Below are 144179 nucleotides of genomic sequence, written 5' to 3' on the forward strand. Positions count from 1 at the left end.
AAATTTTTATTGGAGTATAGTTGATTTTCAATGTTTTGTTAGTTTCTCCTGTACAGCAAAGTGAATCGGTTATACATATACATATACATATATCCACTTTTCTTTAGATTCTTTTCCCATATAGGTCATTACAGAGTATTGAGAAGAGTTCTGTGTGCTCTACAGTAGGTCCTTATTAGTTATCTATTATATATATAGTAGTGTGTATATGTCGAACATTTGTGCTTTTAATTCCAAACTTTTTCATCTCCTCTGGAACCATGCTCCACTAAGTATCACTTCTTTTGCCTCTGTTGAGCTTTCTTACATTTTCAATCACTCGTTTAATTTCACCATCACTTGCAAATATGATTCACTTCTGTCTGAGAAACACAATCCCTCTATTTCTTTTTTGTATTTTAACATCTTTATTGGAGTGTAATTGCTTTACAATGGTGTGTCAGTTTCTGCTTTATAACAAAGTGAATCAGCTATGCATATACATATATCCCCATATCCCCTCCCTCTTTCTTCTTCCTCCCACCCTCTCTATCCCATCCCTCTAGGAGGTCACAAAGCACGGAGCTGATTTCCCTGTGCTATGTGGCTGCTTCCCACTAACTGTCTATTTTACATTTGGTAGTGTATATATTTCCATGCTACTCTCTCACTTCGTCACAGCTTACCCTTCCTCCTCTCCATGTCCTGAAGTCCATTCTATACATCTGCATCTTTGTTCCTGTCCTGCACTTAGGTTCTTCAGAACCATTTTTTTTTTAGATTCCATATATATGTGTTAGCATACGGTATTTGTTTTTCTCTTTCTGACTTAACTTCACTCTCTATGACAGCCTCTAGGTCCATCCACCTCACTACAAATAACTCAATTTCATTTCTTTTTATGGCTGAGTAATTAATATTCCATTGTATATATGTGCCACATCTTCTTCGTCCATTCATCTGTCGATGGACACTTAGGTTGCTTCCATGTCCTGGCTACTGTTAATAGTGTTGCAATGAACATTGTGGTACATGGCTTTTTTTGAATTATGGTTTTCTCAGGGTATATGCACTGTAGTGGGATTGCTGTGTCGTTTTACCATGTCTTCTTTATCCATTCATCTGTTGATGAACATTTAGGTTGTTTCCATGTCTTGACTATTGTAAATAGTGCTGCTGTGAACATAGGGGAGCATGTATCTTTTCAAATTATAGTTTTGTTCAGATATAGTAACAACCATCTTAAGTGTAAATGGCCCAACATCAAGGTTGGCATGGCAGAAAGTTGGAAAGGGGGTGGGACCTTGAAAACTTCCTGGAACCATCACACTAGTCCTGGAGCACCAACCTGTGGATTTCTGTGACATGGGACAAATAAAGCCATTACTCATTTAAACTACTCTTTCCTTGTTTTTCTATGCTTGGAGCCAAACTCATTAATGCTAACACATTTAACTAGATCTCATTAAAGAGGTTTGCCACATAATGAATATCTTGATATCTACGGAACTGATGTAAAGTCCAACTGTGATAGCCCTGCTTATCCACTGCCCCTGTTCATCCTCTCTCCTCTGTGGGGCCAGCCCAAGGCAGTACTGTGAGAAGTGGATAGATTTCATCAGATGTCCCACCCCGTCCGTCCACTTCCCTTCTCTGTGTTCTGTTTCTCTGTGTTCCTGTCCTTATCTAATCCTTTGTATCTTTCCTCTCTCCCCTCAACAGTGCTTCTGCTATCATTCATTACTCCTGGGATACCTCCTTCAAATTGGGGGGTGGAAGGAGGCCATAGGATAAAAGGATTTTCATCACAGGGAAGAAAAGGAGAAGAAGGTATATGAACATAAGGATGTTCCTTTTCAATAAAAATACTTTTGGTAAGTAATTTTCTCTACGTGTCTAGAAAAAGGCTTTCTTGGTCTTAATTCTGAGATCTTTTTCACACTTCTTTTTTCTTTTCGATGACTCTTAGTTGGGCATCTAGCATGCCCTAAGCCTCTGCTTGACCCTTACATGTATATTGTTTCTTTTAATCCTCAGAACAACCCAAGAAGTAAACCTTGGGAAGACTCTTGGGGACAAGGGTGGGCTTTTGAAAGTTTATCAGATCCACACACTGTATCTCTAGCTAGCCCTTCACTAAATTTGTTGAAAATTCTTCCTCTTGTGTGTATCCCAGCAGTCTCTACGATTTCCACTTTACAGATGAGGAACATGAGGCTCAGAGAGCATGAGTACTTGGTCATAATAAGTGACAGTGGCAGGACCTCTTGTTGCAAGTTAGGTCTTATTTCCAGTGGAAAGGAGAGAAGGTTTGAGGTTTCCTCTACCATGTGATCCTGTCTAGTTCCAACCACTGGACACAAGGGGCCAATTTCCTTCCACAAAGGAGCTCCATTGGAGGAGAAATGAAGAAAGGGCAAACTACTGAGGTCCCCCAATGATGAAAGAATCAGGAAGCCCATGCTTTGCCCTTGCCAGGATACCTGGAAGAAAGACATCCCTCTGCAGACATCTCTCAGGATGTCAAAGGTAGTAATAAGCTTCCTCACCTCATGGGCAAGTTGTGAGGATTAATTCTTGTTTAAAAGTAGTTTCTGATCTGGTGATGAAACATTCTCTTGTGTTCTTTTGTTCCCTCTGGTTCCTCTTTCCACAGAGATGACTCATGAAAAGAAGATGGAGCAAGAATGATGGTGTAGTTGGAACGTGGAGACAGCAGCTGAGAGCAAGTGGAAAGCAGAATAGAGTAGGATGAGAAGGGCAGCATCAGTGGTTCTAGAATTCATAGACTGTGACCAGGAACCACTGCAAGAAGATGTTCAGCTAATCTCCCTTTCCCTGGACAGTCAAAAATGCAACAGGGCTTTCTCTCACCCTGACAGGGTCCCATCCCAAAGAGGAAAGTCAAGTGTTAACATTTGGTAAGTGCTCTCCAGAGGTTAAGTTTAGGTGAAGTCCTGCCTCCTACTTGTCTAAGCCTCTGCCCCTTGGTCCATCTCCCTCCAGGAAGATGAAGGGAAAGTCATTCAGTCCCTGGACATTTGGACATTTGGGCTTACATGAGTCCCTAAAGCTGAAATACTTTTTACAAAAACTTTCAGAAAGTTGCAGGTTTCCCTACACTTTTTTCCCTCCTTTTCTTTGTCTATCATGTTGTCTAATTTCCCCTTTTCCTCTTTTTCTAATTTAAAAGAATGAGTGTGGAAACATAAGGGCAAACCTTTTTCGGGGTCAACTCAGCGTTAGAGAAGCCCGAAGTCACTTCTAATGAAGGAATTTAAGGAAATGAGAGACCCTGAGGGACAAAGGACTTTGAGGGATTTTCAAATCCACACCGCGTAACTATTAATAGCCCTTCGCTGACTTTGCACAGAATTCATCCTCCTGTGTGTATACCAACTGCATCTCTATCTGCAGAATTGGTACCCTGCAGTCATAGACGGTGAAATAAATAATCTACCCTCCCAGACACTGGTGAAACGTACAAAGGATGGGGAAAAGGGAACACAACTGATTCAGAGGCTAAGGCTTTAAGACAGCAAGAACAGGAAGCCCAAAGCAGAGGTAACTTTCTCATCTGGGTGAGGAGAGTACACTCCAGGTAACTTTCTCATCTGGGTGAGGAGAGTACACTCCAGGCTTTCCTTAGGGTCAGTGTGTACAGTTGCTCATTCCATGCACTGCACAAAAGGACTGGCCCAGCATGAGTGGGGGCCAGAATTTAGCTCCCTCTGCTTGCCAAACTGAGAGCCAGAGAGCCACGTCTGCCTAGGTGTGATGCTTTTTACTAATTCACACAAAGACAGGGTCTTTTGAGGTGGCCTTGTTTTCCTAGTTGAGAAAAAATGTCCCTGCTTCAGATTCACTGTTCATATGCAGTCATGATGATCAGGTGTGGCCCAGAAGAAAAGGGGATCACTTCAATACAGCTCTTTATCTAATTGGTGGATTAAATAAAATGTTGTGTCATTGATTTCTGAGCACTGAACTATCCAGAGATGTTGCCGGTGTCTATTTAATAGAACTGCCAAAAAACATTTAATTTTTTAATATAAAACACACCCAGAAAATTCAACAAATTTCATCAAAATGTTTAAGTGCCAGAAACGACTCCAATCTAATAAAACATTAAGGCCTTGCCTCGTCTGTATTGCACATGTGACAGACCTCCATTAATGACAGAGTTGGAACCTAGTTTTTAATTCTTTTGCACAAAATCACCAATTTAGCTTCTGCTGGGAAACCTTTGGGAAGGGTCTCTTTGTAAATAAAACAACCAATTTCTTAAAATAACGTTGGCCAGGAGTGGCAGCTCCTGCATGGTCTGAGAGGCATCTTCACTGATCAAACGCTGAGGCAGTCCTGCACCATCAAGCTGTTGTAACAGAATCTGTTGGTGTCTGCTGGCACGCTGAGTGACAGCAGTGTGTAATCAAAGAGACGCACAGATACACATCAGACGGCAGGAACACAGAAATAAGCAGCGAAATGGGAATATTTTGGAACCTAAATGGACCTTGGCACAAAACACTTTGAAACTGTCATTTTGCAGAGCCTGATCATTTTTGTTTGTTGCATTTGGAATCTGGAAAGAGAAGTGGAAGGAAGAGCAGAGTAGGAAGGTTAGTTTGTATGGGGTGCACCCTACGCTCCAGGCACAAAGGACTTTACATACATCGTGGGATCTGACTGTCATACTCACAGTACGACATAGGATTATTACACTGATTGCCAATGGGAAAAACCACATCTTCAGAAGTACAATAACCTGCTCAAGGCTACACAGCTTATAAGTGACAGAGCCAGAACTGAAATCCAGGTCTCTAAAGCCCATAGCCTCCCCACGTCCTTTATTTCTAAGCTGTGGTGGAAATCAGGGGCCAACACTTCCTTCCATCCCAGCCTCAGATGCTCTCCTCATCTGGTTGTTTCTGAGTACACAAGAGGAGCTGCCCTAAGCAAGTGCCCTTCACCTGTCTGCACCATCTCTCAAGAAGAAGAATGCATCTTATTCAAAAAGTAAACTCCTGTGAAAAGCTAGACTGGGTTCATTTGGCAGATGATCCAGAAGCTTATTTTGCTAATCAAGCTTTGTGGACTGTGGGGCCAGAATACTGGGCTATGAAGTTCAAGAGCCTTGCTAGCCTCCCAGGTAGGTGCCCTGGCAGTGGTCTGAGCAGAACCTTCTCCATATCCACGTTCAATGGGGGACCAGATTACATGGGAGCTCGTACAACCTCTGCCATCCCCAAAAGTATTCATCAGTGATGAAAGCCAGGCTCCCCCTCTGAGCAAGGGAGAAGATTTACAAGAAAGCAAGTGATGTTCCCTGAGGGGAGTAAACCCACTTTATGTAAACCTGAAAGATCAGTTAGAGTTCCCAGAATTCACCCCCAGCATGTGCCCCTCAACTCACAGAGAGAGGGACTGTGGGAAACACTGTGAATGGACTCAAAACAAAACAAGGCTCACCTGATTACGAGTTTCATTATGAACCTCGGGTTTTTTAGAGCTGGTGACATCATGTTGCTTTGAAGTGTTGGGATGGGAGGAGGGGCTGGCATCTCAGCTTAATGCAAACGTGAACTTGGGGCACTGGCAGGCCTCCCCGTTGACATCACACAGAACCTTGGCCCCAGTTGGACCCCATTCACTCTATGGGCCACCCCTATCCTTCTCCCTCTCCCGAGGTTGTTAGCTACCAAGGTGGATTTTTGTTGTCTTCAAACGCAGCCTCAGATACCACCTGATAGCGTAGTCGTTGTCAGAGAAGGTCAGCTGGAAGCTGTTGGCAGTCGGAAGAAAGCTCTGAGGTTGGTCTCAGCCTCCACCTACAATATCCCCTTTGAATTTGGGATCCATGCGAGCTTGGCTGCTCAAAGTATGGTCCACGGATGAGTAGAACAGACCTCAACTGGGAGCTCGCAGAAACTACAGAATCCTCAGTCCCGTTCCAGACTGAGTGGATCAGACTCTGCAATTTTTACAAGATCCTGAGATGATTTGTACATGCATTAAAGTGTGAAAGTGCCAAAATAGAACAGTGGTTCTCCAAGGGTGGCTCCAGGACCAGCAAGATCAGCATCACCGGCAACTTATAAATGCAGAATCTCAGGTCTGCTGAATCTGAATATCCATCTTAGTGAAACCACAGGTGATCTGCACCCACAGGAAAAGTGGGAAAGTACTGTTTCAGGGTCAGGAAGACCTGGGTTTCAGTCTCGGCATCACCAGTTACAAGGTGTTTGATTTTAGACAAAGTTACATAACTCTTGGAGTTTCAGTTTCTTCAACAGTAGAATAAGGCTAATGGATCCTTCTCTCAGGAAATTCACAGGGATTAAATGAGGTCATTGTAGGGAAAGCTCTTCTCACAAGGCTAATGCATATTAAGCACTTACTAAATAGTTGTTTTTAGCTTTCGCTGTTTGTTCCTCTTCCTCTTGTCTGTCATTCTCTACCCTAAAGATATTTCCATGAGGACTTTCTGGGTCTCTTCCAGCTTTAACATGCTCTGATTTGACAATCAGTTCATTTTTCTTAAAACTGCTGAGTAGCCACTAAGCCAAACCCTGTAACTGTAATAGAAACAAAACCGGATTAAGAGTTAGTTCCTCATCTATGTCCAATGTTTTCTTGCCAAGTTGGGTTTTGTCTCTAATGTGGGACGAAAGCAGCAGGAGGGCAGAGACCACAGCATGTCCACTAAGTAATTTCCATGGGAAAAGTTCAGATACTAATACGAAGGGAAACAAAGCAATCACGGCCCCTATCCTCAGGTAGTTTGCTTATTGAACCAGGGAGAACAACAAATAGATATATCATTGCAATAGAAGCTGTAAAAGTATTGTGAGGTGTTGTGAATAGGGCCATATGAGCAAGAATAGAAGGATAATCAAATCCTTTGGATGATGAAAGTGCAGTTAGGGATGTGAAGCTGCAGAAATGGCCTCTTGGAGAGAATGACATGCAAGCAGAGACGTGAAAAGGAAGAATAGGAGTTGATCAAGGGAAAGAGAACCCAGGCACAAGCGTCGACAAATGCAATGGGCCTGAGGCAGAAAGGGCTTTGAGAAATCAAAGAACCAAAGAGAAGGTAGATGTGGCCGGAGCCCAGTCGATAAGGGGGCTGGTTCCTGCCGAGGCTGTGGAGGTGGGTGGAGCCAGATCTGGGCTCCCAGGCAATTGGCTATTCTATAATTTAGGGACGGCAAGGCAAGACACCACTGTAGTAAGCTCATGGACATAGGTGGCTACAACACGTCTCGCTACTAACAATCCACGCATGAGCTCCAGGCACCGAGGAGGAGCTCAATAATATTTGTGACAAGCACAAGTCCCTAAATGGATGATACATGCAAAGGAGAGGAACTGATGATATAATAGAGGTAAAAGTTACAGCCCAGGAAAAGAACCTTGCGAAAGAATGCAGGATATCGCTCCTCCAAGTGCCCCTTCTCTCTCCTGAATTTAAAATTTTTTCTTCAACTGCTGAATTTTCTTATCTATATACAAGTTTGTTATAATACCTCATGCCGTTACTGCCTACGTCTCTAGTACCCTTTACAGCAAAACAGAGTTGTCAGTTCTTGTTATATCCACTTCCTGTGTTCTCATTTTCCTCTATTTAAAAAAAAAAATCAAAAATACTCTTGATACACTAAAGAATATATGTCATGTATACATAGATCATAAAGCTTAATGATAAAAATGGATAACCCATGGGTGTTCCACCCAACTCAAATATTATTAGAACTACTAGAACCTTACCAATTCCACTGAAGTGATGATTTGTGTTATTGTTTTTCATTCCACCCACCGCCTCCACTAACCCAGGCAATAATAACCCTGAAATTTTATCTATCATTTCCTTTCTTTTGTACATGGTTTTGTCACAAATGCTTTTACCCCTAAACAGCATATATTTAATTTTACCTGACTTTTTGTCCTTTATAAAAATGGAAAATCAATCATGCAAAATCAAGTCCAAATGGAATTGCCGGTGGCAAAATATCCAAACTTTTAGAAGAAAATACTGAGCAATATCTTTATGATTTCCAGTTAGAGAAAGATGTTTTACATAAGACCTGAAAAGCACTCATGTTTAAAAGAGAAAAAGACTCCTTCCCTCTATATGCAAAAGCCACCTTTCTTTCACTCCCTTCCAGATGTCACACTGCCAAGCAATTGAAGCATCAGTGCTTCTTCCTTTTGAGTTAAACATACCCGAACACTATGGAATTCCCTTAAAACACAGGTATCCTTCATGGACTGGTAATATATAAGCCTGGGACTCAGACTCTAAGACAAAAGTTAGCATGCAGAAATTATTAATATATTAAGGAGGGTTCTTAATGTCAACAACTGTGGGGGAAGAGAAGGAAGCAGGATTGAGACAGGAGGAAGTTGAGCTGTGATGCAGTCTCAAGGGAGATCTCATCCAAGGTCACAGGGCTCTGAAGATGGGATGGCCCTTCATAGTTATTCAAAGTTGCAACACAGAGGCTTTTATCCCCTCATCCACCAGTGTTGAATGCAGTTGACTTTGGGCAAGACAATTCTTCAGCCAAGGCAATTCCTTTAGAATGTTGACATTTGGGAGATCTCTGCTGGCAGTCCTTCCAGCATCTTGCAGTGTACATTCTCATTCCTGAATGGAAATCTGGGTGGCACACTACAATATGCACCAAAGTCCCTCACACCTTAGACTGACTGAGAATATTTAATGTCTTCTTGAGCCTGGGGAGACCTAATGGCAAAAGAACATTAGCTATGGGTGTGCTGATAAAGGAATATGAGAAGCAAATCAGCCCTGAAAGCAGCTTGTTATGGAGAGAGCTGGGAAGAGAAACTTTACTGAGTTGTGGGTATTAAGTTAGGATTATGTAATGCACCAAGTTCCTCTATAGCTTCAGAATGTTTTCCAGAACCCACCTTGATCCTTGCTTCTAATGAGGACCGAATCACCCAACTAGCAAACCAAAATGTGTTCTTAGAAAACCAGCCCCACAGGAGAAACCATCCACCTACCCACCAAAAAGAGTTCACTTTGGCAAACTTATCCAGAATTTTGCAATCAGAAAATCTACAAAGAAACTATTTTCATTGTAATGTGAACAAAAGCGTTGAATCATTTCAAAGAATAGAATTTTATACTTTGTATTACCAGGTGGGAGAGTGGCACTGAGCCAGGGAGGGTAACTTGACCTTTCTAGGACTTTGGCTCCTTAATCTCTTAATTAGAGCCATGCTCGGCCATGCCTGAGCTTTAGGTAATAGGCAGCAAAAGCAGCTCAATAAGGTAGAAGCAGGCTTACAGTGGCCATAATGGAACCCAGAGTCATCTGAACAAATAACACTGCAATTACCAAAATTCCCAGAGTTCTGCTTTGCAATTTTTCAGAAGGTGAGAAGATTTTCAGTATTGTTTTTTAAATGACCAAAAAGAAAGATAAAGCCATTAAGAAATAGCCAGTCTCCCTTTATTCTGACTTGGTATTGTTTCACTTGGGCTGAGCAAGAAGAAACAATTGCAGTGGAACCTGAACATGAAGAAGATGAAATGACTCATCTTAATTATTCTTGAAAATGACAGTGTTCAATAAGCAGCATTTCTGCAAGATACTTATAGGTTTCTCACTTAAAAGGGGGACTGGGGAGCTCTTTCAAATGTTTTTGGGAAACGCTGCATATTGTATCTCTCTCCCTCATAGTTGCAGTTGCTTTTGAGTGATCTGAGAAGTTCTGCAGCCAAGAAACCTTCTCAAGCTTGTTGAAGTATGCAGTCCTTAAGAATGAACCCCAGAATGCATGTTTCCTGGAACACCCATTCATATCTTGCCAAACTAGTATATGAAAAGCACGGTTTGGAAAATGTTGGCCTAACCCTAACTGTTCTATTTACAGATAAGCACCTTGAGAATCATAAAGGAAAGGGAGCCTTCACAAGATCACAGCACTTATCAGAGGCAGACACAGGGCAAGAACCCTAGCTCTAAAAACTTGCAACCAGTGTTCTCTTTCCAATCCACTGACTCATGGAAGAAAATCAAATTTGCTGTTTAATAAATGGTCTATTGATTGAGGGTTGATCTAAGAGATGGCTGTTGCATACAACTTAAATAGAAAAATTTTCCATTTTTTTTTTATTTGTAGGGTTATTATAAGATTTCTTATTTATAGAAAATAAGGGTTTTCTTATTCATTGGATACTTCTAACCCTGCTCTGGAACAGGGAGATGGAGACAAAGATAGTGTCCTTTCATGAAGGGCAGAGATACGTACCAGCCTTGGAGCAGCCTGCCTTGGTTTGGAGGGTAGAGCACAACAAAGAAGGCTGGAACTCCTTAGGGAGGTGGTGCTGGGAAGCCAGAGGAGCTAAAGGGGAATCTGGGTTAAGAGTTGGGAGTAAGAGAGCAGAAAGCAACTCCCTCTGTAAGCATCTTCCCCCACCCAAGAGTCCTCAGATATATTGGAGAAAGGACTGAACTTCTCTGTCCAATGCAAGGTAGAGACTCAAATTAATTTATTTTCATATTTAGATGAAAGGTGAACCAGAAGGCCAAATGGGGCATTTAATGTACACAATGAGATGGCACAAGGAATATCATGTGAGAAAATCACTCAACATGGCTCCTAATTGCTTCCAATTGGATTGATCACCACTGGCTTCCCATCACCTCCTAGTCACATAATTTCAGCCTTCCTTGTTTTGCTTTGTGGGGTCCATTGTGGACCCAGGCCCCCTTCATCCACTGAAGCAGTGTGTTGCAAGGCAGTACACACCACACACTGAGCCTGTCCTTCCTTCTCTCTTATGAAATACCCTTAGGATTGAATCGCAAGACCTGTGAGGAACAGGCCTAGAGAAGACTAAGAAAACATGCACATTCCATTTTCAAGATTAAAATGCTAAGAAGTCAAAATTAAAAGTTTTTAAAATGCTAAGGCATCTAAAACAATCACACACATACATATATATATATACTAATATATAAAAACCTCATGGTAACCACAAACCAAAAATCTATAGTAGATACACACAAAAAAAGAAAAAGGAATCCAAACATAACACAGAAGATAGTCATCAAATCATAAGAGAACAAAAGAAGAAGAAAAAAATGACCTACAAAAACAACCTCCAAACAATTAACAAAATGGCAATAAGACTATTCATATCAATAACTACCTTAAATGTAAATGGACTAAATGATCCAACCAAAGGTCAAAGAGTGGCTGAATAGTTACAAAAACAAGACCGATATATACACTGTCTAGAAGAGACCCTCTTCAGATCTAGAGACACACACAGACAAAAAGTGAGGAGATGGAAAAAGGTAATTCATGCAAATGAAAATCAAAAGAAAGCCAAGGTGGCAACACTTATATCAGACAAAATAGACTTTAAAATAAAGACTGTTACAAGAAACAAAGAAGGACACTGTATAATGATCAAGGGATGAACCCAAGAAGGACGTATAACAATTTTAAATACATATGCACCCAACATAGGAGCACCTAAATATATAAAGCAAATATTAACAGACATAAAGGAAGAAATTGACAGTAACACAATAATAGTAGGAGACTTTAATACCCCATTTACATCAATGAACAGATCATCCAAATGGAAAATCAATAAAGAAACACTAGCTTTAAATAACACATTAGACCAGTCAAATTTAATTGATATATATAGGACATTCCATTGAAAATCAGCAGAATACAAATTCTTTTCAAGTTGCACATGGAACATTCTACAGGATAGATCACATGCTAGGCCACAAAACAAGCCCATACATGACAAACCCACAGCTAACATCATACTCAACTATGAAAACCTGAAAGCATTTTCTCTAAGATCAGGAACAAGACAAGGATGCCCCCTCTCACCACTTTTATTCAACATAGTATAGGAATTCCTACCTACAGCAATCAGACAAGAAAAAGAAATAAATTGAATCCAAATTGGAAAGGAAGAAGTAAAATCATCATTGTTTGCAGATGACATCATACTACATATAGAAAATTCTAAAAACACCACCAGAAAATTACTAGAGCTCATCAATACATTCAGTAAAGTTGAAGGATACAAAATTAATATACAGAAATCTGTTGTGTTTCTATACACTAACAATGAACATTCAGGAAGAGAAATTAAGGAAACAATCCCATATACCATCACATCACAAAGAATAAAATACTTAGGAATAAACCTACCTAAAGAGGTAAAAGAACTGTACTTGGAAAACTACAAGATACTGATGAAGTAAACTGAAGAAGACACAAGCAGATGGAAATATATACCATGTTCTTGGATTAGAAGAATCAATATTTTTAAAATGATCACACTACCCAAGGCAATCAACAGATTCAATGCAATCCATATCAAAATACCAATGGCATTTTTCACAGAACTAGTACAAGTATTTTAAAATTTGTATGGAAGTACAAAAGACCCTGAATAACCAAAATAATCTGAAGAAAGAAGAACAGAGCTGGAGGAACAAAGCTACAGTAATCAAAACAGTATGGTACTGGCACAAAAACAGACATATAGATCAATGAAACAGAATACAGAGCAGAGAAATTAACCCAAATAGTTATGGTCAACTAATCTACATCAAAGGAGGCAAAAATACACAATGGAGAAAAGACAGTCTCTTCACTAAATGGTGCTGGGAAAATAGGACAGCTGCATGTAAAAGAATGAAATTAGAACATTCTCTAACACCATACACAAAAATGAACTCAAAATGGATTAAAGACCTACATGTAAGACTGGAAACCATAAAACTCCTAGAAAAAACAAAGGCAGAACACTCTTTGACATAAATTATAGCAATTTTTTTTTTTTTTTTAAGAATAGAAGAGTTTTATTTGAGTCAGACTGAGGACAAGCCTCAAAGCCCACATCCCAGATGACTGAGAAACTGCTTTGGAGAAGCAGGGTTTTCAGTACAGTTTTATATCTTGTCAGGACAAAGAACATTAAACAAGTGATGGATCCATTGCTACAATGTTCAAACAAGCAAACAAACAAACAAAAGGGCTTCCCTGGTGGCGCAGCTGTTGAGAGTCCACCTGCCGATGATGCAGAGGATGTGGGTTCGTGCCCTGGTCCGGGAAGATCCCACATGCCACAGAGAGGCTAGGCCCATGAGCCATGGCCGCTGAGCCTGCGTGTCTGGAGCCTGTGCTCTGCAATGGGAGAGGCCACAACAGTGAGAGGCCCACGTACCGCAAAAAAAAAAAAAAAAAAAAAAAGAGCAGACCAGCAAGTACACAGCAAGCAGGATGGCTTTGGCACCTGGGAAGGCAGCCTTATCATTAAAAGAGGAACAGCATTGGTGTCTCAAGAAGAGGGGCATTTAATCTTCATTTTTAACATGGACATTCTTTACTTCTGATCCATGAGCCCTTTTCTTTAATAATTAAAGCAGATGTTCAATGTATATTTGATAGACCACAAACAGGACATTTTAGTTAGCATCAAATTCAAATGAACTCATGTATAAGACACAAAGACTTTCCTATATTTCAATATGTGAACATTTCTTATATCAGAACCCATGGTTGGCAATTTTTACTTTCATTTCTTCTTTAGCCCGAAAGTTATATTTGAGTGTTTTTTTAACATCTTTATTGAAGTATATTTGCCTTACATTGTTGTGTTTGTTTCTGCTGTATAACAAAATGAATCAGCTATATGTAAGCGTATATCCCCATATCACCTCCCTCTTGCATCTCCCTCCCACACTCCCTATCCCATCCTTCTAGGTGGTCACAAAACACTGAGCAGATCTCCCTGTGCTATGTGGTTGCTTCCCACTAGCTATCTTTTTCACATTTGGTAGTGTATATATATCCATGCCACTCTCCCACTTCATCTCAGCTTACCCTTCCCCCTCCCCATGTCCTCAAGTCCATTCTCTACATCTGCAACTTTATTCCTGTCCTGCACCTAGGTTCTTCAGAACCATTTCTTAAATTATTTTTTAGATTCCATATATATGTGTTAGCATACGGTATTTGTTTTTCTCTTTCTGACTTACTTCATTCTGTATGACAGACTCTAAGTCCATCCACCTCACTACAAATAACTCAATTTCATTTCCTTTTATGACTGAGTAATATTCCATTGTATACATGTGCCACATCTTCTTTTTCTATTCATCTGTCGATGGACACTTACGTTGCTTTCATGTCCTGGCTATTGTAAACAGAGCTGCGATGAACATTGTGGTACATGACTCTTTTTGAATTATGGTTTCCTCAGTGTATATGCCCAGTAGTGGGATTGCTGGGTCACATGGTGGTTTTATTTTTAGTTATTTAAGGAGCCCCCATACTGTTCCCCATAGTGGCTGTATCAATTTACATTCCCACCAACAGTGTATGAGGGCTCTCTTTTCTCCACACCCTCTCCAGCATTTATTGTTTGTAGATTTTTTGATGATGGCCATTCTGACCGATGTGAGGTGATACCTCATTGTAGTTTTGATTTGTATTTCTCTAATGATTAGTGATGTTGAGCATCCTTTCATGTGATGGTTGGCAATCTGTATATCTTCTTTGGAGAAATGTCTATTTAGGTCTTCTGCTCATTTTTGGATTGGGTTGTTTGTTTTTCTGATATTGAGCTGCATGAGCTGCTTGTATATTTTGGAGATTAATCCTTCATCAGTTGCTTCATTTGCAAATATTTTCTCCCATTCTGAGGGTTGACTTTTCATCTTATTTATGGTTTCCTTTGCTGTGTGAAAGCTTTCAAGTTTCATTAGGTCCCATTTTATTTTTTTGTTTTTATTTCCATTTCTTTAGGAGGTGGGTCAAAGAGGATCTTGCTATGATTTATGCCATAGAGTGTTCTGCCTATGTTTTCCTCTAAGAGTTTGATAGTGTCTGGACTTACATTTAGGTCTTTAATCCATTTTGAGTTTATTTTCGTGTATGGTGTTAGGGAGTGTTCTAATTTCATTCTTTTACATGTAGCTGTCCAGTTTTTCCAACACCACTTATTGAAGAGGCTATCTTTTCTCCATTGTATATCCTTGCCTCCTTTATTAAAGATAAGGTGACCATATGTGTGTGGGTTTATTTCTGGGCTTTCTATCCTGTTCCATTGATCTATATTTCTGTTTTTGTGCCAGTACCATACTGTCTTGATTACTGTAGCTTTGTAGTATAGTCTGAAGTCAGGGAGCCTGATTCCTCCAGCTCTGTTTTTTGTTCTCAAGATTGCTTTGGCTATTCGGGGTCTTTTGTGTTTCCATACGAATAGTAAAATTTTTTCTTCTAGTTCTGTGAAAATTGCCAGTGTTAGTTTGATAGGTATTACATTGAATTTGCAGATTGCTTTGGGTAGTAGAGTCATTTTCACAATGTTGATTCTTCCAATCCAAGAACATGGTATATCTCTCTATCTGTTTGAATCATCTTTAATTTCTTTCATCAATGTCTTATAGTTTTTTGCATACAGATCTTTTGTCTCCTTAGGTAGGTTTATTCCTAGATATTTTATTCTTTTTGTTGCAATAGTAAATGGGAGTGTTTCCTTAATTTCTCTTTCAGATTTTTCATCATTAGTGTATAGAAATGTGACATTTCTGTGCATTAATTTTGTATCCTGCTACTTTACCAAATTCATTGATTAGCTCTAGTAGTTTTCTGGTAGCACTTTAGGATTCTCTATGTATAGTATTGTGTCATCTGCAAACAGTGACAGTTTTACTTCTGCTCTTCTGATTTGGATTCCTTTTGTTTCTTTTTCTTCTCTGATTGCTGTGGCTAAAACTTCCAAAACTATGTTGAATAATAGTGGTGTGAGTGGGCAATTTTGTCTTGTTCCTGATCTTAGTGGAAATGGTTCCAGTTTTTGATCACTGAGAACCATGTTGGCTGTGGGTTTGTCATATATGGCCTTTATTATGTTGAGGTAAGTTCCCTGTATGCCTAGTTTCTGGAGGGTTTTTTTTTCATAAATGCATGTTGAATTTTGTCAAAAGCTTTTTCTGTATCTATTGAGATTATCATATGGTTTTTATCCTTCAATTTGTTAATATGGTGTATCACATTGATTGATTTGCATATATTGAAGAATCCTTGTATTCCTGGGATAAACCCCACTTGATCATGGTGTATGATCCTTTTCATGTGCTGTTGGATTCTGTTTGCTAGTATTTTGTTGAGGATTTTTTGCATCAGTGTTCATCAGTGATATTGACCTGTAGTTTTCTTTCTTTGTGACATCTTTGTCTGGTTTTGGTATCAGGGTGATGGTGGCCTCGTAGAATGACTTTGGGGGTGTCCCTCCCCCTGCTATATTTTGGAAGAGTTTGAGAAGGATTGGTGTTAGCTCTTTTCTAAATGTTTGCTAGAATTCGGCTGTGAAGCCATCTGGTCCTGGGCTTTTGTTTGTTGGAAGATTTTAAATTATAGTTTCAATTTCAGTGCTTGTGATTGGTCTGTGTATATTTTCTATTTCTTCCTTGTTCAGTCTTGGAAGTTTGTGCTATTCTAAGAACTTGTCCATTTCTTCCAGGTTGTCCATTTTATTGGCATAGAGTTTCTTGTAGTAATCTCTCACGATCCTTTGTATTTCTGCAGTGTCAGTTGTTACTTCTCCTTTTTCATTTCTAATTCTGTTCATTTGAGTCTTCTCTCTTTTTTTCTTGATGAGTCTGCCTAATGGTTTATCAATTCTGTATATCTTCTCAAAGAACAAGCTTTTAGTTTTATTGATCTTTGCTATCATTTCCTTCATTTCTTTTTCATTTATTTCTGATCTCATTGTTATGATTTCTTTCCTTCTGCTCAGTTTGGGGTTTTTTGTTATTGTTGTTGTTCTTCTTTCTCTATTTGCTTTAGGTTAGGTTATTTAGTTGAGATTTTTCTCGTTTCTTGAGGTAGGATTGTATTGCTATAAACTTCCCTCTTAGAACTCCTTTTGCTGCATCCCATAGGTTTTGGGCTGTCATATTTTCATTGTCATTTGTTTATAGGTATTTTTTAATTTCCTCCTTGATTTCTTTCTCTTTTTAAATTTTATTTATTTTATTATACAGCAGGTTCTTATTAGTTTTCCATCTTTTGCATATTAGTGTATATATGTCAATCCCATTTGTTTCTATTTCTTACAGAGTTTTTCCTGTAATTGAAATCTAGTCTCATATCATTGTGGTCAGAAAAGATACTTGATATGACTTCAATTTTCTTAAATTTACCAAGGCTTGATTTGTGACCCAAGATATGATCTATCCTGGAGAATGTTCCATGAGCACTTGAGAAGAAAGTGTATTCTGTTGTTTTTGGATGGAATGTCCTGTAAATATCAATTAAGTCCATCTTGTTTAATGTATCATTTAAAGCTTGTGTTTCCTTATTTACTTTCATTTTGGATGATCTGTCCATTGGTAAAAGTTGGGTGTTAAAGTCCCCTACTATTACTGTGTTACTGTCAATTTCCCCTTTATGGTTGTTAATATTTGCCTTATGTATTGAGGTGCTCCTATGTTGGATGAATAAATATTGTCAATTGTTATATGTTCTTCTTAAATTGATCACTTGATCATTATGTAGTGTCCTTCTTTGTCTCTTGTAATAGTCTTTAATTTAAAGTCTATTTTGTCTGATATGAGAATTGCTACTCCAGCTTTCTTTTCATTTCCATATATCTTTTCCCATCCCCTCATTTTCAGTCTGTATGTATCCCTAGGTCTGAGATGGGTGTTATGTAGACAACATATATATGGGTTTTGTTTTTCTATCCATTCAGCCAGTCTATGTCTTTGGTTGGAACATTTAATGCATTTACATTTAAGGTGATTTTTGATATGTATGTTCTATTACCATTTTCGTAATTGTTCTGGGTTTGTTATTGTAGGTGTTTTCCTTCTCTTGTGTTTCCTGCCTATAGAAGTTCCTTTAGCATTTGTTGTAAAGCTCATTTTGTGGTGCTGAATTTTCTTAGTTTTTGCTTGTCTGTAAAGGTTTTAATTTCTCTGTGAAGTCTGAATGAGATCCTTGCTGGGTAGAATAATCTTGGTTGTAGGTTTTTCCCTTTTATCATTTTAAATGTGTCCTGCCACTCCCTTCTCGCTTGCAGAGTTTCTGCTGAAGGAACAGCTGTTAACCTTATGGGCATTCCCATGCATGCTATTTGTTGTTTTCCCCTTGCTGCTTTTAATATTTCTTCTTTGTATTTAATTTTTGATAGTTTGATTAATATGTGTCTTGGTATGTTTCACCTTGGATTTATCCTGTATGTGACTCTCTGTGCTTCCTGGACTTATTTCCTTTCCCATATTAGGGTAGTTTTCAACTATACTCTCTTCCAATATTTTCTCAGTCCCTTTCTTTTTCTCTTCTTCTCCTGGGACCCCTATAATTTGAATGCTGGTACATTTAATGTTGTCCCAGAAGTCTCTGAGACTGTCCTCAATTCTTTTCATCCTTTTTTCTTTATTTTGCTCTGCAGTAGTTATTTCCATTATTTTATCTTCCTGGTCACTTATGCATTCTTCTGCCTCAGTTAGTCTGTTATTGATTCCTTCTGGAGAATTTTTCATTTCATTTATTGTGTTGTTCATCATTGTTTCTTTGCTCTTTAGTTCTTCTAGGTCCCTGTTAAACATCTCTTCTATTTAATCTATTTCCAAGATTTTGGATCATTTTTACTATCATCATTCTGAATACTTTTTCAGGTAGACTGTCTATTTCCTCTTCATTTGTTTGGTCTGGTGGGTTTCTACCTTGTTCCTTCATCTGCTGAATATTTCTCTGTCTTTCCATTTTGCTTAACTTACTGTATTTGGGGTCTCGTTTGCACAGGGTGCAGGTTCGTATTTCCTGTTGCTTTTGGTGTCTGCCCCAAGTGGGTGAGGTTGATTCAGTGGCTTGTGTAGGCTTCCTGGTGGAGGGGACTGGTGTCTGTGTTTTGGTGGGTGAGGCTAGATCTTGTGTTTCTGGTGAGCAGGATGGAGTCCAGTGGTGTGTTTTGGAGTGTCTTTGAACTTATTATGATTTTAGGCAGCCTCTCTGCTAATGGGTGGGGTTGTGTTCCTGTCTTGCTAGTTGTTTGGCATGGGGTGTTTAGCACTGAAACCTGCTGGTTGTTGAGTGGAGCTGGGTCTTAGTGTTGAGATGGAGATCTCTGGGAGAGCTTTTGCCGTTTGATATTACGTGGAGCCGGGAGGTCTCCGGTGGTCCAATGTCTTGAACTCAGCTCTCCCACCTCCAAGGCACAGGCCTGACACCCGGCCAGAGCACCAAGACCCTGTCAGCCACAAGGCTCAGAAGAAAAGGGAGAAGAAAAAAGACAGAAAGGAAAAATAAATAAAATAAAGTTATTAAAATAAAAAGTTTAAAGAAATATTATTAAAATTAAAAAATAGTAATAAATAAAAAGAGAGCAACCAATCCAACAATCCACCAGTGATAACAAGCACTAAAAACTAAACTAAGGTAAACATATAAATCAGAAACTAGTCAGTCACAGACAGCAAACACCTAGTCTACAGTTGCTCCCAAAGTCTACTGCCTCAACTTTGGGATGATTCATTGTCTATTCAGGTATTCCAGAGATGCAGCATACATCAAGTTGATTGTGGAGATTTAATCCACTGCTCCTGAGGCTGCTGGGAGAGATTTCCCTTTCTCTTCTTTGTTCTCACAGCTCCTGTGGTTCAACTTTGGATTTGGCCCAGCCTCTGTTTGTAGGTCTCCTGAAGGCGTCTTTTCTTCTCTCAAAGAGGACGAGGTTAAAGTAGCAGCTAATTAGGGGGCTCTGGTTCACTCAGGCTGTGGGGAGAAGGGGTACAGAATGTGAGGTGAGCCTGCAGTGGCAGAGGCTGGTGTGATGTTGCAACAGCCTGAGGTGCACTGTGTGTTATCCCGGGGAAGTTGTCCCTGGATCACAGGACCCTGGCAGTGGCAGTCTTCACAGGCTCCCGGGAGGGAAGGTGTGGAGAGTGACCTGTGCTTGCACACAGGCTTCTTGGTGGTGGCGGCAGCAGCCTTAGCGTTTCATACCTGTCTCTGCTGTCTGCACTGATAGCTGCGGCTCGCGCCCATCTCTGGAGCTGGTTTAGGCAGTGTACTGAATCCCTTCTCCTTGCGCACCCCGAAACAATGGTCTCTTGCCTCTTAGGCAGGTCCAGGCTTTTTCCAGGACTCCCTCCCGGCTAGCTGTGGTGCACTAACCCCCTTCAGGCTGTGTTCACGCAACCAACCCCATTCCTCTCCCTGGGGTCTGACCTCCGAAGCCCAAGCCTCAGCTCCCAGCCTCCATCTGCCCCAGCGGGGGGAGCAGACAAGCTTCTCGGGCTGGTGAGTGCTGGTTGGCACCTATCCTCTGTGAGGGAATCTCTCTGCTTTAGTCTCTGCACCACTGTTGCTGTGCTGTCCTCTGTGACTCCGAAGCTTCCCCCTCCCACCTCCCCCTGTCCCCACCAGTAAAGGGGCTTCCTAGTGTGTTAAAACTTTTCCTCCTTCACAGCTCCCTCCCAGAGGTACAGGTCCTATCCTTATTCTTTTGTCTCTGTTTATTCTTTTCTCTTTTGCCCTACCCAGGTATGTGGGAAGTTTCTTGTCTTTTGGGAAGTCTGAGGTCTTCTGCCAGCCATTCAGTAGGTGTCCTGTAGGAGTTGTTCCACATGTAGATGCATTTTTTTTTTTTTTTTTTTTTTTTTATTTTTTTAGATGCATTTTTGATGTATTTGTGGGGAGGATCTCCACGTCTTACTCCTCCGCCATCTTGAAAATCTATTTCTATAGCAATAGTCTTTGGATTTGTCTCCTAGAGTAATGGAAATAAAAGCAAAAATAAACAAATGGTACCTAATTAAACATAAAAACTTTTACACAGCAAAGGAAACTATTGACAAAACAAAAACACAACCTACTAAATGGGAGAAAATATTTCCAAATGATATGACTGATAAAGTGTTAATATCCAAAATATATGAACAGCTCATACAAATCAACATCAGAAAAACAAACAACCCAACCAAAAAGTGAGCAGAAGACCTGAACAGAGATTTTTTCCAAAGATGACATGCAGATGGACAACAGGCACTTGAAAAGATGCTCAACATCACTAATCATCAATGAAATGTAAATCAAAACCACAATGATATATCATCTCACACCTATTAGAATGACTATCATCAAAAAGAACACAAACACAAATAAATGTTCACAAGGATATAGATAAAAGGGAACCCTTGTACACTGTTGGTGTAGCCACTGTGGAAACCAGGTTTCTCAAAAAATTAAAATAGAACTACCATATGATGTAGCAATTCCACTCCTGGGTATATGTCCAAAAAACACAAAAACCCTAATTTGAAAAGATACATTCACCCTAATGTTCATAGCAGCATTGCTTACAATTGTCAAGATATAGAAACCACCTAAGTGTCCATCAACAGATGAATGGATAAAGAATATGTGGTGCATATATACCCACACACATAATGATATACTACTCAGCCATTAAAAAGAGTGAAAATTTGCCATCTGCAACAACATGTATGGACTTGGAGGGTATTGCACCAAGTGAAATAAGTCAGACAGAGACAGACAAATACTGTACGATATCACTTATATGGGCAACATAAAAAATAAAAGAAACTAGTGAATATAACAACAACAAAAAAAAAACCACTGGACTCACAGATGTAGAAAGCAAACTAATGCTTATCAGTGGGGAGAGAGAAAGGGGGAGGGGTAATATAGGGGTAGGGAATTAAGAGGTAGAAACTATTATGTATAAAATAAGCTACAAGGGTATATTTTACAACACACATATATATATCCTGGAATATAACCAGGATTTTACAATAACTACAAATTGAGTATAACCTTTAAAAATTGTGAATCACTACATTGTGCACCTATAACTTATACAACATTGTACATCAATTATACTTCAATTTAAAAGAAATAATATGTAACAATCTTCTAATTGGTCTGACACCCCACAATGCAGCATGCCAGTTCTGATAGAAATTTTAATTCCAAGTAGCCCTAGAATTGCTTAAACCACTACCTTTCTCTACTTTCAGCATTTTTAAAACAAATTTAGTCAAATCAGGATGGCAGTTTAAATTGGTTGCTTCCTGGTAATGGCTCACACAACTAGGAACACTTAAACCCCTTTGTCTGCTGACAAGATGGGCTTGGTTCTCCTGTAATGGGTACAGCCAAGTTCCTCCTCCTTGTCAATACTCAATATCCTTGAATACAACTTTGCAGCTGCCTGATGTTCAGATTCATTCTTTCCTGAGAATTTGTTTTCTCAATTATCACTCTTATTGTGTCAAATGGTGTCTGCCTTCTCCCCCAAGTGAGCCAGTCAGCTGGAACCCAGCATGGATGAGGTTCCCATGGCATGTGTTGTGCCCTTCCCAGACTGCAGAAGTTCCTGCTGGGGGTAATTTCGGTGGTTATTCCAGCCTGGCCCTTTCTAAGCAGCCAGGCTTAGAACTATTCTAAACAGCATTTACCCAAGAAAACTGCTCATCAAGGAAATAAATCCAAATGGTATCTTCAAACTCAGGTGCCACTACCCCATGCATTCCAACAAGACAGCCCATCTGCGATGGTTTCTGCACTGCATTCCCTTTATAAGCAAAGCTGTTCCAGAGTGCATGTCACAGAGTTTATTCAGGAAACCAGATGCCTGGATCTGTATCTTGTGCTTCAAGGGTCACTTACTTTCTCCAACCAGCAAGGCTAGGAGGACTTCATCCGAAAAATGACATTGCTGTACTCAACCGTCCTTTGTGGAAGAGTCTCTAGCTCTTGTAGAAACAATTCTGCCACATCTCTCATCATGTGCATTTTAGATGAGAAAGGTTAAAGCAGCTAATCAGATTTTGTTAAAATATGTGGACAAACATGCTCAAAATCCTGATACTGGACAGCGGAAATGATTTAATTGTTTAATATTATAAGTGAACATGTGTGATTAATTTTATTATTATTAAGGAGATGATTCAGGGAGCAGTTTCTAGGCTGCATTGCTAAAGGGTGTGTCTGTCAAGAAGTTTTGCAATTTAGCCAAATTAGATAACACAACACATTGTTTCTTCTCTAGTTAGAAAAGCAAGGACAATATACTAAGCTATAGGTCTGAAGGATAATTAAACATTGAGAAAAATGAGGAGGAAATGTGAATCCATCAGAAGCCATTTTCCAACTTCCCACAGTTGCAAAAAGAGAATCTTTCTCTTAGAAAGTGGTGAAAAAAAATTGTATTGGGTATGATAGAGGCTGTAAAGACTAAAACTTGTTCACATTCTGAGGGATTTTTTTTCTTGTTTTAATTAGTCTTTTACAATTAAAGAAAACATTTCTAGTCCAACATATCATAAATCCACTAGACCAGGATTTGACAAACTTTTTCTCCAAAGAATCAGAGAGTAAGTAGTTTGGACTATTGGGCTGGACCCAAAAGTCTAAACTCTGCTCAACTCTCCCACTGTAGCAGGTAAGAACCACAGACACTATGCTTAACAAAGGCACAGGGCTGCATTCCAACAAAACTTTATTTATAAAAGCAAAGAGCTGGATTTATCCGACACGTGGTAGTTAGCTGACCCCTGCCCCAGACTCTAAGTTTGTTGATGGCAAGGACCTGTATTCCCAAGGCCTGGTACTCAATAAATATTTGTGAATGATATTTTTAAAAATTGGAACTTTGGACCTCATTCTACCATTGTGTGACCTTGACCAAGTCATTTCATCTTCTAGAGCCTCAGTTTTTGGAAATATAAAATGGAAAAAGTAATGTTGATTCTACCTGTTTATAACAACAAAAATCACCAACATTCTCTATAAAAGTACCATATGAAGTTGTGTTTTACATGTGTGTCCTCATTTAATCCTCCCAACAACTCTACATTATCTCCATTTTGTCAGATAAAGAAACAAAGAACACAGAGAGTTTAAATTGTTTAAGGTCACATAGTAAATGATAGAACTGAGACTCAAACTCTGGAGCCTGCTCAGTTAATCACTTCCCACTGCTTTATTTTCCCTAAGCTTAGAAACGAAAATGAGCTATTACAAAGAGTTGTTTGTTTTTCTGTATTTTGTAAATCGTGGAACTGTCTTGATCTGTAGGACCAACAACTTTTTATACTTAGCTGTCTAATCCTCTTGAGCTCATATGGTTGTTCAGCCACCGTCACCGGGGAAGAGAAGGGAATAGGGGATAAATCATGTAAGGTCTTTTGGTGGCAAGCAAATGCTGCTGAACTAATGCAAAAGGTCGGAGATGGGGGCAAGATTTATTAGAAAAATACTACGTAGCTCATGGACTGAGGAAGAGCTGAACAAGGCCTTGTGTGGAAGACTGTACAACAGGAACTTGGGGACATTGACCACGAAACAATAGGTTGAAAACACCTCCTGCCTCTAAGAATCTCAGCTCATGTTTCAAATTCCTGGGAAAGAGAATCTCTCCTGTCCAGCTACATCAGGCATTTCTACCCTTACGTTAATCGACTCTGGCCAAGGAACAAAACTGGTGGCAATGTTACAACCATAGATGGAACCAGAAAAACCTCCATCAGTAATTCTACCATAAGTGGAAAGCCAAACTTCCACACCATGTTCTGTTTCCACCTGACTCTACCTGCTTCACATTGCTCTGTTGTGACATTTTGGCTTGAAAATAAGAGCATTAGACGTTTAATGTTTCCTCTAATCCTCTGTTAAAGGCCCCCAAACCCACAAAGGTGTTGTTAAAGTTCCAAATGCTTCCACTCTCCCATATTTGACCTTCTACTGCTTCCACCTATATCCTCCATACACTGCTTCTTGCCACCATCATTAATCTTTTGATCAGATGATCTGTTGATGCCAGTAATCTTTGATCAGCCCTGTTCACCTCTCCCATTATCACATATAAACATGTTGATAGCAAAACTATCATGCTTGCTTGTTTCTAGGTTACCCACAGCAATGAAATTAATTCCCAAGACTCCAGCTTTGTATAAATCTCTGTGTTTTACAATTTCTATGGTTAAAAATGTAGCCTTAGTGTCATGACTATATTTTAGCACAAAATGGGATCATTCTTATTTGTTTTTGTTTTACAAATGAATTCTTTTTTTTTATCCTGTGTCAATCTTTTTTTTTTAACATCTTTATTGGAGTATAATTGCTTTACAATGTTGTGTTAGTTTCTGCTGTATAACAAAGTGACTCAGCTATATGCATACATATATCCCCACATCTCCTCCCTCTTGCATCTCCCTCCCACCCTCCTTACCCCACCCCTCTAGGTGGTCACAAAGCACTGAGCTGATCTCCCCTACGACGCAGCTGCTTCCCACTAGCTATCTATTTTACATTACAAATGAATTCTTAACTTAGTTATTTCGACAATAACTGTTAGCACTCGAGCACTAATTTCCGAACCGCACAATAACAGAATGCCTGTTGGACAGATGACTGCCCTTCTTGGGTCAAGCGTGGTTTTGTTTCCATCACACTGGGAGTCTGAGTCTTTGGGAAAGTATTTAGATACATGTGAATTATGGAAGGTTGGAAAATCTGTTTTAACTGCCGCTTCTCCCTTTTCCTGAATTTGTAGTTGCATTTCTGCCCCTCTGTACTTCACTCTTCAGCCCAGAACAACCTGTTCCTTTCTACAAGCCAACAGCTTCCGCATTCCACCAGGAAACAGGGCCTGGAATCCAGGGAGAGCATAGAGCCTTGTGCCACAGAATATCTGGAAGGATTTAAAGAGTCTGGGGACATTTCAATCCTTGGTGTTCTGTACAGTTCAGCTGTTGGTATTTTTTCCTTCAGACCTTTAAATTATTATGCCAAAAATGAAGATATTTCTAACTAATAATAATCACTTCAGTGTATGATCTTAAACTAGGCACTTTGCTGAGGACTTGACAAGCATTATCTCATTTGATTCTTACTAAAACCCTAGGTTCACATTATAGATGAGGAAACCAAGGTTTACAGAGGTTAGTAACTTGCTACATCACACAGCTAATAAGAGGGAGGCATGAGATTTGAATCCAGATTTGATGCCAATGCCTGAATTCCAAATCCTTTGCAGTTTCTTCATTCTTACTTTGTGACTTGCTTTGACAATTACCATTATAAAATGTCATTTTATAAAATGGCTTATAGGGAATTCCCTAGTGGTCCAGTGGTTAGGACTCTGTGCTTTCACTGCCATGGTGCGGGGTTCAATCCCCGGTCGGGGAACTAAGATCCCGCAAGCCCCATGATGTCACCAAAAAAAATAAATAATAAATAAATAAAATAAAAAATGACATAATAATTTTCTATCTTTTCCCCCAGAAGATTATTACGCTTAATTCTATAGCTACCTTCCTACACCCAGCCAAAAATCATATCTCTAATTTCACCATGGAAATCAATGAATAAGTAGAATTAATTATTTTATTCAATTTGTATTTACTGCTTTCTTGTTATGTGCCAAGTCCTATGCTAGGCTCTATGACAAAGATAGGAATAAATGATCTCTTTCTTCAATTTGGAGGGCAAGGCACTAGAAAAGAGAGAGAAGAAGAGAGAAAAAAATGAAAGAGACTAAGAATTGATTAAAAAAAATTGTTAGCATTACTATTCAAAAAAATTTAATCAAATTTAATCAAATTTAAATTTAATTTAATCTGCAGACCACTTTTCAAGGTTGATTTTAGTCTTTAAACATTATCCTGTAAGTATAGAAATACCTTACATTCTTACTGTACAGGCCTTTCTGAGATACTGGTTTCTGCAAAGAAATGTAGATTCTTTTCAACAAAATGTCATAGCGTACCCTCTGTAATTCATTCATCACTATTAACCAATCGAAAACTGCCCCATTGTTATAAATTCTTACAAATTTTGATGGACAAAGGAATGGAATTGACTTATAGACAAGGCAAGTGTACAGACTATTAAAAGCTAAAGAAAATGAATTTTGAAAAAAAATAAAATGCATGATAAAAAGCACATGAAATGAATGAAAAAGAAAAAAATGAATTTTGTCTTCAAGACTGGGGTTAGTGTGGGAAATTATAGCGGTATTAACCTAAGAAATATCAACACCATATCCTCAGAAACCTAGACTTGCTTAATACTAACAGAGGGTCAAAGTTCATTACAGCCAATATCACAGTAAAATTTTCAGAATGACACCAAGAATTTGACTGTTTTTCTTTTTTCAATAATAGGGACATCATTAAATTCTGCAGACAGAATCTACGGTAGAAGTTAGTCCTCTGTATTTTAACATGAGTAACAGAGGAACAAAGTACTTAAGGAAATTTTTAAATCTTCCTTTTTTCCCTTATGTTTATGATTGAGGAAAATAATTATGCAAAATAACAAAGTCTAAGCCAACTAAGATTTTTAGGCTCTCTCCCAGAGTTAATTTTAGTTAAAATTATTTTTTTAGCTTCTAGATGGGTTTTTTCCCCCCTTGTTTATTTGATTTTTGTTTTCTTTTCTTTAAATTTATGTTCCCTTTGCACATTCCACTTATGCCAGGTTTGGGAGGGGAAAACACCTCCCAATAATTCTGCAAGATGGTTGATTGCTGTCTTTGGTTGATCAGGATGAGTTTCCAGTAAAGCATCCAAAAATATTGGATGCCTCTCAGTAAAACCTTCAAATCCTTAGAGGTGTTCCTCATCGCTAAAACAACAGACCATAAAGTTTGCTTTATGCAAGTAGATTTATGTCTTTCTTTGTACTCAAACACAACCATAAAGGTTTATCTTCTGATCAGAGGGAAAAAAAATAAACAAAGCAACAAAGTTCTCCCCAAACGAGAGTGCATGAGCCAAACTAACAAGGCTTTTGTTCTTTCCATGTTAACAAGAAATAGGAAGAAAGAAAAAAAGTAGGTCTAGGAAGCAAGGAGGCTCCATGCTTTTTTATGTGACTTTGATTCCTGATCAGCAAACTTCAGTGTGTGTTATAAATCTTGAGGATTTATATTATTAACCCAACAAGAATTTTTACAATCAGGGAACGTTTGTCTGGCTTCCCCCTCACCTCCTCCCTCCCCACCCATCCCCCCAACCAGCACACACAATTTTTGTAGAATATTTTGTTGGCTATAATTAAACTATGTGTGTTAATTAGGATTAGATTTTAAATGCACTGCTTGGGAAGTTGAAAAATACAGGATCTGAATGAGCCCAAATTGAGATGACACTTGAATTTTCGCAGATGTTTCCATAATCCTAATTTCAAATTGATTGTACTTCCTGAACAGTGAGAAGCCATTTTCAGTTATTTATTCAGACGTGTGCACTACTTTTCCCTCTGCCAGTGGGTAGAAAATATCTAGCACTTTCATTAACTCCTTCAAATAAACTGATTTCTGAGGCAGGTTTTAATGGGAGTGATGCCAAATCAGACCCACCTGCTCCTAGGGTCACCCCAGAGCCCACGTAAGGGGCCCAAGCAGAAATCTGGAGCCCAGCAATTTCCCTCCTGCCTTCCCCCTCATGATGGGTTCAGCTGGCTTTTGACTGTCGTGGCTCAATAGGCCAGGGAAAAAGCAGAGAGAGGAAAAAAGAACTTCCCAAATTATTGGCTACCGGCAGTCCATAATACGTGACACTTGATTCAGCCGCAAAGATGTGCAGTATACTATGCTACATAAGCCCAGGGTTTGGACCCAGAAACAGCGCCACCTGTAAAACACATTCCCAAATAAATGGCCCATAGAAAAGATAAGCCCCCACCAAATCTAAATGTGTCGGTACCAAGTGGCATTTCAGCGAAAGCTGAAAACCCACCACCGGACTTGCAATATACCTGAAAGAAAGCATTGTCTTCTCTTTGTCTATGTGGGTTTGTTGCAGTTTCTCTCTACCTTTTATTTTATGTTCAACCCAGAATCCAGAAAGGCTTCAGAAATCCTGCCTTGGAAGCAACTCCATTCCCCTGACAAGTCTACTATTTGATTATAATTCCTCGCAGATTTCCTGTTAGGGGGGCCTCTGCTGAATTAGAAGCATCTTGCCTTCTTCCACCTGTAACGATTTCCCACTCAACTGTAAGACAATGGCCATGATTGATCTAATGAGGGACTGGAAAATCCAGCTGATTGCTATAAATAGTTGAAAGCAAAAACTTGTGCTTGGCTTCCCAAAGAATTTCTCATCAACTCTGGTACCCTAACCTAAATAGGTAAGCAGCCTCCTGGCAAATTAGGTGAGACACTTAAGCTTTATCTTGGTGGGAGTTTATCCAGAGGGCAAGGCAGAATTCAAGCCGAGAGAGATGACTGACAGAACATTCACGTTTTAAAGCAACAATCATATGTCATCCTATATGTCTCATGAAGGCAAAATTCATTTTTTTAAACAGAAAACAGTTTCAATAAATGCAAGTGTGCATGAGACCAAACAGTTTTTTTAATGGCTGTTGTTTTTTAAATATTTGAAGTCCAGTGGAAAATCTGTGCATTCATTTGTTAAAGGAAATAGCATGCTATAAATGCACGTTAAAGTAATTCACATAAAGTCCCCTGAAAATCATATAATTTTTTTCCTCCCTCCATCTTTTAGGACTGTGTTTCTCTTTTTTTTTGTTTGTTTTAAGGAGTTGATTTCTTTTTTATTTATTTTTGGCTGCATTGGGTCTTTGTTGCAGTGCGCAGGCTTCTCATTGTAGCGGCTTCTCTTGTTGCGGAACACGGGCTCTAGGCGCGCGGGCTTCAGTAGTTGTGGCACGTGGGCTCAGTGGTTGTGGTTTACACGCTCAGTAGCTGTGGCGCACAGGCTTAGTTGCTCTGCGGCATATGGGATCTTCCCAGACCAGGGCTCCAACCCGTGTCCCCTGCATTGGCAGGTGGATTCTTAACCACTGTGCCACCAGGGAAGCCCGAGACTGTGTTTCTTAATCGAAGTTGCATGTTAGAATCATCTGATGCCAAGCCATTCCCCAGATCAATTACATCAAAGTACAGGGCTTGGAATCCAGGAATCACTTTTTTAACTCTCCAGGTGATTCTAATGGGCATCCAAGTTTGAGAACCAGTTATTGTACTAGAGAGTCTCCAATAATAGCATGGAGAAATGTTCTCCTCCTGGCCAATGTGCAGAAAAAAAAGGGTCAAGTAAAACTGTCCCTACCTCCCTACCTCTTGGCTGGGAGTTAACTGGGGATTAAGAGTTCATCATATGCATGCCTGGCCTCACTCTTGGTCGCTGCTAGAGCCTCTGGGGGTCACTTCCACCCCTTGGATATGGCCCCAGAGTGTTTAAGTAACTTCCCTTAAGACCACTAGCCAGTAAGTGGCACAACCAGATTTCAGATCAGGCCAGTGTCAGCCCCAGAGTCCATGCTTTTTATCATTCCAAAACCAAAGGTGGAATGCTGGGAGTCCATGAGCCATACCTAGCCCAAGACATGCTTTATTTGGCTCACACAGAAGTCTAAAAATGTTTAAATGTGTGTGCCTATATGGTGAATGTGTGATCTTCAGTTTGTTTTAATCCCATCTACTCCCGACTTTCTTCCCCTTGAGCATATTTTAATCATTTAACAGCTTGGCCTCTGTGGGCATTTGAATTCACATTCCTGGCCTAAGACAAGAGGGACATTTAAAATTATGGTGAAGTCACGAAAACGTGAATGCTGCCACATACTTCCCTCCGTTACACGTTGATTGATAAAGACTAAAGTCACCCATTCCTATCTGGAACTGAGGCTCCTTACCAATGCATTCAGTTGTTCACTTGTTCCTTCACTCATTCACTTCCCACTAGGTAGAAGACACTTTGTAAGGAGCAGTAATCCAAAAGGACAGGAATGAGCATGTATGTTCCATTAAGGTCCAGGCATTTAGCTGGGCATTTTGCAGACATGTTTTCAGCTAACATTTGATCCATTCAGCAACCCATCTGATACTACTAGTATGAATATTTTACTGATACAGCGAACGGAGAGTATGAGAAGCTGAGGCATTTTCATTCCTTTATTTAATAAATATGAACGAGCAACTGCCTCATGTCACTGTTCTAGATGATGGTGACCCGAGTTTGAACAAAACCGTTCATTGCTGACTCTCCATCAGCTGGAGCCATCTCGTATCAGCTTGCAAGAGCTGATTATTAGAATTTCGAGAATTTTGCAAGCCAGTTGTTAAGTTACGGGTAACTTAAAATCAGTCACGTCAGAAGTATCTACATCATGGAAAGCAAGTAAAACTATAAATCAGGACTTTCATTTTTTTGAGAGCCAGTCTACAATAATTTATGAACTCTCAGAGTTTGAAATCAGAATCTAGACCTGAGTGCCTCTGAAACCAGGGCCATTTCTATTCTGTAGCTGAATAAGGAAGTCTCCACGTTCAAGAAGGCTACAACAGGGAGAGGGAAACACATCAACCTCATGAACCCACACTCTGGTGTAGATGCCTGGATTTGAATCCCACCAGCTACTTACCAGCTGTGTGACCTTGAGGATGTAAGTTAATATCTCTTTGCCTGTTTCCTTCTCTACTAAGCAGGATAATAACAGTTACTTCACTGGGTTGTGTGAAGATTAGTCTTTATACTAATATATACACTTTAGTGTATGTATTACACTTTATATATAGTGTGTATTTACACTTTATATATATAATTATAATATTTATTAATATTTATTAATTTATTATATATATTTATAAATCTAACATAAATTTATACTTTATATATATATTTAAAGTATATTTTAAGTATATATTTATACTTTATATATCCTCTATATATAATATAAAGGGGATAAAACATTGCCTATCACTTGGTAAGAATTGTGTAAATGTTAGTTATTATTATTTAAAACAATGAAAACAGCAAATGAACATTTGTATTTGTACAAGTGTTTGTACCTGAGAGAGGAAAAGAGAAGATTTTGAGTGTATGTGGGAGAGAATGCTTTCTCTCATTCCCTTCCACTTTGTTAAATTGTATTAAAAGCTCTTACAACTTTTGAAAAATTGCAGGAACCAATTGATTTGACTATGACTTTTCCATTGAAGTGGTCAAAGAGAAAACTGCCTTGTCCGGCTGGAGATTCATTCAAATCCAATTTACACTGTATTCAATTTACATTGCTACATGCTAGCATATGCTCACCAAGACTCCCAGAGAGTTGGAGAAACACAGAAGCTGGCGCCTTCTCTTTATCCACTGGCCTGACCATGTAAATCAGTCCATTTTTCATTCCACTTTTCTCTCATTCTTTGAAAGCAGGTATTTTGAGTATTTAAAAATGTTAAAAACTTATAATCAACGGTAGTGTGTCATTTCTTTTTTTTCTTTTCTTTTTTTTTATGTGATTTTTGTTTTTTGATTATACCAGCACTTTCTTTTTAAAAAAAAAGAACCACGTCGTTATAGGCCACTGAAATATATAAATATTGCTATTCAAAGCCATTCATCTGATGGGAACAATTCTTATATAAAGAGAGTTGAGAAGGGGAGAGAGGATCCAAGGAAAGGAGAGACATTTAGTCATCTATCAAGATGTGAGTCCCTGAACACAACTGATAACAGGCATGTTTGTTTCAATGAAAATTCAACAAGAAATAAGCTTTTATTTTAAAAATCAGAGTTATGATAGGTTAATAATAAGAAAGACTTGAGCAATCTTTCCGGAAGTGGCCACATAATTTGTCAACTGAAGATTGAAAGTTTTGTTGTTGCTAATAAAGTAACTCAATCTTATATCCACAAAGATCAGCAAAAATGGCAACTTGGACTGTCCCAGAATTTAAGTTCATAAAGGGTGAGTGTGTCATATTTAGTGTTGTTTATTTCCTTAGATTTCAGATTAAGCAGTCATTAATTCAATCAAAATACTTAATATTATTACTTCATATAAAATGCTCCATAGCCTCTGTACACATCAAAGTGTATAATTTACACAAAAATCATTACTTGCCAATATTTGGGAACCTTGATAGTAAATCAAGATGCTATCTAGTCTAGCCAGCTAGAATGAAATTTCTTTTCTTCCTTCTCTGGGAACTGCTTTCTCTCAGCCTTTGTCAAAGACTTTGTCAAAATTTTAGGCTAGGTAGATGTGCAGTATATACTAATGATGTAGAATAAATTATTCTGAATGCTGTAATATCCCAATGTCCAACTGTTCTGAAATTTTCTGCCTAGAATCTTAATGATATGATTCAACTCAGAGTCCAAAAGAAGGGAAAGTTATTGAAAAATGTACAAAAAAGATTTAAACTAACAGTTGGAGAAAGTTACATAGAACGAAATAAATTCTTGAACTGATAAGAGAATTAATGGTAACTTCTAAAGGAAGCAGATTGAAAGTTTCGCTCTCTTCTTTCACATAATCTCTTATTCATTCTTTTGAAATTTTGAGCCATTTGGAGGATTTTTTGAAGACTAAAATTTTAAGGATTTGTTTTAGCTATTTTTTTAATCTTAAGAGTGACAAAATTTTGTGTGGTTCACCTCCACCCGAACAATCAACTGAATTTGTTTTTGTTGTTTACTGCAGTACTTTTATTTCCCTCACAATGACCAAATGTTGCTGGGACCAAATGTTCTCACGTGACAGTAGAAAACCAACATTTGTTGTCATCTCTTAAAGAATTGGGAATTGCGTACAAAAACCTTACATAAATTCAAAGGATGAATACATTTATAGGTGTAAATGCAAACCATTTTCCATCTCAAGGGAAGTAACAACCACCAGGTATTCTGGCAGGAAATTGTGAGGTAAGAAAGGAAAGTGGGTTCTAAGGTTGGGACCTTCCCAACCTCGTCGGACACCAAAGACAAATGCCAGCTGGCTCAGGACTCTGGCCAGCCTCTAAAGAAATCCTGGAATAAGCAGCTCTTACACACGAATACCCTGCACAGGTCAAGAAACTCATGGGCTCGCAAATTCTCATCAGGACCATGGGTTTTTCTTCCACAAACATGTTCTCACCTCAGCCAGGTAGTGACGGAGCTGCATGTATTGGGGGTTTAACTCAAAGATATGTACAGGATATTAAACATAGACCAAAGGAACAGTTAACGTAAACAGAAGGTCAAAATCAGCAAGTTGTACAATCCAGAGCTGATAGCAGATAAAAACTGCAAGGGCAAATTTTTTTTCAAAGGCTTATTCCAGTTTCATGAGGCTAGCATGAGGTGTGCACACTTGCCAGGGCAAATTTATACTCTTGAACGAACTTATGCAGCAGTGGACAATGGAGGGGCGGGCCTTGTCATACTCCTGCTTGCGGATCCACATCAACTGGAAAGCCAGGATGGAGCCCCCGATCTGCACCTAGTACTTGTGTTCAGGAGGAGGGTTGCTCTTTTTTGTGTGTGTGGTACGCGGGCCTCTCACTGTTGTGACCTCTCCCGTTGTGGAGCACAGGCTCCGGACGCACAGGCTCAGCGGCCATGGATCATGGGCCCAGCCGCTCCGCGGCATGTGGGATCTTCCCGGACCGGGGCATGAACCCGTGTCCCCTCCGTCGGCAGGCGGACTCTCAACCACTGCGCCACCAGGGAAGCCCAGGAGGGTTGATCTTGATCTTGATCCTGCTGGGAGACAGTGCTAATGATCTCCCTCTACATCCTGCGGGCAGTGTGGGGTACATGATGGTCTCCCCAGACGTCACCCTTCAGGATGGGGTTGAAGGTGATCTCCCGGATGCCACAGGACTCCATACTCAGGAGGAGGGCTGGAAGAGCACCTCTGGACCCCAGAACTGTTTACTGTGGATGCTGATCACCTGACGGTCGGGCAGCTCGCAGCTGTTCACCGGGAGGAGGAGGAAACAGCCGTGGCCATCTCCTGCTCCAACTCCAGGGCTACGTGGCAGAGCTGCTCCTTGATGTCACGCATGATTGGGCGGTGATGGTGAAACTGCGGTCACGCTTCGGGAGCATCTTCACGAGGTAGTCGGTCAGGTCCCGGCCACCGTAGTCCAGACGCAGGATGGCGTGGGGCAGCGGGGAGGCACGTACTCCTAGTAGATGGGCACAGTGTGGGTGACCCCGTCTCCAGAGTCCAGGACAGTACCAGTGGTGCGGCCAGAGGCTACAGGGACAGCACAGCCTGCACGGTCATGCACACGGCCGGAGTGTTGAAGGTCTCGAAGGAGATCTGAGTCATCTTCTCAGGATGGGCCTCAGGGTTCAGGGCGGCCTCGGTCAGCAGCAGGAGGTGCTCCTTGGGGACCACACGCAGCTCATTGTAGAAGCTGTGGTTGGTGCCTATCTTCTCCATACCACGTCGTCCCAGTTGGTGATGATGCTGTGCTCCATGGGGCACTTGAAGGTCAGGATGCTGAGCTTCGCTCTGGGCTCATCACCCACGTGACTGTCCCAAGCCTACCGTGATACCCTGTTGTCAGGGGTGGCCGATGGTGGACAGAAACTCGTTCCCCCGAGAGGCGTCATCTCCAGTAAAGCCAGCTTTGCACGTGCCCGAGCGATCGCGGGTGAGGGGCATAGAGATTTCTTCTTTGCTAGTGATGGGCCGAGGCAGCAGCAGCGTGGAGCAGCCAGAGGACCAGCAGAGGCTATCTGGTGCGGCGAGTCTTCAACTAGATTTAACTGAGCAAACACTGCTGGAATGCCTAGGCTGTGTGGGATGTTTATGAGCCAGGGTCATGCCTTCCAGAAGATTAGATGCTGACAGACACAGATGCAGGCATCATATACTTAGGAATGAAGGACACTGAGAATAACCAAATTAACATCTCTGAAGAACAGATTCTGTTGTTTCTATGTTCATTTTTTTCTGGTGATAAATGATTATAGAAAACCTGGAAAATTCAGAAAAGTCCTCCAAACACTAGAAACCCTCACCTACCCGCTGCCCCTCCGCCAGATAATCACCCCAGATGTTTTGTTTGTTTGTTTGTTTGTTTTCTCAGATGTAAATATAGTCTGCTAACCTGAAAGAGATATGAACAAGGAAGGTTAAGCATGAGAACTGTGTTAAAGGCAGAGCTGATAACATTTGACAACTGATTGAATGTGCTGAGAAGGGAGTCATCAAGAATAACCATAAGTTTTGGGCTTCCGTGGTGGCGCAGTGGTTGAGAGTCCGCCTGCCAATGCGTGGGACGCGGGTTTGTGCTCCGGTCCGGGAAGATCCCACATGCCGCGGAGCGGCTGGGCCCGTGAGCCATGGCCACCGAGGCTGCGCGTCCGGAGCCTGTGCTTCACAACAGGAGAGGCCGCAACCGTGAGAGGCCCACGTAACGCAATAAAATAAAATAAAATAAATAAAAAGAATAACCATAATTTTCAAAACTAAGCAACTTGGTGCACAATGATGGAATAAACCACATAAGTAACTTGAGAAGAGCAGAAGTCTTCCAGGAAAGGAGAGATGTCAGTTGAACTATTTGAAGTGGATGTAACAGCAGTAGAGTCACATGGAAATCCTAATAGATGGTTGGTTAGGTAGAATAAATACTACCAGTAATATTCTTAAGGTATTCATATTTAAGTTGGCCATTGAAATCTATTTTTAAAGGTCACTTTAAACTATACATTACAAACTCTGAATTGTGCTGAGAATTAAAGACACTGAAATTATATTTTGATCCTGATCATCAGCTCAGATGAATACATTATATATATAGTGATCCTACCATTATCTTTGGTATAAAGTTATAAAGAGATATGCAATGAATATTCCTCATTCATAAATAATTCTCACTAATGTTTACCAATAATTTCCAGTCTCAAGCACCTATGAAAATATCAATTTTTAAAACTCCAAGCTCATGGGCCTTGTTCTGTTCTACAGATGAGACAACAATGTCACCAAGAACTGAAAGGTCTTAACAGTGAAAACAAGTCATATTGCTAGAACTGACACTTCGAAGCCTGGAGCCAAAAAATGCTTACTGAGCCACTGTGGCTACCAGTCTAAACAGGAAAGTTTGATAAGTATCCATTCTCACTCTTTTTCTTTTTTCAGACCCTTAAGGACTTTCTTTCTGCAGACTCAGTTGACTAGGATCCTATGCAAATAAATAAGTACTAGATACCATTGGTTATCTACTCAATTTTCATTTTTCCCTTGTTCCTTGCTATCAGTTTCCTATTTTGTTCCTGTAGACCAGGACTTCAGACCTGGTGGATAACCTTTGATTGGCCTAAACCAATGAAGATAATTCACTTCATTTTGCTAATCATTGGTCTAGGTGAAGGCATGTGATACAGTTCTGGTCAATGAGATGTAAGAGGAGTTATGTTTCTGAGTTCTGGAAGTGTTTGCCTCCTCAGTAAAAAAGCATTGAGAGTAGAAAGACCATTTGCCCCCCACCTCTCTCCATCCCTCTGGGGACACGATTATTTTGATCTTCAGCAGCCATTTTCAACCATACGAAAAAAAAAAATCAGAAATATGCTGAGGATAGCAGTACAACAAAAATCAGAAAGTCATAGATCTTTTATGACATCTCTAGAATGAGCTACCAACCCCGGAATTTATACCGCCAAACTTTCTTTTATGCTTAACCGTTAATTGACTTTATACTTGAAGCTATTGTCAGCTATAACTTGCAGTGAAGAGCAATCCTAATACTGTTTGTAAAGCACCTTGCATAGCGGAGGCACTCAACAGATTTTAATTTAAATAAAATTAATAGGCAATCCAAAGATCACTAGGCTCAGAGGCACATTGTAGAGCTCAGATTTAGTCTAGCTGAAGAGTATGTCTGGGATAGGGACCCAAGTCCCAAAGTCCAGCATCCTTCGCGTAACACCAGCTTGCTCATTACCTATATCAGGGTGTTGGCTTTTGTTTTTAGATTTGTTCTTCAAGTGGTTGGATGCATGCCTTGAAACAGCCCAGGTTGCCGAGTTCCTGCAAGCTCCACCCCCCCCTTCTACATGACTGGACACTCTTCATCAGGCTAATTTTCACTCCTCTGAGCATCGCTATGTACCATCATTCACCACTACATCTTCTCTTCCTGCTTCTTTCTATGGCCTTAAGAAGGAGTGGAATAAACTGGAGCCTAGCAGGGTAAGAGAAATGGAAAAGGAACAGAGGCCTGAATAGTCCATCAGCTGGCTAATCCATCTGTGAATAGTTCATAAACTGACTAATCTGACCCTACCATCCTGCCTATATATCTAGTAAAAAAGAAAGGAGCCTTCAGGCAGCTAGCCTTTTCACTTCTTCCAACGAGTTCCAATATCTCAGGGAAAAGCCAAGAACTGTTCCCACCACCACCACATCCACGGAGCATGGAAGAGACAGACATTCAGTTATATGATCTTCTCTGTGGTTTCACTGGTGACAGTAAAATACTTCAGGCAGAGGAAACAAAACATCAAAGGATTCAAAGGAAATGAGGTCATCAGAGTCAAGTCCCCAGTGTTCCCGGGAAGAGAATATTCATGGTTGAGAAAAAAGACACAAAAACAAAACATTTATTTAAAAATCTGATTCTAGATCTTCCTTCCTTCTCAAGGACAAAAGTATGCATTTCTCAGTCCCCTCTGTGGGCTCACAGAATAGAGATCCCAAGTCATAGAAAAGGAAAACAAGACTGCAACTTTTTGTTAGCCTGGTTTGGAAAGATAGGTAAACACCAGTGTTATCTGTTATTGATGTGCTATCTGTCTTTGATATGGGAAGTCTATATTCTAGGGAGAAAAAAGTTTGATCCATAGAATGTCCCCAGGTAGCTGATAATGGGACAGTGACATAAGTGAGATTGTTTAAAAATTTGGTGAGATTGGGAATCAGGTAACCAGTATCCACATCAAAACTTTGAAGAGGAAGATCTCTGTCACTCCACGTCATTATCTGTTGAGTGTTTTTAACCTGAGATGTTTTCCCCCTTGAATGAGAAAGAAAACTCTAATGGAATAAAAGCAGGTGTGTCCTAAATGCTTTTAGCATTTATTCTTTCATTCTCCACACCTTCAATCTTTTGCTAAAGTTTCACCCCTCTCCTGGGCACAGGGGCTCATAGAAGAATTGGGCAAAGCCTCTGCCCACAAGAGTTTGCAGATTTGGGGACAAAATTATTCATCTAGAAGCCTTGAATTAATTATATCTGGGCACTACTACTTGCCTTAATAAAGCACATAGAATTCAGTAGAACGTGGCAGCCAGAAGAAAGCTTAGGGAGCTGTCCGTGAAGGGGAGAAAGAAGGTAAGGAAAAGTTTGAGTGGCCCATCGTCGGCTTTAACCTTCTCTGAATAATTAAAAGCCCGTCTACTCCAAACTGGCCCCTCCAAACGAGAGCCCACCACTTAGTAGAGGTGCTCAATAATATTTATTAGAGGGATAAATGAGCCCTTTCTGTGTTCAAATACATAAAAAGGCAACTCCATCTCTGAGAGGTGACAGTTCAGACGGTGAAGTCTCCCAATCTCTAGTTCATAGCTTTGTCAGACACAATGCCATACAAGGGGAAATAAACATTTTGTCATTGATCTAGACCTCTCTTTGTCATTCACGCTGGTGGCTCATCATTCTTTGACCCGCTTCATAAATTTTCATAGAGATTTTTTAAGTAAATATTTTACTGACACGTAACACGCAAACAGAAAAATGCACAAATGGTAATGGTACAGCTCAAAGGATTTTTGCCACGTAATCATACCTGGTTAACCAGCATCTGGATTAAGAAGCAAAGATTACTAGCACCCAGATTCCTCCCTCATGACTCTGCCTTTACCTGTTCCCCTTCCCCACTCCCACCAACACACACATACACACACAAAGGTGGCAGCTCTTCTGATTTTTATCACTATAGATTATTTCTGATTGTTTTTAGTTTTATATAAATAAATTATTAATGGGGTATCTTTTTGAAACTAGTTTCTTTCACTCAATATTATATTTGTGGGACTTTTTCCTATGGTAGTGTGTATTTATTACTGCCTCATATTCCACCTGGTATATACACATACATTCATGTGCCCACCTAAATAACAATTTATTCATACTTCTACCACTGAAGGACAGTTAGGTTACTCTCACTTTGAGCTCTTAAGAATGTAGCTGAAAAACCATTCTAATTCATATTTTTTGGTGCATATATGTACCTATTTCTCCTCAGTATATACCAAGAAGTGAAATTGCTGGTTTAATTATAAGCATATGTTAAACTTTATTAGAAACTGCCAGTTTTCCAAAGTGGTTTCACTAATTTACATTTCTATTAGCAGAGAATGAGCATGCTAGTTTGTGCTTGCCAACACTTAAGATTGTCAGTTTTTGTTTTGTTTTGTTGTTTTTAGCCATTCTGATGGATACATGGTATCCCACCATGGTTTTAATTTGCTTTTCCTGATGACAAATTGTATTGAACACTTTTTCATATGTATGTTGGGCCATTTCGATAGATAATTTCTTCTGTAAAGTGTCTTCAAATCTTTTGCTGTTTTTAAAATTGGGTTATTGCTCTTTTTTGTTGATGAATACAATTTCTTTATGTATTTGGGATATGAGTCCTTTGTCATACTTTTGCACTGCAACTTTGCATTACCTTTTGACTTTCTTAATGATGTCTTCTAGTGAGCATAAATTCTTCATTTTAATGAAGTTCAGTGTATTAGTCTTCTTCCTTTACATTAGTCCTCATGTCCTGTTTAAGAAATCTTTGCCTACCCCAGACTCATGAAGATCTTGTTGTGTGTTATCTTCTAGAACTGTGCCATCCATTAGGGTTGCCACTAGCCAGATGTGACTATTTAAAATTAGATGAATGAAAACTAAATAAAATTCAAAGCTAATTTCCTCAGTTGAACAAGCTGTATTTCAAGTGGTCAATAGCATTATGTGGCTAGTGGACAAGGGCTTTTCCATCTTCATGGAAAGTTCTATTGGACAGCACTGGTCTAGAAGTTCTGTTGTTTTAACTTTCACATGGTTATCCACAATCCACCTGGAACTAATTTTTTTGTATAATGTGAGGTAGGGACATTTAATCTTTTATTGGACCCACTGATGGGATATTTGGCAATCAGGATTGTTTGCCTGAGAATAGAAATACACTTTCATTGTGTTACACCACTGAGATTTTAGTGTTTGTTTTAGCAGTTAGTGTTGCTTACATTAATAAATAGAGTCTACAATGTCACTGGTCTCCATCTTCCACCTCTTTTTTTTTTTTTTTTTTTGATGAGGACCATTTTTAAAGTCTTTATTGAATTTGTTACAATATTGCTCCTGTTCTTTGTTTTGGCCTTTTGGCCATGAGACATATGGGATCCTAGCCCCCCAACCAGGGATCAAACTTGTACCCTCTGCATTGGAAGGCGAAGTCTTAGCCACAGGACCACCAGGGAAGTCCCTTCCACCCTTTCTTAACCTTAGGTTTCAGTGCATGCTTTTTTTGGGTTAGGACTTCTAATTCCTATCCTACTTTTTCTTCCTTCTCACCAATTCAATTTAGATGTCTTGGGACCCAATTTGTAGAACTCCCTCCCTTCTTTCAGTCATTGAAATGAGGGGCACATATATTGATACACACACAGGATAAGATATTCTTTATTGAGCATCTGCCATGTTTGAATTGCTCTTCACCAATGTCTAACTCTTCCTCGCCAGATTTCATAAGAATACTATCCCACACCTCCCTAATCTGATTGGTTCCACCAGAATATAACCTGATCATTGTGGACATGTTCATGCTTCCCACGGACTTTACAGGTTGGAGAACAAGTCCAAGACCTGCCTCTCATAGATACCTCTTTAATCAAAAGCTGCCACGAACTAAAGGCTTACCATGCAGTATATAAAATGGGGAACCCTATGGAAAGAGAAGTCCCATATCCCTTGAGGGGGCTGGATCAGATGCCTCAGGAGGGTAGAGGCTGGTCACTTGGGCCAACGCTAGAGCAGAGCTCTGGGGGTTCTTTGGAGCCCAATAATTACATGAAGTTGACACTAGCAGTTGGATCACAAATGCAAGGCAAAGGAGAGGTGTTGTCAGTCAAATATGGAAAGCTAAATTTATCTTCCGTTGCCCTAGGTTGAGTTCTCCAGAAGTAGTAATTCAGAAACAGCCCGTGAAGGAGCCAAAGAGTCCAGCCTTTGTTTTTACTGGGTGATCCTGAGCATGACTGAGTTTGTCCGAGCTACAGGTACAGAATCAGAACAGACTGATTGGATGATTTGATCTGTGTGACTACATTATGTAAATTCCCAAGTAATTGTGCTTCTGCATGAGAGTTCTACAATCTAACAACCACATCCTTCCTTCATTCTCAAATGTTTTTGCATATCACCATGGGTCAGACACTGCCTGAAGAATGAAATGAACGAGACTGACATTGTCTCCACCTTCATGGACTTACAATTTAGTAGGAAGAAATGAAAGTTCACAGAGGTAGAGGAACTTGCCTTAAGCTACATAGCTAGAGAGAGTCAGAGCTAGCATCTCAACCCAGGTAACCAGATCCCACACCAGATATTTTAATCTAGTTGTCTCCCTGAAGATGTCAACAATCAAGTCATGCATGGCAATATAGAAGCAATGGCCACATTTTTCTCCCTCCCTAAAAAACCTTCTTGGGAAGGTGGGAGAGAAAAGTTAAATGAATTTAATTATCTTTTTAGCAATTTTGAGAGAGGTGTTACTTTTCCATTAAAACACAATTATAAAAACTGAGCAAAAATTTTAAATCAAATTCAACTTTTGTGTAGAGAGCACCAGACCAAAAGACCGTCCTTTCCCTTTTATAAACAACTTTTGCAGGATGTGAAAAGACTTGGTGATAAGTGTATAATTTTACTGATCCTTTAGAAGCAGCTGAAATGTAGAAAAAACAGAGAGCTGGCTTAGAACAGATCCCCTGCCTTGGCTTCAGCTACCTAAATGTGGTCATTTCAAGAGAGATTCCCAAAATTAATTATGTTTTCCTGTAAAATGTAGCATTAATTGTAAGTGTAGAGTATTAAAATGGAATGTATAATACACTACTCAGATGGTTTGTTGTTGTTTTATTCCAAATAAGTGTACTGCACGTGATGTCCCCGTAATCATATTAATTATTTATCACTCTATGTGGAGAAAATAGCAGTTATAATAAAGTGTAAAAGGGTTATTAGCATTTCTGAACAATAAATAAAGTGGAAGTTTTTAGATCAATATGATGAATATATTAAGTTAAAATTCTTTTTTGCCATAACAGTTGATAGGATTTTATGGACCAATCTCGTGAAAGTGTTATGAAGATTTAAAAAGAAATATATTAAATAAAAATAAAATCTATTAAAGAAGGTAATTTTAAATATTTGATAATATAATTAAGTCTTATTAATGTAACATTCTTTATTTTTCAGCTTAAAAATGCACAGGATTGTCACCTCTTTTATTTTAATCAGACACCATGCCTGTTGTAATTATTTGTTATGTATTTTCATTAATGTTTGATGAATATTAACTGTTTGAGATAAAAATATATATATATTTTTTAGCTATGATGACTAACAGGGGCTACTTCACAGCTAGCAAATAGAGAGCCTGAAAGGAAATGGGGGAGCTGTACCCCCAGCTCTCCTGGGCCAAGGGCAGGACACTATCAATAAGGCCTTAAAGTTTCACCTTCTGCTTCCAAATGTACAGGACCATGGCTTTGCCATGCCTGGGAAAGCCAGTCTTACCATCATCTGAGAAGCACAGGGTTCAGAGCAGAATAGCACTGGATTCAAACTCAGCTTCTGATCCTTGCTCTCTTTTATTTTGGGGCAAGTTGCTAACACCTGGAGCCTCAGTTTCTTGATCTATAAAATGAGAATCATAACACCTTTTTTGGCAGGTTAGCTGTGAGAATAAGAAAGAGTAAATATATAGCTCCTGACTCAGAGGAGATGCTGAATAAGGAAAAATAATAATAATTTGATGCTCGCGTACTTAAAACGATGGGAAAGAAGGCATTAGTGTGGGTTCTGATTCAGTTTAGCTGGAGAAAGAAGAAAGTAATATTGTATATCCGATGGCACAGTTCTTTTTCAAAGAGCATGCATTAAAAATGAGTGAGAACCCGTATGCTATACCATTAGGAAAATTAAAAGACAAGCCACAGACTGGAAGAAAATATTTGCAAATCATATTTCTGATAAATGACTGTATTCAGAATATATCAAGAACTCTTACAACTCAATAAGGAGACAAAACCTTAATTAAAAAGTAGGCAAAATGTTTGAATAGACGTTTCAACTAAGAAAACACACAAATGGCCAAAATGCATGTGAAAACACGCACAGCAGCATCATTAAGAAAATGCTAATTAAAACCACATTGAGTCTTTTATACCCACACTGCACACTAAAACAACTAGCAAAAAGAATGACAATACCCAGTGTTGGTGAGGATGTGGAGAAATTGGAAACCTCATGTATTTCTGGAGGAAATGTAAAATGGTGCAGCCACTTTGGAAAACAGTTTGGCAATTTGTTGAAACTCACCATATGACCCAGCAATTCCACTCCTAGGAATCTACCCAAGAGAATTCTACCTGTCCTCCTCCAATTGCAGCATCTGTCATCATACCTTTAGTGTTTTTTCACATCTATTCACTCCAAATTCCCTAGAGCCCCAGAGAAAGAGGTTTAAAAAATGGGTGGATTTACATACTAGTCACAAATAAGAAGGCTTCAATGAAGAGCTAAGACAGTTTCAACCCATCAGCTAAATTATTTCCAATTTACTGTCCCTTCATATGTCAAATCTGTTTAAGGATTAAATTACAGAATTTTCCCCTTTTACAGGCACAATGAATGTTCCACACCCAAGAGAATACACAGGAAACTTAACAACATCTATTGATCATGATACAATACAGAGATAAGTGAGGTCGTTACCTTGACACTAGTCTAAAGGGATGAACTGTCTTTCTGGCTAACTGCATGTTGAACTTTTGGCAAACTCCATATTTAAATGATAGCGAGCTTAGTGCTTTAAGCTTCATAAGTGCCTTAACTTTCATAATTTATTTCTCAAAAAAATTGTATAAATAAAGTTACTTAACTGAGCTTTAGGTTACTTATTAAGAAAAAAAATCACATGCCAGAAAGTTGTGTTAAGCCTTGGTTGTTTGTGTTTGGCATTAGAAATTGTGTAGGTTTCATTAAATGAATTGATACGTGTAAGAAAAATGTGTATGCATTGTATACAAGGGGGGAGGGTGTGGAAGGAGGTAAGTGTTATCTTATCATTGACACCTTTGTACAACGTGTATCACAGCTTTCCAAGAACCTTCACACTGAATCAAATTTACAATACAGTCCCCAAATGCAACTGTGGTTCAAGGGACTTACCAGAGAATGAGAAAATGAGTTAGCAGCTAATACTTTCTGATACCAATAAAGATGGTGTACCAAGGGAGTACGGAAGGTGATAAATGCTATCCAGATAAAAGAGAGAGACATATTAAGACTGCCTGCCTCATCTTTGAAATGTTGCAATGGTATGATTCTCTATGTGTGAGCATAATTCTACTAATAGCCTCCGTATCAAAAGATATTTCTACCCCCTGAATATCTGTGAAATACCTCATGGGAGGAAAGCATAAAGATGGAGTGAGGAGAGAAAGAATAGCAACAGACCCTGAACAGAGGCAAACCGAACTACATCCTGCCAATATTGTTTACACAAAACACAGTGGCACTGGATCATTTTTTAAAGACTTGGTTTTGTCTCCTTTTTAATTATGAAGGATAAAATAAAATTGAATGACTGAGAGGAATAAATAGATAATGATGTATCAAGGGTTTTTATATAGAAGCTCCTTATTAAAATGACTGTCTCCTTCAACTGTTTAATCTAATTTCTGCAAGGCAGGTTTTCACTTGTTCTGCTCATATAAATGCACAGGTATTAGAGGTATTATTAAGACACTATGTAGTTCACACCCAGAGCTCGAAGAACTACTTTAACCCTATAAGTGCTCAGTGTATCAACTCTCCACTGTTGGTGTTCTATTTTTTTCTCTTTCTATTCCCTCCCTTCCATGGAAACTTACAATATCTGGCTGACTTCTGGACTGTATTTTAACACTATGTATAAGGCTTACTTGTAATCTCCTCGATGTAATATGTAATTCCAATCCATAACAGATCTTCATTTTAGCACCCTCTCTAACCAGTGTATTGGTCTAGGTTTTAGAGAATACAAGAAAGTTCATTCTTAGTTTCCGTCTTCAGGATACTTAGAGCCACAGGTCTATGATTAAAAAACTCATCCCACCCAATTTCTCAGTATATCAAGCAATGATATAATTTATTGTCCAAACCAGGACATTTTAAAGGTGAAAGCAGATACCACTAATTACACAAGGACAACAGGCATACACTGGAGTGTCTTGTACAAACCTGGACAAATGGTCACCCTATTTATGGGTATACAGACCAAAAAAGCTAAAGAGGTTTAGAGGATAGAGATTTTTCCCATTGGTTGGAACCCCCTTTCCAATCTTGACGTCTTTATTATATATATGACAGCTGAGTCATAAAGTTTCCAGATGGAGTCCTCAGTTCAATAAACATGGATTGTGTGTGGGGTTATAATATTTTGTAGAGGACATCATGTGAGGTCAGGTACACAGGTTTAATTTGAAACTCAAACAAATTGCTTTCACTGTTTTTCATGAAGATTTTGTTTATCCTCACTTTATGTTGTCCTTCTTCCAGTTATGTCTTTCCTTGACATTTTCTTCAGGGTCCCAATCAGATGCTTCTCTTTCACAAAGCATTTTCTTGTTGGCTAAAACAACTTTTCCCCATGCGGTGCTGAATCTGCATCTTCACTTGGTGGTCTTATCCCGTTCCATCTTTGAATACAGTTATTTACTAGTGGATGTATCACTCTTCTTAAACTTCAGTTTCCACATCATGGTAGCCAACCTCCAAATGGCACCAGTATTCACACCTCTTGTATAGTTCTTTCCTCACCAGACACACACTAAATAGAGTTGACATGTGGAACCAATGAGATATTTCAGAAATAGCAGACTGTGACTTCCCAGACTAGGTCATAAAAGGCACTGAAGCTTCCTTCCTACTCTCTGTTGGATCACTGGCTCTGGGAGAAGCCAGGTGTCATGTCATGAGGACAGTCAAACATCCCTATGGAGAAGCCCATATGGGGTAGAAATGAAGCCTCCTGACAACTTGTCAGGAGTATTGTGAGCCACCCTGGAAGTAGATCTAACTTCACTTATGCCTTCAGATGGCTGTAGCCACAGCAGACATTCTGACTGCAAACTCGTGAGAGATCCTGAACCAGAAGTACCATCAACAAAGCCACTCCTGAATATCTGACCCACAGAAACTGTGAGATAATCAATGTTTATTTAAGCCACTGAGTTTGGGGGTAATTTGTTATTCAGCAATAGATAACTAATATGACAGCTGAAAATATTTAGATATCTGCCTAGCATTAAACATGGTCTCCAGCAGAGTGGACATGCTATAAATATTTGTTGGATTGGATTGAGTTGAACAGATTTATGCTCTAGAGTTGAGCACTCAGTTTATACATGACAAAGCCTCTTAGGAGAGCAGATACTTTCCTGACCTGACAGACCCTGGGTGAGCTTTCAGGGACAATCCACTCATGTAGGAGTAGATATTAATACCTAATAATAGCTAAGATTTTTAAAACAGTTCTTAGATGCAAAACATTGTGAAATATATTAGTCTCACTTTATCTTCACAAAATCCCTATGAATTAGATATTACTGTCCCCACTTGACAACGAGAAAATTGAGACAAAGTATAATCGGTACCCTGCCCATGACCACCTAGCCTAGCAAACAGTGAGACTAGGAGTTGAACTCGAACAAAGACTTCAAAGATCATGCCCTTAACATTACATCATCTTGCCTATCAGAAAAATCAATCAATCAGTCAGACCTCTGAATTGTCCTAGTAACAATCTCATAGTAACCTTTCTTAACTTTGGGGGCATTGTTGATAAACCAAACTCTAGACAAGTTGTTCTCAAAGTGCGGAGTCCAGACCAGCAGCATCAACATTATTTGGTTGTTAGAAATGCAAGTTCCTAATGGAAAACAATATAAAAAAGAATGTGTGTGTATGTGTGTGTGTGTGTGTGTGTGTGTGTGTATTTTATATATATATATATATATATATATATATATATATATACAAAAAAGTGAATCACTTTCCTGTACAGCAGAAACTAACACAGCATTGTAAATCAACTGTACATCAATAAAAAAATAAAATAAACCAAAGTAAATAAAAGAAACGTAATTTGCCAAGCCCATCCCATATCCCCTGACTCAGAAACGTGGGGAGTGGGACCCAGCAATACTGTCTTAATAAACCCTCCAGGGGATTCTTGATACAGGCTCAACTTTGAGAATCACTGCTCTAGATTGCCTGAATGTCAAAGGCTGCTGGACCTGTGAAAGAAAAGGGGAAACATGCAGCATGAGCCTGGCACTTTTATCCTGACTTTGGACCTTCCCCAACTATTGCCCTGAATCAGTCATTTAACCCTTAATAAGCTGAGTGACTGGGCTGCTCAACCTGTGGGCAACTCGCACAAATTGGCAGGATGCCATTGAAAAATATATGCAAATAGGGGGTTTGAGCAAACTTTGATGACACTTTCTATATTCTTTGTTGAATTAGCAAAGCCTTTCAGCAGGTAAGGGACTGTCCCCAGCTCTGGGAATTCCCAAGTAAGAGATAGGACCCTTTCCACCTTGGAAAACCCAAGTCTTAGTGAGGCTGATAGAGTTCCTGAAGAGATTACTCACAAAGATTGGATCCAAAGGAGGCTCATCATAAAAACACAGACATGCATGCAAACACACATACACACACCCCTAAAAACCAACTCATTTAGAGTAGGAATTCTACTAAACCTTTGACTACATAGTGATATTGCTCTTTTATTTAAACAATAATCATAATTATTATAATTTAAATAACAAATATGCCCAACTTAATGGATTGTCACAATAAACTCTTGGCTTGAATTATGTGTGTTACATGGAAAATGATTACTTTTGAATACTTAATAAATCCTGGTTAAATTTAGATAAGATTTGTTTGGATCTCTTTCCACACTTTCACATAGCTGTGGCTTTGTGTTTTTCTTCTCCAGTTACTGTGAATAACACACTCTCCTGCCTCATTCTTTATTTTTTTAATGAAAAAGAAAAAATTAAAAATTAAGTTAAAATGAAGAACACTTCAATATGCAATTGAAAGATTGGAAACATAACAACACAAATTCTAGGAAGTGCAAGGCTTTGCTTACACTACACACACATTATTCTTTTGTTAATATTTAAATACTTAAAAGTACAGTATAAGCCAAAAATAGCTCAAACATTATGACAATGTTTCAGTAACAAATACCACATAAGGGCTCCACTGAGAAACTTCCACAAAAGGCCCAGTGTCACTTGCTTTGCTTTTATTTATACTAAGCAAAATCAGAGAGGGCCAAACTCAAGTCACCCTGGAAACTTAGTGACAATTCATTGAGAAATATCATCTCTCCTAGTTAGGAGAGTAAGGTTGATTTTCAGGCTGCCTCTTAAGAGTCATTGTTGTAGTGGGTATGAAATACCACTCAAGAATATACTCTAACCCAATGCTTCTAAACTTTTAAAGTACATAGGAATTGCCTGGGAGTCTTGTGAATATGCAGATCCTAATTCTGTACACCTGGGGCAGGGCCTGAGCTTTTGTATTGCCAGCCAGCTTCCAAGTGATGTCAATGCTCCTGGTCCCTGGACCACATTTTGAGTAGCAAAACACTATTCCAGCTATTATCCCCAGGACAGACAACCTCTTCCCCAGGAAAAACCTGACAATGAGAAGGACCTCTCCTAAAATTACTTCTTCATTCTTAAAAGGCAAGATAAGCCAGAAATTACTAGAACTCATCAATGAATTGAGTAAAGTTGCAGGATGCAAACTGTACGGAAATCTGTTGCATTTCTGTACACTAACAACAAACATTCAGAAAGAGAAATTAAGGAAACAATCCCATTTACCATCACATCACAAAGAATAAAATACCTAGGAATAAACCTACCTACGGAGGTAAAAGACCTTTACTCCAAACACTATAAGATGCTGATGAAAAAAATTGAAGACAACACAAAGAGATGGAAAGATATACTATATTTGGCAGAATTAATATTGTTAAAATAACCACACTACCGAAGGCAATCTATAGATTCAATGTAATCTCTATAAAAATACTAATGGCATTTTTCACAGATCTGGAAAAGATACTTTTTAAATTTGTATGGAAACACAAAAGACCCCAAATAGCCAAAACAATCTTTAGAAAGAAGAAGAGAGCTGAAGGAATCACATCCCTGACTTCAGACTATACTACAAAGCTACAGTAATCAAAACAATATGGTACTAGTACAAAAACATACATAGAGATAAATGGAACAGGATGGAAAGCCCAGAAATAAACCCACGCACTTATGGTCAATTAATCTATGACAAAAGAGGCAAGAATATACAATGGAGAAAAGACATTCTCTTAAGTGGTGCTGTGGAAACTGGATAGGTAATGTAAAAGAATGAAATTGGAACATTTCTAATACTGTATAAAAAAGAAACTCAAAATAGGTTAAAAATCTAAATGTAAGACCAGAAACCATAAAACTCCTAAAGGAAAACATAGGCAAAACACTCTTTGACATAAATTGTAGCAATATTTTTTGGATCTGTCTCCTAAGACAAATGAAATAAAAGCAAATAAACTTAAAAGCTTTTGCACAGCAAAGGAAACCATCAACAAAATAAAAAGACAACCTACAGAATGGGAGAAAATATTTGCAAATGATATGACTGATAAGGGGTTAATAATATATAAACAGCTCATACAACTCAACATCACAAAAACAAACAACCTGTTTTTAAAATGGGCAGAAGACCTGAACAGGTGTTTTTCCAAAGAAGAAATGCAGGTGGCTGACAGGTACATGAGAAGATGCTCACATCATTAATCATCAAAGAAATACAAATTAAAACCCCTACGAGGCACCACCTCACACCTGTCAGAATGGCCATCGTCAAAAATAACAAAAATAACAAATGTTGGCGAGGATGTGAAGAATTCGGAACCCTCATATACTGTTGGAGGGAATGTAAATTGGTGAAGCCACTGTAGAAAACAGTATGGAGTTTTTTCAAAAAATTAAAAATAGAACTATGATATGACCCAGCAATTCCACTCCCAGCTGTATAACCCCCCAAAAAAAAACCTATTCAAAAAGATACATGCACCCCAATGTTCATAGCAGCATTATTTACAATTGCCAAGATATGGAAGCAACCAAAATGTCTATCAACAAATTAATGGATAAAGAAGATGTGGTATATATATATATATATATATATATATATATATATATATATATATATATATATACAATGGAATATACTCAGCCATAAAAAAGAATGAAATTTGCAACAACATGGAAGAACTTGGAGGATATCATGATAAGTTAAATAAGTCAGACAGAGAAATACAAATTCTGTATGATATCACTTATATGTGGAATCTAATAAATGTATCAGGCTAGTGAATATAACAACAACAACAAAAAAAGCAGACTCACAGATACAGAGAAGAAACTAGTGGTTACCAGAAGGGAAAGGAAAGCAGGGAGGAGCAACATATGGGTAGGGGTTTCAGAGGTACAAACTATTATGTATAAAATAAGCTACAAGGATATGTTGTACAACATGGGGAATATAGCCAGTATTTTATAACTGTAAATGGAGTATGAACTTTAAAAATTATGAATATTGTACACCTGTAAAGTATAATAAGGTACATTAACTATACTTCAAGTAAATAAAATAAAATAAAATAAAGGCAATATAAGACAATTCCATTATATTCATCACTATTATTTTTAAAATTTGATATAAGGCCTTCATTTCTTGAGGGAAGACTCCCAGGCAATATAGTAGAGCTTATTTTCTGCGTAATCTTGGATGAGATTCTTAACTCTTTGAGCCTCATCCATTTAATTATATCTAGTGAACTCCATCCAGGTTCCAGTCCATGTGCTATACCCTAGAGATAAAACTGGTGGACTCACAGTCTAGAGAAGATGCATTTGGTAGCAGGTGATTTCAGAGCCTGTGATAAATGCTTTCATAGCGATTAGCCCAGTAGGTCACAAAAGCCCAGTAAGGGAGCCGCTACCCATTGAGACAAATTTGGCAAATACGCATTCACCAAGTGAAAGGGAAGAACATTTCCATGTGCCTATTATAATATCAGTGGCATTCAATGAATCATGACTCTCTGTGTCGCCACCCCTTTGCAATGTGATGCTGCTGCTTCTTCTATCAAGCAATAGAATCAACTTTTCCCCTGAATCTAAACTGTGACTTGCTCTGACCACTGAGATGTGGAGGAAATGACATGCAGAAATTCTGGAGCTTTGAGACCTTTCAATCCCCATTCCTGCCTCTCGTAACACAGCCATCATGTAAAGAAGCTTGGACTAGATAGCTGAAGGATAAGAGACCATGTGGAGAGACATCCCAACCTTCTTGCCATCTTTACCAAGGCCACAACATGTAGGTGGGGCCATTTTAGACACTCCAGTTCCAGCTGCCCATCAGAAGAATGAATCCACATAAGAAGGCCCAGGCAAGACTGGCAGAACACCCAGCCAACCCACAGAATCATGAGAGCTAATAAATCATTGCTATTTTGAGTTACTAAGTGTTGGGATCATTGGTTATACAGCAATAGATAACTGAAACACCAAGTGAATGAGAGAGAGAGAGAAGTGCATGGAGAAATTTCAAAAACTCAGTATGTCTGGACATTACTGTGTGAAAGGGCAGCAGTATGAATTGGGCTTGCTGAGGAAGGAAAGAAACAAGTCTGTGAAGGGCTTTGTAGAGTGTTTAAATCTTATTCTTAGGCAATTCAGAGCCATAGAAGTGATTAAAGAAGTTTGAAGGGGGGGGATATTGTCAGATTACTCACTTGTAAAAGGGAATGTTAATACTAGTTGCTAACTCCTTCCAGCAGTTTTTAGTCTAGTGAAAATTCAATGAGATATAATGGTAAAAAACACCATGGTGGGGGGGGAGGGTCTCTGCTGAAAGTCCGGACCATGATGGCAAAATAAGAGGTCCCTGAATTTCCTTCCTCCCATGAACATTCTGAATATACAGCTACACACAGAACAATTCCTTCTGAGAGAAATGCAGAAACTAGTTGAGTGACTCCTACCTATCAGGTGACTGAAAAAATAAAAGGCTGAGACACACTCTTGCCATGAATCCCACCCCAGTACAGTGCCAGCTATCTACTGCTGTGTAACAGTGTAGCAGCATTAAATCAGGAGGGAACCTTCAACTCCCAGGTTCTCCCTGAGGAGTGACACTCCCACACCTAGTGGCCCAACTTTTAAGGCTGCCACCCAAGGGATGGGCCCCCAAATCACATAGTTCAGAAAGCCAGCAGGACTTGCATTCACAAGTCCCACAGGAATAAGCAAAAAAAGGAGTTCTTAACAGACATGTGAACACTTGCTTGCAGCTATTTCTACAGGGCTCAGTGCAGAAGCAGCAGGTGCAAACACCCATATCCCAGTTTATCCCTGGAAGGAGTTTGACTACATGCTTCCAACTGCTACCTGGGAGTTCAGCTTCTAATCAGCCTGTGCTAACTACAATCCTTCCCTTTGAGATGTATGGGTCTTGGCACACATTGAACTGCTAGGAGTCACCAAGAAGAAAGACTGGAGCTTGGACAATCCCAAAGGTTTGAGAGACAACTAAGAGCTAGAGCAGGGTTGAAGGATAAGGTTCATCTCCTACACAAGATCACTCCTTCAAGGCTGGGAGTGAAAATAGTTTGACTTATAGAACACATTAAGCTGACCAATACATGTATTATGGGGATACCAGACGGAAATGAAAGAATTAAATCACTGTAAATGTATATGCACCCAATATTAGAGCACCTAAATCTATAAAGCAAATATTAACAGTTTTGAAGGGAAAAATAGACAGCAATACAATAATAGTAGGGTACTTCAATACTCCACTGTCAACAATAGATAGATCTTCTCAACATAAAATTAATAAGGGAAAACTGGACTTAAATTACACTGTAAACCAGATGGACCTAACAGACATACAGAATATTTCATCCAAAAGCAGCAGAATACATATTCTTCTCAAGCACACATAAAACATTCTCTGGATAGTTCATATGGTAGGCCTCAAAACAAGTCTAAATGAATTTAAGATGTTTGAAATCATACCAAGCATTGTTTCTAATCCCAACGGTATGAAACTTGAAATAAATTACAAAAGGAAAACTGAAAACTTTACAAATATGTGATAATTAAATAACATGCTTCTGAACAAACAATAAGTCAAAGAAAAACAGAAAGGAAAATTTTTAAATTACCTTGATACAAATGAAAATGGAAGTACAACATACCAAAACTGAGATGCAGCAAAAGCAGTTCTAAGAGGGAAGTATATAGCAATAAATGCCTACATTAAGAAAAAAAAGAAAGATCTAAAATAAACAACCTAGCTATACACCTCAATGAACTAGAAAAAGAACAAACTAAGCCCAAAATTCGTAGAAGGAAGGAAATGAATTAAATAGAGACTAGAAAGATAATAGTAAAGATCAGTAAAACTAAGAGATGGTTTTTAAAAAGACTAACAAAACTGACAAACTTTTAGGTAGACTAACTATGAAAAAAAGAGAGAAAACTCAAATAAATAAAATAAAAAATGAAAGACAAGACATTACAACTGATAACACAGAAATACTAACAATCATAACAAACTACTAGGAACAACTAAACACCAATAAATTAGATAACTTATAAGAAGTGGATAAACTTGTAGAAACATACAACCTACCCACACTGAATTATGAAGAAAGAGAAAATCCAAACAAATTAATCACTGGTAAGAAAATTAAATCAGTAATCATAAACTTCTGAACAAAATCAGTTCAGAACCAGATGGCTCCACTTCAAACATTTAAAGAAGAACTAATACCAATTCTCCTCAAACTCTTCCAAAAAATGGAATAGGAGGGAACACATCCAAATTCATTTTACAAGGCCTGTATTACCCTGATAGAAACCCAGACAAGGACATTACAAGAAAAGAAAATTACAGGCCAACAACATCCCTGATGAACATAGATGCAAAATTTCATCAACAAAATATTAACAAACCAAATTCAACAGCACATTGAAAGGATCATACACTATGATTAAGTGGAATTTATCCCTGGGATGCAAGGATGGCACAACATACATGAAGCAGTAAACGTGATACACCATTATAACTAAATGAAGGATAAAAATCATATGACAATCTCAGTAGATGCAGAAGAAACATTTGACAAAATTTAACATCATTTGATGGTACAAATTCTCAATGAATTGGTTATAGAAGGAACCTACCTCAACATAATAAAGGCCATTTATGACAAGCCCACAGCTAACATCATACTCACTGGTGTTCCTCTACAATCAGGACCAAGACAAGGATGCCCACCCTCACCACTCCTATTCAGCATAATACTAGAATCCTATACAGAGAAATTAGGTCAAAAAAAAAAGAAAGGAAATAAATAGGCATCCAAATTAGAAAGGAAGCATTAAAATTTTCTCTGCAGATGACATGGTATTATATGGAGAAAACCCTGAAGACTCCAAATATAAAACCCAAACCTGTTAGAACTAATAAATGAATTCAGTACAGTACAGTTATAGGATACGAAATCAATACACAAAATCAATAGCATTTCTATACACTAACAACAAACTTTCAGAACAAGAAATTAGAGAAACAATCTCATTTATAATAGCACCAAAAAGAATCAAATACTTAGGAATAAATTTAACCAAGGAGGTGGAAAAAAGCTATATGTTGAAACCAGAAGACATTAATGAAAGAAATTCATGAAGACACAAATAAATGCAAAGATATTTCACATTCAGGGATTGGAAGAATTAATATTGTTAAAATGTCCATACTGCTCAAAGCAGCCTACAGATTCAGTGCAATCCCTATCAAAATCCCAATCGTAGGTTTTACAGAAATAGAACCAAAAAAATCTACAATGTGTATGGAACCACAGAAGACCCTGAACAGCCAAAGCAATTTTGAGAAATAAAAACAAAGTTGAGGGTATCACACTTCCTGATCTCAAACTACAAAGTTATAGTAATCAAAACAGTATGATATGGGCATAAAAACAGATATATTGTTCAGTGAAACAGAAAAGAGAATGCAGAGATAAACCCACACATGTGTAGTCAATTAATTTTTGACAAAGGAACCAGGAATTACAATAGATAAAGCATAGTCTCCTCAATAAATGGTGCTGGGAAAACTGGATATCCACACACAGAAGAATGAGACTGGACTCCCTATCTTAAGTGTAAGATACAAACATTTTTCTGTACACAAAAATCAACTCAAAAGGGATTAAATACTTGAATATAAGACCTGAAACCTTAAAACTCCTAGAAGAAAACCTAGGCAGTAATCTTGACGTTGGTCTCAGCAAAGATTTTTTTGATTTGATACCAAAAGCAAAAGCAAGTGGGGCTACATCAAACTAAAAAGCTTCTGCATTGGAAAGGAAACCCTCAACATAATGAAAAGGCAACCTACAGAATGGGAGAAAACATATGCAAACCACATGTCTGATAAGAAGTTATTTTCCAAAATATACAAGGAACTCATTCAATTCAATAGCAAAAAAAAAAACAAAAATCAATTTTAAAATGGGCAAAGGACCTGAATAGATATTTTTCCAAAGAAGATATACAAAGTGGCCAATAAGTACATGAAAAGGTGGTCAACACCACTAATCATCAGGGAAATGAAAATCAAAACCACAATGAGTTATCATCTCAGAGCTATTAGGGTATTTATTTATTTATTTATTTATTTTTCACTATGAAAATGCTTTAATGGTGGTACCTGTACAGCATGTGATGTCAAGACAAAAAGAAGAGCAAATACACACACATATTAGGGTATTTATTACCAAAAAGACAAGAGAACAAATGCTGGAGAGGATGTGGAGAAAAGGGAACCCTCTTGCCCTGTTGGTGGGAATGTAAACTGATACAGCTACTATGGAAACGATAAGGAGGTCCCTCAAAAGATTAAAAACAGAACTAACTTATGACTTAGAAATCCCACTTCTGGGTATATATATATATTCAGAGGAAACAAAAATCACTAGCTTGGAGGGATATGTATTCCCATGTTTCCTGCAGCGTTATTCACAACAGCCAAGGAATGGAAACAACTTAAGTGTCTGTTGATGAAAGAATGGATAAAGAAAATGTTACATACATATATGGAGAGAATTATGCTACGTGAAATAAGCCAGACAGAGAAAATCAAATGCTGCATGATATCACTTATATGTGGAATCTAAAAAAAAAAGGAACAAATTTTTTAAAAATGATGAGACTCAATGAAACAGAATAGAATGAGTAGAAAGGTGGTTGCCAGGGGCTGGATGTGGGGGGAATAGGAAGGGGTCGGTAAAAGGGTACAAGCTTTAACTTAGAAGGGAAACAATGTCTGAGGATCTAATGTATAACATGGTCCCTATAGCTGATTACACTGTATTGTATAACTGAAATTTGGTAAGAGAGTAGAGCTTAAGTGTTCTTATCAAGAGAAAAAATGTAAATATGTGAGGTGATGGACGTGTTAGTTAACTTGATGAGGGGAATCCTTTCACAAGGTATACATATATCGAATTATATCCTTGTACATTTTATGAATGTTACAATTTTATTTGTCAATTGTACCTCAATAAAACTGAAAAATATACCATTAAGGGAGGAGTCATGATTCCCAGAGCTGGTAAAAATTTGACCCTGCTTCTTTCTTCTTTCTCCACTCTTCTATGTCCCTTGCTGACTCAGTGTCCCCTATCCTAGCCTGTCAAGAATTTGAAGAGAGGGTAGCAGCTCTGGCAAGAAGATGAAGATGTATGTGACAGCAAGAAAAATGTGTAAGTGCCAAGGAAATGGATCTTGGAGGTCCCACCTGCGTACTTGCCACTGGCATGGGATTTTTCTCTTCTCATTTCTCATGAATTTTCTAAAAGAGAAGCCTATAACTTGGAGGATCACTTAATCTTGATCCTCCACAATAAATGTAGTTTGTCAACTAATACATTTACCTTTGAGTGCAGTGGCTCAGCCCTGGAGGACTTAAACTACCTCTACAGAAAAGAAAACTGTTCCCAGTATGTTCTCTGTCCCCTAATGCCTGGAGTGGTGTTGTAAAATCCAAAGCAGCTTGGGTAACAGAGCTCTGAGAAATTGAGGAGTTGCTTTTCCAAGAAGCTGAGGACCAAATATAAACAAAGTGTTGGGTTTTTTTTTTTTTAATGTTTTCAGGAGTTTGGGAAGGTGTAGAGTTCAAGAACCAAAAGCTGGATTCCCTGTCTGTCCACCACGTGATCCCATCCTTGACTTAATAGAATACAATTCAGTCCCCATTTATAAAATACCATGTAAGATACATACTATCAGCTTCTGATGATTCTCAAAATGCCATCATTGTCTATCAGAAGAGTCTACTTACTCTGGAGACTATTCTGTCAGGGCACTAATACCTCCCAGTCCCATGGCCAACCTTTCCCAACACAGTTACTTACCTGGAAGATGACACCAGGGGAAAGTGCCCCCAGAATGTGTTCTCTTATACTCTCAAGGGTATGTAAAATGCAGCTCATGGGTTTAATTAGAATTAACTCAGAAAAATCTCATTTCCCCTGCCAACAAGAAACATTAAGTGGACCAAGTGATATTAGAATATAAAACTCAGAAGGAGAATTCTCTGCAGGCTGGACCATTCTATGCAGATAAGATTATTCTTTGGGAAAAAAAATGCTTGGCCTGGAGCCACTGGGGGAGCTTGACATGGCTCCTCCATGTCACATTTATAAGCAGATTATACGGCCAAACTGAAAACAGAGAGAGATTTATGAAAGAGTGTGATGCCACGGAAGGCTTCCAAAGATTTGATGGAAGAAGGTTTTGTTCAGGGTGTTAGAGAAGAATATCTGTGTGTTGGAGGGTGGAGCTTTTTATAGCTGAATTTATGCAAAGGAGTATGAAGTATCTTTTCCTACAACTAAGAGAACCCTATCCTTTTCCCCCAGTAGCTTTCTGTTCAAGCCCAAGCTTGGTAGAAAAGTGCTAATCTGGGGGTCCTGACTTATTGATGGGCTGCATGATTGTTGTAAGTGTGTTGTAAGTAATTTGCTATTAATGCCACTTAGAGAATGGAAATGTGAGGTTGGTTTGTTTTTTAAATTCATATATATTGGAGCAGATTCAAAGTCACTGTAAGAATTAAGTCTAGGCACAATTGCGTCTAAGGCTTGGGATTAAAGACAGCACAGGACACAACCAAGGGAATGCACAATTCTAGCCTGGACCACTCACTCTGTGCATCACATCAGGAATAAGGTTAGAAACTTTTTGCCTAGTTCCAATAGATGCTGTGTACATTCTTGAAAGTCCCCATCCTTAGTTTATCCTTAAGATAAACTGATTCTCTTCCTACTCAAGGGGTGCGTTCAGTCATATCTTCAACACTCCTAGGGGTGTCACTGTATCAAAAGCCAGTCCAATAATTAATACCAATATGGATGGAGTATGAAGCATAGAAAAAATTAATAATGACTGTACCTGTGACAGATAAACTCCACAGATCTCAAAAGCTGACTTCTCATTCACACAAAAGCCCAAGGCTGGAATTCAGCTGGCCGTCAACTCTGTATTCAGAGTTCTAGGTTTCTTCCCATTTGGGGCCCCATAGTCTTCAATACAAGGTCCTACAGAAGAGGAAAGAGAAAGCGAAAAAGGCGCACCAATCCTTAACCACATCAGCCAGAAGTGACACTGTCATTTCCATTTCTATTCCATTCATCTAAATGCAAGGTGGCCTGGGAAATACAGACTCTGTCCAGGAAATGATCAGAAACAACTCTACACTGTGGATAGAGAACACACGTATTTGTGAGCCTCTCCCTATCTCTGCCATATGGGAAGAGAAGTCTCTGAATACTAAAGAAGATGAGGAAGCCAGACATTCCTTTTCTCAGCTCTCCTGAAAATCATAGGACCATGGTGAAGTTTAAATCAATCAGATGGACCTAAGCAGGATTCTGAATCTGGAACTGGCAGAGCAAGAAAGAAGAAAGAGGGAATTATTTCTGGCCACAGTGGCAGTGGCAGCCACATACATAGTGCCACTGGCAGCAGCCAGGGTACATCGCTGATGATGTCAGCGGTGGAAGCTGTGACAGCCCTCACTCAGTCGTGCTTTCACAAAACTGGGTCACAGGAATTATTTGGGTTGCACTTCTGACTGCATGGATGTCTTTTGTATCTGCCTCTCTGAAAACTCATTTCTCTAATATTCTCAGAAATGCTATGAGCTCCCCAATTTTCTACCAAGAAATTCTTTTTCTGCTCACATCAGTAAGGGTTTCTGTTGCTTGCAGCTCAAAATCCTGACTGACATAATAATAAATGATGCTATTCTGCATGGAACGGTGTGGGGAGATGGAACATTAAAATAATGATATTGGTTTTATTAGGCCCCTCTTAAGATGGCAACAAGTGAAAATCCAATTAAACAAAGCTCCAAAAACATTTCAAGAACTTGGCAGCAATTGTTGGAGTAAATGCCAAGTATTCCAAGGTGATTGTATTGAGGGAGATTGTGTTGCTTGGATAGACATGTAAAAGGGGACACGTGGTGATAATTTTTTAAATCATATGTGGCACATAATGATGGAAAGTTTAGCCTGCACAAATGAGGCATATTAGAGTAATGGTTTAAGAGTGATCAGCAAATGTAATCAGTATATGGGTACATATGGCTTTATAAATGTTCAGGTTTATATATTATTGCCTTTTCCTATATTGTATGTATTGCCTTTATAAGGCAATAAGTAAGGCTACGTGTCTGCAAAAAGTACATAGCACTCACAGAATGTTTCTCAATGTTTTTCATTTTTAGCTGTTGTATAATAAATAATTAATCTGCTGACAATGAGATAAAGTGTCATCTCTTCCATGAAGCCTCCTTCCTTCCTTCCTTTCTTTCTTTTTCTTTTCCTTTCTTTCTTTCTTTCTTTCTTTCTTTCTTTCTTTCTTTCTTTTTTTCTTTCTTTCTTTCTTTTCTTTCGAACAGTAAAGGAAAGAATTTCCTTTACTGTTTTTTGGGGGTTTAAGAAACATCACTGACATACTGATCTTTTTCTAAGAGTTAATGGTTAGGAAGTTCAAAGTTTTATTTGAAATCCATCTCTACCCTTACCCAATACGTGACCTTGTTCAAGTCACTTATCTATTCTGACTTCTGATTCATGGGAAGGGTACATAGTTAGATGCAGGTTATTATCAAGATTTCACTTTGTTTTGTTTAAAGCTTGTGCAAGTACTGCTTACATACTTTAAATAATTAATTAACCAACTGCATAACTAAATCAAACTGAGCCATACAAAGACCAAATATAAGAATGTATAATGAACCAAGGATCTTGATTTATCCAATACTGTGTAACTGAGACCTCCCTGCATGACAAACCAATGCAAAATGTCGTCAGGTAACCAAGTTAAATAAGTAACCTGTCCTCTTGGGAAAACTGAAGAATCATTCGCTTACAAAGTGAATTCGCTAAACAGAGTTCCCATGTCTACTATTCATAGTACATGTATATTGAAAGAGTCTGCTTCCTATCCCAGATCTAAAGAGATCAACTGAGCACAAGGTAGTGACTTCAAATGTATCTGCTCTGTTCAGAAATGCACCATCCATTGTAAAACAAACGTTATTTAGAGGCTTCAATTTACTATCTGGAACAGAAATAGAATGGATGGTGTTAATTGAAGTATCTAAGTTGTCATTTTATGAATATTTTAGTTCCATTATAAATTACTCACTTGTTCAGATATGTCAGCTTTCCTCCCCCCACCCTTCTAAGCCCTAGAACATCTCTAGTCTAGTAAATAATTAAATGGTTATCAGAAAAAGTCAAAAGGAATTTGACATGAGAATATCTCATGATAGATAGTGTTAAAGGTAGCCACAAATAACATGTCTCTTAATTAACTACTCTAGAGGAATCACCTGCCAGGGCCTGTCAGTGAAGACTTGGTCTCAACCCCCTCTCCACTTGTGATGCCGTGGTGTGGTCAGAGCCACCATTTCATAATTCTCATGTGAGACAGGGGGCTCGAAAAGTCTTTGTTTGGAAGGCCACTTGCTTAGACTATGTGGGTCTCTGACTTCTACCCTCCTAAGTCTTCAAGACTTGGTCCAAAGACCATGCCGCTCATGAAAAAGCACAGCTATTAACTCTGCTAATCCCAGTTTGCCACTCTAGTCCTGTCCTCCAGGCCAGCTGAGCTAAAACAAGCCAGCAAAAAACTAAATAAAGATTTTTCCATATGTCAACAAAGGTGGCAAAAAACAAAAGAAGACAAGGACAGAAAAAAATTCAGCCAAATGGGAAAAAACCCTGAGAGAAAAACCAACCAGTGATGGCTGAGAGAACTCAACTCTTTTATGTTCACAACTGTGAACATTCATAGATGAGTATTCATAAAATAAATTTTAAAAATAAAAATTTAAAAAGCATTCAAATAAATGAAGTGAAAATATGCTCTTAATAAATAAGTCTGCATTAATAAAAGCAAGTGGCTGGAAAGAATCCTGTGTCAGCTCTGATATACAACTGTTATACCGCAGACAGCTTGAATTACTTTGCTAAAGATATTTTTTAATAAGATGCCCATTGGTCTGATTCTGGTGCTGTTGGAAAATAGCATAGGCAAGAGTTGTATATATATATCAGTATAAGCCAATGGTTTATCAAATCATTTAACAGCAACATGTTTTTGTGCAATGTTACAAATACAGTGAAAACAGTAGTATAGATGAGAACTTCTTTTATCTATCAATAAGCAATATAAAAAGACAAACCACACAGTATCTACTGTCCTGTCTCATGGAAACCCCTTAAGAATACATTGAGTTAGAGACTATTTATTGAACATCCAGCAACTATTCTATGCAACCAATCATGGTTTTGAAATTAAGAAGTCTTTTTTCTCCATTTCAATAATGTAAACTTCATAAAGAATCAGAAAATCTTAATCTATGGACAAATTGATTTGAGCCAAAATTTAGAGCATTTTATACCCAGCCATTTTTATTTTAAGGTTTCATCTTCTGTTGCAGTCAGCAAGAAGTTGTTGTACATTGTTTGGGATTTGGATGTTATTACAATACTTCTATTGGCAATTTCAATTTTTTCTTTAATTTTTTTTCTTTTTTATCTTGTATTTAAAGCTCTACTTTTCACTTTTTTTCACCAGTCATAAGTTTCTTTCGAGTCATATTGAGATTTTTTTGACATATAACATACGTAAGTTTAAGGTGTACAATGTGATGATTTGATATACCTATATGTTGCAAAATGAATACCCAATAAGGTTAGTTAACACCTCCATCCTCTCACATAATTACCATTCTGTGTGTGTGTGGTGATAACATTTAAAATCTACTCTCTTAACTTTCAAGTTTATAATAGAGTATTGTTAATTATAGTCACCATGCTGTACATTAGATCCCCAGGGTTTATTCAACTTATAGGTGGGAGTTTGTACCCTTTAACCAACATTTTCCCATTTCCCCCATCCCTCCACCCCTGGTAACCACCATTCTATTGCCTGTTTGTATGATTTTGGCTTTTTAAGACTCCACATATAGGTGAGTGCATACAATGTTTGTCTTTCTCTGTCTGGCTTTTTTCATCTTGTATAATGCCCTCAAGTTGCATCCACGTTGTTGCAAAAGGCAGGATTCCCTTCTTTTCTATGGCTGAGTAGTATTTCAGTAGTATACATACACCACAATTTCTTCATCCATTCATCTGTTGATGGACACTTAGTACTTTCCACTTTCTTGTGGGATTCGGTGACTGAGAATGATTCATTCTGACAAGAAGCTTGAGTAACAAGGAGAATCTGAGTTGGCACCAACACCCCAGTGCAAATAGATTAACAGCAGCCATATCTACCCCCAGTGGACTCAGCCAGGGCTGCTCCCTATCTGTCTATGATGTCTTAGAAGTCAAATTCCATGGAGGCTTTAACACACTGTCTTCTCTGCAGTCACATTCCCATTCAAAGTGTGTATCAAGCACAAAGAGCATTAATGCTCTTTTCCCCGTGCTTGGTCCAATTAGACAGTGTTGCTCCAAACAATAAATGCTCATAAAAATGAGAAACATATTATATAGGAAGGTTATTATTGCCCTGTGGCCTAGAAATTAGATTGGTCCACACATGTTTCCAATAGAATCTTTAATTAAGATGCCTTTCTTATCAATGTGCTTTAGCAATTACTTGTATTGATGATGGGCCATTATTTTCCTGGCAAGGTAATAGAGAATCTCACTGGGGTGTCTTAACAAGTCACTTCTAGAATACTTTCTGCCTTTTCATTCTTTTTCTGTGACAAATTTACCTAAATGACTTGGTACTTATCAACTCCTTTCTTAAATAAGAATGAATTGGAGCGTACACTTGAAAAATATTTAAGGATAAATGTAGTTGGGCTAAAGACTTCTATTCTTTAAGAACTCAGTAGAGCCATTCATTCATCCATTCATTCAGTCATTCAGCAGAAAAATGCTGAGGGCTTAATAAACATCAGTCATGGTGCTCAGATGTTGATGATAAGATTGTTTGTCTGCCGATGTTAAACTTCGAAGTTAAGGTGACAGATATGGGCCTGCTTGCATGGGACCCAGCCTGAGACTAAAAAATAATGAAAAAAACTCATTTTTAGTGGAGGCACTAAGCACTTTAGGGTCTGGCTGAGTCACCATGGCAAGAGACAAGGGCCCAGGCATGTACAAGTGAGGTCTACCAAGGAGGTCTGAGCCTGAAGTACAGGAGCTGTTGCTGTCTCTCAGGAGTATCCATAGCACCAAGGGTGCTCCCATGCTACCAAATCAGCATGAGGAGACCACTGTGCTCAAGCTGTGCCAATACAGAGAAAAGAACCCAAAGCCTACCAGGAGCAGCTTTCAGCAGTAGATACCAGCAGGATGGAACCAGCTATACCTCAGAGGTCATTATCCCAGCAAAAGCATAAGATGACCAAACAAAGTCCTGAGAATGTATTTCCTCACCACCGTGAGAAGGTAGTAAGTCCCTGTCCCACAACCACCTGTTCTGTCCGGGGTAAAATGGTGGTTTCTGAGGACTGGAGAAGAGTTTGAAAAAACACCATCTCTGTTAGACCAGGTTACGTAACGAAAATGTCTAGATTAGGGATTAGTTAATGATAACCCCCCAAAACTGATATTTGGTAGGTGGGCACTCATGAGAAAGATCATATAAGTAACAGGGAAATGTTAAAAGCTGTGTTTCCTTTGCACTTAAGATGAAAGTCAGTCTGAGTGTTTTGGTGACCCGACTCCCTTTGCCTTTTGTACCCCCAGCAGCTGTGAAAGCAAATCTCTATTGCCTTGAAAATGTGTAGGTACAGGAAAGCAGGATGTCCCATACCCAGTGCTCTGGGGGCAGCCAAATAGAGGAGTCTCTCTCTGCTTAACTTCCAAACCTCTTCCACAATTTACTTACATTATTTTTCATTTTTATAATTTGCACACGTTTTGAAGGTTGCTGCCTCGTGAAGAATTGACTAAACAAGTTTTAAAATATTGTCTCTTGCCCAGTTCACACCAGTACCCATGGGACTGTAGAATCTTTTCCTCTGGCATTTGAAAGCATTAAAACAGCTACGGGGCTGCAGGAAACGTTTTCCCTGTAATCTCTGAAAAGTTTAGTTGCCAGGGAGACAGAGGCCATAGAGACCAGGTAAGAAAGCTTCTGCAGTATACTCACTTGGTTATTCAGTATAGAGGCAGGAAAGCAAGGGATGATTGGAGGGAAGAAACAGGGTTTCCCAGCATCTTATACCTAGAGTCTCTTTTCTTATGTAATCAGAGGAAACCCAAGCTTCAAAAATGGTAATGTTTTTTGAAAAGATTGCAATTTAGTCTCTGTGCCACCTTGATTTAGTATCACCAGGTTGAAATGCAAACACCATCCTCAGAACAGCTACTTTCCAGAGAAGAAGGGGTCTGAGAGGAGCAAGTTTTATATGATGAGAGGATAAATGACAGCCACCCCGCAAGACACTCTACTTTCAAGGAAGGACATAAAATCATCTCTCTATAGTGGAGCTAGGAAAGACGTGAAGTGAATACAATTCTGAGATTTAAAAAAAAGAGGTTGATGAGTAGATGGAACAAAAATATGAGAACAGTTCAAGTTTTTCAAAGTACATCCACCAAATCTCACGTGTACTTACTGAGTGGCTTCTGCTTGCTCATGTTCTTTTCATTCTACCATCAAAGAGTCGGTCAGAGTACGTGAAGGTGCAGGAAATCCCCTCAGAAAGCACCACAGGCTGTTCCTAGCTGACTTCTTTCTGATATTAGAGGGAGAAAAAAGAGGGTTGCAAAGGAGCTGAGAGAAGATTCACTATCAGACAACATTCTCAATTAGCCTAAATTTGACCATACTTTAATATGGGATGAACAAGACTGGATCTCTTGTTGAATGAATTCTAAATTGGGGCAAAGAAATTGGTAGAATATTGCATATTCTGACAGGTGGTTTTCTATATCAACCACTAACAGAGCCCTATTATTTTACCCTGTACAACCGAACTTAGCACATCAAGGTTTGAAGGCAGAAAAGACTCCTCATCTTATCTGGCCTGCTTGAAATGCTCTCTCCTGACACAGTGAGTATTTTAAATCCAAGAAAACCAAAATGCCAGGACTTCTCTGGCGGTCCAGTGGTTAAGACTTTGCCTTCCAATGCAGGGGGTGAGGGTTCGATCCCTGGCCGGGGAGCTAAGATCCCATATGCCTTGCAGCCAAAAAACCAAAACCATTTTTAAAAAGAAGCAATACTGTAACAAATTCAATAAAGACTTTAAAAAATGGTCCACATCAAAAAAAAAAAAAAAAGAAAGAAAACCAAAATGCCGAACTCACGAGAAAGGAGAATTCTACCTTCTGGCCATAAATTCATCGAACCAGAAGCCAGAAATCGTTGTCTTCATAACATACAGCCTTTTGTCCTTTTCTTTTCTTTTGACTCCAAACTTTCTTAACTGATTAGCAAAGAATCATTCTAATAATTAGCTCATGAGGAATTCTGAGGTCATGCGACTATACCTATCAGAAGAACAAAATTTACTGAATACGAATTTCAGTCCCTTTTTAAGATAAAAATCCAGCCACAATTCATAGGCATGCCATTACCTTTTTCTTTCTTTCTTTCTTTTTGGCCACACCATGCAGAATGCGGGATCTTAGCTCCCTGACCAGGGATCGAACCCGTGTCCCCTGCATTGGGAGCGCAGAGTCTTAACCACTGGACTGCCAGGGAAGTCCCAGAATGCCATTATTATTATTTTTAATTTATTTTATTTATTTATATTTGGCTGCGTTGGGTCTTTGTTGCTGTGCGTGAGCTTTCTCTAGTTGTGGTGAGCAGGGGCTACTCTTCATTGTGGTGCACAGGCTTCTCATTGTGGTGGCTTCTCTTGTTGCAGAGCACAGGCTCTAGGAACGCAGGCTTCAGTATTTATGGCACACGGGCTCAGTAGTTGTGGCTCATGGGCTTAGTTGCTCTGCAGCCTGCGGGATCTTCCTGGACCAGGGCTCAAACCTGTGTCCCCTGTATTGGCAGGCAGATTCTTAACCACTGTGCTACCAGGGAAGCCCATCATTATTTTTAAATCAAACTGTTAAGCAGTAGAACCTGTAGTTGATATAATATATATTTTCTTGCCTATATTGCCCTCATAATTATTTATTCAATTAGAGTTCCAAAAGACATGGGTTTTGGGTTCCAAGGCTACAGTTGGTCTTCCTGAAAATCTGTGTACACAAGGGAATTATGAGTACAGTGGACACAGGGAAATCCTTGGATTTTTTTCTAGGAAGAATTAATGAAGCAGCAATAGGAAATAAGATTATACACATAGTAGACACTTAATTAAATTAATTAAGTAATGAGTAATTGATAAATATATATAAAAACAAGGCAGTTTTCCACCATGTGATTTTAGCTATTATATCACAAGGTTGTTTTGAAATTTTTTTAATGTATTAATTTTTTTAAAGAATTTTATCCTATATCATTAGCCTAGAAAATATCAATATGCTTTTTCCGTGAGATAAATAAATTACTAATGGCATTTTCAGAAAGATCGAGGCTATGAAAACAGCCATGTTTATTCCAATTCCTATAGGTAAAGGGCCACACGAAGAAGGTAAAATGACCCATAAAAGGCCATGGAAAGACTAAAATAATGACAATATTTTATACTTTGTATTAGGAATTAACATGGAGTAATATTTTTCCAATAGAATAATTCCAGAAGCAAAAGTTTTGGGTTAAGTGGGTAACTGAAACAATTTTAACATTTTGACTTCTGACCTCTGACTCCCCTGAAGGCTCTGTGGTCAGAGAAATTTAGACTTTTTTGCCCAAGATACTGGCCCAATATAAGTGTTCCCATAATGTCAGGAATCCTTTTTACACAACATTCCCTTTCCCTCATATAGATCAGAATTTTTCAATTAAACTCCTATTTAATTTATCTCTTCCCTTTAGAATACTAAACGGGATATTGTTTTCTGATTCTTCTTAATTGTTCTCCTTTTTCTGATCCAAATCAATTGGAACATCATAACAGTTTCAAAATTAATTACACAATTTCCCCTCTGCTTGGATAGATATGTACGCATCTCAGAGTGTGATGACTGCATTCATGTTACTAATTACTCACAAAACCCTTTAATATCTGTGTGTCTGCACTGGCCCAAGTGAAACAGCCCACCTTTAGTTGGGAGTTGCTTTGTTTAGAAAAAAAAAACAAAAAACCACGGTGGAAAGGCATTGAACAGAATCTACTCCACCTTTTGCCTTACCGGCTCAATTTGTGCTTTTTTTTTTTTTTTTTTTGACTCTACTTTGCATAAGAGAAGCCAAACATTTGACTCTAGAGACCAATTTTTTTCTGGAAAGGAAGGCTGAACTGTTTCCATCCAATTAGGGAGGTAAGACCTGCCTTTCAATAGCCCTAAGATCTATAATGAGGGGAATCTAGAGTCACTGGAAATTACTCCAAAAGCCCCTCTTCATTGTTTCACTTTTTTTCCCTTGCATGAAGTGCAAAATCCATGAAAAATGAACTTTAAAGAGAAAACATTTTAGAGCATTTGGATCAATTTGAAATTTTTTGTTGATTTGTTTGTGTGAGACAGAAAGTGGTTATCTAATAAACAAAGGAAAAAGAATATTTTGAGAAGTATTTTAGAGACAGCAAGTCATTCTTTTTCATTGTCCCTAAAGTAAGTATCAAAGGGCTGCCTCAGAAGGCTGGACAGCTTGTACCCTACACAAGTCCAGTGGGAACTGTATACAGAGGTCTGTACACACAAGTCACTCTGTGGGGTTGTGCAACATGTAGCATGGTGCACAGATATTTGTCCAAATGAGGTTTGGGGGTGTTTTTTAATCTTTTTTTTTCATGAGGACTTTATTATTTTAAGATGAGTCAAAAATTAATCCCCCCCAAGGGGAAAAATTATTCTTTGTAGCCCCCATACTATCTAGTTCTAGGTACTCTAGATAGTATAAATATAAATATTTGTTGAAAGAATAAATGATTGAGATACCATATCTTTGGTTTTCCTCTTTTTAGACTTTTTTCCGACTCCATCAATCATTTTCTAACAAAGCACCTGAACATAAAATGTAGTGAGAGAAAGTAATAAAATTAGAAGACATTTTTGCAAGAGGCAATGTGGTAGGACTCCTCATTTTGAAATCTGAATTCTCTTTCTCAGTTGAAAGTCCTTTTTTGGGTGGAGAGGAAGAAGAGTCCTTGGCAAACTAGAGCATATGGTATTGATCAGTTGTTGACTAATTATAAATTTAGTTAAGTCCCAAAGAACTCCCAAGCCAACCAGAAGGGCTATTTTAGTCTTCAAACAAATCCCTACCCCACTATCACCTTATGCTCAAACCAGAAGCTCTATAATGTTCCTCTGGTGCTATCAGTTCATTAATGCCTAATTTTCCAGTAATTGGGACATCATTTTCCAATTCTAATCAAGATGAGGTTTTAAGTGTAAATATACTTCAGAAAAGCAACATGGATTTATGTTTATACTTCCAATAGCTGATAGTAGATTGTTCCCTAAGAATCTTGCACAAAAGATAAGAGGGAGAGAAATTAAGGCAATAGGTGCCTGATATGAGGGGATGGATGGATGAAAAGAAGGAAAGAGAAGATTCAGAAGAAAAAAAGAGTCTGGAACATTAAAAATAGACTTTCTTTGCAGATTGTATTTTGTCTGCATTCAGTCTTTGTATCACAGAACGAACTCAAACCTGAAATAAGGCCATACACACACCAAGAAAAACATAAATAAAATAAACAAGTTTAATTAGGAATGAACCATTGGTATTCTACTTCTGCCAAGTATTTGGGTGGTTTCCCATAGTACACAGCTGTATCATTGCTATGAAAATGCTAAGTGTAGAAGGAAACTACCATTATCCATCCCACAATAATACACTCCTTTACAATTCTCCCAAAATGGGTACAAATGTCCTTTGAGTGTAATAACCTTCTCGTTCTTCATCAGACCTATAATTCTTCAGCCTCCAAAATAAATATTTGTGCTCACTCCTGAAATTTAGTGCTCAGCCCAAGAAAAGAATTAATTAAAACTAGCCCAATAGACTGTCAATGAACAATATAGTTCGTAAACCTGGGATAGAAAAACTATTTGTAACGACAGATGGCTGAGTTATAAAACTTTGTTTTTGTTGTTGTCATCATCTTAAACTTATATTTTGGACAATGATTGAGGAAAGTCAACAAAATGAACAGTAATTGAAAGCTTTCACCTACTCAAAAGGACTTTCCAGTTTTACCTCTATATATTTTAAATGACTATGTTATAGTTCATGCTACAAATCACAGGGGTTCAATATCTGCCAGAACCACTGATTATGCCTCTGAGCCATGCAATCTTGAGAACCCATGATTAGGAGACGAGGGGAAGATGGCAAAAGAGTAAGACGCGGAGATCACCTTCCTCCCCACAGATACACCAGAAATACATCTACACGTGGAACAACTCCTACAGAACACCTACTGAAGGCTGGCAGAAGACCTCAGACCTCCCAAAAGGCAAGAAAGTCCCCACGTACCTGGGTAGGGCAAAAGAAAAAAGAAGAAACAGAGACAAAAGGATAGGGATGGGAAATGCACCCGTGGGGTGGAGCTGTGAAAGAGGAAAGGTTTCCACACACTAGGAAGCCCCTTCACGGGCGGAGACTGCAAGTGGCGGAGGGGGGAAGCTTCGGATCTGCAGAGGAGAGCACAGCAACAGGGGTGTGGAGGACAAAGCGGAGAGATTCCCGCACAGAGGATCAGGGGCGACCAGCACTCACCAGCCCGAGAGGCTTGTCTGCTCACCCGCAGGGCCGGGTGGGGCTGGGAGCTGAGGCTCGGGCTTCAGTCAGAGCACAGGGAGAGGACTGGGATTGGCAGCATGAACACAGCCTGCAGGGGGCTAGTGCGCCCCGGATAGCCAGGAGGGAGTCCGGGGAAAAGTCTGGAACTGCTGAAGAGGCAAGAGACTTTTTCTTGCCTCTTTGTTTCCTGGTGCGCGAGGAGAGGGGATTAAGAGCGCTGCTTAAAGGAGCTCCAGAGACGGGCGCGAGCCACGGCTAAAAGCGCGATCCCCAGAGACGGGCATGAGATGCTAAGGCTGCTGCTGCCACCACTAAGAAGCCTGTGTGCAAGCACAGGTCACTATCCACAACCCGCTTCCAGGGAGCCTGTGCAGCCTGCTACTGCCAGGGTCCCGGGATCCAGGGACAACTCCCCCGGGAGAATGCATGGCACACCTCAGGCTGGTGCAACGTCCCGCCGGCCTCTGAAGCCGCAGGCTCACCCCGCACTCCGTACCCCTCCCTCCCCCGGCCTGAGTGAGCCAGAGCCCCTGAATCAGCTGCTCCTTTAACTCCATCCTGTCTGAGCGAAGAACAGATGCCCTCCGGGGACCTACACACAGAGGCGGGGCCAAATCCAAAGCTGAACCCCGGGGGCTGTGCGAACAAAGAAGAGAAAGGGAACTATCTCCCAACAGCCTCAGAAGCAGAGGATTAAAGCTCCACAATCAATTTGATGTACCCTGCATCTGTGGAATACATGAATAGACAATGAATCATCCCAAATTGAGGAGGTGGACTTTGAGAGCAAGATTTATTATTTTTTTCCCTTTTCCTCTTTTTGTGAGTGTGTATGTGTGTACTTCTGTGTGAGGTTTTGTCGGTATAGTTTTGCTTCCACCATTTGTCCTAGGGTTCTATCCGTCCATTTTGTTTTTGTTTTTTTCTTAATATTTTTTATTTTAATAACTTTATTTTATTTTATCTTCTTTCTTCCTTCCTTCCTTCCTTCCTTTCTCTCTTTCTTTCTACTTTTTCTACCTTTTATTCTGAGCCATGTGGATGAAAGTCTCTTGGTGCTCCAGCCAGGTGTCAGGGCTCTGCCTCTGAGGTGGGAGAGCCAACTTCAGGACACTGGTCCACAAGAGACCTCCCAGCTCCACATAATATCAAACAGTGAAAATCTCCCAGAAACCTCCACCTTAACACCAGCACCCAGTTTCACTCAACGACCAGCAAGCTACAGTGCTGGAAAACCTATGCCAAACAACTAGCAAGACAGGAACACAACCCCACCCATTAGCAGAGAGGCTGCCTAAAATCATAATAAGGCCACAGACACCCCAAAACACACCACCAGACGTGGACCTGCCCACCAGCAAGAAAACATCCAGCCTCATCCACCAGAATACAGGCACTAGTCCCCTCCACCAGGAAGCCTACACAGCCCACTGAACCAACTTTAGCCACTGGGGACAGACACCAAAAACAACGGGAACTATGAACCTGTAGCCTACAAAAAGGAGACCCCAAACACAGTAAGATAAGCAAAATGAGAAGAGAGAAAAACACACCGCAGATGAAGGAGCAAGACAAAAACCCACCAGATCTAGCAAACGAAGAGGAAATAGGCAGTCTACCTGAAAAAGAATTCAGAATAATGAGAGTAAAGATGATTCAAAATCTTGGAAATAGAATAGACAAAATACAAGAAACATTTAACAAGGACCTAGAAGAACTAAAGATGAAACAAGCAATGACAAACAACACAATAAATGAAATTAAAAATACTCTAGATGGGATCAATAGCAGAATAACTGAGTTGGAAGAACAGATAAGTGACCCAGAAGGTAAAATAGTGGAAATAGCTACTGCAGAGCAGAATAAAGAAAAAAGAATGAAAAGAACTGAGGACAGTCTCAGAGACTTCTGAGACAACATTAAACACACCAACATTCGAATTATAGGGGTTCCAGAAGAAGAGAAAAAGAAAGGGACTGAGAAAATATTTGAAGAGATTATAGTTGAAAACTTCCCTAATATGGGAAAGGAAATAGTTAATCAAGTCCAGGAAGCACAGAGAGTCCCATACAGGATAAATCTAAGGAGAAATACACCAAGATACATATTAGTCAAACTGTCAAAAATTAAATACAAAGAAAATATATTAAAAGCAGCAAGGGAAAAACAACAAATAACACACAAGGAAATCCCCATAAGGTTAACAGCACATCTTTCAGCAGAAACTCTTCAAGTCAGAGGGGACTGGCAGGACATATTTAAAGTGATGAAGGAGAAAAACCTGCAACAAAGATTACTCTAACCCGCAAAGATCTCTTTCAGATTTGATGGAGAAATTAAAACCTTTACAGACAAACAAAAACTGAGAGAGTTCGGCACCACCAAACCAGCTTTACAACAAATGCTAAAGGGACTTCTCTAGGCAAGAAACACAAGAGAAGGAAAAAACCTACAATAATGAACCCAAAACAATGAAGAAACTGGGAATAAGAAGATACATATCGATAATTACCTTAAGTGTAAATAGACTAAATGCTCCCTCCAAAAGACACAGATTGGCTGAATGGATAAAAAAACAAGACCCATATATATGCTGTCTACAAGAGACTCACTTCAGACCTAGAGACACATACAGACTGAAAGTAAGGGGATGGAAAAAGATATTCCATGCAAATGGAAACCAAAAGAAAGCTGGAGTAGCAATTCTCATATCAGACAAAATAGACTTTAAATAAAGACTATTAGAAGAGACAAAGAAGGACACTACATAATGATCGAGGGATCAATCCAAGAAGAAGATATAACAATTGTAAATATTTATGCACCCAACATCGGAGCACCTCAATACATAAGGCAAATACTAACAGCCATAAAAGGGGAAATTGACAGTAACACATTTATAGTAGGGGACATTAACACTCCACTTTCACCAATGGACAGATCATCCAAAATGAAAATACATAAGGAAACACAATCTTTAAATGATACATCAAACAAGATGGACTTAATTGATATTTATAGGACATTCCATCCAAAAACAACAGAATACACATTTTTCTCAAGTGCTCATGGAACATTCTCCAGGATAGATCATATCTTGGGTCACAAATCAAGCCTTGGTAAATTTAAGAAAATTGAAATTGTATCAAGTATCTTTTCCAACCACAATGTTATGAGACTAGATATGAATTACAGGAAAAGATCTGTAAAAAATACAAACACATGGAGGCTAAACAATACACTACATAATAATGAAGTGATCACTGAAGAAATCAAAGAGGAAATAAAAAAATACCTAGAAACAAATGACAATGGAGACACAGCGACACAAAACCTATGGGATGCAGCAAAAGCAGTTCTAAGAGGGAAGTTTATAGCAATACAATCCTACCTTAAGAAACAGGAAACATCTCAAATAAATAAGCTAACCTTGCACCTAAAGCAATTAGAGAAAGAAGAACAAAAATACCCCAAAGTTAGCAGAAGGAAATAAATCATAAAAATCAGATCAGAAATAAATGAAAAAGAAATGAAGGAAACAATAGCAAAGATCAATAAAACTAAAAGCTGGTTCTTTGAGAAGGTAAACAAAATTGATAAACCATTAGCCAGACTCATCAAGAAAAAAAGGGAGAAGACTCAATAGAATTAGAAATGAAAAAGGAGAAGTAACAACTGACACTGCAGAAACACAAAAGATCATGAGAGATTACTACAAGCAACTCTATGCCAATAAAATGGACAACCTGGAAGAAATGGACAAATTCTGAGAAATGCACAACCTGCCAAGACTGAATCATAGAAAATATGAACAGACCAATCACAAGCACTGAAATTGAAACTGTGATTAAAAATCTTCCAACAAACAAAAGCCCAGGACCAGATGGCTTCACAGGCGAATTTTATCAAACATTTAGAAAAGAGCTAACACCTATCCTTCTCAAACTCTTCTAAAGTATAGCAGAGGGAGGAACACTCCCAAACTCTTTTTACGAGGCCACCAACACCCTGATACCAAAACTAGACAGGATGTCACAAAGAAAGAAAACTACAGGCCAATATCACTGATGAACATAGATGCAAAAATCCTCAACAAAATACTAGCAAACAGAATCCAACAGCACATTAAAAGGATCATGCACCATGATCAAGTGGGATTTATCCCAGGAATGCAATATACGCAATTCAATCAACGTGATACACCATATTAACAAAATGAAGGAGAAAAACCATATGATCATCTCAATAGATGAAGAGAAAGCTTTCGACAAAATTAAACACCCATTTATGATAAAAACCGTCCATAAAGTAGGCATAGAGGGAACTTTCCTCAACATAATAAAGGCCATATATGACAAACCCACAGCCAACATCGTCCTCAATGGTGAAAAACTGAAAGCATTTCCATTAAGATCAGGAGCAAGACAAGGTTGCCCACTTCCACCACTCTTATTCAACATAATTTTGGAAGCTTTAGCCACAGCAATCAGAGAAGAAAAGGAATCCAGCTTGTAAAAGAAGAAGTAAAGCTGTCACTGTTTGCAGATGACATGATACTATACATAGAGAATCCTAAAGATGCTACCAGAAAACTACTAGAGCTAATCAATGAATTTGGTAAAGTAGCAGGATACAAAATTAATGCACAGAAATCTCTGGCATTCCTATACACTAATGATGAAAAATCTGAAAGTGAAATCAAGAAAACACTCCCATTTACCATTGCAACAAAAAGAATAAAATATCTAGGAATAAACCTACTAAAGGAGACAAAAGACCAGTATGCAGAAAATTATAAGACACTGATGAAAGAAATTAAAGATGATACAAATAGATGGAGAGATACACCATGTTCTTGGATTGGAAGAATCAACATTGTGAAAATGACTCTACTACCCAAAGCAATCTACAGATTCAATGCAATCCCTATCAAACTACCACTGGCATTTTTCACAGAACTAGAACAAAAAATTTCACAATTTGTATGGAAACACAAAAGTCCCCGAATAGCAAAAGCAATCTTGAGATCGAAAAAAGGAGCTGGAGGAATCAGGCTCCCTGACTTCAGACTATACTACAAAGCTACCGTAATCAAGACAGTATGGTACTGGCACAAAACAGAAAGATAGATCAATGGAACAGGTTAGAAAGCCCAGAGATAAACCCACGCACATATGGTCACCCTATCTTTGATAAAGGAGGCAGGAATGTACAGTGGAGAAAGGACAGCCTCTTCAATAAGTGGTGCTGGGAAAACTGGACAGGTACATGCAAAAGTATGAGATTAGATCACTCCCTAACACCATACACAAAAATAAACTCAAAATGGATTAAAGACCTAAATGTAAGGCCAGAAACTATCAAACTCTTAGAGGAAAACATAGGCAGAACACTCTATGACATAAATCACAGCAAGATTCTTTTTGACCCACCTCCTTGAGAAATGGAAATAAAAACAAAAATAAACAAATGGGACCTAATGAAACTTCAAAGCTTTTGCACAGCAAAGGAAACCATAAACAAAACCAAAAGACAACCCTCAGAATGGGAGAAAATATTTGCAAATGAAGCAACTGACAAAGGCTAATCTCCAAAATTTATAAGCAGCTCATGCAGCTCAATAACAAAAAAACAAACAACCCAATCCAAAAATGGGCAGAAGACTTAAATAGACATTTCTCCAAAGAAGATATACAGACTGCCAACAAACACATGAAAGAATGCGCAACATCATTAATCATTAGAGAAATGCAAATCAAAACTACAATGAGATATCATCTCACACCGGTCAGAATGGCCATCATCAAAAAATCTAGAAACAATAAATGCTGGAGAGAGTGTGGAGAAAAGGGAACACTCTTGCACTGCTGGTGGATGTGAATTGGTACAGCCACTGTGGAGAACAGTATGGAGGTTCCTTTAAAAACTACAAATAGTACTACCATATTACCCAGCAATCCCACTACTGGGCATGTACCCATGCCCAGTAGAAAACCATAATTCAAAAAGAGTCATGTACCAAAATGTTCATTGCAGCTCTATTTACAATAGCATGGAGATGGAAACAACCTAAGTGTCCATCATCATATGAATGGATAAAGAAGATGTGGCATATATATACAATGGAATATTACTCAGCCATAAAAAGAAACAAAATTGAGCTATTTGTAATGAGGTGGATAGACCTAGAGTCTGTCATACAGAGTGAAGTAAGTCAGAAAGAGAAAGACAAATACCGTATGCTAACACATATATATGGAATTTAAGGAAAAATAATGTCATGAAGAACCTAGGGGTAAGACAGGAATAAAGACACAGACTTACTAGAGAATGGACTTGAGGATATGGGGAGGGGGAAGGGTAAGCTGTGACAAAACAAGAGAGTGGCATGGGCATATATACACTACCAAACATAAGGTAGATAGCTATTGGGAAGCAGCTGCATAGCACAGGGATATCAGCTTGGTGCTTTGTGACCTCCTAGAGGGGTGAGATAAGAAGGGTGGGAGGGAGGGAGATGCAAGAGGGAAGAGATATGGGAACATATGTATGTGTATAACTGATTCACTTTGTTATAAAGCAGAAACTAATGCACCATTGTAAAGCAATTATACTCCAATGAAGATGTAGAAAAATAAATAAATAAAAGAGCCCATGACTAGAATAGACACCCTAATAAGAGTGTCTCCTGGTTTCTTCTCTTCACAATGTGGTCTATGAACCAGCAACCTGTGCACCACCTGGAAGCTTGTTAAAAATTCAGATTCCCTGGGCCACACCCCATTGTTGGTCAATCTAAGTTTTATCAAGAAGGATCAAGAACAGTTAGAAATCAAAGTTGTGCCCAAAAGGGAGTGGAAAAGGAGCAGCTGTCGGGGGAGAGAACATGCAAAGGCCATGGTGGAAAATTTTCAACTCTGAAATCCTTCATGGTCTGTCACGTTACTAAGACTGAGTTCTGAGGTAGGGTTTTGTCTCTTCTATTTGGTTTAGTTGTTGTTTTGTTTGTTGGCTTGTTTTTTTAACTTTTGATTATATATTGGACTACAGTTGATTAACAATCCTGTGTTACTTTCAGGTGTCCAGCCAAGTGCTTCAGTTATACATATATATGTATCCATTATTTTCCAAATTCTTTTCCCATTTGTGTTGTTACAGAATATTGAGCAGAGCTGCCTGTGCTATACAGTAAGTCCTTGTATGGAGTTCCCTGGTGGGCCAGTGGTTAGGACTCTACACTTTCACTGCCGAGGGCACAGGTTTAATCCCTGGTTGTGGAACTAACATCCCACAAGCTGAGCAGTGCGCATGCCCCCCCGCCCCCCAAAAAGTTTGTTTTTATTTAGATAATTTGACCTGCCCCAGCTAGACTTTTGACCCTAGGAGTCAGAGAAGCCTATCACAGGAATCGAAGGAAGGTGAGTTCCAAGGAAGAAAAAATTTAAGTGCTATGACAGAAGCAAAAAGGATTTTCATTAGAAGATTCATGCTGCATAATAGGTGCTCAATGAATAGTCACTAATATTCCACTTGCCAGCAATAACATTACACTTTCTGAAAGAAAAGAAGCTAAAAAAAAAAATAGATTTCCATCCATTAAGTGTCTACTATGTTCCAAACACTGTACTGGACATTTTTAATTCTTTTTAAAAATTCTATTTATTTGTAAGAAGTGGCCACATTGAATGTTCTTGCCTGTTTGAACTCCACTGTACCACATGCTGTATTCCTTTGACCAGAATGGGGCAGGTCAGCCCCTCAGTGGGGTACCTGGCCTGCCTGCCCCCTTGGCTTTGTCCTGATCACTGCAGCTACATCCTCCATGTTTGTATAACTTCTTATCCGTAACACTCTCCACTTCTAGTGCTAATCATGTGTATTAAAATAAAATAGCAAATATGCTGAGTGGAGCACACAGTACAAAATGATACTTGTAATATCAAGCACTTTCCAAAGTGTATAATATTTGCATTAGGTCATCAAATATATTCCCTACTGTGGAAGAGAGCTTTTGCTCTCTGCTTTCCCCTAACATGTTTCATCTCTCACAAGTGAAAATGTCCTTATCTCTACTAAGCCATTCTTATGTAATCTTCTCCCTGCATCTGTTACTATTCATAGGGGAAAATAATATCACTTTATATGAGCAGAGATAAATCCTAAGCAAAACATATTACAACGGCATTTGTCTGGAGCAGTGTTCCCTGTAAACATGGAGGGTGCGAGGCTTCAAATTCCTTCATTGTTTACAGGTCCAAAAGTAGGATTCCTACTAGAATCAGGATGCCCAAAATTGAAAATTAAAAGGCACACTCTGAGTCTAGCTGGATATCTTCCACCATGCTACTTTAAAGAATATATAAAAGAGAAGGGAAAGGCAGGTGGTATATTTTTAAATGGCAGCTGAACATTTGCTTGGCTTAAAGTCAAATGAAATAACATAATGCTAACTGACTGGTATACTTTTCCCTGATCCCTTTAAATTCCTCTTTCTCAAATTCTTTGTGACATTTAAATATCCTACAAATTAATCAATGTTATGAAACAATGAGATGGTTATGAATGAAGACAGTCAGCAGCAATAATCATAATAAGATGGCGACCTTTTCCTGAGTATTTAGGATGTTCTTTGACTTTACCTGAATCATCATCCAGTCTCATGAAGACTTTAAGAGACATAATAGTACTGCCATTTTATAGATGAAGAAACTGAGGCTCAGAGAAATGAAATGATTTGCCCAAGGTCCCAGAGATAAATAGAGGGAAGACAAATTCAAACTCAGTTTTGTCTGTTTGTTTTGCTCCAAAGCCAATGTTCTCTTTACCTTGGTCCCCAATAATCATGTTATCTACAGCCTCTTTCCTTATTTCAATATCTCTATAGAGCGCTCCCTAAAACTTTTTCAGGTTTTCTTGCTGGGAAGAAACGCCAATGAGAATACCACTGGGAAAGGACTATTTCTGACTCCGCTGTTCACAGGCTGGCTCCCACGTGGCTGGTGCTCAGTCAGTGTTAAACAATAAGTTCAAACCCCGTAATGATCAAGCCGGAAGTGCCTCCCTCTTTATACTTTTTAATGACTTCATAAGGTTCTTTTCTGTTAATTGTTTAATCACAAATTTCAGTTAGTGCTATTTATATGCTCTTTTTCAACTTTTGAATACAGACATTTCTATTTTGCCAAGCTTTTGGAAATGCCAAATTAGAAACAAGCTTATTGTCTTCCACACAACTTTTGCAGTGTGAAGAATGAAAAATGCCACCAGAGTGCCTACGTGCCTAAGAGGGAAAAAGAAAGGGAAAGAATCCGTGTTAAGTCATCTAAAGAACGCCACCTTAGATGAAATGCTTCAAAGGTGGAAAGCCGTTCTTTCCATATTGAAAAACACCCGTCATGCCATCTGAAGAGCACTAACAGACAAACCAAGGTAGAAATTCCAGGGGAAGCAAGGGGTCATTGAATGACATAAAACTGGCAGGCTTTTGTGCAGGGGTAAGTGAGTGAGTGACTTGCTCTTTAACGGAATAATCAGTCTCCGGCACTAAAATGTGAGATTAGAAAACAAAAATTTCACCTTGCCCTGGAGGATTAAGAGGAAGATACGTACATGAAGTTTGAGCTTGGTGTTGTCACTATTTTATGATAAACCATCTGTACAGATACTATCACAGCAAGCATTAGACAGGCTCTCTGCCTGAAAACATTTGAACCGGAAGTTCACCTCCAGGAAGTTGAATTTTTTTTTTTTAATTGAAGTGTAGTTGATATACAATGTTTTAGGTGTACAGCAAAGTGATTCAGTTATACATACACCTATATATCTATTATTTTTCAGATTCTTTTCCATTATAGTTTATTATAAGGTATTGAATATAGTTCCCTGTGCTATACAGTAGGTTTTTGTTGTTTATCTATTTTATATAGTGTGTCTTTAAATTCCAAATTGCAAATTTGTCCCTCCCTCTGAAGTTGAATTCTTGAACCGTCACCCAAACTGAGAAATGTATGTCCTTCTCACAAAACCTTTCTGATGTTTTGGGAAATTCAAACATGAAGATGACAGGGAATTCCCTGGCGATACTGTGGTTAGGACTCCGTGCTTTCAGTGCAGAGGGCTTGGGTTCAATAGCCAGCTGGGGAACTAAGATCCCAAAGGCTTCGCAGCCAAAAAAAAGGCAAATCATTTACTCCCAATGGCTACTAACTATACAAACTTAGCTACTGTTTACAATGACATAGGTACTCAGGGTATGAAAAGCCTTAAAAGAAAGCTTAAGGAAATCCAACTGAAAGCCTTCAATATGTATTGTCAAAGGTGATTCCATTTGTTTCTGAGGATGCCTTTGAGCTCTTAAACCTAGCAATATCCAAGGAGTAAAGGGATTATTAGGTGAATAAGAAGGGAGTAAAAGATATGAAACAGAGGCTTACGACTGGCCCGACCCTCTGAAAACTTTTATTTGGCTCACGCAACGCTTCTTAACATTTTATATATTTTTCCCCACCCTTAAAAGTTAGAAAATTCTACGTAAAATCCAGATTAGACCTCCTTCAAATAGCAGAAGATCTGGAAAAGTTAGCACGTGGTTCCGCAGGGCAGTAAGCAGCTGGGCTGAGAACAGTTTGCTCCCCCCCTTCCACTTTGGTAGAAAGGGCCCCTGTTCTTCAGTTTTTCACAACTCCCTGGAAACAACACCCAACCTGGTTGATTTATTTCTATGATCTCTCTGGCTCCTGTGAGCATTTAAGCATTTACAATCTTTGTTGCAAGCATTAGTGAGGGAATACAAGTGGTGGGTATCTGAGAACTCTTTGACTTAAAGATTTTAGGATATTTATTGGTATATATGAGCACAGTGATAGACTAAAAAGCTCCCATATTCAGAGTTAAATGACATGGCTTTGATTCTACTTCTACCCTTAATTAGCTGAGTGCTCTGAAGCAAATTATTTTAACCTCTTGGACTTGGATTTCTTCGTTAGTAAAACAAAGTTATTGTGTTACCTTTAGGGTCCCTTGGAGGTCTAGAAGGCTGTACCTGTTATGTGGCTAAACCATAAGAGCCAGGGGTCAAGTTGAGGTCTAAGTCACCTCTTACTATCCTAATGACACCTTGTACATGCTGAGAGAAGAATTTTAGCTTCCTCTAAATAGTAAAATTCTAAGGGAAAGGAGTACAGAAGTCATAGTTCCTTTAGAATACCACCAAAAAATGAGAGATTTAATTCAATCCTATCCAATCTTACTCAAAAGATAATTTAATATACAAATAATAACAATTCTGTCTGACAGAGATCTATCTATTATGGGTTGAATTGTCCCCACCCCCCCCTAAAAAAAAAAGATATAAGTCCAACCCCCAGTGTTTCAGAATGACCTAATTTGGAAATTGGGTATTTACAGAGGTAATTAAGTTCAAGTGAGGTCTAGTGGGCCCTAATCCAATATGACTGGTGTCCTTATAAAAAGGGGAAAGTTGGACACAGACAGACACACATACAGATGTGAAGAAACATGGAGAACAACATCTACAGGCCAAGGAATGTCCAAGGCTATTAGAACGTAGGAGAAAGATATGGAACAAATTCTCTCTCACAGCCCTCAGAAGGAACCAACCCTGCCTTAAACTTGGACTTTCAGCCTCCAGAACTATGAAAAAATAAATTTCTGTGTAAGCCATCCAGTGTGTGGTACAGGCATACCTCAGAGATATTGCAGTTCAGTTCCAGACCACTGCAATAGAGAGTGTCACACAATATTTTTCTTTGGTTTCCCAGTACATATAAAAGTTATGTTTACACTATACTGTAGTCTATTAAGTTTTCAATAGCATTATATCTAAAAAAATTTACATACCTTAATTAGAAAACATTTTATTGATAAAAATGCTAACCCTCATCTGACCCTTCAGTGAGTTGTAATCTTTTTGCAATAGTAACATCAAAGATTCACTGGTCACAGATCATCATCACAAATATAATAATAATGAAAAAGTTTGAAATATTATGAGACACTGACACAGAGACACAAAGTGATAAAACGCCGTTGGAAAAATGACACCAATAGACTTGCTCAGTGTAGAGTTGCCACAAACTTTCAATTAAAAGAAATGAAATATCTTCAAAGAGCCATAAAGTGAAGCACAATGAAATGAGGTATGCCTGTACTTTGTTATAGCAGCCCTAACAAACTAATATACCACCTTACATCCATCTACCCCCAGCTGACAAGAGACATAGCCCTTCCTGGTGGGGGGGGGGGCAGTGAAAAAAGACCCAGGACAGAAAGGAAATAGCCTCCTTGTGACCTCTGCAGAAACATAATGCAGACCATCTTGGCTTTTCCAATTGTTAATCTCCAGGTTATGAACAAGGGCTGGTATATACTGGTTCCCAGTAACTCTTCTGAATCTTGAAACTGCTTCTTAAACTGGATCCAAGACCAGCTACATAATCTGCAGAACCCAGAGAAAAATGAAGATGCAGGGCCTCCTGTTAGAAAATTATTAAAAATTTCAAGATGGTGATCGGAACTCATTGAAACACGCATGGAGCACTATCTGATTTACGGGTTGCATACCTAGGAAGCCGGCCATGACTGGGTCCCTTCAAGCATTTGAGAAAGCCACTAACATCTTCACTCTCCTTTCTTTGCTGGGTAATTCTGGAATGTATCTTGCCTCTTTGTAGAGCATTTTTGACTTGCTCATGGTTGGTCAAGTCCAAGTTTTCTAGCAAATTATCATCTCTTTCCACAAGTACATTTATTTGCCAACTGTGCTGAATCCATTCAATGTCTCAGCTACTGTGCTAGCTCCAAAAAAAGTCACATGGAACCTCATCTGAAATCGTGAATAAGTTAGAGGCAGAAATAACTGCAACATAAGGAAATGTGTGATTAGTAAAATAGAAATAAGATTGCACTCTAGATGTTCAAAGAGGAAGAGTTTACTTCCAGATAGAAGAGGCAATATCGGATGGACCCTTAAGAGAATGGATTGGATTTTGTTACGCATTTGTGAAGACAATCCAGGTAGAAGAACTAGTACATACAAAAGCACAGAGATGGTGCACAATAAAGTACATTAGAGGAATATGGGCATTTTGGTGTAAGTGGAAACATTACGGAGCCATTTGGGGGTAAACCCAGAAAAATGGGGTAGGAGTAGGTCAGGAGGGCTTTTCCTGTCTAGGAAGCTAATGGTGCATGAGAACTGATTAATTAAACTTCAAATTAAGTTTATGTCTGACAATGATGGCATCAACCTTGCAGGTGTACATAAGTCTATCCTACCAAGTTTTGCTGAACACTACTGTTTTATTCCCATGGGGGGAAAAAACGTTATAAAAAATCCTGGGCCCTCCTAAAACAGAGGAAATCCCACCATCTTTGGGTTCTTCTGATAAGCTGATGCCCATCTAAAGGTGTCCTATCAGGACATATCATACTAGGTTGCAATTACTTGGTTACAAGTCCATCTTCCTCACTAGACTATGAGTTCCTCAAATTCAGAGACTGTGTCTTATAATCCTTTTCTACTCCTGCATTTGGCAAGATGCCTAGTACATGGTGAATGTTTAGTAAATATTTGTTAAATGACTAAACAGAGATTGCTGCTATATGTGTTTGCCCCCATCTAAACAATCCCCTTCGATCTGCTCATAAGTGAAAGGTGTTAAATAAGAAATTGGAATGAAAAGGCTCTCATCTAGCTCTAGCTGTGAACAATAGCTAATTGTTTTACTTTCCAGTACATTCTGTTTCCCATACCTATGATGCTTTGCCTTCCGGTCTGGTTTCATCATCCTTCAGTGTCCTCCTGGTGCCTGGTTGCCGAGTTACATGGTACCATTGTTTTCCTACACTTGGCACTGGGAAGTCACCTCTATGGAGATGAAGATGAGGGACTCCATGTGTGTTTAGCTAGATCAAGGACAGCCTTAGTGTGAGTATAACATCCATTTCCTGTACAAAATGGCCCCCTGACGTTCAGTTCAAGATTCAACTTTGGAAGGCCATAAGCTTGAAAGGTAATACGGAACAGAGGCAATCTGATATCACCCTACTGCCTCAGGAATTCCTCTGCTGTGTAATGCTAAAAAGTCATTTTAATGTGTCCTCCTGCTATTCTGTCTTGCTTGTGGCGTCTTTGTTAATTTATTTTTTCTGAGAGAGCATTTGATGGTGCTTTTACCTTAGGGCTCACTTCAGGTGTGGAAGTAGGGAGAAAATTCCTCTGCTGGAAGACTTTGTTATTTGGTTTTTGAATGGAAGGCTCTGTGACATAAAGAGTGTTAACTGTCTATTTTGATAAAAACTGCCTGCAACACAGACTGGTAGGTAGGAAGTTTTCAGATGGTGTCATGATGTGAGACACTTACTGTGACATCCGAGGACCCAGTGGTGTTCCCACCACTGCATACTGGGCCTCACGCCATTTACAAGGAACAATTTTAAATCACTTTGATTTTAAAGCAATTTGAAATCAGGGTGAACATCAGAACACAGTTTTAGCATTTTAAAAAATGTGTATGGTGTAGCCCCTGAGTTAGGCAGTCAAGGGAAGAAAAGACACATCTTTGGAAAGATAATGAAGCAGACTTGGAATGAAGAGGGACGTCTCAGGCTCCCTGGATCTGGAGCCTAGCAAGGTGCTTAGTTTTCAGGGTTCAGCATCCTCATCTTTAAAACAAGACAATAAAAATGACTACCTTATGGGCAGTTCAACAAAACAGCACTCAACAAATTACTTGATGCTAAGCACATATTAATTACTCAAATTATTATCACACTTAGCTTTGGTTGTGGAGTCTGGCATCTTGAGTGATTTGAATCCAGTTTGCTCCACCTCTACTGATCATATAGCCTTGGGCATAACTTCTCTTTGCCTCAGTTTCCACTTCTATCACATTGGATAGAACGTTCTTTTAGGACTGGGGTGAGTATGAAATGAGTGGATGTCTATGTAAAGTATTTGGCAGAGTGCCTGGTATGTAGCAAGCACTCAATAAATGTAAACGACTATTGTTACTATTACTGTTACTGCTAAGATCATTCAAAAGGCAGGATCAATATTCCCGGAGAAAAGGAAAATGACCTGTTGTAGGCATTTTGAAGATTCTTCTGAGGACCAAGAAGCAAAGAGCTGACAATTAGATGATACCAAAGGTACAAAACTTCAAAAAATGTTATATTCCTTAAAAAAAAACCCATTATTTTGAAACAATTTTATATTTGCAGAAGATTTGCAAAGATAGTATAGAGTTGCCCTATATATCTTTCACCCAGCTTCCCCTAACATTAGCATTTACATAACCATGATACAGTGATCTAAAGAAATTAACACTGGTACAATACCATTAACTACATTACAGACTTTATTCTGATTTCACCAGTTTTCCACTAATGTCCTTTTTTCCATTCCAAGGTCCAATCCAGAATCCACATTGTACTAGATTCTCTGTCTCCTTCATCTCCTCTAATCTAACCGACATCCCCTCAGTTTATCATTGTCTTTCATGACCTTGACCTTTTGAAAAATAAAGGTCAGATAATTTGTAGATTGTCCCTAGATTTGGGTCTGTCTGGTGTTTGCTCATGATTGACGGGGATGATGAAATTTGGGGAAGAATACCACAGAGGTGGGGTGCGTCCTCAGCTCATCAAATCAGAAGGCACCTGATATCAATATGCTTTGTTACTGGTGATGTAGTAGCTAGGGCCAGCCCTCACCCAAGGGGAGAAGACATAATCTCTGCCTTGTGGAGGGCAATGTATCAAAGAATTCATGAACATATAAATAAAACCAGCACAGTAATTAATACATATTTTGAGGAGAAATCATTTGTGGTGATGCTAATGTTTCTTCTTAAACTTTTACCCACTAATTTTTAGCATTCATCATTATAGCTTGCCTGCAGCAACTTTCGCTATAATGTTCTAGTGATAATTTTCTATGTCCCTCATTCTGTCTATATTTATTCATTGGAATTTCTCTGAAAGGAAGAAGTGACCTATCTTATTTATTTACACAAGCATGGATTCATCAGTGTGTATTTTATCTTTTGGGCTATAATCCAATACTATATTATTTTTTTGCTCAAATTATTATAGCTTTGGTCATTGGGAAATTTTTTAAGTTGCTGTTCCTTTTGACTTTCCTTTTCTCATTTTCTTACTTTTTGAAACAAGATGCTCTGGTCTCATCTTATACTTTTCCCTGCCCTCAACCTTTTCTTCAAGGAGACCTGATTCCTTCTATTGGAGAATGCTTTTTAGAAACCAAGTTCTGGGTGTTAAATAAGGTGTCACTGCTAAGAGGCCTTCTCAGGGAATATATGTATGTATACTAACCAATGAATACACATACATACATATATGCATCCAAATTTATTTTCATATCTAACTATATATATCTAACTGTATATATATTAAAATAAACATGAGTTCATACCGATGTCCCTGAATCTCACCTAAAACCACAGGGTTCATTCTAACCTTCCCACTGATTATTTGTAAACTTCTTTCTGGCAATGAGAAATCTGGCATTTGTTTTCTACAATATATGTATTTATTTGTTCAATCCTAGTTTCAAAATTGCTAATCCATACCCCTGTGAGAAACAAATTTATCAACTAGAGTAAAGAGTTCATGTACAGTTTGGGTCTTCAGGTTTACCCCATCTAGTTAAAATATTGTTTTCCAAAGTTACACAGGTCAACTCCTTTCTTTTCTTGTCACTTTTAGTAATTATATCATGTATTTATTTATCACAGTCTGTATTCCTTCTTGACTTCCACTGACATCCTGGTTATTTTATTCAATTCGCATAAGTAAAACTTGTTCTTCATGATGTCCATTTCTATGAATTTTGACGAATGCATAGAATCATACATCTACCATCATGATACCTTTCAGAAAATCACACCCCCCGGCAAACTCCCTCCCGCTGCTCTTTTGAGTCAACCCCTCCCCCACTCACCCACCACCAGTCTGCTTTCCATTTCCATAATTTTTCCTTTTCCAGAATGTCATATAGGTAGAATCACACAACATATAGACTATTATTATCTGGCTTCTTTCATTTAAGAAAATGCATTTAAAATTCATTCATGCTGTTCATTCATGAATCAATAGTTGGTTCCTTTTTACTGCTAAGTAGTATTCCACCTTATAGATACACACAGCTTGTTTACCCATTCTCCTGTTGAAGGACATCTGGGTTGTTTCCAGTTCTTAGCAACTATGTATCAAGTTTTTATAAATGTTCACATACATGTTTTTGTGTGATCATAAGTTTTCAGTTCACTTGACTAAACACCTAAAAGTAGGATTGGTAAATCATTCGGCAAGTGCATGTTTAACTTTATAATTAACTGCCAAACTGCTTTCCAAAGTGGCTGCACCATTTTGCACTCCACTAGAACTAGAGGGCCGGTTGCACTGCATCCTTATCAGCATTTGAAATTGTTGTTTTGTTTTATTTATTCTAATGTAATGGTATCCCATTGTGATCTTAATGTGCATTTCCCTAAAAACGAACTTCAATGTTTAACGTATTATCATATGCTTATTTGCCCTCTATGTATGCCCTTTGGTAAAGTGCTAGTTCAGATTTGGCCCATTTTATAAGTGGGTTGTTTGTTTTTATATTTTTGAGTTTTAAGATTTCTTTATATATTCTGGTTGTAAGTGTCTTGTAAGATATGTATTTTGCAAATGTTTTACCCCATTCTCTGGCCTTTCTTTCCATTCTCTGCTACCAAATGCAGTAAGTTCACGTGCCTGACACACACTGAGGTCAAACAAACTGAAACATTGGAGTTTGGAGCCGAGAAAGGTGTATTGCAGAGCCAAGCAAGGAGAATGGGTGCCTTGTGCTCAAAAGCCCTAAACACCCCAATAGTTTTCAGGGAGAAGTTTTTATAGACAAAATTTGGGGTGAGGGCTGCAAGGTATGTGACTTTCTTCTGATTGGAGGGTGGTAAGGTGACAGGACTGTGTTCCAGGGATCTTGTGCTCAGCCTGAAGTTACCATCCTCCACCTGGATGGGGACCTTGGTTCTGCAGAACTCAGAGATAGTGTTATGTGCATCCCTTGAGGAGGAAACAGGACCTGCCCCAAGGCTGCACTATTGTCTCTTGGCTGCTCCTCCTGTGTTTCTGCATTCCCTCACTTCTCTGATTAGTAGGAGTTCGAATCTGCTCTTTGGTGTTCAGCAAGGTCTAGGATGCTGAAGCTTTTATCCTGCAAATAAGAAACCAGGGACTCTTTGTACCTGCGAGGACCCGTGTCCTGCTCAGTTTATTATCAGCATCTTTCACAGAGTAAAATTTATAATTTTGATAAAGTTCAATTTATCAAATTTTTTTTCTTTTTCAGATTGTGCTTTTGCTTTCATCACTAAAAAACTCTCTGCCAAACCCAAGGTCACGCCCATTTTCTTCTAGCAGTTTCATAGTTTAATATCTTACGTTTAAGTCAATGATTCATTTTTGAGTTATTTTCATATAATGTTGGAGCCATGTCAAGCTTCCTTTTACTTTATTTTATTTTTGCTTGCGGACGTCAAGTTAGTTCCTCACCATTTGTTGAAAAGACCATCTTCTCTCCATTAAATTGCCTTTGCATATTTGTGCAAAAATGTGTTGACGATATTTATGTGAGTCTATCTCTGAGCTTCCTATTTAGTTTCCTGGTCTGCTGTGTGTCTTTTTGCCAATAGCACAGTGTCTATGTTATATCTGAGTCTGGTTCTGATGACTGACTTCTCTCTTTGGAGTGACTTTACTTTCCTTTGTATGTGTCTCATAATTCTGTTGAAAGTTGTTCATCTAGTGTAATATAGTAAATACTGAGGTAAATATTCTTTGAGCCTGTGTTAGGGGATCCACTGACCAAAACTACCCTCCCTGGCCAGGGACCATAGTAACAACTTGCTTGAGTTTTCTTACAATTGCTTGAGGTCCTGGTAAGGAATGTGGAACTAACAAGTTACCATCAACCAGAAGAATTTGGGAAAGGCCAAAAGGAGAGAGGAGACACCAGTTCCTATGTCCTTCCAACCTCCCAGAATCCTTTTTGCTGGAATCCATCTTGACTGAGCGATGTGCATGCCACCAGGAAGGACCCTGAGTCAGAATGATTGGCCAGAGACAACCGGGAAACTAACCCCATCACCGTAAAACCCGAGACTGTGAGCCACGTGGCAGAGCAGTTCTGGGTTCCCTTACCCTCCTGCTCTCCGCCTGGGCGCACCTTCCCAATAAAGTCTCTTGCTTTGTCAGCACATGTGTCTCCTCGGACAATTCATTTCCAAGTGTTAGACAAGAGCCCCTTGGGTTCCCCTTCCTGCAACACTTGGAGATGAGCACAGCTTTCCTTCTGTGAGGCCTTTAGTGTCAGATGTTTGTGAGACCTATTCAGGAGTTTTGCTGTTGCTGTGGTTACTCTCATCCCACCTCAGGCTTCATATCTTCTCTTCAGGCTGGGGCTGGCTGCCAGAGGTTATTTTCTCAGTGTCCACTTCCCTCTTGGATCCGGGTCTGCCCTTTGTGATGACCTCAAAGAAAATATGACCCTTGAAGCTCCCCCAGGTTTAGCCTGGTGTTGAAAGGTAGAGGATAGAGGGCATTTCCTGATGCTCTGATTAATCCTCAATTCCAGGCAGGCCCAGTGTCCCTCGGTCTGGCGGGAGATGGGGAGAAGAGAAGATTTACAAAGTCCCCTGCCCCTCCCCCAGCTGGCTGCTGGCCCCAGGGTGCACACATGCCCCTCCCCCAGAGGTAGAGGGGTTTTTCTCTTCTCTTCCCTCAGTTGCCATGAGAGTCCAGCAGTACATTAAGGTACCACTTGTGGCTGCCGTGCCTCAGATTAAGGCTTTTGTTCTTTAGGGAGACGGTTCTGGGGCAAGTTTCTGTCGTGGCTGCTGCTCCCCTCTCCCAGACACTCCTGCAAAGGAAGCTTTGAATGAACAACAGAGAGATGGAAACATTGGGAAGGTTTTCAATATAGGATCTGAGACAAGAGCAAGTGTACATTTCAGAAACACACAGAGACTGGTTTGGAGGGGGGCAGGATGTGAAAGGCCAGATACAAAGCTCTTGAAATAGTACAATATAGCAGGGTAAAAGGAAAATCAATTATCTTTAGAGCTGGTATCAAACTTCCTCTTAGGGAGGGAACTGTCTCTGTTCAGGAAAATCCCTTGGCAAGTCATTTAGTTATGAAAAGATAGACCCTCAGAAAAGAAGAGGAGAACAAAAGCTCTGCTGAATTTCTCGATGGAATCAAATGAAGTAAATTTGAACTTGATTTGCTGAAATTGATGAGAATGGGAAAGAGAGGCAGGAAAGCGGATCAACACAGTGATTACAGAGCACCTTGTAGGGAGCTGAGAAGAGTGATATACCTGGGGGAGAGGATTATCTAAATGACATTTATGTATAAGGATTTCTAAAGTGCTAGTGTAAGGTGATTGGTTTCTGTGATGTAAATGCCCTCTATTGCCCTGAATCTTCAATAAAGTCAGCCAATACACAACAAAGGGAGTGTTCTAGGGAATTGTGATTGTGGTGGGGTATGGGGAGTCTCGGTAGAAGCTGTTTCCATTAATTGCCTAACGGCAGTGGTCAAGAAGGAGAGCCAGAGAAACCCCTAAAGTGAACAGATTCAGGGAAAGTAAGAATTCCACACCTGACACAAGCACAACAATTGAAGCTCCCAAAGGCAGGCACTGAACTTTTCACACATCAAAGATTTGGGCATTTGAGACAGGGTGATCTCAGTGAGCCCTTCAGCTCATAGTCAGAAGTGCATTCCCAAGGCCAGGAGTAGGATAACACTCAAGGATGGAGTATACAACTGGTGCATCTGTTGTATATATTATCTAATTTAAAATAATTATATATATATATATATATATATATATATATATATATACACACACACATATAGTTTAATAAAGGCACAGCAAACTGAGTGTATCAAAATAAGCTGTTTTGGTCTCCAACTTGTACTATCAAGAGAAAGCACCAGTTAGGTCAACGTATTCAAACCACTTGGAATTATTTAAGAATGTCATTGTATATCTGTAAAAGAGAAAATACAGTTGAGGTTACTGTCAGAGAATGTTACTCTGGGAGAAGATAACACATAATTGTGAATTATGTTTAAAGTGGCATCAGTCTACTCCAGAAGGAAAATTGGACATTTTCATAGGATGAAAGTAGAGATGGGAAATGGGAAAATCCAGGTGGACTGGGATTATGGCCATGCTTGGAACCACTGCTCCCAATATGAGTCTTACAAAGACACTTAAGTCCCACTGCACATAACATATCACTTGCAAAAGGCAAATTGGGCGTAAGATGCCAATTATTTTGCACCTGAGACATAAAAGCAAGCATATTACAAACAAGTGTATTTTGGGAGATTCTTTCAAAACAGTTAATCACTAACTTTGGCTCATAGTCTGTTGTATGAACTTCAGTACCAAACAAGAGGCAGTTGGAGTTACTGTCAACAACAGAAGCACTACCTAAGAGAGTCAAAATGAAAACCTCTTGTACATTTATACTGTAGGAATATGTCTTATAAACAAGGGAGAAAATGTCACTAAAAACTCAAGGTATTCTTGGAAATATTCACGTTCACATTGTCTTGGTTTTTTTTGTCTCCAAAATATCTCATGTCCTTTACGGAAACTAACATAGAGAATTATACTTCCCTGAATTCCCTTGAATTCGGTCTGTAATAGGGATACAACACCATTACCAATCCAAGCACATTGGAAAGTGAGCATTTTTTAAATTAATCCTGATAGACCTAATATTCTTTAGTGTCTGTGTTGATTTGGTTCCCTCAGAAGCAGACCCTGACATGAGGATTTGAGTGCAAGAAGAACATTTGGAACATGATCCCAGGAAACTCTGGTAAGGGAATGGGGAAGTGAGACAAAAAGGAGGTAAAAGACAATAAAGTGTGCCTTATCAAGGAGATAATCGCTGTGGACAACAGAGACTCCATGCTCCTGGAGAGCACTGAGAGATAGTGTAGAGCACACCTCAGTATTATCCCAACGGAGGGGCCTGGGAGGTCAGATGTATATCTGCCAACACCTCATATGTCTGCTGAGGGTTGACTCTAGGGATATTAACTGCAATTTTCCCTGTGACTGGGCCACCCATCCTCCAGGGACCAGAAGAGCCCTTTGGAGAGAGTTGAAAGTGCTTGCCTAAGCAGCTTTGGGAGCTTGTAGAGGTAAATACTGAGAGGATGTACGTAGGGCACCCACGGCATCCTTGATGTCACTTGAGCGTCACTCACAAATGAATCGCAGAACTGTGGAATGAAAGGGATGTCCGAATAATAAGGGATCAAGTTCTTTCTACAGGTGGTTCTGCTGCTGTCTACCTGGTATAGGCCTCTATGCTTTTGTAGTAAGCACCTTATATTCTTTTTAGGGATGGAGAAAAGGAAGACTTATAAATGTGCTGCTGGTGTTCCAGCTGAGCCCATATGAAATGCATGCAGTTGTGTCTTAGGAAATGAAGGAAGGAGAATGTGGCATGGTAGTGAATTCTGATACAAAGGGTTGCAGAAATGAGAAGCTGTGGAAACAGAGTCGATATGGTGCAGTCTGCTCCCCACCCTGGCTCCAAGGGCTCATTCCCTGTTTGGCGGTTATATGAGAAACGGTGCCACAGTGAGAAAGGGGGGCTTCTTGGTTTTTCTGGAAAGAGCACAGTGTGGTCCTGAGGCTGTGAGGACCACTGGGAATCCATCACTTTGACAGGCTGGGTGTGGGCTTGCAGATATGAGAGCTGGGGGGCAGCCCCCTCAGGGCAAGCATCGGTAATTCAGGGGGAGGGGACCAAGTACCAGCCTCTGTGGCCAGAGCAAGGCACCCCTTGCACGTGACTTCACAGGTCACATACCACCGAGGGGGCAGCGTTTAACATGTGGGAGTGTAATAGGGAAGAACATTTTGTATTCTATTACAAGTTAATCACTAAAGTGATGTTGCCTATAAGCTTAAATTATACATCATGACCCATCTCTGGGAACCCTGCTTCCTGGGTAATGAGCATTAAGCTAAAATACCTTTGTTAAGCTCACAGGAAACATCCTGACCAGGTCCACCTGTGAATGACTGCAGGGAGGAAGAAATTAACACATGCCCTCCCAGAGGCTGATGGGAACCCAGAAGTGCTTGGCTTTACTCCCTCTCCTTTTAGTATAAAAGGAGGCTAAATTCTAACTCAGGCAAGATGGTTCTTTGGGGGCAGGACCCCACTATCTCCTCGGTCAGCTGGCTTTCTGAATAAAGTCATTATGCTTTGCCCCAACAACTCGTCTCTCGATTGTTGGCCTGTCATGCAAGGAGCAGTACGAGCTTAGACTCGGTAATGGGAGAAATGTTCATGGACACCAGAGATACTGTCAACCGCTCTTGGAAATAAATAGAGAAGCCTCAGAGACGGGATTGGGGTTACACTGGAGCTGGGTAGAGAAATGGGTGGGGTATCACCATGGAGTGAGGAACGACAAGGCTCAGATATTGGTTGTGGATTGTGGTGGGACTCCATGGTGGATCAGAGTTGGAGTGAAGTTCATGGGTGAGAGAATCAGGACACGAGTGAGAAACCCAGTGGGGCTCTGGAATGGATATGGAGCAAGGATTTATTCCTTCAACAGATGTTGATTGAGCTTTTAACACTTGTCAGACATTGTTCCACACGCTGGGGATACATCACAAAAGAGAAAGTTCCTGTTCTTATGGAGCTTACAGTTTCATGCAGCAATAGTACTACATGTGCATGCTACTAGACAACGTTTTCTACTGTTTTAAGACATCTTTTAATTGTTAAACAATAATTATCTTTTAAAGTTATTCTCTTAGGATCAGATGTGGATTTTGCATACTGGAATGTTCAAGGATGAAAAATTTTGTGTTGAAATTTAAGATGCACAATGTCTCCATTAGTCTAAGCTGTTCTTGGTAATTCCATTCCTTGGCATGTGATACAACCCTGGCCAGTGTAACTTAAAGGGGAGTTTGCTAAGGAGCTTCTGGAAAATGTTTTCCTTCTTGACAAAAAGACACTTAAGGAGAAATGTCCTCTTTTCTGTCTCTCTACATGGTTGTGTGAGAACATGGCATCTAGGACCACAGAGACCATCTTGTTTCTATGAGGAAACAAACTGAGGGGAAATGCCAATAAACTGAGGATGGAGAATGGACAGATAGAAAGAACCTGGGTCATTAGGATCATCTCTTGGCCACTGATTAATATATCCTGGAATTGAACCCATTTTTGAACATATAAACTCTTCTCACGGTTTAATTCATTTTAAATGGCATATTCTGTTACTTACAGCCAGAAGCACACTAAGTGATGGACTTAGTGAGTTTACCAAAGAGTTAGTCATCTTTTAAGCATCAGTACCAAATGTTCAAAACTGCCTGGGTTTATATCACTGAAAACAGAAATGTGTTTCTTCACCTAAAGTAAATCTGTTTATATCAAAGTATTCCACAGACTGATTTTACCTGCTTTATTCTCATTCCTCTTGAAATAGAAGGCTTATAGTTTTCTTCACTGAGTTAAAAAAGTATAGATTGGATATACTAAATGTGCCAATTGATATATTTTTAATAATGCAGAAAAATAGTAGTATTCAAGCCTAACTATTATAATACACAGCTATCCAAATTCCTCATGAGGAATTTGTCATTTTTAGTAATTTGTTTAGTACTCAGGACACACCATCCTTTATCATACACTTTTAAGGTGCAGAGAATACCCTTTACATGTGTCTGCCACACCTCTCCTTCAACATGGTTACCCCACTAGCCACTTACTCCACGGGAAAAAAAATATATATATCTGCCAGAGTCACTAAATGTAGGAAGTATCCCAAGGCAGTAAGAAAACTTCCAATTATACCCTGACCTAACTTCTTTTACAGTGTCTTTATATTCCCATAAATCAAAACAGGTGAATGCTTAACACTCTCTTTGAAAAGTTATATTTTTAAAAAAAGGAAAGAATCAGTTTCTCTCACTGTGAGATTTTACCGTTATCTTGTGAAGACCTTTCAAGACTTTTTCAGTATAAACTATGTCAGGAGAAATCTCCAAATATACGATCTGAATTGCAGATGACAAATGGCCTGGGTTTCCCATCATTCCAATGTTGTCAATTTGGTCTTCCTCTTCATTGACTCAGGACAGACAGTGGGACTCCAGACTCAGGTCTGCATTAAGTATCACATCCAGTAAATGAATTTTTTTCCTTTACTAATATCATTGCATCAGGGAAACGTGGGGGAACACTGGCTTGGAAGAACATTCCTGGTAGCTGCAAACAGTTCCATTTCCTTCCTGTAGTCCCAATAAAGATGAAAAAAGAAAGAAAAAAACAATGAAGACAGAAGGAATACAACTTCATCTGTTTTAGAATTCCCCTCCACAGTTTCACACCAACCCACTGCATGATAAAAATTGAACACTTAAAAGAGTGGGACGGTGTGGAGCCAGCAAGCCCTCCACCTCCACCTGCATACTTTTCTCAGAACCACAGAGTTCACAGGTGTCACCCAGGGAGGTGTCTCTGATACTGGGTGCCAGCCCCCAATCCAATTTATTCCCTTCCCTAAAGCTTCCTTCCTCAGATGCGACAATCACACCTCCTCACCTTCCTCCTCCAAGAGCTTCCCTGATTTGTTTTCCCCTGCTTAAATCATCTGAAAGCGTCGTAGTACCTCGCAGAAGAACAGATGCAGTCGGGTGCACCTGGGGACAGCTGCGGTCTGGACTCCGGGCCCCCATCAATTATCACCCCCCTTACACTCGCCCTCCCTTCCGTCACGTTGCCACCTGTGCTTCGTGTATTCCTGAGATTCCTTGGGAAAAAAATGCAGCGAGTGGCATTCAGGAGGCTCTCTGATTCCCGCATAGTGTAGAGTCCATCTCTCTCTTTCAACGTGCTAATTGTAAATGCAGATACAAAGAAATGCCTCCAGAAAGCACAGGCTTCAAGCTCAACCCAGACAAAGGTGTAGAAGCTGCCAGGACTCAAACGCTCTCGGATTTCAGTCTGAGGCACGCCTTGGATATGACTGCAGGCTCACAATTCCCCTTGTCTTGGAGGGCAGAATTGACCCAAGCAGGAGGCCATGACAGTGTCTGAGAGCCGCCCAGCCACGTGAAGTTTTTCAATATATTACAATTATTAAAACACCTGTGCTAAATAACCTGCTCCAGGATGAAGTGTTCTGAATCTCTGAAATTACTCTTTTCTTAACTAGGCGGGCTTATTGATTGCAACTCTTGGTCGGCAGGAGAAAAAGGAGGCAAAGCCAGGTACAGAACGTCTTGAAGTTTCTTTTCACCTGCATTGCAAGGCATGATACACCTGCTTTGAAAGTCTTCTTCTCCTGCAATGCTAGTGAAAACCAATCCAGGTTTAAATGGTCCTAAAACGGCAACCATAGGCAGCCTGAAGAAGCCAGCCCAGGGATGAGAAGGTGCTGTTTATTTGGACTGAGATCGGAGTGGAAGAACTTCTTACTGACATCAGATGATTTGGAGAAAGATAATTTAGGGAGGAACCATGCGGCAATGACAGAAATACAGTTTTAAGTGAATAAATTCCCTCCTGCTTCTCAAGGTGTACTAAGTGCCCGTGTCATATGCTTAGTTTATTTTAAAGCCGCTGGTCACTTAAATTGAAAATCACACAGATGGATGAAAAGTTCTCACAGGATTAGGAAATGTCTTTAAAAGATCCATGGCCACATGGGCTCTGTGACCATCGGCAAGGCTAGGACTTCAGCCTCTCTGCCCACGAGCCCGCAGCCTCCTGCCGTCCAAGTAGACTTCAGGCTCTAACAGTGTTTTTGCTTCCTTCAAATGAAATTTCTTTTTTGGTCAGGGTTTCTTTCCTAAGCAGTAAGACTCAATACAGGTATGGGCAAGTGATACAGGAACTGATGGAAGGAAGCCATGCACAGGTTCTAAGGAAATTCAATTCTTGTCTAATCTCTAAAATTTCTTGAAGCATGAAAGGGCTCTGGGTCTGCCTCATCCCATGGTTCTTTCTGTAGGGACTCTGGTATGGTTCTGAGACCAGCTATAGTTACACCCACACTTGAACTTCTTAAGCATCCCTGGACTTAGAATCAAACCAGACCAAGCCAGATGGAACCCATAAATGCACCCCTTGACTCATTGCTATACCAACACAACCTAGAAACATACAAGTGAATGCCATTAATGGTCTGAAAATCTTCTCTTGAGAAATTTCTAATATTTCATCAGTGTTTGTGTTCCAAGAGCTATGCTAAGGCATTTTATATAAAATCTCATTTATTCCTCATGGCAAGCTGGTGCAGAAGCCACTCTTGGTTTTCCCATTTTATAAATGAAGAAGCTGAAATACAGGGTAACTTTCCCAAGGTCACAGAGCTGGTAAATACTAGAACCAGAAATGGTCCCACACATTCTAACTCCAAAGCCTTTACTCTTTTAACTACTACATGATTCACCCAAAAGAAAAAGTCACCTGTTCAACCTCATGAATAATATTAGCAATGTAAAGGAGAATAACAGTGAGAGAATCTTTTCTGTCTCGGACTAGAAAATAATTGCAATAATACTATCTGGGCAGGGTTGAAGGCTGGAGTTGGGACCTCACTGGTGCCAGGGCTCCATATAGGTATGAATTTTCTGGAAGGCAATTTGGCAATAATACAAAATGCTTGGGGATTTCACCTACTACTCCAAATCAGCAAATTTATTCCCAAGGATTTACCTTAAGGCCACAATCCAGACAAGTGGGATAGGTGAATACACAATGATTTCATCATAGCATTGTTTGCAATGGAATGAGAAAAAAACACAATGTTCAGTAACAGGGAACTGGCTAAACAGACTGTGGTGTAGCCATATTTTGGAACACTTGCAGTTACCCAAAATTGTGATTTAAATGTCTATTAAATGATGTGGAAATATGTTGAAGGTATACTTGTTAAATAGATACAAAGCCATAGGCATAATATAATCCCATTTTTTTGGGGAAGATTTACACACACACCGGGAGCTTTAATGAAAAGCATTTCTTATTCCCATTATTTTAACTCTGATTATCTTTGTCATGTGAAATTGTGCACAAGTGTTTTTATTTTCCATTTTCTCTGGATTAATAATGTGATTTGTGTCATCAAAGCTATTAGTCGTGATAATAAGATTAAATTGATCATAGAGATTAGCAAATCTCAACTGCATTGTATAGGCAGATAAAGATATGGATCAGTAATACTGAAATAAAATTAGCAAAAGCTTTGTGAATTCAAAGTTATCGCTTCAGTAATGACCCTTTTACACCCTTGGGTTCCAACATTGCTCTCGTGAGTAGAGGTAGAAGGAAGCGGGTAAAATCCCCGCTACCGTGGGCCGGCATGCCATCCACAGCTGATGTGATCCAATGGACAGCCATCTCCACCCCACAAACTGACACGTCTGGCCTTGGCAAGGGTGGTGGGGTCTGGCTGATGTCTGCATGTGAATGACCATTCGTCCTACTGTGGCCTCTGCAGAAAATAAAAGTTGAGAGTAAAAGCCACACACTACTCAGATTATTTCTGAGTTATAATGTTGGAAATCCAACACTGTCCAAAATATTTCATACTTAAACTCAAACCACTCCAGTTCTTAACATTTCACACCATACCCACAAATCAGAGGATTCTGACCCTAACTCCTTCCCTCTTTTTGCCTCTTTCTTCATCCATTGTTACAAGGCTTTCCAGACATCAGAACACAATGCTCCTGGGCCCAAGGATGCAGGTCCGAACTTTTGGGGTGTCAACCAACCTGGCTCTGTTCTACGTGCTCAGGCTCCAACTCCTGCAACTCTTCTCAAAAAAATGTAGAGTTTGGCCAGAGGAGGCCAAAAGAAATTACTCAGCTGGATTTTTTGCCAGCGTGGCAAAGATCAAAGCACATGCTCGATAAAAGGTAGGTTGCTGACACTTTTCTGGATGCAAAAGCAAGCATTGCTTGGCTTTAAACCATCCTGCAATCCACACACTTTTGCTGTTTGTTTATTGCTTCATCCAACAAATGCGTTAACTGATAGTCAAAGGCGCACTCTTTGACAAGATGGAATATGCTGGCAATATGAGAGTCCAAGTGAGTAATTGTTTCCACCACTTGCAATAGGATTAAGCATTTATCAGATAAGGAAAATACTACCATTCAATTGGGAGCAGGGGTGACAGTTCAAATATAAAATATTTGGAATATGTTTCCCTATCTGATAAACATCTCAATCAATTTCCTTGCTACTATATCAATTTTATCTCTATAGAAAACACAGGATTCTGTTTTTAAACACCATACAGATATATTTACACTTGTTTGGGCACAAAGAACTATACATGTATATGTGTACTGTGTGTGTACTTGACTGTATGTAAGGTTACATAACACAATGTGCTTTAATTCACCAAAATTAAGCCTGAAGTGATTTTGCATAGCAAACCATAAAGGGGAGCACGAAAGGAAGTAGGTAGAAAAACTCCCCAAAAATAGCATAAGGAAAGCTAAGGAGGAAAAAAGCTTTAGGAGGAAAGAGTGGTCATCAGTTTCAGCAGGGGTGTAACAAACGTGAGGAAACGCAAAGACAAGGACATTTTCACAGACTGAGGATGTTAGGTGACCACTAGGGACTTTTGTTACCTGCAGGAGTGTGATGGGGACAGAATCAAATTGCAGTTGGTTTAAGAATGAACTGGTGAGAGTTTGGGATTACCAGATGCAAACTATTATATATAGGATGGATAAACAACAAGGTCCTACTGTATAGCACAGGGAACTATATTCAATATCCTGTGCCATAATGGAAAAGAATATGAAAAAGAATGTATATATACATATAGCTGAATCACTTTGCTGTACAGCAGAAATTAACACAGCATTGTAAATCAACCATACCGCAATTTTAAAAAGTTAAAAGAAAGAAAGAAAAGACATCATAAACCACCCTCAATTCGATATTGTCTTCAGACAGGTATTTGTTTATCCTGCCCCCAAGAGATGATTATTTATTTTCTCCTTGCAGATCCCTAGGGACAGAGACGTGACATTCTGCCTTGTTTGTTTGCTACCACATTTCATCCAGATGTTGCTTCTCCTGAACAGAGATCTGTACATTTGTGGCAAAATGCACCAACCTCAACGCTGGAGCCTTTGTTCCAATGTGGACTATATTTGAATAAACACGTCTGGGTAACTAAGTTCCTCACAACAAATGTTTTAACATCTTCCTATTTCTTTCTCCCATTTGTTCAATTCATTTCAAAAATAATAATCATTGTTCTTTGCCCTTTTGTCCAGTTTGTTACACTGTCTTGTATTTTTTTTTAATTAGAGAAATTTAGTGCAACATGTTATGCCTCTGATTCTAAATGTCGACAGTAAAGCTCTCCAAACTCATGATACTGTGACAAATGTAGCTCCGTCTCATTGCCAAGTCACAGAGGCACAAGCATTAACATTTTATGCTATATGACAAAATACTGCACCTTTGGAAAGGGCCGGAATTAATGTTACTATGACAACTCCAAATATCTGACTTTTAGGCATGTAAAATTTCAAAGATACAGTTGCATTACAACAAAAGGTAGTTTCTAAAATTTCTCCTGAGCACTAAGATATTTATTACAAGTCTTCACTGAGACCCACAGGAAGTGTCTCACCCACACTCCCCAACCCCACGCCGGCTTACAATACACATCAGTGAAATAGATGGGAGTGTATATGTGGTTGCAAAATATTATGAAATCAATTAAAATCTGATTTCTTTTCGTAGCGGCTATACTTATAAACACATACATACAGTATGCAGCCCCGGATAAAAATACAAATAAAACATAAAGAGAAAACATATAAAACCTCATAAATATACAGTATCCTGCCTTATCAATATTCATTTATGCATATCTCTGCACTCACGCATTAATAAAAGGACATATATTGGATTTGAATGTGTGAGGGATGGGTAGGGAAGCTGTAATCAAGATATTCAAGCTCTCCTCTTCATGGAGAAGGATTACATTATCTCTCTCAGCCTATTATGTTTTCTGAAATTTCCAAATGTATGTTTTGGCCTCTTCAACTTTAGTCTTTTGCATTTAAGTAATGAGAAAGTTAAGTACAATAAATGGATCACTCAAGGGCATTACAAAGAATGTTTTGATCTATTTAAAGCCTTTAGCTTCAGAGCAAAGGCCTGGTTTACTGTGACCTTAGTGAATTCAAATGGTTTTGTTTCTCTAACAAGTGAAGCATATATTTCAATAGAATTAATGTATGACTAGCTTCTCAAAAAGACTCCGTTTCAGGGGGTGGGGAGTGGAGGAAGCTTATTTCTAAACCCCCTCAGACATTTTTAAGAAAGCATCTCACACACTACCATACATAAAATAGATAAACAACAAGGACCTACCGTATAGCACAGGGAACTATACTCAGTATCTTGTAATAACCTATAATGGAAAAGAACCCGAAAAAGAATATATATATATATATATATATGTATGTGTAACTGAATCACTTTGCTGTACACTTGAAAGTAACACAACATTGTACATTAACTATATTTCAATAAAAAAAAGAAAGCATCTCAAGTATAAAGTCAATTGATGAAAACTTGAAAAATATATGGACCTGCAACTCTATTTTATTTCTGTTAGTAAGTAGTGGTACAAATATAGTTTTCTTCAAAAATTCAAAGTGCTGAGACTCTTTTGGGAGAGATCTGTGCTTTTTCTCAACTGAGGCTTACCTGTTTCCCCATGGGATACAGGGTAGAGGGCCCTGTTCTCTTCTTATTCGGTAACTGTTAATGCTGAGGCCAAACCCAGCTCTGAGAGGAGATTATTTACTGTTTTCTGGGCCTTCACGTCCCTTAGGTGTCTTTCTTTTCTATGGCTTTTTGTATTCCTTTGGCAACTATGAATAATGCCCCAACATCCTTACTAAAGACGAGTTGTTTTATGGAAACAGGATGGATAATTAGCAAATTAATTCATTAGAGTTACCCTCCTATTATTGAACCAATCATCTGTGTAAGCAAGATGTCCTTAGTTTATAAAAGATATTTGTGCTTGTGAGTGAATAATTGTGAACCTGTTTTTCTAGAAAGAGTTTAAAAAGACATTTCACACAGAGTTCCTTTGTGTTCTTACTGAAAACCACTGGAAGAATGTAACAGGGGCCCCCGAGGCAGCTTAGGGTACCGGGATCCAAGAGGTCTAACACAAGAATTATAATAAGCAAGTCTCCGAAATGGAGGCTTGATTTAATAATAGCTCACATTTATTGAGTTCTTATTGAAAGTGAGGTGCTATTGGAAGTACTTTCCAGTTCCACGCTTTAACCCTCAAAAAGACCCCATAAGGATAAGGCAATGATACAACAGACTAAATGACTTGTTCAAGTTCATACAACCAGAAAGCAGAGGAACCAAGATTTGAATCCAGGCAGCCTGGCTCCAGAACCACACTCAGCTGTTTTTCTTGACTTAATTTTATCAGACCACTTAAGGAGATTCAGTGTTTTAGGCATAGAGTTTTGGGCCCTTTTGAGGCACCTCTATTACCATCTGCATCTGAGGATGTGATAGGTCTTCCTATGAGTGGAAGCTTCAAAGCAGTTCCTCTCTGTTCAGACAGTTTTGCCCCTTTCATATCTGAAATCCAAATATGTCATTGCCCTTAAGTCAGTGAGAGAAGGAAAGACCAAACTTATACCTTAATTGTTACGTTTTCTCTTTATTATTATATAAGCTTTTTTCTTATTATTAAAGTAATAATCTCTTATCACAGAAAATGTTTTAAACACCAAAACTATCATTTTTAATAGTTATGCCCTACTCGTGATCACTCCTGGTCATAATGCCATAGTAATTAGCCCTTTAACATATTTTCCATGCATATTTTCCATATTTTAGATCACAGTGTATATAGTAATTACTCATAATATTTAATGCCAGTGCACTAATATGTCAAGTTTCATATGCATCTTGCTTATTTACTTTATATCATAAGCCTCATGCTGCTTATTTATTATCGGGTCAATGGCTTTATGATATTTCATCATGTGTAATATCTAATGTGTTTACAATTAAACATTTGTGTTTTCCATTTTTTTTAACCATTATAGATAATACTGAAATGAACATCTTTGTGTGTTTCAGATTATTTCTAACATGGATAAGGTAGACTTCTAGACATGGGATTACTATGGCAATGACGTGACCCTTTATAAGGCTCTGTCTGGTAGTTATTGCCAAATTGCTTTCTAGAATCTACTGTGCAATTCTCACTAGAAGCCTGAAACATTTAGTGAAGCAACTGTTGTTTGGGGAGGTTAGGTCAGACATGCCAACTCCGTGACCAAATTAAACCATCAGAGAGCTCCATGTTTGAAACTCATGAATGCAGCTCCTCAGAATGGCCCTTCCCAAAGTCATATGTCAAGAGGATGGCCTCGGCTTTCATTGAGGACCATCAAGGCCACATCTGTATGGGCAAAACTACTGCTGAACACTTCGTCCCCAGTGTTGGGATGATCCCTTATGTAAGAGGGAGCAAACATTGTCCTGTCTGATTCACTGGTACACATTTGTCTGTTTCTTTTAGAAAAAAAATATATAGTTCCATTTTTGCCTGGACTGTCAGGATACCTAAACCTTAAGTGAATATCCTATAGTAGCCTACAGCTACAAACATTTCATGAGCAAAATTTTCTGCCCACCGTCTTGCCCCAATCTCGTGTCCCAATCACATATCCTATTACTGCTGTAAGCAAACTCTCTGCCCTGGACAATTTAAGTCCCACTTTTTGACGACTCTTCCATTGTCTTCAACATCCACATTACACGCCCAGTGCCCTTATCCAAACACCTTGTCTGAATCGTACGTGTTACTCTCTTTTCTTTAATTGCCTTTTATGTCCAACTTGGTGACTGGGTCATAGGCCCCCAAAGGGTTCCTCTCATGTCCTCATCCTGGAGGGATTCTTAGAGAAGAGGGTCTCACATCTTAGGTTTATGTAGTGATCTCTATGGGATCTATTGTGTATTTCCCAGGGAAATACAGTGAGGTGAGAAGAATCCATTTTTACCCCTGATAACCTTTAAGGACTTGAAATCCTTTTAAATCATAATAACTCTAATAAAGGCAGAGTCACTTAAGGTAGGAAGTCATTCTCCTGCACAATAGAAACATAAACTGCTAAACAGATCTCGTTCTTATTGTTAGGACTACAGCTTAGTACAAGACCTCACCCGGAATCTCCTGAGTGGTTAGGAAAACACAAAAGTTGACTCAGTACTCATTATACATATGGAACCTCTCCCCAAGAAAAGAGGACATTTCTGAAAACCCCCTTTCAGGTTAGTTAAGGTTTAGAAATTTTTTTCTGTACCCCTGCACCAGGGAACCTTCCTCAGTGGCACTCCTTCAAAGAGAATAAGTATGTTTTGTAGAAACCTCTTTAGAGAGTGCTTGTGTTGTCTGGAAAGCCACTCTTTTTCAATATGGAAGCTGAACAAACTAGCTCATGTCCTTTTGTAGCCCCTGATTATTCCCGCTCAATTTTCCGGAATTACTTGAGAAATATTCAGTTGGTGAACCTCTCCCTTTGTAAAGTCAGAATTTGACTTGCATGCCTCAGTCACGGGTAGAGTCATAAAATGTGACTGAACAAGGCACTTGAGGAAAGAAATTCAGGGTCAGTGTTCACGTTAGCCTGGCAAAGGAATCAATTCACTGAGGAAAGCCACCAGGTAATGAATGGGTTAGAGGCAATTGAATTTTCTGTCTGGAGAAGTCTTCAACTCTCAGGAGGGTGAGAGAAGGAAAAAACACTTGTTGATCCAAGAGGCTCTTTAAGTCTCCCATGTCTCGAGTGTGGAAATGTCCAAAACTAGCCACTGCCATAAGATGAGGCAGCTTCAAAACAGGCAGTGACAGCTTCCCCTAATTCCATCTGAAACTTGCAGAGAGAAATTGCAGAAACCATCTTCCAGCTCCTGGAGACCGGGAAGTAGTTAATGGAGCCATATATTCATCATATTAATTGGTCCATTGATTTTTTTTTCCCCTGTTTTAAGCACCCTTTTCTTGGTCCTGTGCCAGAGATGCTTTAAAGAACTTAAACAAGACTTACACCAAATCTTGCCAATGGCCCCCAGGGAACCGACAAAGTAACCTTCTCTGTTGTCACCAGTGCAGCTGCACAGGTGAATCCCCTCCAGAAGAAACTGCAGAATTTTGGATCCAAAAAGCTACTCAACCTATCAAGCTAAGAACCTCAACTGGGAAGGGAGGTAAGGAAAACCTAAGTGAGGAGGCTGGGCAGTTGGGCTAAGAGGTTATGAAGAAAGAGATTTGCTCAGGTTGCCCTGCTAATAAAAGATGAAGGATTCTTATCTCAGCATCACGGGTATGGATGGAGCGTATTCACTCTCACAGGACCAATCCCAGAAGTTCTGGCACCACCACCAATTCCTTAATCCATTTTGAGAATCATCTGGAACATTGTTTAAAATGCAGATCTCTGGATCTACCCTCATTGAGTCTGATTCAGTGGGGAAAGAGCCTCGAACCTACATTGTAAAAAGCAGATTCCTAAGTGAAGGGGGTCTTTGGATTCAACTTCTCCAACTCTGCGAACAAGTTAACAGAAAAGCTTTATCTGGCGACCGCTGTAGGTTAATAGGTATAAAATGGATGTTATTAAATATTTGGAAGGTTGATAATTATCCCTGAATTGTTGGCCTTGCATCCTCCTACACAAAGTACTCTAGAGAGCCTCTGGCCAACCCTTGAGTAACAGAAATATACAAAGATTGGTATTAATTAGAAACTTTGGATTGCAAGTAGCAGAAACTGACTTACTGATTTAAGTCAACTCAAGCAAACCAATGAGGCTACAATGGTGTCCCACAGAGTTTGATGACCCGAGATGTAGAACCAGAAATTCACAACACTCTGCCTCTCTCACTTCTGCTTATCTTCTCTCTCTCTTTGTCTCTGTCTTCAAATATTCCTTCCCTCCTCTGTTTACAAGACAGGACACGGGTGCCCCCAAGCAACCCAGTTAACACATGAGAGCTCTACACACTGAGACTGAATTCCAATTCTAACTTGGGTTGGTTGCTACCTATGGTACAATCGATACGGATCCAAGGTCATCTAAAGGTCAGGGGCCCACAGGAAGAGGGGAGAGTAATCTTGAATAAAGAGTGATAATGAATTTAAAGTTTTAATCATACTCTTTCTGGGCTTTCCATTTAACTCAAATCCTCACACCCCTAATAGAGATTATCTTCCAATGAATCATGCAGAATGTAACTGTTATAACAAAAAAACAGTGGTCCATAGATGGTTCTTTCTTAGAAGGAAAATAAAATATATGGACATGATTTAGTCTCAGCATCGGGTCAGCTCAAGGCATAATTGTCAAATGGATGATAAATAACTGATTCCCTTTATCTTCTCTTTCCAAGTCTTTACACTCCACCTGTGTCTACTTGCTCACCCCACCCTCTTCAGTAGACTAATATTATTTAATCATTTGCACCCAGTGTGCATGGATTAAGTCGATCTGTTCCTTACTCCAGGGGAAAAGATAACCACAATAAGCTTAAAAACATCCATCTGAAAGGCAGAACATTAATTTCATTTACCCTGAAGGGATCTCTTCCCTAGAGCACTGGGTGTGTGAAGTTAGTCCTTGTGCTAGGATTTTGGTGCCTCTCACATTTGAGCAATAAAGCAAATCAAAACCTACAGAGTATGATCAGGAGTTCTGATGTCAAAAGCAGATGTATTCTCAGATATATCTTTTGGCACTTCATGACCTATTTGCCTGTATCAGGAGAATTTTCTGTGTTTAAATATTAAAATGGGGTGAAAGAGTTCATTTCAGCCTCAGCGACAGGCAAACCCCATGGTACCCTTCTGCAGCTTGAACAGAATTTTCTTTCTGAAAAAATTCATTCTCCAAAGGTTGAAGATGGAGGTGTGTGCGTGCGTGGGGTGGGGGTGGGGGGAGTTTGATCACAACTTAACAAACCTTGACATTCTTTACAAGCTCCATTATCTACTGCTTGAGGGCATTTTCACCCACCCAGGTGTTCTCTACTGGCAGCTAGTTGGTGTGTGTGTGTGTGTGTGTGTGTGTGTTGGTTTTAATCAAGCCACAAACTTCTTTGCTTGAAATTTTATAAGTTCTTTCTGGATTTAATTTGTGCATTTGAAGAAAGATTACCAATAAGCATCTGGTCTCTTGAAGGTGGACACTCACCAAGCCACCCATCAGACATCAGAGCCAGCTTCAAATGTGTCTCCCCTTGAGTTCAACGAGCACAACCTTAGGCTTTTGGCCAAGGTGTGACTTTTCTTTAAGACGGGATGAGCTCGTGCCAGTGAAATCCAATAGGACAGCAAGCAGCGATTTGTTCCCACTGCTCTTTGGGAATTCACATTTGGTGGGGGGGGGGGGGGGGGGGTGGCCAGTCTGTCTACACTGAGCCACCTGGTGGTTGTGTAGAGAACAACAGCCAGAGGCACAGGTCCTGGGTGACACAACAAACATTTGCAGGGGGGCACTCTTGGGGAGGGTGTGGTAGTGATTCTGTGAGACCCCTGAAGTGAAGGAAGCAATTGGACCGCAGAGCTTGCTTCTGCTACTCAGTACGTCTTCTGTAACAACTCATCAGGGTGATGGTATTATTGTAGTGATTCAGAGAGGAAATTTGGAGAGCTGGAAAAATGAGTCACTCTTCACCCCACCGACTGCTGGCCACATAACCCAGAACAAGTTACTCAGCCTTTTGAGCCTCTGAAAAATGAGAATGATAATGGTACGTACATCACACAGTTGTTGTGAGAATTAAATGAGATAATTCATGAGGCACAGAATGTCTAGTACAAAGAATGGGCTTGTTAACGTGGTTAACAAGCAAACACAATGCTGTCAGACTTCGTTGGGAAACTCACTGTTTCTCCTTTGAAATGAGAGCCGTGCTTCTCTTGCGTGGTCAAAGATCTGTTGACAGAGTTGCCTTTAGTGAAAAGAGGAAGAATCTTTTAAGAAGTGCAGTTAAATGGTCAAATTCAATTAGTCAAGTAGAAGCGACCTTTAGCTTCTCTCCATTTATGAGGAAGAGGTCCACTGTGTATCGTGGTGGACTCTGAAGATTCCCTTTCCTCTTTATCTTCATTGTACCATATTTGACCAAACTAGACGTCGCAAAGCCTTAGGAGATATTAGTCAGAGAAAACAGACTTATTGACCAGTTTCAGCAGCTTAATTTGATGTCTATTCAGATGAAAGTTGAGAGTTGTTGGTGATGGTCACATGACGATGGTCACATGACCATTGTATTTATCTCATTTAATCCTCACAACAAACATATGAGGTTGGTACCATCATCATACATGCAGAGTGATTCCATCTAAATCCCAGCTCACCCAAACCAGTGAGGGAAAACTTCCTTTCCCATTTCCTGTCTGTCTTCTTCCTCTCTATTTTTATTCATCAAGTGACTCATTCTTAAGTACTGATCTTCTGGATACATCTGAGAGCATTGCCCATACCACAGACCCTTTGCTTCTGCCAAAATACAATGAAGAATCTGTTGAGGGGGAAAAATATTATAGAAAAATGCTATCCAAACCCAATAGACTTCAATTTTGAGTGATTTTTTTTTTCTGGCCAATATCTCAATAAGAAAAACCTAAATAAAATAGAATTATGTAGAGGATGAAATCTCACATTATTAGTGGAAGACACCAGATACTCGGCCATATTCTTCTCTTTCCATTTCTCAGGCTGACTCACTGGACGAAGGTCTTAGAAAGGTGGATTCAATGCACAGAAAGGGCCACAATCCCAGGTAATGGGGTATGAGCTACTATTTCTCTTATTCATTTGGAATATAACTGAGATGGCATGGAAATTAGAGTCAAGGAATCCAAAGAATATCTAACTGTAGGAGATATCAATATTTTGAGTTTAATAACAGAAGGTATGAGTTTGACATTCTTCCATCATATTATGTAGGTTAAATTGATAGGAGTTGGGAGAATGCCAATGGTTTTCCATCTCTACTAAGGCGTTCGATGTATTTTCTTAATTGTATTGTACTTTGAGAGGTGCGACATGAGCAGGAATTATGTTTAATATCATAGGAGCTTTTCACTGTGCAATACTTCACAGTTTGAAAATTCCTTTTAAGTGGGTTTTTCGGTTTGATCTTCACAACAATAAAATGAATTCCACAGATTATTATTAGAATTCAAATTTGACAAATGAAGTTCCAAGAGATTAAGTGACTTGTTCAAGTACATTCTGCTAGTAAATATGCACGCCAAGATAAAAAGATGGTGTTGCTGGGAGCTTAAATGGGATGCCAAGGAAACTTTGGAACTTCCTCCCTGCAAATCTTTTAGAAACACAGTGTTTTCTGAATAAAGCATTTTGATAAGCGGTACTGAAAGAAGGTTAGGAAAGAGACCAGGAGACCTCTCCTAAGTATCCTGCTAGCCCTGTAATCGGGACAGTTTCTTGCTCTCTAAATGGAAGGGCAGAGATGATAATAATTAAGCTTTAGTCTTCGGTACTTCCTTTCATCTGAGCATTTCAGCCAGACAGGAAGGAACCACCCCCCCTACACGGTATGGTTCTCTTTTCAAGCAGGTCCATGTCCATTAACTCTCTAGACTTTGATTTGGGGTGAAAGACAAACGTCTTAAGGAAACCCCAGGAATTTGCACCCCCAAAACGTGTGGCCAGGGCTGCTTTTTATAGAGCTGGATGTCATCGTTATAGAAAACTTTCTGAACAAACCAAGTTGCTGCTCTTCTGTGTAAAAATGAAGTTATGGCACCATCAAAGTCTCTAGTCAGCAGCATCTGCAAGTTTAGTGGGAGAGTCTGAAGGCAGAGCATGAACAGAAATGTGAATACTCCCTCACTCTGTCCCCGCCTCCTCCCAGCCTCCCACCTGCAATAGACTGTATTCATATCTCCCAGAGGAAATATGCTGTTACTGATAATATGATCACTGAAACACTGGGAGTGGTTAGATACCGAGCTCTGGCAGTGGGTTAATAAAAGGCCTAATGAAGAACAAAAAATCCTGCCAGTCACTGTAAAAAAATATTGCCCTCAGGAAGTTATAAATCAGATACAATAGTGTGAAGTTAAAAATATACATATATACGTTGCATTGGCTCGTTGATACATGCAGGAGTGGGCAGACTGGTGACGAAGAAAATATGTCACTGGATGCCCTTGAAGTTCCAGTCCACCTCATATGGCGCAGTTAAACGCCTCTGCAGTGCAAAGCCAAAACCACATTCACTCAGCCTTGTCAGATCACGCTGCACCACACAGCAGAAAGAGGATGCCTGGTCCACAAATTAGTTCTAATTCCCAGAGCCTGACTCGCCTCTTCTCCTTTTCTTTTTCTCACTTTTTTACTTGTCTGTTTGCCTAATTCCACCTCATTCATCTCAATGGACTCTTAAATGCTGCCTCTGGATACAGACCTGTGGTAGGGTTTCCTTAATAGATCCACTCTGAACTTGTCTGGAAAGAACCCAGTGGAAATTAATTTTACGGGCAACCTCAACCCAATGCCATCTGATCGACAGAGGAAGTATGAGGAACAAACCAAGATAGAGGCCATGACCAACAACTTAACCTACCTTTCTGCCATCACTACAGAACTAGTCACCCCAAACATAACCAGAGTTCTTAAAGTATAAGCCCAAGGCAATAAATTCTCCCCCAAAATATAGGAGTTGCCTTTCACTCCAACCTTAAAGTACCAATTTCAAATTTTTATTCTGAGACCCTTCCTCTTTACATCTAGCTTGAAGACAAAATTGGTTCCCGAAGGGTGTTGCTAAGGTAACATCTACCACATGTAGACAAAAATGAGACCAGTGACTCTCTCGTGTTTGCACTGCCCCAACCTTGAGCCAAACCGAAGATGCACTTTCCCTTCCACATACACTTAACAGTGGCATTGTATGTATTTGGTCATGCGTATTATCAGACAGAGCTTTGTCATGTTGCCAGATGTGTGACCACCAGACTTATTTGTCAAATAAATTCGTTGATGGAATCTAGTTATTTAGTCATTTTAGTTCATGAATTCCAAATTCTTATATGTATTACTCAAAACCAACTGAATAACCCAACCAAGTTGGATTAACTAATACTTGACAGAGTAAGTTATGCTTAAATAGCTCTTGGTGACATGCAAAATAAAGGCTATGAAAAGGTATGTTTTTCGCCCCTAATTTCTAAGTATTAAAGAAATGACTTGTGTCAAAAGGAGACCCTCGATGGGCAACCAGGGGACCACAAACCATCCTTTAAGAATCAGCACTTTGGGAACGCTAAACTACAAATGAACAAGCCATGCCTATGGACCAGAATGTTGGCTTGATAAATGATTACTGGGTTTATTTTTTGGTCTTTGTGATTCCTGAGTTTTTAGTCTAGTTATTTTTTTTACATGTTCCTGCTGTGCTGGGAGATCTTAAAGAAGAGTCTTCAGGGCTTCCCTGGTGGCACAGTGGTTGAGAGTCCGCCTGCCGATGCAGGGGACATGGGTTCGTGCCCCGGTCCGGAAGGATTCCACATGCCGCGGAGCGGCTGGGCGCGTGAGCCGTGGCCGCTGAGTCTGCGCGTCCAGAGCCTGTTCTCCGGAATGGGAGAGGCCACAACAGTGAGAGGCCCGCGTACCGCCAAAAAAAAAAAGAGTCTTCAGTCTACACCTGAGTTAGGACTACTGAGAGATATCATAGGAGACACCTCAAGTCCACATCTGGATTTGCAATTAGGAAAGGGATGGAGCAGAGGCTATGCCAGGATGTGGTTTCCCAAGGAAATAGCCATCTTGAGAACAGAGAGAAAAGATGAAGGACCCCCCACTGGAAGGTTCTTCCTCTTGGTCAGTTTTACTGCAGTCCTATTTTACTAAATATACCACTAAATGCTGTTAGGTAAAGCATTTAGATAAATAAATAAATATAATACTTATATTTATAAATATATATATAAATAAATAAAGATAAATAAGAAAATAAAGATAAGGACAGAAAATCAGCCTTTGAAATTCATCCACGAAGATTCTTAGTGGTCTTAGCCAAAGCAATTGTAGTGGAGCGGCAGGGGTGGGAGCCATTCTGGAGTTTGTTAAAGAGTGAATTCAATGAAAATGTGGAAGTAGCTTTTGCAGACCAATCTTGGGAAGATAAGCTGTGAAAATGTGTAGGGAAACGGGGCAGTAGCATGAGGTGTGACGGGGAAGAGGAAATGTAGAGATGGGAGATAAGATGGCATATTTGTATTATGGGAAAAGTCATTTAGGAAGAGAAAGATTGATAATGTAAGAGAGAGAGAATGGCCTAATGAGCAAAGATCTTAACAAAGGGAGAGGGGATGATCTCAGGAGTATGTATGGAGGTACCAACATTTGAAAGAAGGGATATGCACTTCATTTTAATATTAAGAAAGAAGAGGACAGGCAGTACTACAAATGGATTTGGACCATTCATTTTGATGATGGAAAAAAAATGACAGAGTTCTCTATCTTATGGTTTTTACTTTCATACTGACACTAGGTTATTAGTTGAAATGAGAGGGAAAGAAGTGAGAGTAGGATAGAGTTTTTAAATGATGCTGATTATTTTTTTAATGTAGAATTGTTGAATAGTGAGTATTAAGAAGCCATTTGAGGTCTGATATCTTGACTTTTTGTTTTTTCCCTCAGCTATGTCGTACTCCTTCATGTGCAGATATGGAAAGGGCAAGAAAAGTTGAACCAAGACTGGAAGTTTACAAAATTCATACAACAAAAGGAGAGAGGACAAGAGCATTGGGATATTTGTAAGGGAGAACTTTTTATCACAAATCTAACCTGGAAATGAAGGGAAGTGATAGCAGACATGAGCTCAAGGATTTTAAGTAAGCAATGAGATCAACAGATTGAATGTCATGGAGTAGAAAATACCAGAATAATGAGACATTGTGGTCCAAGAAAGAGATATATGTAACTGAGATTCTGGAGTAAATGGAAAGGACAAGTTCACTTCAAAGAGAAGGAAAGGAACTGAAAAGCCAAGTTCCCAAGAATGATGAAATAGGTGTAGAAGGAAATTCAGATCCTGAGGCTAAAATTTAATTTAATGAAAGAAGAGAAATGGCTAGGAGGAAGGCTGTAAACAATGGTCATGAAAAGAAGATGATGGTCTATTTAAAGAACTGAGCCTCAAATCTACGGGAGTTGCAGAGGATGGAGGGGACCTCTGGTCTAAAAACAGCCTGGTGCACTAAAGGACAATTATGTCTCTTTCCGGTCCTGGCAAGGGGGAAGAAACCTCTCCAAGAGAGGGCTGCTGAGGAGTGAGGTCTTCAGAGGACTGTCAGATGTCAGTCCAGGTGGCAAAGTGGACATTTATCAGAGAGTTTGGGTCTCTAGGGTGGTTTACTTCCCACAGGGAGAGTGTCAGGATTTGATAGTGAGGGGAGACTAGAGGGTGGAGCCAGTTGTCCAGTGATGCCAGTTCAATGAATAGGGAAGGAGAAGAGAACAAGCAGAATTGTGAGGCGTGATGGAATGTTCCGAGTTTCTGCTTTTTCTATGAACATAGCCACTATTATGAGCATTACTGAGTATCTGCAGTGTATGAGGTATGCATTGTCTCATTTAAACTTCATAACAATCTATGAGCAAGTTGCCTCATTGCCCATTTTACAAAGGATGAAATTAAGACTTGGGTGGGCCATGTAACTTGCCCCAAAACACACAGCTTTTAAAAGACAATGTTAGACATTGTTTAACATTTAGTAACAGATGCATTACTGAAGAAGTTGATCATCATTTGAAATTTTGTTAATCAAGCCACAGTTGTAATGCACTAACGGAGTTTGGATTTCTGGGAACGCATTTATGAATCCTTTGTCAATGCAAAAATAACTTCCCCAAATTGATGCCTCCTCTGTAATCTGTTTGGACAATCCCAATTTTCTTGAAGCAAGATAATTTTTATTAAATGGTGTAGTTACATAGTATTCTAGATCAGAAATGATCAAAGCATTTTACAGACAATAAATGGTCTCTGATTTAAAAAAAAATAAAATGACCCAATAAGGTCAGTGGCAAAAGCAAGAATTACACCAAGGCATTATGACTCTACTCGCTATAAAACACTGCAATTCCTTACTCATTAGCAGAGCTTTATTTTCCATGGGATGTATTTCAAATGAGGATATGCTATAAGTAGAAAACAATACATACGGGTTCATTAGTCTTGCTCTTTTAAAGATAAATGCTGTATGTGGGATAAATGCTGTGAGCAAGAAATTATAAGCAGGTTCCCATATGCTAGATATCTATTTCTACAGCTCCTATCATCATGGTTTCTGGGCACTTTGACAGATAGATGAGGCTAATTCAGGCAACACAGTACATTCAGAAGAGTAGGTGAAAATGCTCTCTCCTTAGCTCCCTGCCTCAAAAAACAATAATTCATCAGAAAGTGAGAAGAAAAGATTTTCTGGAATGGAAACCTAAGAGAAAAGCTGCACGGGAGGGGCAAGTTTCAATCTTTTGGTTACAAGTAATAATGTTGACTGTATTACCCTTTGATCAAGGTGTTTGGGAATCTATCCTAAGAAATAATTTTAAGTGGCGAAAATGTTGTATGTTAATCATCATAGCCTTAGATAAAAAAATTCAAAAGTAAACAAGAAAGAAAAATGTTTAAAAGTAGGAGATATTTTCAAGTAATTCATAGCGTCTATTTCTCTGAATATTATGTAACTGTTAAAATCATATTTATAAAAACTGTAAAATTATTTGGGAAAGTTCTTATATGACAAAAGTAGTAATCTGTTCAATGTAGTATGTCAAATGTTAAATAAAGAATATGATTACAACCGTGATTGGGTTTAGGTATTGAGACAAGAAGCATAGAAAACACAAAGCATAGAAAAAAAGTTAGGTTTAGGGATTGAGACAAGAAGTCATTTCTTTTTGTTCTTTTAACTTTTCTGTGTTTTTCAAATTTCTATTAAATAAAGTGTCATATTTTAAAATATAAATGATAATTCATTTATATTCTGAAGGTTTAATAGCTGGAAATTCTACCAATGATTACACCTTAAAAATTAGCTAGTGTGTGTTTCCACTAAGTGTATTATTATTGGCTAACCCTATGGTATTTTTTAATCATCTTTAATCAAATGTTCTTGATTTTACATACCTCGAAGTACACTAAAGTGTGGACAGTTGATGCATTTTGACAAGCACACCCATATAACCACACCACAGTCAAGACATAAAACATGTCCCTCCCTCCAAAAAGTTTCCTTATGTGCATTCCCAGGCAAATCCTCCTTTACTCTTAGAGACAACCACTGATCTGTTTTCTATCACTACAGATTAATTTTTCCTGTTCCAGAATTTTTCCTGTTCCAGAATTTTTCCTGTTCCAGAATTCCTGTTCCAGAATACACATGAGTGTATTCTTTTGTATCTGTCTCTTTTGACTCTGCATAATGTTGCAAGGTTAATCCATGTTGTTGCAACTGTATCAACTGTTTATTTTTTTACTGTTATGTATATATATATCACATGTATGTATATACCACCTTTTTATCCATCCACCCATTGGTCTTTTGAGTTGTTTCAATTTAGGGATACTATAAGCATTTGTGTTCAAATCTTTCTATGAACATGTTTTCATTTTTCTTGGGTAAATACCTACCAGTGGAATTCCTGGGTTGTACGGTAAGTGTATGTTTAACTTCATAAAAGTTAAACCAACTTTCCATGTGCTTTCCCAAAGTGGTTTTAAGCATAAAATGTCTAGGAGAAAATCTTTTCAACCTTAGAATATGCAAAAAAATTCTGAGATAGGACACAAAAAGCACAAACCATAAAATAAAATTTCTTATATGTAAGACTTCATCAAAATTAAAATTTTCTGTTCTTTTAAAGGCAGCACTAAGGAAATGAAAAGGCAAGCAACAGACTGGGAGAAAATATTTACAATACATATATGTGAAAAAGGACTTGCATCAGAATGTATAAATAACTTTTACAACTCAATGATAAGAACTCGAACAGCCAACGAAAACATGGGCAAAAGATTTGAACAGACATTTCTACAAAGAAGATAAACAGATGGCAAAAAAAAAAAAAGGCACATGAATAAATGTTCAATATCATTAGTCATCAGGGAAATGCAAATTAAAGCTATGATAAGATGCCATTACACTTCTACCAGAATGTCTAAAATTACAAAGATTGACAATACCAAATGTTGGTGAGGATGTGGAGCAACTGGAACTCTCACTGTGTTTTTTACTGGTATGATTCATCTTACACTGACATCTTAAACAAGTAACAGATCATTTCCTTGAGTCAGGCCTGAGATTTAATTAATGTTCATATTTGTTCCTTATCTCATTATGCCCTCAGACTTTGCTAATTTCTATGGCGGGATTACTGTACGTAACATCACTAAATATCGAATACTCTCTACATCAGAAAAGAAACAATTAATATTGGCCTGATAACTTATTTTAGGATATCACCTCTAAAACGCCACCTCTTACATTTAACATCTCATTCAAACTTTGTTCTATTTAAATTTTTATAAATGATTTTAGAGATCATACTGCATCTCATTCTTACCCTGTAAATCTTATAATGTCTTTGTCCAAAAGGAATAAAAATTCAGGCCAGAAACAATTAGCAAATTCTCGAGTTATCTTTCAGTTTCTACATCGAAAGCCAAATTCCCCTTTGACTCAAGTCAAGCTTTATGGAGTCAATTAGAACGTTAAGTATGCTAGGTTGTGGAGTTTGAACTGTGAGATTGGGAAAATTCAAAAATAGTTTCATTTACTCTAGACTTTTAATTTCCTATCATCTTCTCACAATCTATAATAGAACATCTCTGTGGTCTTTCCAAAGTGAACACAGGATCACTCTTGAATTTTACTAATTGTCCTCTCTGCAAGTCTTATTTGTACTTTTTTGTGTGTTATTCTGACTTTTCAAACCCCAAATCAGATATTTCAGAGGCAGCTGGGAGGCAAACAGTCTGAGATATGTTGTTTCTCTGCCAGAATGATGAAATTTCCACAATATTTTGATGATCTATGGAAATAATGGAACAGATATTTTAAATCCAATTTTTCCAAGATCCCAGATCATATATTTACTGGAGCTATAGCCATACCAAATGTTCTCATCACACCAGAGCAGAAATACGTTTTGATGATATACTACTGAGACCTCCAAGTTTAGACATCACATATATCTGATGGTTTTATAAATTTTCTGTGGATTGTGCCCTCCACAACTTACTGGCCCCTTTTCAGTACCAATATTGATGGGTTTTGCTTCATTATTCATTTCTTCCTAAGTTTCTTTAAAACGTTGACACATACAGATTAAATCAGATGGCAGGATTGTTCTTGGTACAGCCTGTACCTTTTTGGAAACACATATTTAATGAATTAAGAAAAAATAATAACATTCTGCAGGAAAAGCAAAAAATGCAAGATCAAAACTCCAGCTAAACTCTTTAAGCCATTATGAGTGACCTCTAAACCACAAACAATGCTAAAGTTCTTGGGAAAACTTTGTTTCCCTGGCACTCACAATGCATATTAACTCAGAAGCAGAACTCTGCCAAAAATGTAAACCAGTCACTGTTTATCAACGTGAAATAAAATTAGCACATGAGCAAAAGGAAAAGCACATCTTTGGTGTCAACATTTCTGTGAACTTCTCTATAGTGATTACAATTGCGTTTGCTGGGTTTTACAGAGGTATGATGGGCAAAGGAAAATGTACACCTGGAGTGAATGGTGCAGCTGTTTGTGGTTGCAGGTTGCAACTATGTCAGGTACAACTGTGTTCATTGCTCCTGATTCCAGATTTACAGAGCCTCTTAAAGTCACTGCAAAATGAGTAAGATTTGCAGAGGTCCCCAATTCTGCCTGCACATAGACTCACTAGAGTGTTTGAAAAAACAAACAAACAGACAAACAACACTCCAATGCCTGACTCCTTCTCCAGGCTCACTAAATAAGAATCTCTGGGCATGGGACCTAGATATCAATCAGTATTCCCTAATAATCCCTGGTGATGTACAGTTAGGTCTGAAAAATTCTATATTGAAACAAACTTTAGCAGCTATGTCCAGCTCAGTCTTCTGAGATGATAGGGGTGGTTGGGAAAGGATTGAAGGTCATGGAGCTATTTCCAATTTCTCAAAAAGTCCAAGAGAAAACACACATGCAACCTACAACATGTGGGGTGGGGAGGGGTTGTTTGTTTTCTGTTTGTTTATTTGTGTTTTGTCTATAATTATATTAGCTCAATACTGTGTCATGAAAGAAAAATTAATTTATTTGAGGAATAGAAAATGAAGAAATGAACTATTACATAAGAAAGCATATTTTCAGTAGACAAATATCTTCAACCATGGGCTCCATTTGGGAAAAGCTAAAAAGAGGATCTCTTGTAGATAGCTGTGGCTTTTGCCTGTACAGCATCCATTTTCCTTTGGAAAAAACAGTGCTCTAATTTTGGAGTCAGGGGGAAAGATTTCTGCCCTAGAGTCAGTCTGAGACTAGTTGAGCCCACCACTTGGTCCTAGGATAAGCCTGTGACCCTGCACTGGATAATTCCAATATCACATCCCCTCAGCCAGATGATTGGTTCAGGTCCGTGACAATGACCCTAGTCAGGCTATTAGAATAATCAGGTGTCAGCCCTGAGTCTTTTCTAGAGGGATAAGAAGGAGCCTCCAGAACCACTGTGAGAGAAAAGTCTGTGTTAACATGAGGGCATTGCAGAGGAAAGCAGAGAATAGCAAGGAAGACAGAACTGCTCCAGTTGACATAATTGGGTCCCTGAGATACAATGATCAAATCAGAAAGATCTTGGGCTGGTCAGTTATGTGAGTAAATCAATTTAATTTTATTAAATTCATTCATTCATTCATTTTGTAAAAGTCAATATAAATAAAGTTTCTGTTACCAGCAACCAAGCAAGTGTGATGAATGCAAGATCCTTGTCAGTGAAATTGTCAGAACCATTAAGAAATCTGGAGATGCTTTCCCATCTCACAGGCAGTTTTTGTTGGTTTGTTTGTTTTACTAGGCAAACTAAAGCTTTAATTTCCTAGAATCAGAACCTCAAGGACATTTCTAGTCAATCACTCAATCCATTAACAAGTATCCAATGAGCCCCCTACCTGGGCCTGTCACTCTACTAGGCATGACAGGAAAGTGGAAGTAAGTAGAAGGCCTGGTCCCTGCATTCAGGAAGCTTACAATCTACTCAGAGAGATAAAGCAAATGCATTAGAAATAACTCGGGGAAGAAAATCACGTAAACTTCAATAGAAAGAAGTATTAATTAGCATTCCCTAAGTGTTTTCCATGAGCCAAATGTCATATGAAGTATTGTAAATGGTACTATCACTGCCTTCAAGGAGCATATTATCGAGAACATAAAACACAGATTCCAGAGATGATCTTAGTGCATTACAAAGCAACATGGCATAATTCAACAACAAAAATGGTACTTCAGAACAAAGGTCATGAACAGCATGGGAATTACTGGACAAATTTACTTCAGAGGCTTCTACTGTGACTCCCAAGTGCCACCAACACTAATCTCACCTAAACGTTGAATCTCTAGGGTCTGAGGTCTTCTCCCAACTCCACCACAGCTCCCATGTTCTCTGTTGGAACAGGTCATCCTCTAAAAAATAAGACCACCTCCACTGTTCCCCAATTCTCCAACTTTTCATTATCCTCCAATGCCTCATCATCCTTCAACTTCCCCTCTTTCTCTAGCTCTCTTCCACCTCTCCAATTCTCCAAAGCTGTTTCCAGCTCAGTGTCCAGAGCTATCCAAGTGCACTGTAACGGAGTTCTCATACTAAAGACGGAGAAGGAGGTGATGGAAGGGTGCACTCAAGGGAGCAGAAATTGCATCCACAGTGAAACAAATCTCTATTTTGTTTCTTTTTCCTCTGGTTCTCTTCTTCCCTTCAACATCCAAATCCAGACTCCTTTGGAAACAAACTACCTTTGCGTAAAGAATTGCTTTTGTATTTAAAAGAGGAGTTTGTTAATGCAAATGACTCTCCAGAGTATGTGTGTCTCTGTGTATATGTGTATACATGTATATGTGTGTGTGTGTGTGTGTATGTTGAGGGTTGATATTTCAAAGCTTTGGAAAAGGGAGGAGGCCAGGAGAGGTTGAGAAAAAATATCACCAAATAAGGATTCTTATTTACTTTATATACTCCTGGATCATTTCCTCACAGGGCGTGGGTGATCAATTAGACTAGTACTGCAAATATTCACATACCAAGAACACAAAGAATTCCTCAGAATCAGAGAAAAATTCAAGAATTAAAGGTTCTCTAGTATCGATTCTGCTACCTTACTACCTTAAGTTTCCCTTTGAATTCTCACTAAACTTTCTGTTAAGTCATGGAGAGCATGAAGCATTGAAAGGGGAAATTACACGAACTGACTACACAGAACTCTTGTTTTTAAATAAAAAGTTGACATTTAAATGAATGATGGAATAATAATGTTAAAATATTAGCCAGCCTGATCCCACCCACACACCCCAAGTGGTCTCTCAACACGTCTTTGGCTTACCCACTGTTCAGTCAGCTAGGCTGTTCTCATCTAATTCTTCCAGAGAGAGGATGTGACAGGAGAGAACAAACAAAAAAAAGGAGTGGCTTCTTGGCTTGTGGATTCAAAAGCCTAAATAATGAAGTAGAAGGATAGAAATGAGTCACAATCTAGCAAAATATTGAGGATAAAATATCAGGACAATGCACACAGCTTTCCCTAAGTCCTCACAGCCAATTTAGAAAACAAAGTTCCCTAAATGTCACAGAATTAGGAGCAAAGGAAATGCAATGGGGGCAACGGACTTCAGTGCCCTCCCAAGGGAGGGTCACTGTCCACGCTCCTAAGCTAAGCCCAAGGCAGAGGACAAAAATCCCTGAGAAGCTGGTGAAATCTAGGTGAACCAAAGGAGGGAAAAGCTGAGAGAAAGAGTGACCTCGGAGTACATTGAGGCAGGTAGAACTTTAGACAATAGCAGCATTTCCCACTCTGCAGTGCAGCAGAGGAGAAGGAAGATGACTGACTTTGGTCAAGTGTGGCTCAGAGGTAGCAGGAGAACCACCCGACCTGTGATTGTGCACACCAGAAGAAGGCATGTCTCTGGGGTGACGCAAGTAGACTGACAGCTGAGATCCAGATGAAACAAGGAATGTCGTTGCCATTGTGGACAGAGATCACTGAGGATCGATCGGATAAGGCAATGAATGAGCAAATGACATGGAAGACCAGATTTGGCCTGCCCCCTGCCCATGCATAGTCTTCCATAATGCAAGATCTTTAACACTAAATAATTTATAAAGGCAGACGTAATATCTGTTAAGCTCTTAAAAAAATGGACATATTTAAGTAGTCAAAACCTATTATCCAGCTGAATAATAATGTTCAAGTGACTGTTTCTAATGCAAAAACTTCTCTTTCATATGGATGATCACAAAATTCTGTGAGTGATCTCCTTCTAAAATGAAGCTGATCAAAATTTTACAACTGACCAATATGATCAACAGTCACCACATCACCTTAGAGTGATGAAATCTGAAACAATCACACCTCACCCCCTTGAAAACAGACATGACTGAAATATTTGCAAGCCAACAGGCACCAAAGGCATTGCTTCAACCAAGGCTCGATAATAGCTCCATTTTCCCTGTTCCCAGAGCCATGAGTGGGTGGCTTAGGGCCAGAGCAGAGTAAACCTCTGAGCTTCTATGCTGGGAGTAAATGAAAAAGTATTTATAATGTCACTCATTTGATGCCTCCACACTCATGTACCATTTCCATCATATTATGGTATGCTGCTTTTAAATGCCTTGTACATTCCCAGGGTCTACACTTTGTGCCATCAAGAAAAGCTGTTGAGGAGAGGGATTGAGTCAAATCCAGTGGATGCCTCTTTATTTTAGGTCTTTCTCCTGTTTTTGACATTATTGCCCATTGACTCTTTTTTTTTTTTTTTTTTTTTTTTTTTTTTTTTTTTTTTTTTGTGGTACGCCGGCCTCTCACTGTTGTGGTCTCTCCCGCTGTGGAGCACAAGCTGCGGACGCTCAGGCTCAGCGGCCATGGCTCACGGGCCTAGCCGCTCCGTGGCATGTGGGATTCTCCTGGACCGGGGCATGAACCCGTGTCCCCTGCATCAGCAGGCGGACTCCCAACAACTGCACCACCAGGGAAGCCCCCCATTGACTCTTAAATCTCTCTTTGCACTTTGCTCCTTGACTTGGAGCATTGATCACTCAATAAATAGTTATGGACCACTATGTGGCAGGTACCATCCTAAGTTCTGGGAATACTTCTGTAAACAAGGACAAGGTTCTGGCTCTCATTGAGTCAACATTCCAGTGCAGGGAAAAAAACAAGAATTAAAAAAAGAAATATATGTATGACATAACTTCAGATTGTGATGTATGCTTTTATTTAGGATTATCAGGAAAGACATCTCTGAAGAGGTGACTTATGAGCTGAAACTTCAATGATTGGAATGAATCAGACATGCATATATCTGGGAGGAAAGCGAATAACAAGTGCAAAGGCTCAGAGACAGGATGAACCAAGCCTCATGTCAAGAAGACCAGTGTGTCTTAAGCTGAGCAGTCTAGAGGGGACATGAGGAAAGGGCCTGGAGAAGCAGGCAGGGGCTAGCTCTGTTGTGCCGTGTGGGCTATGTCCCCCCACTCCCTGATTGTCCCCTTCTTTTCCTCATCATTCCATCTTAATCTTCTTCATGTGCTCCTCCGGTTCTTCTGGCCTCTCAAATAGTGGTATTTCCCAGATTTCAATCTTGTCTCTATTCTTTCCCTTCCAGGCTTTTCCTAGATTGTCACTTACCATTTGATGAAAACTCCAAGATCATTATGTCCAATGGTAGAATGTGTTCATTATGGCTCTTAGTGGTGGCCACAGACACATAGCAGTGTCAACATAGGAGAGCTGTCTGAGTTCAACAGTATCAACATATAAGTGTTGTATACAGTCCATCATAACAGGGCCAGGAATAATATCACCCACAAGGAAACCAATCGTGAAAAAAGAAATTTCTGAATATGAAGCTGTTATATCTCTATGGCACTTCTCCCAGGGGAGGGTGTACACGGCCTCTTTTCTCCAACTTGCTTGAAGGTCAAGCTTCCAGGGACAGAGACAACATTTATCCGTACAAGATGTCTGGACTGTTGGAGACACCCATGCAGTGGTTAAGGTAATATGTCTTTATAGCTCTACCCTAGGTTTGTCTAGATAGATGGAATAATTTTATATTGGCATATTTCTGGAATGTTGAGTAGTCCTATAATAATTATAAATCATTTGGAAAGGCTTCTACTGATCATTCCCACTTATTACATGGAAGCCAACAGAGCAAATCTTGCACTGTTTGCTGTAAGTCTTAGACCCCCAGCATTTTGACACCAGCCCTGAACTCTTTCCTGAGCTTTATGTTCATCTATCTACTTTCTCCTTGGTCTGTTCATTTCTTTTCATTGTTATGTATTTATTTTTATTGAAGCATGGTTGATTTACAGTGTTTCAGGTGTACAGCAAAGTGATTCAGTTACACACACACACACACGTGTATATATATATATACATACACACATATGTACTCTTTCAGATTCTTTTCCACTATAGGTTATTACAAGATTTTTGTTTTGTTTTGTTTTTTATCATTTTTATGGGAGTATAGTTGATTTACAATGTTGTCTTAGTTTCCGGTGTACAACAAGGCAAATCAGTTATACATATACATATATCCATTCTTTTTTAGATTCTTTTCCCATATACTCAATTACAGGGTATTGAGTAGAGTTCCCTGTGCTATACATTGGGTCCTTGTTGTTTATCTATTTTATATATAGTAGTGTGTGTCCATTTTGATGTAGCTGGGAAATGTAAACTCAACAGATCCTAAACTGAACTCTTCACTCTCCTCCACAAGCCTAACCCTATACTCTTCCTATATTTCCGATTTATTCTAATGCGATGTTTATACTTTCAGTCACTAATGCCAGAATCTACCAGTCAATTTAGATACGTCTCATCCCCCACATCAAATAAACTAACAGATACTCCCAGTTTTATTTCTCTCAAATATTTCCCTAAATCCATTCCTTTCTCTACATTTTCATAACCTCTGTTCGTTAGGTCCCATCATCTTTCAGTAGACCATTGTAACAGCCTTCTAGGTAGCTTCTTTACTTCCAGTTTTATTGTCTCTGAATCCCCTCTACACACTAACATCAGAGAGATTCTCTGAAAACCACTCTGCCCAGAACACCATTCCCTTGCTGAAACCCTTTCAGTGAGTCCCCATTTCCAGCAAAACATCCAAGCATCCTACCATGCATACAAGGTTCTCAATGATATGTCTCTACTCATTTTTCCAGCATAATCCCACCACCACTCTGCCTTACCCTTTATGTTTTACCCACAACAGATTTCCTGCATTTCCTCACTCCCCATGCTGTTTGCTCTTTCCTTGGAATTTTGCCTGAAACTTCTCTTCTTTTCATACCACTATATCCAATCCATCAGGAAATCCTATCAGCTCTATCTTGGAATTTAGCTAGAATCTCACGACTTTGCACCATCTTCACTGCAATCAATCTGCTCCAGAAATTCACTATCTCTCACCTGGATTATTTTGACAGTCTCCTAATTGTGTCCCCACTTGTACCCTTGTTCTCTAGTCTATTCTTTCCCAAGAAGCCAGAGTAATACTTTTTAAATGTCAGTCCTATCATATCTTTTATCCATTGTTTACCCCATTTTGCTTAAGTATAATCCAGATTCTTTACAATGGTTCACAGTGTCTTAACATGATGTGCTACCCTGAACTCATCACTTCTCAGCTCTCACCTCCTCTCACTGTCCCCTTTGCTCACTGACCTCTCTACTCTTCCTTGGCCATGCCAAATCTGCCCTTGCTCATGGCTTTTTCACATACTCTTCCACCTACCTTGAAATTTCTTCCACTCTGTATCCACGTGGCTACTCTCTGACTTTGACATGAAAGTGACAGCCCTACATAAACTGGAACACCAACCTCCACATGACTCTCCATGGCCCATACTCTGCTTTATTTTCTCCTTATTACTTCTTTTTCTCCTTTATCAACACCATTCTATATTTAAGGAAGATTGGTTTCTTTAATCACCTGTCTCCCTCACTAGAAGAGAAACTCTACGACGACAGAGATTATGCTTTGCCTTGTTCATCTTCAGCCCTCTGCATCTGTAACAGTACCTAGACCATAGAGCTGCTCAGTGAAGATGCCTTGAACGAATGAGTGAATCTCCATATCTGCTTAGGCTATGTTTTCTGATGGATATGTTCCACATTTTCCCTTCTGTTTTGTTTATATTCATTTTTATCATCATGGACATCATGCCCTCCATAAAGCCATTCCAGAAACCCTAGTTTGGGCTAATTGTTCCTCCCCACTACACCCATAACACTGAATGTGTCATCACCTAGCAATCGTTTGTCCATTATAATGACATAAATCTATGTCGTCCTTCTTGCACTAGACTTCAATATCCATTATGAGGGAATATATCTTCATTCAACATAGTAAGCACGTATGAAGCACATAGTGCTACGCACTAGGCATACAGCATTGAACTTATAGGAAAGCCCTCATATTCATGATGCTTGCAGTCAAATGTCTTACTCTTTGGTGCATGACTTGGCATATCTTGGCACATTAATCATCTTGGATGATTAATGAGTGTCTCTATTTGGGCCTATTATATTTTATCTTACATTTAAAAAGGGGTCTCTCCTCATACTACTTCTTTCATCAGAATAAAGGGTACAAAATTTGAAGATAATAGCTTCGGTTTTCCTTTGTAGTTGGCAACTTGGTTCCCATTCCAAAAGTCAAAGGCATTCATGCATTCTTCCCAGGAATGGGAGCACCTAAAGAACTCAAAGAGAATAAAGAAGTAAACTGAGCCTGTGATTTGTTTACTTTTAAATCAGTTTTACTGATGTACAATAGACAAACACTAAAATGCACTCGTTTTCAGTGTTCATTTTGGTGAGTTTGGGCTAATTTATTAAACCATGCAATCACTATCACCAGGACAATATAAGAACATTTTCATCAGCCCAGAAAGCTCTGTTGCCTCCTTCTCAGTCACCCCCATCAACACCTCTAGCCCCAGGCAACCATTCATCTGCCTTCTTTCCATTTAAATTAGGTTTGTCTTTTGCAGTTGCGTATAAATGGAGTTATTCAGTGTGTAACTGCTTAGATCCAATTACCTTTGCACAGTCTGATGTTTTTGGAATTCAGCCATACTGCTGCTTGTATCAATATTTCATTCCTTTTTATTGCTGAGTAGTATTCCATTTTATGGGTATACCATAATTTGTTTACCCATTCATCATTGGATGGACATTTGTGTTATTTCCAATTTGGGGTAATTGTGAATAAAGCTGCCATGGACATCTGCCTACAAGTCTTTGGTAGAAAACTGTTTTCATTTCTCTTGAAGAAGTACTTAGAAGTGAAAATGTTGGGTTGTAGGGTAAGTGTATGTTTAATTTAATAAGAAGCTGCCAAACTGGTTCCCAATATGACTGAACCATTTTACATTCCCACCAGCAAAGTATTAGATTTCCAGTTGTTTTGCATGCTTGTCAACACTTGGTATTGTCATTCTTTCTTATTTATGTCAGCCTATTTCTTATACTTCAGGGCAGAATAATGTCTTGATAACTAGGGCAGAGTTTGGGAATACTTAAGCCTTGTAGAATAAGAAGAACTAATCTGCAGATATCTTCTTATAGGCAATTTGGTGAAACCCTATATAGTGGAGCCTGGTACAAAGACAGCGGCCAAGATTTTCTAAGCCCTAGGAGCTGAACTTTGGCAACAAAAACTGAAAAGACATTAGGGTTCAGAAGATAAGGATGAAAAGGATAAGAATGCAACTGGAAATCATGGTTGGGCTACAAGCTTTACTAGGGGAAATACAGGGCTAGGTTCCTGTGAGCCTCTGGGCACAGCATTTTCATCAACCAATCAAAACGTAACTTTGTTTTAGGTATGTTTCCATTTAAAGACACCTTATTTAACACATGTTGTTGATTCATTAATGGTGAACTCATAGACAACAGCACTATGACTCATACCAAATGAAGCTTATCTAAAACACATAATTTTCTTCATAAGACACATCACAGCCTTCTTGATCTTGGGGACACTAGACAGCACTTCAGGTCTTCAGCACTGTGTTTGGGGGCCATTTTAAACAGAAAAATCGCCAAAAGATCAACTTGTAAAAAATGTGGCACTAAATAGACCACAAAAAGGGTACATGTTTACAGTAAGATAGCTGAAACAAGAAAGCAGTGTTGCTTTGTTCATCCTTTGCTAGGAATGTACACATCTGGTGACAAGAAATTGTATGTCCACAAGTGACCGTGAAAGTGCCACGAGTACTGATCTGGGGGTTACAAGTAAATTTTAGCAACTAGGCAAACTTGCATAGTGGAATCTGCAAATAATGAGGATAGGCTGTGTGTGTGTGTGTGTGTGTGTGTGTGTGTGTGTGTGTGTGTGTGTACACAGAGTGGACAGTACGCTCCGTGAAGACATGAACATTGCTGATATGGCTTTAGAAAGAAAATTTGCTCTCTGTGGATCCTCAACATATACTGAATAATCAGTCATTTTTGATCCAACATTAGTAGATCAAAGGAATGTATTCAAAGCTCCATTTCTCTCCAGAGGTGTTAATAAATTATAGTCATTTAACCTCAAGCATTCTCTAGACTAAAGAGCTTTGCCTTGGTGATGCTTAACTTTGTAAAAAACAGTTTTTACCCAAAAATACTAATATTCCAGAGTTTGAAAATCAATCACCTTATTGCTGTTCATCTAGTTTGCCAAGTTTAGAGCCCTTATTGCTCGGGGTTGGGTCTTTGTGGCCATTCCTCATGGATCATCAGAATTTAGATCTTTGTGAGCTCACACTTAATTTTCACCCTAATTTTCCCTTTTACTTTCTAACGCCTCCTCAACTCTTTCTGCAAGGAGCCAATACAAGACCTTCCATATTTTAAAGAAACTTATGTCACCTTATACCAAATGTAGATAGCTCTTTCCATAGTTTTAATACTTTTTCTTATTGGCCATCCATTCACTTATTTTTAAACATCATTTAAGAAATGATGATTGAGTGACTCATGTCCTAGATCACCACATTGTTCTATGTGGGAATCTATTCTCTACTTCAATGCCACCCAGTCAACTCTCTGCTGAGCCTCATAATCTTGATTCATATTTCCGAGACCTTCAGTCATCTTCATGTTTATCTTCTATTATCTTCTTTCGCGTTCTAAAGATCTTCTTTTGGTGCAAAAGCCCAGAACTGAATCCAAAACTATCTGATTAGTGCAGGTAAAACCAACAAACAGCAACAACAAAAAGAATCTTGGGATTTGAAGCAGAAAAAGTTTAAGTTTTTCTAATTATAAAATGACTGGACTTTATTGTCCCAAAGTATTTAAAATAGTTAGTAAACATCTAATCTCAGCATCCAAAGATAATGCTCTTTATAATTTGTTGTCTTTCACTCCTTTGCATATTGTTTTAAATAGTTTAAATTGACAATGTACGCATTGTCCTGTCTTTTCCACTGTCCCATAGTTTAAATTCTTTGTAAATATAATAATATTCTTTTGTATAAAGACATCATAATTTAATTAGTCATTCCCATGCTGTTAGACAAATAGATTCCTTGTAATTGAGTAACATTGCAAAGGATTAGCTTAGATAGCAAATCCAAGTGAAGTCTTCTTAGTCATTTTTGACATGGTTAAACATGACCCATTATTTCTGATTGGAATACACAGTGTTAAATTTATTCCTGGAGGATATAATACTCTGTGGTTTTTGACTTCCATTTGTGTTTACCAAGGTCACTTCAGATTTATTCCTACTAAAGGTGTGAATTTAGCAATGGAACTTTAAGTGGCTTTATTATAAATAAGTTACACTTGAACAGAAAAATATATAGAATGGCATCTCTGCTATAAACAAATCAAACAAAAATATTCTTTTAAAAATAAAAAATGTTAGAACTTACAGGTTTAAAATAAATAAGTCATACGGATATAATGTACAGCATGATGACTATAGTCAATAATACTTTGAAAGTTTCCAAGAGAGTACATTTTAAAGTTCTCATCACAAGGAAAAAAAGTTTGTTATAACTTTATATGGTAAAGGATGGCAACTAGAATTATTGTGGTAGTCATTTTGCAGTACATACAATCTTTATCTTGTATGCCTGAACCTAATATAATGTTATATGTCAATTATACCACAATTTTTTAAAAGAAAAATAAATAAGTAAATAAACCAACAAATAAATAAAAACAAAAGTAATGTTAGAATAATGCCAGAAATGAGCATGGAGCTTGTATCTGCTAGAGTTCAAATTCTGCTGTAAAGATAACAACATGACCTATTTGGGGCAGTCCATTTCACAATAAATTATATATTTCGTGTCATGCACTATAACTAAAAGAAATTAGAGTTCTTATTACTCAGAACTTCTGAAACAAGATCCCCTTTTACAAATGTAAGCATTTACTCTATAGCTTTAATCATTCTATTCTCACCACTTAATAAATTTATTGAGTCCCCCACTCACCCCAGGGAACATGGCAATGTACCAATTTGCTCTGTATTTGCTGAAAATAGCAATTAAAATGTCCAGAGAATTTTTATTCTGAAGAAACTTGTTAACCCCCTGCTAATAGGTAAAAGGTGTTCTCTTTAAATTCCCAAGGTGAAGAAATCAATGGAATCTGAAGTATGATCACCTATGAGGAGTGGAAATCACTTGTACCATAATTATCTGCTATATTATATGGTCAGAACAGGAATAAGAAAGTAGCTAAGTGTAGCTTAGCTGTGGGTAGCCTCTCTCCTGCTCTCTCTCTCTCTCTCTCTCTCTTTCACTCTTTCAGTTGTGGGTATGGAGTGAGAGGAAGCATGTGCTCTGGGAAACAATTTATGGGCAAAGGGTTAAGATACAGGTATAAGAAACAGACTTCAAGAGAAGGGAGCCCAAACTGGGATGTAGAAAAGTATGTACATGTGGATGATTTCACATGGAAATAAATCTCATCCATCATTTCTTAGAATTTGCATAGGGTGAGATTGCACGTCCCTGCCTCCTTGATGGGAGACGTGGTCATGAGACTTACATGGGCCAATGAAACATAGGATGGGCATCGCTTCCAGGCGGCAGCTTGAAGAACCAGGGCACGGTTTGCCATGATGCTACCTTCTTTACACTGTGATGGTGGATTCACATTTTGAGATGCGACCTCCATCTACCTGGGTTCCTGATTGACTATAAAGAACAAAGTCTCATTGCTAATTTGCTTTGGAAATGTCACATGCACAGGAAGTATATTTGTATTGTTCTAAGCCCATGAGATTTTCGAGTTGTGGCTGTAGCATAACCCCAATTTATTCTGAGAGCCACCCTTGAGGAGAAAATCTCCAGTGACAAAACAAAATATTTCTTGTTCTCAGAATAACTTCATTTGCAAAGGACCAAGTAGAACTGGGGTAGATACTGGGATCTTGTGACTGAATTAATTCTTCAAAGCCTACGGAAATGGTAATATTTGAAATTCACCCCTTCCAGACACAGAAGACTTGCTGAGTATTTCTTATTCTATGAGGTGAAATCCACTTCTTAATTCACTTTAATTTTTCCTTTGTTCATATTCGTTCACTCCACAAAGTGGAGTTACCTAATTTGAACAAATTAGGTAACAAATATTGTTGCCTAATGTGAACAAATCACTTCAAGATCATCTTCAAAGGTGACATGAACCTTATATTTGAAGACTTTCTCACCTAAGGATGGGGATAAAAGATTTTCAAATATTAGGATATGAAATAGGAAGTGACTTTCCCTCCCATAAATCAATACTTTGGAAACAATTACTTAATTTGCTGTAGAGCTTTCAGGATTTTGATGCTCATAAAAAGTGTTTCTTTTCCCTAAAGGGACATGTGTTCTACGTGGTTTGCTGGAACCTGAATTATTCACATTTCTGTAGCATCTTTCCATATGACTACACAAAGACTAACCTCATTATTTTTTTATGTTAACTCTTTTTTTAAATTGAAGTATAATTAATTTACAATGTTGTATTAGTTTCAAGTGAACAGCAAGGTGATTCAGTTATACATATATATATACTTTTTCAGATTCTTTTCCACTATAGGTTATTACAAGACATTGGATATAGTTCCCTGTGCTGTATAGTAGGACCTTGTTGTTTACCTATTTTATATAAGTAGTGTGTATATGTTAATCCCAAAGTCCTAATTTATCTCCCCCATCCCTTTGCTAACCATAAGTTTGTTTTCTATGTCTATTCTGTTTTGTAAATAAGTTCATTTGTATCATTTTTTAGATCCTACATATAAGTGGTATCATAAGATATTTGTCTTTCTCTGTCTGACTTACTTCACTTAGTATGATGATCTCTAGGTCCATCCATGCTGCTGCAAATGGTGTTGTTTCCTTCTTTTTCACAGCTGAGTAATATTCCATTGTGTATATATGTGTATATACAAATTGCAGATGCCACAATAGTTTCAGTGTACATCTTTCCAGACTCACATCCAGAAGAAAAGAGTTTATATTCCCGGAAGCTCACAACTGCATCCTAAGATTGACTCTGATAGAACCAGCTTGTAGCTCATAACATCCCTGACCAATCACTGTGGCTCAAGGAATTGGATAGGCTGTTTGACCAGGCTTCCATCTTATACTCCATGTCTGGAGTCACAGTGATGAAGCACCCACCCAAAGCATGTGACCTGAGTGAGAGGGAAGGATATAATTTTACACAAAAAAGGAAGAATAAATGTTCTTGGCCAAAAAATAATTAATGCCCAATCTAACCTCTGTCTCCCTCTCTGGACCACTATTAGCCCTGCTCACATATTATCACTCTTAACAATCACTCACATATCCTTTTACAAATGTTTGATGCATATACAAGACATACACAAATGGGATCACACTATAGTTTTTTTTTTTTTGCTATTTTACATTTCATTAATAATCTATCCTAGATTCTCCATATGAGCCCACAGAAATCTACTTTATGCTTTTCAATGACTACATAATACTCCATTATAAGTATGTACCGTAATTCACTTAACTAACCCTGTATTTATGGACAATCGGTTTTTGGGGGGTAGTGTTGTCAGAACAAATAATGTTTCATTGAACATACTTGTACATAAATCTGGCACATTTGTTCAAGTTTATCTCTAGATCAAAATCCTAGACATAAAATTACTAGGTCAAAGAGGATGTGCATTTAAAATGTTGATAGAAATATTCAAAAAAACAAAGAAAACTAATGGTTGAATCTCTTTGTATTCCTATCCATAGTATATGAGAATGCCTGAGTTTCATTGTACCTTTGTACTTTTGCTCCAAGCGATGACTAAAAAGCAGTATTTTTATTTTATTTTGTATGTCATATGTTTACAGGCCACATGAATGCCATTATCTGTGAATTGCTTTTTTCCATGGTCATGTTTCTTCTGGGTGCTGAATTTCTCTTATTTTGTTCTTAGTATATTAAGAAAATTAACATCTATTCTGCTATGTTAACACAGTTTTTTAGTCTTTTGACTCTCTACTTTTCTATGGTATGTTTGTCACATCAAACTTTTTCAACTTTTTATGCATTTAGATTTGTCAGTCTCTTTCCCTTGCAGCTTCTGGGTTTTGCATATTACTTAGAAATCACTTTAAATGTGTATAAACCTCACTCATGGCTTATTCTGTTCCTTTAATGCCACTTTTGGGGTCAGGTCATTGATCCATCTGAAGTTATTGTTAGTCTTGGGATGTGGTAGTCCTTAGCCACTTGTTTCTCTCTTCTTCCAGATACATGGTGGAGGGTATGTACACAGCTCATGGTGGATTTGACTGTGAAAATAGTCCTAGGTGATCATTTGTGGGTCGAAGTGGCACAAGTCACTGCAGGTCAAACTATTTAATTGCCAAGGCAAAGCCTCACTTTTCCCTCTGATATGCAATTGGCTGAGTTTGACGTGGTGGCACTTCTACCATCTTGGGTCTTTGAATGAATACAATCCACAGAGGCCCCTGGGCAACCATGAGTGAAAAATAAACTTTTGTGGCATTGAGCCACTACTAATTGGTTGCTTTTTTAACTGCAACATAACCAACACTATTCCAACTGACACAGGAGATCAAGTATTATTTTTGCATTTTTATTTAATAGACACTCATTTGTCCAGAATGTTCCATCTTGTCTCTCGGGTGCAGTTTTAGAGCAGATGGTGTCAGTGCCTCTCCCATATCACCTCCCTGTTAACATTTGTTTGTACTTGCTCCGACTCCTAGCTCCCAGCCCCAGCAGGTTTTGTTAGGATGTCCTCTCACTGATGGAACTCACTTTGCCACCTGTTCAACAAACTGTAAGTTTCTGGAATCCATGCCTCCAGAAGTAATGCTCAAGCAATATCAGAGGAATGTTGGAGGTTAAAAACTGTAGCTCCCTTACCCCTTAGGTGAGATAATTCTAAAGTGGAATAACTTATATGGGCTTCCTGTGCTTCCCCAGTGAGATTATACTTCATAACACTGCTCAGTATTTAACCCATTACAACTTTGGTAACCCCATTCTCATAAAAATCCAGGATGTCCACCCCCCCGCAAAGGAGACACAGTGGAGGGAACATGACATCGGCCATTAGAGCTTAATGTGAATTAAGACCTGGAAGCTTTCAAGTCTCGAAAGATAAAATTGATTTCCAAAAATGTAATAAGCCAGTCAATTATTCCATGCTTATTCACAGTAAGTGTTTATATTTAACTTTTCTGAGGTTAAATCTACTTGAAATCTTATTTGAAATTCTTTTTTAACAAGGATCTATCAACTTGAAACTGAATTGGTTGGATTTTAATAAAAGGTATACTTGTATAAGTTAAGAACAGCTATGCTACTATGGAGAACAGTATGGAAGTTCCTTAAAAAATAAAATAGAGCTACCATATGATCCAGCAATCCCACTCCTGGGCATATATCTGGAAAAGATGAAAACTCTAATTTAAAAGGATACATGCACCCTAATGTTCATAGCTGCACTGTTTACAATAGCCAAGACATGGAAGCAACCTAAGTGGATAAATAAGATGTCGTATGGTGTGTATATATATATATATATGTATATATATATATATATATATACATATATATATATATACACAATGGAATAATACTCAGCCATAAAAAAGAATGAAATAATGCCATTTGCAGCAACATGGATGGACCTAGAGATTATCATACTAAGTGAAATAAGTCAGAGAAAGACAAATATCATATGATATCACTTATATCACTTATATGTGGAATCTTAAAAAATGATACAAACAAACTTATTTGCAAAACAGAAACAAGCTCACAGACATAGAAAACAAACTTATGGTTACCAAGGGGAAAGATGGGCGGGAGGAGGGATAAATTAGGAGTTTGGGATGAACAGATACACACTACTGTATATATCAATAGAAATAGATAAACAACAAGGTCCTACTGTATAGCACAGGGGACTATATTCAATACCTAGTAATAACGTATAATGGAAAAGAATTTGTAAAAGAATATATATATTATTTTACCTATATATAAAATATATATATATGTGTATATATATATATATATATATATATATATATATATATATATATATATATGGGGGAGGGGTATAAATGAATCAGTTTGCTGTACATCAGGCAAGAAAAGAACAACTAGTATATGGGTGACCAGAAAAGCACCGATATCATTCAGAGATAATATAGTAATTCTTGAGGTGATATTAATTAACTTAAATTTTAATATATTTTTATTGGTGATAAAGTTCAAGTGAGAAGATGTTTTTTGAATGAAATAAAAGGATTGAATATTTACTTATCTCAATTAATTCAAAGCTTATCTTATGTCTCCCATGAGAGAGCATTTCAGGAATGTAGAGGTCTGAGTTGTAAGTTGATACATTTCCACAATGAATTAATCAGCATCCTCAGAGTTGAACAGGTGTCAGAAGAGAAAGTTCAGGCTTTACTGACCTAAGGCAGCAGGAAACCAACAAGCTAAAGCCTCTATAATCTATCACTGATAACCAAAAACCAAAACACTATTTCAAATTATAGTTTTCTGGGGTTTTTTAAATATATATATTTTTTAACATCTTTATTGGAGTATAATTGCTTTACAATGGTGTGTTAGTTTCTGATTTATAACAAATTGAATCAGCTATACATATACATATATCTCCATATCCCCTCCCTCTTCATCTCCCTCCCACCCTCCCTATCCCAACCCTCTAGGTGGTCGCAAAGCAACGAGCTGATCTCTCTGTGCTGTGCAGCTGCTTCCCACTAGCTATCTATTTTACGATAGGGATTGCATTGAATCTGTAGATTGCTTTGGGTAGTAGAGTCATTTTCACAATGTTGATTCTTCCAATCTGTTTTATTTTAAAAATTAATTTTTATTGGAGTATAGTTGATTTACAATGTTGTGTTAGTTTCTACTGTACAGCAAAGTGAATCACTTATACGTATACATATATCCACTGCTTTTTAGATTCTCTTCCCGTATATGTCATTACAGAGTATTGAGTAGAGTTCCTTGTGCTATACGGTAGGTCCTTATTAGTTATCTATTTCATGTATAGTAGTGTGTATATGTCAATCCCAATCTCCCAATTTATCCCTCCCCACCTTCCCCCTTGGAAACCATAAGTTGGTTTTCTACATCTGTGACTCTACTTCTGTTTTGTAAATAGGTCCATTTGTACCATTTTTTTTTTAGATTCCACATATAAGGGATATCATATGACATTTTTCTCTGACTGACTTCACTCTGTATGACAATCTTTAGGTCCATCCATGTTGCTGCAGATTACAGTATTTCCTTCCTTTTTACGGCTGAGTAATATTCCATTGTGTATATGTACCACATCTTTATCCACCTCTCTGCCGATGGACATGTAGTTTGCTTCCATGTCTTGGCTATTGTAAATAATGCTTCAGTGAACATTGGGGTGCGTGTATCTTTTCTTTTTAATTTTAATTGAAGTATAGCTGATTTACAATGTGTTAGTTTCAGGTGTACAGCAAAGTGGATCAGTTATACATATATACATATCCACTCTTTTATACAGTCTTTTCCCATATAGTTCATTACAGAGTATTGAGTAGAGTTCCCTGTGCTATACAGTAGGTCCTTATTAGTTATTTATTTTATATATAGTAGTGTGTATATATCAATCCCAATCTTCCAATTTATCCCTCCCCCCTTTCCCTCCTGGTAACCATAAGTTGGTTTTCTACATATGTGACTTGATTTCTGTTTTGTAAATAAGTTAATTTGTACCATGTTTTTGTTTTGTTTTGTTTTGTTTTTTTGTGGTACACGGGCCTCTCACCATTGTGGCTTCTCCCGTTGTGGAGCACAGGCTCCAGATGCGCAGGCTCAGAGGCCATGGCACACAGGCCCAGCCGCTCCACGGCATGTGGGATCCTTCCAGACCGGGGCACTAACCCGTGTCCCCTGTGTCGGCAGGTGAACTCTCAACCACTGCACCACCAGGGAAGCCCTGTACCACGTTTTCAGATAAGCAATATTATGTGATATTTGTCTTTGTCTGACTTACTTCACTCAGTATGATAATCTCTAGGTCCATCCATGTTGCTGCAAATGGCATTATTTCCTTCTTTTTTATGGCTGACTAATATTCCATTGTATATATGTATCACATCTTCTTTATCCATTCCTCTGTCAATGGACATTTAGGTGGCTTTCCTGTTTTGGCTCTTGTGAACAGCATTGCAATAAACATTGGGGTGCATGTATCCTTTCGGATTATGGTTTTCTCCAGATATATGCCCAAGAGTGGGATTACTGGATCATATGGTAGTTCTAGTTTTAGCTTTTTAAAGAACCTCCATACTGTTCTCCATAGTGGTTTTACCAATTTACATTCGCACCAACGGTGTAGGAGGGTTCTCTTTTGCCCACACCCTCTCCAGAATTTACTGTTTGTACACATTTTGATGATGGCCATTCTGACTGGTGTGAAATGATACCTCATTGTAGTTTTGATTTGCATTTCTCTGATAATTAGTGATGTTGAGCATCTTTTCATGTGCTTTTTGGCTATGTGTATGTCCTTTTTTTTTTAAACATCTTTATTGGAGTATAATTGCTTTACAATGGTGTGTTAGTTTGTACTTTATAACAAAGTGAATCAGTTATACATATACGTATGTTCCCATATCTCTTCTCTCTTGCATCTCCCTCTCTCCCACCCTCCTTATCCCACCCCTCTAGGTGATCACAAACAACCGAACTGATCTCCATGTGCTATGCGGTTGCTTCCCACTAGCTATCTATTTTACGTTTGGTAATGTATATATGTCCATGCCACTCTCTCACTTTGTCACAGCTTACCCTTCCCCCTCCCCATATCCTCAAGTCCATTTTCTAGTACGTCTGTGTCTTTATTCCTGTCTTACCCCTAGGTTCTTCATGACCCTTTTCTTTTTTCCTTAGATTCTATATATATGTGTTAGCATATGGTATTTGTTTTTCTCTTTCTGACTTACTTCACTCTGTACAACAGATTCTAGGTCCATCCAACTCACTACAAATAACTCAATTTCATTTCTTTTTATGGCTGAGTAATATTCCATTGTATACATGTGCCACAACTTCTTTATCCATTCATCTGTTGATGGACACTTAGGTTGCTTCCATATCCTGGCGATTGTAAATAGAGCTGCAATGAACATTTTGTTACATGACTCTTTTGAATTATGATTTTCTCAGGGTATATGAACAGTAGTGGGATTGCTGGGTCATATGGTAAATCTATTTTTAGTTTTTTAAGGAACCTCCGTACTGTTCTCCATAGTGGCTGTATCAATTTGCATTCCTACCAACAGTGCAAGAGTGTTCCATTTTCTCGACACCCTCTCCAGCATTTATTCTTTTTAGATTTTTTGAGGATGGCCATTCCAACCAGAGGGAGATGATATCTCATTGTAGTTTTGATTTGCATTTCTCTAATGATTAACGATGTTGAGCATTCTTTCATGTGTTTGTTGGCAGTCTGTATATCTTCTTTGGAGAAATGTCTGTTTAGGTCTTCTGCCCATTTTTGGATTGGGTTGTTTGTTTATTTTGTTATTGAGCTGCATGAGCTGATTATAAATTTTGCAGATTAGCCTTTGTCAATTGCTTCATTTGCAAATATTTTCTCCCATTCTGAGGGTTGTCTTCTGGTCTTCTTTATGGTTTCCTTTGCTGTGCAAAAGCTTTGAGGTTTCATTAGGTCCCATTTGTTTATTTTTGTTTTTATTTCCATTTCTCTAGGAGGTGGGTCAAAAAGGATCTTGCTGTGATTTATGTCATAGAGTGTTCTGCCTGTGTTTTTCTCTATGAGTTTGATAGTGTCTGGCCTTACATTTCGGTCTTTAATCAATTTTGAGTTTATTTTTGTGTATGGTGTTAGGGAGTGTTCTAATTTCATACTTTTACATGTACCTGTCCAGTTTTTCTAGCACCACTTATTCAAGAGGCTGTCTTTTCTCCACTGTATATTCTTGCCTCCTTTATCAAAGAAAAGGTGACCATATGTGTGTGGGTTTATCTTTGGGCTTTCTATCCTGTTCCATTGATCTATATTTCTGTTTTTGTGCCAGTACCTTACTCTCTTGATTACTGTAGCTTTGTAGTATAGTCTGAAGTCAGGGACCTTGATTCCTCCAGCTCCTTTTTTCGTTCTCAAGATTGCTTTGGCTATTCGGGGTCTTTTGTGTTTCCATACAAATTGCAAAATTTTTTGTTCTAGTTCTGTGAAAAATGCCAGTGGTAGTTTGATAGGGATTGCATTGAATCTGTAGATTGCTTTGGGTAGTAGAGTCTTTTTCACAATGTTGCTTCTTCCAATCCAAGAACATGGTATATCTCTCCATCTATTTGTATCATCTTTAATTTCTTTCATCAGTGTCTTATAATTTTCTGCATACAGGTCTTTTCTCTCCTTAGGTAGGTTTATTCCTAGATATTTTATTCTTTTTGTTGCAATGGTAAATGGGAGTGCTTTCTTAATTTCACTTTCAGATTATTCATCATTAGTGCATAGGAATGCCCGAGATTTCAGTGCATTAATTTTCTATCCTGCTACTTTACCAAATTCATTGATTAGCTCTAGTTGTTCTCTGGTAGCACTTTAGGATTCTCTATGTATAGTACCATGTCATCTGCAAACAGTGACAGCTTTACTTCTTCTTTTCTGACTTGGATTCCTTTTATTTCTTTTTCTTCTCTGATTGCTGTGGCTAAAACTTCCAAAACTATATTGAATAACAGGGGTGAGAGTGGACAACCTTGTCTTGTTCCTGATCTTAGTGGAAATGTTTTCAGTTTTTCACCATTGAGGCAGATGTTGGCTGTGGGTTTGTCATATATGGCCTTTATTATGCTGAGGAAAGTTCCCTCTATGCCTACTTTCTGCAGTGTTTTTATCAGAAGTGGGTGTTGAATTTTGTTGAAAGCTTTCTCTGCATCTACTGAGATGATCATATGGTTTTTCTCCTTCATTTTGTTAATATGGTGTATCACGTTGATTGATTTGCATATACTGAAGAATCCTTGCATTCCTGGAATAAACCCCACTTGATCGTGGTGTATGATCCTTTTAATGTGCTGTTGGATTCTGTTTGCTAGTATTTTGTTTAGGATTTTTGCATCTATGTTCATCAGTGATATTAGCCTGCAGTTATCTTTCTTTAAGACATCTTTGTCTGGTTTTGGTATCAGGGTGATGGTGGCCTCGTAGAATGAGTTTGGGAGTGTTCTTCCCTCTGCTATATTTTGGAAGAGTTTGAGAAGGATAGGTGTTAGCTCTTCTGTAAATGTTTGATAGAATTCGCCTGTGAAGCCATCTGGTCCTGGGCTTTTGTTTGTTGGAAGATTTTTTTTTTTTTTTTATGCGTTACGCGGGCCTCTCACTGTTGTGGCCTCTCCCGCTGCGGAGGACAGGCTCCGGACGCGCAGGCTCAGCGGCCATGGCTCACGGTCCCAGCCGCTCCGCGGCATGTGGGATCCTCCCAGACCGGGGCACGAACCCGTGTCCCCTGCATCGGCAGGCGGACTCTCAACCACTGCGCCACCAGGGAAGCCTGTTGGAAGATTTTTAATCACAGTTTCAATTTGAGTGCCTGTGATTCATCTGTTCATATTTTCTATTTCTTCCTAGTTCAGCTCAGCAGTTGTGCATTTCTCAGAATTTGTCCATTTCTTCCAGGTTGTCCATTTTATTGACATAGAGTTGCTTGCAGTAATCTCTCATGATCCTTTTTATTTCTGCAGTGTCAGTTGTTACTTTTCCTTTTTCATTTCTAATTCTATTGATTTAAGTCTTCTCCCATCTTTTCTTGATGAGTCTGGCTAATGGTTTATCAGTTTTTTTTATCTTCTCAAAGAACCACCATTTAGTTTTATTGATGTTTGGTATAATTTCCTTCATTTCTTTTTCATTTATTTCTGATCTGATCTTTATGATTTCTTTCCTTCTGCTAACTTTGGGGGATTTTTGTTCTTTTTTCTCTAATTGCTTTAGGTGCAAGGTTAGGTTGTTAATTTGAGATGTTTCCTGTTCCTTAAGGTAGGATTGTATTGCTATAAAATTCCCTCTTAGGACTGCTTTTGCTGCATCCAATAGGTTTTGGGTCATCGTGTTTTCATTGTCATGTTTTTCTAGGAATTTTTTGATTTTTTCTTTGATCTCTTGGTTATTAAGTAGTGTATTGTTTAGTCTCCATGTGTTTGTATTTTTTACAGATATTTTCCTGTAATTGATATCTAGTCACATAGCGTTGTGTTCGGAAAAGATACTTTGTACAATTTCAATTTTCTTAAATTTACCAAGGTAAATTTACCTGTATAATCTATTCAAGTATTTTCTCAGTCCCTGTCTTTTTCTCTTCTTCTCCTGGGACCCCTATAATTCGAATGTTGTTGTGTTTAATGTTGTCCCAGAGGTCTCTGAGACTGTTCTCAGTTCTTTTCATTCTTTTTTCTTTATTCTGCTCTGCAGTAGCTATTTCCACTATTTTTTCTTTCAGGTCATTTATCCGTTCTTCTGCCTCAGTTATTCTGCTATTGATCCCATCTAGAGTATGTTTAATTTCATTTATTGTGTTGTTTATCCTTGCTTGTTTCCTCTTTAGTTCTTCTAGGTCCTTGTTCAATCTTTCTTGCATTTTCTCTATTCTATTTCCAAAATTTTGGATCATCTTTACTATCATTATTCTGAATTCTGTTTCAGGTAGACTGCCTATTTCCTCTTCATTTGTTAGGTCAGGTGGGTTTTTGCGCTGCTCCTTCATCTGCTGTGTGTTTTTCTGTCTTCTCATTTTGCTTATCTTACTGTATTTGGGGTCTCCTTTTCGCAAGCTGCAGGTTTGCAGTTCCCGTTGTTTTTGATGTCTGTCCCCAGTGGCTAAGGTTGGTTCAGTGGGTTGTGTAGGCTTCCTGGTGGAGGGGACTAGCACCTGTGTTCTGGTGGATGAGGCTGGATGTTGTCTTTCTGGTGGGCAGGTCCACGTCTGGTGGTGTGTTTTAGGGTGTCTGTGGCCTTATGATTTTAGGCAGGCTCTCTGCTAATGGATGGGGCTATGTTCCTCTCTTGCTAGTTGTTTGGTATAGGGTGTCCAGCACTGTAGCTTGCTGGTCGTTGAGTGAAGCTAGGTTTTGGTGTTGCAAAGGAGATCTCTGGGAGATTTTCGCCACTTGATATTCCATGGAGCTGGGAGGCCTCTTGTGGACCAGTGTCCTGAAGTTGGCTCTCCCACCTCAGAGGCACAGCACTGACTCCTGGCTGGAGCACCAAGAGCCTTTCATCCACACGGCTCAGAACAAAAGGGAGAAAAAATAGAAAGAAAGAGGATAAAATAAAATAAAATAAAATATAATAGGATAAACTAACATAAAGTTATTTTTAAAACATTAAAAATAATTATTATGAAAAAAATTTAAAAAGTAAAAAATAAAGAACGGATGGACAGAATCCTAGGACAAATGGTGGAAGCAAAGCTATAGAGACAAAATCTCACATACAAGCATACACATACACACTCACAAAAAGAGGAAAAGGGGGAAAAATAATATATCTTGCTCCCAAAGTCCAC

The 144179-nt window shown here is 38.8% G+C and overlaps 1 pseudogene; it reads right to left on the reverse strand.

Moving 5' to 3' along the window:
- Positions 1-34565: 34565 nt before the first annotated feature.
- LOC136122619 (actin, cytoplasmic 2-like) lies at positions 34566-97572 on the reverse strand (annotated as a pseudogene).
- Between the last annotated feature and the right edge of the window lie 46607 nt (positions 97573-144179).

Source organism: Phocoena phocoena, chromosome 4 (assembly GCF_963924675.1).
Source record: "Phocoena phocoena chromosome 4, mPhoPho1.1, whole genome shotgun sequence".
NCBI classification, from domain to species: domain Eukaryota; kingdom Metazoa; phylum Chordata; class Mammalia; order Artiodactyla; family Phocoenidae; genus Phocoena; species Phocoena phocoena.